Raw genomic sequence first — 128118 nt, forward strand, 5'->3', positions numbered from 1 at the left:
AAATAAATGGAGGTACTGTATGTATGGATGTATGGATCTGTCTAGGGCAGCCTCAGGCATATATAGATAGTCCACCATTTTTCAGTGGCTCTATATGAGAATGTTTTGTGAACCCGTCATCGTTGATGTTGGCATGATGCGGGGGAAGGAGATGGTAGCCGCGGTGACAGGTGACGGACAGCTCCATCCTCCGCAGGACAGAAAGCTGATATTTGTTGTGATGGCTCCTCGGAGATCAGGCTGTGATGGAGGGCATTGATCCCACCTCTCGTTTATTTGGCTTTAATTTGCTCTCCGGGGACAAGCCCCCTCGGTGTGTCTGCATTTGACTGCATTTGTCAGATGTGTTCAATCGATGCCGCCACGCCGGATAGATTTGTTTGGTGTTGCATGAAAACTTGGCTTCTCAAAACATGGCCCAACATAACAGAGGGGAACATGAGTACATCTGCTGAGGCTGGCAGGGAAAGGGTTGTGTGCTTTTTTCTCTCCACTCTGGAGCTTTGCCTGTTCACCTGTTTTAGACACTGAAATATTAGTGTTGAGTTTGTGTGTGTGTGTGTGTGTGTGCGTGGCGCGTGCGTGTGCGCGTGCGTGTGCCCAACATGGCCGACAGCACCGTGCGTGAGTTTCGCAGCCCTGTGCCAAACCATGGCAATATAAAATCTTAAACATTGCGCCCGTTGTAACTGCCATCGTTAATGTAGCAGAGAAAGATATGCTTTGGACGCTAGTACTAAAGGTAAAACACACCAAGTGCGCAGCACTATACGAGCGACGCAACAGTGGCAACCGCTGGTATAAAGCCAAATCGGACAAACCCCCCTTCTTCACAATCATGGGGCAGCCCATCAGAGTTTGAGTTTGAGTTTTATTCACAATACCACTTCAAACATTACAGTAAACCAGTATGGGTACAAAGACAGACGGGTAGAGTGAATGGGTCCCCCAAAGAAGCTAGAAAAGCTTATAGATGGGGGCCCATGGTTCATGAAAGGGTTGTGGTACAAACAATGATATTCACAGTAACCATCTGAGACCAGATGGTGACAACATAACATACATACTTAACATTACATACACAAAACATCACATACAACATTACATACACATACAATCATACACATACATCCCAGTAGTCCATGAGGAAAACAGTTTTATATTAGATATAGGTTAGTAAGAGCGTCTACCCACGCCATGAGTCATACACCTATCTTGGCCATAACATCAACATTGCAGGTGAGTGGAGCAGGTACAGGAGCTATGCCATGCCTATAAGAACAGGATCAACCTAATCGACTCCTCCCCCCTCCCTGTAGTCATGAAACTGGACGCTATCAGAGAGGTGGTGCAACACCTCTTTGCAAACGTCCAAACTCTCGGGCTGAACTCTCACTCTACCCGGGACCTCATCGTCCTCTCACGCAAAGAGGGGGGGGCTGGGTGTCCCAAACGTGGAATGGGTATACACTGCCACCAGGCTGACACACCTCATCTGCTTGCTCAACAATGACGATGCCACTGTCAGAGAGCTAGCCAGAGCTTCCCTCCTGCTGGACCTCTGGAAGAGGAAGGTTCCTCTGGCCAAACCAGGCCAGGACAGCTTCCTAGGCTTTAGGAGGAAAAGCAGCGGGAAACTGGACACACAAGCTGCAGGCTTTGGAGTCCGATCAGACTGGCCGGACCTAAATGATCTGTGCAACAGAATGTCAGTCAAACTGGAATGGACACAACACAACTCTCACACAGCACCACAGGCATCTGATGCAGTTGTCACAGACCCATCTGTAACAGCAGAGGCTACTGTATATCACAACGAGCCACAACACACTCCCATGTTTACAAATGCCGCTGTTGGGGAGGACATCCTCTGTTTCAAAGCCAGACTGCAGGTGTTACCCACCAAATACAACCTTGCATTATGGTACCCTGCAATCCACCATCCACACTGGATAATGCACTCAGACTCTGACCATCACCTCGAATCAGTTGCCCATATTGTTAATGGCTGTACTATGTACTGCACGCCACGACCGAATTGTTGACCTTATTGCTAGCACTGTTAAGGATGTACTTCCAGATAATGTGACCATGTACAAACATTCGCGTATTATGCCAGAATGGTTTAACAGCTCCACTGATGTGTTTTGTAACATCCCTAACACCCCTGATGTTGTGTTTTTAGACCGAGACAGAAGGGAAGTACTTATACTTGAAATAGGATGTGTGTACGATCTTTACATGGACATGGCTTTTGATGATAAAATCATGAAGTACCAACACATACGGACAAAACTATGTGACCTAGGCTATCAATGCAAGCTAGTTGTGTTGATCTTTGGCAGCTTGGGGCATGTCCACAATCTTGTTTTCAGTGGGTTAAGGCTGGCAGGGCTCTCCAGCAGAAAAACAAAACAGCTAGTTTTGCTCCATATCTGCAGTTATACAGTTGGCAGCCTTGCAGTATGGCGCAGGAGATGTTTCTTGTACCCCTGAATACCATTGAGTGACAAAGCCCTATCTTATCTCTTGAAATATTTGAATCCTGTCTGTTGTAATATGATTTGTGGATTTAAATAAAGAATTAAAATGTGTGTGTGTGTGTGTGTGTGTGTGTGTGTGTGAGAGAGATTTGTGTATTAGTGCAAACCCTGGAAGGATGTGGGAGAGAGCTGTAGGGACAGCAAGTATGTAGCTGCTTGAGGATATTGTATTGAGTACAGAGTGTGTTTGTTTGTATGCTGTATGTTTGTTTTATCTGTTTGTGAGTGTTTGATGTCTGGTTTTGTGTGTGTGTGTGTGTCTGGACACGTCACCCTTAATGACTTTACTGATGGTGTGTGTCCTCAGGAGTCCCAGTGAGCAGTCGAGTGTCCGCTAAGATCCAGCAGCTAGTGAACACCCTCAAGCAGCCCAGACGACCCCCCCTCAGAGAGTTCTTTGTGGACGACTTTGAGGAACTCCTCGAAGGTTAGCCTTAGCCATTAGCCTCCTCCATTAGCTTTCTCCATTAGCCTTCTTTTAGTGACTCATTTCTCTGCTTTATATACCTCATAATATGATTATGAAATGTTACATCAAACTCATAAACTGTTTTGTGTGTGTGTGTGTGTGTGTGTGTGTGTGCTTGCGTACGTGTGTATTGAATGCATTGGTGCACAACAGTCCAGCAGCCTGACCCCAACCAGCCGCGGCCAGAGGGGGCCCAGATGTTGACCATGCGCGGCGAGCAGTTGGGGGTGGTGACCAACTGGCCCCCATCCCTGGAGGCTGCCCTGCAGCGTTGGGGCACCATCTCGCCCAAAGCCCCTTGCCTCACCACTATGGACACCAATGGCAAGCCTCTCTACGTCCTCACTTACGGTAAGCTAGCCTAGCCACTAATTCCACTGCTATTGTGCTAATGGAAGTCTAGGCCTTATGCTAATGTTGATGCAATAGCACCCTCAAATGCTAACATTGCTCTCTATTTAGTACAACTAGTAGCATGTACACACAGCTCAGTGATTACCTGTTGTCAACATAGCCCACCTTAACATGCACTGCTGGTTAAATTTGTTTGTGTTCTTGACTAACTGAATGTGTGGAAACCCAATTACCTGATAAGTCATATGATTTCCCAAGTGCCCTCACTGGGGAGCTCTGTGCCTTGCTGGACATCATGGGTGAGGGCATGGCTGTGCTGAGGGTTTGCAGTGTTTGCGTGTAACTGTATACCTGACTGTGTTTTGGGTGTGAGTGAGTTTTCCACCTCCATGCTCTGTGTGCCAGGGTGCTGTGTTTCCTCTCCCAGCTGTTGGTAACGGTTGATCGCACCCTCTCTTACACACATGCACACGCACACACTTCTCCATTGCCTTAGGGAGAGTAATCCATGGATGGTGATGATGATGATGATGATGATGAGTTTGTTTTAATGAGACCGCTGAGATCATCTCTCCTGTTCTGCAACCGTCTGCTCCTCCCTTCAACCAAGACGGGACTTGTTACCTTTCTTCCTATCCCACCCACCCACCCTCTTCCTCCTCCTCCTCCTCCTCCTCCTCCTCCTCCTCCTCCTCCTCCATTTCCTCTTCCTCCTCCTTTGCCGCCGTTGACTCAGCAGGAGTGCCGGAGGGTTGGACTCGGCATGGCGACGGACAGCCGTCTCTCCGGCTCCGTCAGACCAGACCAGACCAGACCAGACCAGACCAGACCGGTCTCCCTCTCGGCCACCCACTTCTCCTCCTTTAGTGTGAGGCGGCTGGGCCTGGCTGGTGCTTCCGCTGCTGTTGGGCTCCGTGTCTCTGCTGTTTAGTGCGCCATGTGCTGTGTGGGCAGAGGCTTTGTCTCAAAATAGAACAGGGCTCCTGTTTTTTACTCTCTTTCTCTCTTCTCTCTCTTTTTTTCCCTCCCTCCCTCTTTCTCACCCTCTCCCTCATTCCTTCTCTTCCACCCCCTTTGTCATGCACTCTCTTTCTACCTCACTTCTCCCACCTCTGCCTTCCCTTTTCTCTCTCTCTCCCTCTCTCCCTCTCTCTCTCTCTCTCTCTCTCTCTCTCTCTCTCTCTCTCTCTCTCTCTCTCTCTCTCTCTCTCTCTCCCCTCCACCTACAGGGACTTGTGCCCGCCCCGTCAGCCTCATTAAAACCTCACCCAAGTCAAAGAGTAATTAACTTTCATCGCCGCGCGCCGGCGTGAGGAGAGATAGATATCACGCGCACGCGCGCTCACCATCCATGCCGATTAAAACACAAACACGCAGACCCACGGGCCCCGCCGTGGTCAGACACGCTATCTGAACGGGAAAAGAGGGCTGGTGTGTGTGTGTGTGTGTGTCGGGGGAGTGTATAATGTGCTGATTTGGAGCAGGCTGATAGGCTGCATCTCCGCTCTGGGCCGATGCTGATCTGAGAGGCGGCGGAGGAGGGGTGGGTCTGCACTCTGCAGCTGGTGGTGGGCCACGCATGAGGCAGCATGTAGGGCAGATCCACACGCGGCCGCTGATTAGATCTGCGCGCCGGTGGAGGGGCTAATGAGAGAGATCTGTCATGTCACACCTAATGCTCAGCCGTCAGCTAATGTTCCAGTCCCAAGGAGGGAGTGGGTGTGTGTGTGTGTGTGTGGTGTTCCCTTGGTTTGTTTCACCTGTCTCTGTCTCTTGACTTGCAAGGTAAAGAACTTCATAGTTGGTGCACAGCTGGGTTCTCAAGGTAAAGAACTTCATAGTTGGTGCACAGCTGGGTTCTCAAGGTAAAGAACTTCATAGTTGGTGCACAGCTGGGTTCTCCCTCTTTGGACACACTTAAGTGTGCCCTCTTTCTTTCTCTCTCTCCTTTGAGTGTGTGTGTGTTTTTTTCCCCCAAAATATCTCTGGGATTATTTCCATTCCACCAGCCCAGTCCTGTTAGTGGCAGCTGAATTCTTGTTTCAGACCCAAATCCTTTAAGGCACCCGTGGTCTCTCAGTGCAAACCATAATATGGAAGCCCAGGCAGATGTATAGGCTTTTCACATGTGACCTAAAATACCTACTTTGAACCTATACAGGGAAGCTTTGGTCCCGGAGTATCAAGGTGGCCTACAACATTCTCCACAAGCTTGGCACCAAACAAGAGCCCATGGTCCGGCCTGGTGATAGGGTGAGTCATTGCTATGATACCTATATATAATCTCTGTGATGTTGGAATGATGGAAGCCATGGCTAGTGTAAAAATGTTTGTGTTCTGTCATCACAGTAGGACTTTGCACCTTTCTGAGGCTTTATTCTACCTAGTCATAAAGCCGGCAGAGAGGTTAATGGGTCTGTGGTGACTCATGGCATCTGTCACACACACACACACACACTCTCTCTCTCTCTCTCTCTCTCTCTCTCTCTCTCTCTCACACACACACACACACGCACACCTCTCTCTGGCCTGTCAGTCCCTGTGTGTCTCATGGCTTCTGTCCTCTCACCACCATATGTGCAGGTGGCCCTGGTGTTCCCCAACAATGACCCGGCCGCCTTCATGGTGGCCTTCTATGGCTGCCTGCTGGCCGAGGTGGTGCCCGTGCCAATCGAAGTGCCGCTCACGAGGAAGGTGAGAATTCCACTTATAACACATCCACTGGCAGCATTCACACTGTGCCACCAGACACAAAGCAAGCCACAACAATGTCAGCAAGAGTCTTTGTGCAGTAGTGCATCAAAGCACTACAGAGTATAGTATACACACATCCAATGCACATGTGTCTATACAAGTGCACCTTCACATATACTGTAGATTGTTATGCATATATTATATACATACATGACATTTCACACACACACACACACACACACACACACACACACACACACACACACACAGACACACACACATTTTAACCATTTATTTATGTCTACATTGAGAAAAGTGGTGCAGGGACACAAATATTAAAGATGTAATATAATACACACAAACACACACACTTGCACACACACATTAACAAACACACACAAACACACACTCATGGATATACTGCCAGCCTAGGAGTTAATTCCGTTTTGGAGCCTGTCTCGATGACAAGTGGTAGAGCATTCCACTATTCTTCCCCTCCGGTTACCTCTCACAGCTTGAGCTCACAGTATCTTATGCCAATACGACAGGCTCCATAGCACAAAATATTCATGCTTATTTATTATTAACAGCCGATGTTAAGCATCTTCGTGGCCTCATGGAAAGTTCTTTTTTCCCCCTCTCTCTTGAGCTGTTTTTATGGGGAATGCTGGGAGTATTGCATCAGCTGTAAGGAAGGCTTATGGATGGGTTCTAGGCTCTATGTTGGCGTAGGAGTCTTCGTGTAATGTCACGTCTGGCCTGTCAGCCTGTGGTTGGGCAGTAGTCATCAGCATTTGTCCTGCTGGAATGCTTGTGTGTGCTTTGAGTTGGGAAGCAAGGAAGTCAAGCTTTTTTTTTTTTTTTCAATCCAAAAATTCCAGGAAAGAACCTTCCTTCAAAACTGGCAGAACACTCGCTGGCTTCCTCTGCTCTTGAACGGCGCTTGATTCGGAAACCAATAAAACATTTTTGTCCACCATCCAGTCGAAAAGCAGCTGTATTTTTTTTATTTTTGCCTTTTTTTTTCGTAAGAGGACACTTGTCGCGGGAGAGTGAGTCAGACAATTACAGCAGAGGGCAAATATCTGAAGGGGGAAAATAAAACAGTCTTAAAGTGCCTGTATTATGTAGAGGCCATGAAGGAAAAGAAAAGAGAAGAAGGAAAAAAATCATTGAGTCACAGTTATGGAAACACAGGGTAACTGTGCTAATTTCAAACACATTCAAAAACACCTCCCTGTCCTGCCCGAGTGCATTCTGTGACACGTTGCATGACTGTAGATGCTACAGCCATGTCAAAAATGAATTGCTCTGTTCTGAAAACTTTCTCCTTTCTCACCATTTTCTCTCTCTCTCTCTCTCTATGTATCTGACCTACCTCTTTCTCTTTCTCTCACTGTCTGACTCTGGGATTCTGATATCTCTTTCCTTCTCCCTCACTCTTCTCTCCCTCCCTCTCTCTCTCTCTCTCTCTGTCTCTCTCTCTCCCTGCTGCTGTGTAGGATGCGGGGAGTCAGCAGATCGGCTTCCTGTTGGGGAGCTGTGGGGTCACGGTGGCACTGACCAGCGATGCCTGCCATAAAGGCCTCCCCAAGGGCCCCACCGGGAAATCCCACAGTTCAAAGGTCAGCTTCGCCAAGACAAACAATAACAAGATGGCAATAAATGTGATTGATACGTAAATGCGTGTGGAACATAGTGCATAGGTCACGTTCGTGTTTATAGGTTTATAGACTGAAAGTGTAATTTTGTGCGTGTGTGTGTGTGTGAGAGAGAGAGAGAGTGATACTGGATTCTCTGCTATGTTTATTGAGGCAGTGAGTGGGTACAGTATGCAGCTGAGAATGTTTGTTTGTGTGTGAGTATATGGAGCGAAGCGAATGTGTGTGTGTGTGTGTGTGTGTGTGTGGGTGGCTACGTGGCAGAGAATGAAAGGTATGTTGAATAGACCTGCGTGGTGTGTGCGCGTGTGTGTGTGTGTGTGTGTGTGTGTGCATGATGAGCTGGATTCTCAAAGACAGTCAGCGTTCTTTTCCCCTCTGCCCTCCTCATCTCGGGTCCACTGATGTGGGAGTATAAATAGTGTGTGTGGGGTGGACCTGGCTGCGGGCAGTAATGGCTTTATAATACAGTTGTTGTAGCAGCCGTGATAAAGAACTGACCGAGAGCAGTTTGTTTTTCCTGTGTGTATGTGTGTGTGTGTGTGTGGGGGTGCTCTACTCTACTCTACCCATCCCCTGCTAGCGCTCTCCTCCTCTGCTCCCCACCACTTATGGGAGCCAGTGCCCACTTACGCCGCCCACGTAATCACATCACCGAGATGCCCATCATCAGTGCTGATGAGGAGGGGGGGCCTGATGCTCTGATGGAGGAATAGCTGGGGGGTTTAGCAGTGTCTGGCTGCCTGGCTCTGGGTCTCAGGCTCTGCCTGGTTGGCTGGGTGGGTGGTTGGCTTCATAATGGTGCTGGTGTGTGTTTGTTTGTGCTCACGGCGCATCTGTGTCCTCTTTTTCCCCCCCATTGCTCTCACACAGGATGGCCGAAGCTGCTGTGGTTCGTCACCGAGTCCAAACACCTGTCCAAGCCCCCGCGAGACTGGTTCCCCCACATCAAGGACGCCAACAACGACACGGCCTACATCGAGGTACACAGCCACCGTGTGGCGGCGAGCCTAATGAAGCGGATCGTGGATAGGAGCGGGCGCTTGGGCAGAGGAGGGAATAACTTGCGCTGTTTTTCATTCGCCGACAGCAGACAAGCACACAGAATCAGGGTGGCAGTTTCGGGAAGAGTCACCCCCAACGTTCACATTTTGTCCTCTTCCTCTCGCTCACAGTATGGTAGTCGAGCCAGGACTTACCGACAAGCAGCGTCACAGTCCACGAGCAACCACTCTCTCTATACGCTCTCTTCCCACCTAATTCTATTACGATTCTTCATGTCAGGGATAGTCTAAGATTGCAGAGCACCAGAGAATGGCTAGAAATCAATAGTTGCTATCAGCATCGACGCAGGCATGCATACTATAGCTTCCATTAGGGGGAGGCTTGTGTAGGTAATGGAACTGGGGAATGATTAGCGTGTGGTTAATTGTAAGACTGATGCAGACCAGTGCTTAGATATATATATATATATATATATATATATTATATATCCATATATATATCCGTCGTATATATATATATATATATATATATATATATTGGGTCCGCCGTGTACATTTTCTGTGCATTGATCCTCGTGTGCGTGGGCCATCTCCTTGGCCATCCATTACCGATGGAGTGTAAATGGAGAGTGCCATGCAGACGCGAGTTTACTCTTAGCAGAAGCATCTGACACACGGGGATTCTGATGCACCGCCATGAACAGCAAGGATATGTGTGCTCACTTAGTACACTTGCGATTGACAGCCGTACTGAAAAAGACATGAGGCATATTAGAGTTCTTGAAGACATGGTCTCAGTGATCCTGTAAAATTGTTGTAGATTACCCTCATTTCCTGCCTATTAACCGAGGTATATTGATTTTGATAAATAAGCTATGAGGTTAATACGTGGGGGGATGATGCATGTGAAATGCATTTCTTTTTTTCATTCTTTCATTCATGGTTAATACCTGGGTGCGGTTAATACATGATTTACACAGTCATGCAGTTTATATGTGGTGCAGCTCATGCAGTTTATATGTGGTGCAGCTAATACACAGAAAATGACTGTAAGTTGTGAGTGAAGTTTGTTGCTTGTGGGACTATGGAGTGAAACTGTGTCTTCTTGTGTGTTGTGATTGACAGTATAAGACCTGTAAGGACGGGAGTGTTCTGGGTGTGACGGTGATGAGGATCGCCATGCTCACACACTGCCAAGCCCTCACACAGTCCTGTGGATACACGGAAGGTAGGACACTTACACACACATACACGCACACCAAATACACAACTATCCTCATACTAGAGTATGTGTCCAAATGATTTCAGTCCATATCATATCATAGAAATAAGCCAACAGATGTAATGTGGGCGCTAGATACTAACGTTTATGTTCCTTTGTCTTCCAGCGGAGACCATAGTGAATGTATTAGACTTCAAGAAGGACGTAGGACTGTGGCACGGCATTCTCACAGTACGTTTCTGCTCACTGTCCTCAAATGATCTCATAGAGGGGTGAGATGGGAGAGAATATTGAACATTTTGCGTAATTTTGCACTTTTGCGTAATGTGTGTGTGTTTGTCCCACAGAGCGTCATGAATATGATGCATGTGATCAGCATCCCCTACTCCCTGATGAAGGTCAACCCTCTCTCCTGGATCCAGAAAGTGTGCCAATACAAAGGTCTGACACACAATTCATCAACATACCAACTAGTCAAATCAATCAGTCAGTCAATCAATAAATCAGTCAATCAATCAATCAATCAATCAATTAGTCAATCAGGTTGTCAGTTAAAATCAATCACTTAACAACTATTAGTATAACATCGTATCAGTGGTGGAGTGTATATTCTGATCCTCAAATGATATATGTATATTAAAAACACCCCTCATATAATGGCCTCATCTTCTGAAATAGAATAGCTACATTTTGCATCTTTCTAATAAAAGTGTTATTTTAGTGCCTAAAGCCTGGAAAAGCCCTTTGTCTCTTATATTGACTAAATGTGTGTGTGTGTGTGTGTGTGTGTGTGTGTGTGTGTGTCTTTCTAATAAAGTGTTGCCCTAGCCTGTGTGTGTGTGTGAGCTAGTGTGGAAGTCCAGGGATATGCACTGGGCCCTGGTGGCCCATCGGGACCAGAGGGACATCAACCTGACCTCTCTACGGATGCTGGTGGTAGCTGATGGTTCCAACCCATGTAAGCATCTCTTTCATTTGGTCCCTCTCTCTCTCTCTCCCTCTCTCCCTCTTTCTCTTTTATTCCTTTTCCTTCTTTTTTGGTCTTGCTTGTGATCTCACTCTGTGTCCTCCTCTGTGTTGTGGTACTCCAATCCTGTCATTCACACTTCACCTCACTTTCCTCATTGTGCCTATTTACAGAGCAGAGTGAGTAAGCACAGCTGCATTGCAGAAATGGGGAAATGGCAAGGCTAATGGTAGTTTAAAGTGGACCACAAGTAAAGAGAGGGCACTGTAGAAGAGGAGAGGAATGCAGAAGATGTCTGTTTTATTCTGTCTGATCATTCCCAACCTCTGTCGATTGTCTCCCTACCTCCTTCCCTCCCTCTCTATCTCTCTCTCTCTCCATTGCTGTCTCCATTCCCCTGCTCCGCTAGCTTTGTCCTAATCCCCTCTATTCTAGCTCTCTGATTCCGCTGCTGGGGTGTTTTTTTCTCTGCAGCAGCATCAGCATCAGCATCCCTATCCTGTTTCCCCGCTTCCTCTCCCCCTCTCTCTCTCTCTCTCTCTCTCTATGCCTCTGCTTCTCCCACTCCCTCTCTCCTCCTCACCCCCTCCCTTGATCCTTCTCCCCCACCTTGTCTTTTCCTATCTCTCCCTGTCTTTTCTCTCTCTCTCTCTCTCTCTTTCTCTGTATGCATTTCTCTGACAAGAAGAAACGCAGGCCGTATTCCCAACAGCTGTTCACATTCCTGCAGCCAACCAGAGAGCTCTCATGGCTGGGCATTATGCATGAGCCATGTGTGTGCTCCGTGGCGTGTATACGTTGTGTGTGTGTGTTGTGTGGTCACATGCACACACTTTCAAGATACTATATAACCCGAGCTGGTCAATCAATCAATCAATCAATCAATCAATCAATCAATCAATCAATCAATCAATCAATCAATCAATCAATCAATCAATCAATCAATCAATCAATCAATCAATCAATCAATCAATCAATCAATCAATCAATCAATCAATCAATCAATCAATCAATCAATCAATCAATCAATCAATCAATCAATCAATCAATCAATCAATCAATCAATCAATCAATCAATCAATCAATCAATCAATCAATCAATCAATCAATCAATCAATCAATCAATCAATCAATCAATCAATCAATCAATCAATCAATCAATCAATCAATCAATCAATCAATCAATCAATCAATCAATCAATCAATCAATCAATCAATCAATCAATCAATCAATCAATCAATCAATCAATCAATCAATCAATCAATCAATCAATCAATCAATCAATCAATCAATCAATCAATCAATCAATCAATCAATCAATCAATCAATCAATCAATCAATCAATCAATCAATCAATCAATCAATCAATCAATCAATCAATCAATCAATCAATCAATCAATCAATCAATCAATCAATCAATCAATCAATCAATCAATCAATCAATCAATCAATCAATCAATCAATCAATCAATCAATCAATCAATCAATCAATCAATCAATCAATCAATCAATCAATCAATCAATCAATCAATCAATCAATCAATCAATCAATCAATCAATCAATCAATCAATCAATCAATCAATCAATCAATCAATCAATCAATCAATCAATCAATCAATCAATCAATCAATTAGTCAATCAGGTTGTCAGTTAAAATCAATCACTTAACAACTATTAGTATAACATCGTATCAGTGGTGGAGTGTATATTCTGATCCTCAAATGATATATGTATATTAAAAACACCCTCATATAATGGCCTCATCTTCTGAAATAGAATAGCTACATTTTGCATCTTTCTAATAAAAGTGTTATTTTAGTGCCTAAAGCCTGGAAAAGCCCTTTGTCTCTTATATGTGTGTGCTCGATGGTGTATACGTTATTATTGTGTGTTGTGTGGTCACATGCACACACTCGCATGCTATATATAACCCGAGCTGGGGGCCAGTGGGAGAACGCCTGAGGGGAGGTGATGAGTCAGGATCGATGACGCTCAGAGGCCATTTTGCATTGTGCCTGCAGAAGGAGCTCAGACCTTGTACCCCCCCTACACACACACACACAACACACACACACACACACACACACACACACACACACACACACACACACACACACAGAAACACACTGAGTTAACCGTTACCGCAGGACTGAAGGACAAAGGTGTCCTGCTGTTTTGTGTGTGTGTAGGATGTGTGGCTCCAGCACATGTCTCTTTAGGGCAGCTCCTGTAGTTACCCATGTGATGCAAACCATCCCACTCATTCCCAGTTAAACCCAGTCCCTGTGGACACCTATGTTAGCCAGCCATGGAGCCTGTGGTATGGCCATTGCCTTGTATACTGAACCGTGTAATAGCTTTTATGTATTCTACTATATGGCTGTGTGTGTGTGTGTGTGTGTGTGTGTGTGTGTGTGTGTGTGTGTGTTCTCTAATGTTATGCTCGGAGGCGATGTTGAACCGCTGACCTTGGTGGTCAGGGCGCTGTGCTCTGGCTGTCACGCTGCAGGGACACGTAGCATGGGCAGCTCATGTAACCGCGCACATACATCAGTGGCCACGTTTAACCCTGCATACATGCACAGGGATGGCAAGTCCACATTTCCATGCCAATTGAATGCAGCGCATGTTGTTTTCCTTCTCAAGGCCGTGCTACAGAGAGAAGGAGAGCTCCCCCAGGGAAAGTCCCAGAGGCCGCAGTGACAAAAGATGCACTGTTTCCCTACCCCTACACTCCTCCCCCACATCTCTCTCTGTCTCTCTCTATCATTCTCTCTTTTCTCTCTCTCTCTCACGCTTAGTGTCTGTTTTTTTAATTCATTTTATACATTCTCCCGGTCCCGGTAGTAGATTTATTCAGCATCTCTCTCTCTGACTTGTCTGTGTTCTCTCTGGCAGGGTCCATCTCGTCCTGTGATGCATTCCTCAACGTCTTCCAGAGCAAAGGCCTACGGCCGGAGGTCATCTGCCCCTGTGCCAGCTCCCCGGAGGCCCTGACCGTAGCCATCAGGAGGTGGGTCCTGACTGTCAACACACACACACACACACACACACACACACAATCACACGTGTTCAGTCGCTTTACACATTTTCCATGAATACACGACTCAGAGACCACTGTACACGCATGCACACACAAGCACACACACACACACACACACACACACACACACACACACACACACACACACACACACACACATACATACACACACATACACACACACAAAAAAAATTAGTTATGAATTGAGTCTTCTCATCAAATGACTCCAGTTAGTTATGGACACTCAGGTCTCTCATTTTCTTGGTTGTAATGAACAGCCTCCCTAATGAACTCCATCTCCTGCCTCCTGAATGGAATAAAAATACTAAATTGACCCTCCAGCTCTCCTGGCTTGGCCCTTCTCTCCAAACACGTCTTTGTGAGTGATCGCTCTGTTCTCCCTCCCTCACAGATGTGTCATCTCGATAGAGCTGTTTTTAGGCGTTCGATATTTATCAGACACAGGTAGGCGGACAGCGGCTTGGAGATAAAAAAAAAAGCTCAACAGAAGAACTAAAAAAATGAAATATGACTCAAAAGGTTAGCGCTTAACAGAGCACCATGTATCCACTCTTTTTTAGCCCCCAGAAAGCCTTTACAAGAAAATAATATTTTCTTACGCTGGTTCTATAATTACACGTCTCCATAGGCCTGACGTATCTTCAGTGTGACCATATCAAACGCATGTGCGTGGAGTGTGGCGTCTGGTTTTCATTCCACTGGATTAGTCCTGTCTCGCTCTCCCTGGCCAGTCTTTTATAAGTCCCATACTTTTCTTTTTTCTTTCTTCCCTTCTCTTCCCCCCTTCATTTCTTTTTTCTTTTTGCTCTACTCTTGTGAGACGTCACCGCCTTTTTATGTATTTGTGTACACAAACTAAACTGGACCCAAAAAATTAATTAAAAGATGTCTCTCTGTCTCTCGACGTGCCTGCCAACATGGCCCTCGTGGCACGGAACAGGAGAACCGAGACCCAGAATGCTTTGCCAACAATAAAAGTGGCCTAATGCTGTTTCTGTCATCAGCGATGACATCATTTCACTTTATATCTGAGAATGTAGCAAATAGGCGGTTTATGGTCCCTCCACTGGCTCACACTCATGAGTTCACACTGGAAACCTAAGTTGTATTAAATTGTTTGGAAAGCAGTGCTGATTTTGTAATGCGCTCAGTTCAGCTTGTTGTGCCTTTAATCTCTCTCTAGCCCCGTTCTCGATGCCTCTCAAACTTTTCGCTCTCACTCTCTTTTACGCTGACCTTAATGCACACCAGGTTGTGACAAACAGACACAAAAACAGACATACGCCCACACCCAGGCACACACACGCACACACACGCACATACACACACACACACACACACACACACACACACACACATATGCCCAAGCACGGAGAGTTCAACATGTGTTGACGTGGTTTGTTGATGTGGTTGGAACGTCTGTGATGTTGCCTGGAGGCTGCCTGCAGTGCTTATTTCTTGAGTGACTGGTTCCGATCGATGGCGTCTTTTCTTGTCTTTCTGGTCTGGCAGGCCCACGGACGACAGCAGCCAGCCCCCGGGTCGAGGGGTCCTGTCCATGAACGGGCTGAGTCACGGCGTGATCCGCGTGGACTCCGAGGAGCGCCTGTCCGTCCTCACTGTCCAGGACGTGGGCACTGTGATGCCAGGAGGTTAGGCCACTGTTTACATATACAGCAATGCTCCTACTCCTACTCAAAACACACTCAGACACATGAACAGGTGCAGGTTCAGAACAAGCACATACACATGCACCACCATGCCATACACTGCCCACTCTGCCCTCAGTACTAAATAAAGACACTGAAATAGAAAAACCTCACATCCATGTACATACAAACAAACACACACACGCACACACAAATAGCCTGGCGCAACCACACTTTGGGAGATGCAGTCATACAGTCATACAAATCGTACACACCCTTCGGTGGAAGCTGTGTTCAGTCATCTAATCGTGTAGTACTCAACACTCCCACCCATGAAACAGGCCATTCCTTTCAGAGAAAATTCACTGCTCTTCTGAAAAGAGAAAAGTGTATGAATGCATAGATGTTTCTATAATGCTCTATGTGCGTTTACTTATTCATGTGTGTGTGAGCATTAATGTGTGTGTGTACAAGTAACAGCTTACTGATAGTGACGTGTGTGACTGTGTTGCAGCTATGATGTGTGTGGTGAAGCCGGAGGGAGTTCCTCAGCTGTGTCGAACGGACGAGATCGGGGAGATTTGCGTGTGCTCCATCGCCACGGAACCTCCTACTACGGCCTCTCTGGCATGACGAAGAACACGTTTGAGGTGCGGGCATGTTTATGTCCAATTGCCTGCCTCACACGCACACACACACACACACACACACACACACACACACACACACACACACACACACACACACACAGGCAAACACAAACGCATGCTATATCAAGCTTAAGTGGTCCCCCAGAGTTCACAGTGCCACAGGCCTTCCCATGCGGCTCATCCAGAAAATGTTCCTTTCTTAGAGCCTGGCATTAGATTGCTAAAATTAATCTAGCATGATTTTTCAAGACCATACCATTGGTTTCAAAACAAGCATTTCTGTTTTTACTTAGCTGTAGCTACTTACCAAATAGATAAAAAATAGAAATAAGATGAAATGTACAGAAATTAATGAATTTATAGAAATATGTATCATATATACAGATCAAACACCACTAAGTGGGCAAGATGATGATAAGGTCTTAACCTACACAGATTCATGGCCTTCCTCTCCTCATGACTCCTCCTCTTCCTCCTCCTCTCAAGGTGTTCCCCATGAGTGGTGCTGGCGCCCCCGTCAGTGAGTACCCCTTCACCCGCACCGGCCTGCTGGGCTTCGTGGGGCCCGGCGGCCTGGTTTTCATCGCTGGCAAGATGGACGGCCTGATGGTGGTGAGCGGACGCCGGCACAATGCCGACGACATCGTTGCCACGGCGCTGGCGGTGGAGCCCATGAAGTTTGTCTACAGGGGCAGGTAATGGAGCAGACACAAAGCTGACCTGGGGTCAGCCTTATTTAACTGTAACTGCAGCTCACAACTGATACACATTAGCAAAAGCTTAATTCGTTTTTAAATTAGTTTTCAGGAGCAAGCCTTCATGCAATATCATATACATTATTTATCATTATCTGAAAGGCCAAAGCTGTTTCATGAACAGGAATTTCACCTCTAGTGTGTTCATAATGTGAATGCAGCCCTTTTTTCCCTCTAGCCCAGGCCATCGGTCCCATGAGGTACAGTATTATTGACTAAGTCATTAGCTAGCCACAGTCCTAGTCCAGATGCTACAGCAAGCACTAACTGTCTGGGTGATCATTAGATAATTAACATGCTGGCCTGACGCAGCACGGGTGGACTGGTCAAAAGAGTTCAAGCGCAGCCCGTTACCTTGGCACAGTCAGACAGTGCACACCCTGGTTGGGTGAATGAGGAGGTAATTATGGGAAATGTAGTATGTCCACCACGCATGAATGGATACTGTCTAAAAGGGAGTGCAACGCAAGAATAAAAAGGCGTGAAAAGCAAGAATAGGCTAGTATGCAGGTTAGGTAGAGGTTTAGACATATTTTGTTTTGTCTTTTTTCTGACTCTTTCTTTTATATCTATGTTCTCTCTGTATCCCTCGTTCCCTCTCCTCCTCTCTTTCTCTCTCTCTGTCTGTGTGCCCACAGGATAGCGGTGTTTTTTCGTGACCCCGCGTGCTGCAGGTACACACACACACACACACACACACACACCACTGCAGATACAGACACACACACACACACACACACACACACACACCACCACGCTACCATACGTCTCGGCATCCATGAAATTAGAGCCTAGTTGCTATTTATATTTACAGAGGCCGGCCCTCTCTTTGGCATCACAGCCCCTCCTATGTATCCTGCCTCTTTCTGTTTTCTATCTCTTCTCTCTCTCTCTCTCTCTGTCTGTGTGCCCACAGGATAGCGGTGTTTTCGTGACCGTGGTTGCATGATGAGAGGATTGTGGGTGGTGGCTGGAGCAGAGGCCAGATTCCACAGAGGGGAGGACACAGCTTTCAGTGGATGAGCCGCGCTGCAGGTACACACACACACACACACACACACACACACACACACACACACACACACACACACACACACACACACCACCACCACTACCACTCTCTCTCTGTCTGTGTGCCCACAGGATAGCGGTGTTTTCGGTGACCGTGCTGCATGATGAGAGGATTGTGGTGGTGGCTGAGCAGAGGCCAGATTCCACAGAGGAGGACAGCTTTCAGTGGATGAGCCGCGTGCTGCAGGTACACACACACACACACACACACACACACACACACACACACACACACACACACACACACACACCACCACCACTACCAGCACAATCTCAGCATCCATAGTCGAGCCTAGTTGCTATTTATATTTACAGAGACGGCCCCTCTCTTAGCATCCACAGCCCCCCTCCCTATGTATCACTGCCTCTTTCTGTTTTTTCTATCTCTTCTCTCTCTCTCTCTCTTTCTCTTTCTCTATCCCTCTCTTCTCTTTTAGACAGGCGCAACACTCAGCACTGAGTAAATTCCCCTTTGCAGATTCAATTAGTAGACAGGCTATGGGTGACCTGCTCAGGGTATTGGGATCAGCATTTTTTTTTTTCCGGAGTCAAAGCAGGAATTTAAAAATAAACCGCCACGCCAGGAAAGCACAGGATCTGGTGTTTTCTCCCCGCTCCATATGGTTTGACTTAGCTGTGGAGTTGTAGGTCATTAATCTTGTAAATGTGATTGTACCCCTCACCCCACCGCTCAGAAAGTGCTGCATGCAATGTTTGCTCTAAAGGTCACTGCCTACACCTACCTCCCTGCGCTCTCTAAAGTTTAGAGTCTAAACGCTCCTCTGTGTACCGCTCTCATTCTTCCACTTTCCTCATCTTTCTCCTCTGTTCCCTTGCTTTTTGTTGCCTTCTCTTTCTCTCTCTCTCTCTCTCGTTCCCTCTCTCTCTCTCTCTCTCTCTGTGGTTGGTTGGCCTTTTCTGCAGGCTATAGACAGCATCCATGGCGTGGGGGTGTTCTGCCTGGCCCTGGTGCCGGCCAACACGCTTCCCAAGACGCCGCTGGGGGGCATCCACCTGTCGGAGACCAAGCAGCTCTTCCTGGAGGGCTCGCTGCACCCCTGCAACGTGCTCATGTGCCCCCACACCTGCGTCACCAACCTCCCCAAGCCCCGGCAAAAACAGCCAGGTATGTGCTGTGTGATGTGCTTTTCACTCTATGCAAGTACAGTAATTTCGGTGTATTAGCCGCATTGTGTATAAGCCGCAGGACAGTGTTTTATGCAAGTTAAAAGAAAGAAAACCATATTAATACCATTAACTGCCCCCGGGCATTAACCTCATAAATGAAGAAATTTTGCAAAATCAATGTATTAGCTGCGGCTAATAGTTGGGAAATTACGGTATGTGGTCGTATTTGTGCATGTGTAGCTAGATGTGACTTTTTGTGAGTGGATGAATGTGTGTGTACATTTATGTCTGACGGTTTGTGTGCGTGTGGTTTTGGGAACCTGTAAGTATATGTGATTGTGTCCCTCAGAGTCGTTGACCTTTGCTTATATTTTATTTTTCATTGTGTTTTGTGTGCAGTTTAGTTTACGGCTCTTATAAGGCCACAGTATTTATAGCCAGTCTGGGGAACTTCAAATCCATAGTCATTGAAGTGCATTGAGACACACATTGCATTGTGGAGCTGTCTCGTGTGATTTTGTTGAAAAACCGACACGTCGGTTATAAGTGGGTGGCACTAAGTGGCATGAGCATAAAGATATAACAGGTTTTTCTGAGCCACTTGTGCACATTTAATTTAATTATGCTCCATTTTCCAGAACTATAAACACCAAACTAAAACCTCACACAGCCCTGGCCAAACCTCAGTCTATTCCACTTGCTGTCCAAATATGCAGTGGACCTGTGTGGTTTGGATGTTTGTGAGTGGGGTGGATGTCTGCATTTGTGCGAGTGACTTTGTGTTTGCTGCTGTGTGAGTTTATTGGTAAATGGTGTTAGTACACATTTGCACATGGCCTGTGTGTGCATGTCATTAAAGTTATGAATGGTTGTTTATCTCTGTGTGTGCGTGTGCGTATTTGTGTGTGCGTGTGTGTGTGTGTGTGTGTGTGTGTGTGTGTGTGTGTGTGTGTTTTCTGCAGAGATCGGACCTGCCTCTGTGATGGTGGGGAACCTGGTGTCGGGGAAGCGCATCGCTCAGGCCAGTGGCCGAGACCTTGGTCAAATCGAAGACAATGATCAGGCAAGGAAGGTGTGTGTGTGGCACCTCGGGGGCCCTGATTTTCATTCATCCATCTCAGCCTACCGCAATCCATCCATCTATCCATCCGCCCACCCATCCATTCATCACGTTCCATTAGCACAGAGCAAATAACCCACATGTGTCGCATAGCTCTGGGGTCGTGGGAAGAAGACATTTCTCCCCACGTAATTTGATTCCATGGTCACGCTTTTGTCTTGGATGGATGGCATTTTTCGGGGTTGTTTGTGTCATGCTTGGCTTTTGTTTGGGTTTCCCTTAAAAAGCTCAGAACTGATTATCGAGACGAGACTGCTCATTATTGTTTAAGGGCGTTTGTTTTTTCTCCTCCTCTAATCTGACAGAATCAGGTGGAGGTTTTTAACCGCTCCACTGCTGTATCCAGGAGACAGAGACATAGCGGGAGAGCGCTCGCAATCCAAATGTCAGCTCTGAAAGTACGCAGACGGCCTCATTAGCCTGATCCTCGCTAGCGTATTAATCTTAGCGATCAATAGCTGTCATTACACGAGACTGCGGAGCGGGCAGAGAGGCGGCCGGAGGCAGGTAGCCCCTGTTCCCCCGCGAGTAGCCAGGCATGGCAGGGGAGATGGAGACTGTGAGGCTTTAATGTTTTATCCGTGGGTCCCTTTTAAGATGGTTGGAGGGTTGGACACCAGGTAATGCAATTTGGGAGTTTGGCTTCGGATCATGGCGTCCGACATTAATGCCTTCAAAAACTTTTTTCAGGCACAGAAAAAAAAGTGTGGCCCACCCTGTCACCTTCTTGTAAAATGACTTTCAGTCTTTTCAGAACTTTTTCAAGCAGCGCTGACATTTGATGAAGTCCCCCTCCTCCTCGTCAATCGTCCAGAACTCACACATCAGAGTAATTACTCTGTACAGATGTCTGTTTCTGCGTTGTTGGGTTTTGGGGAAGGCTGGCGCGTTGGGTTGCAGAGTTTGTTATTTATTTGCCGTCCACCGCTGTCAGTCATGACAACTTTGCCCGTGACAGAATTCATTACTCTGTCCTCTCAGGCTGAAAGTTGCCATCCATTACCATTTCAGGTTGCTGTGTGTGTGTGTTTGTTTGTGTGTGTGTGTGTGTGTGTGTGTGTGTGTGTGTGTGTGTGTGTGTGTGCGCGTGTTTGTCATGCCAGTACAACACTGGCATAGCCTACAGGCGGAGGAGAGAGAGAGAGAGAGAGAGAGAGACAGAGACAGAGACAGAGACGTGTCCCTCTACATCCACACCTTTGCCCACTGTGTCGGATTAGAGCTTTGGCTGTCTGAGGCTGATGCGGTGCATTGGTGCATGCATGTGGTGCTACCCTCTCCAAGCCACTCCTCAGGAATAACTGCACCCACCTCCGCCTCTCCACCCACCACCTCCATCTCTCTCCCTTCTTCCTGCCTGCATGACAAGCATGCCTCTTCTCATGCTTCATGCCGTCTTTTCTCCCTCCACCTCCCTCACTCATTCTCATTTTCGTGTGTGTGTGTGTGTGTGTGTGTGTGTGTGTGTGTGTGTGTGTGTGTGTGTGTGTGTGCGTGTGCGCTCTCTCTTGCGTGAGTGGTGAATGATTGGACGATAAGGTCTGCTCCATCTGCCAGCCTGCTCTTTTAATGATTCCTGCGCTCATCCGCAACCTTTCATCCATCTATCCGTCTATCGATCTATCTATCTATCTATCTATTTATCTATCTATCTCCATCGCTCCATCCATCCTGAGCCATTCATGAAAATCAGGCCCTCTGTGTGAGTGGGAACGCTGCTGCTACTACTGCTGCTGCTGCTGCTAGCTACTGCTGGTGATGCTATGGGTGATGGTTGTTAGCCTCTTCCTCCAGCGCAATGACCGAACGTGTTTTCCAGGCAGAGCTACGTTGACCGATTTCTTGCAATATTCCCTGAGACAGAATTCTGCAAGGCGCCGTGGTTACCTGTAACGTTCTGTTTATTTTAACCCAGCAAATGATGACGATGAAAAACAGATGGTGGAATCCTCTGTATGTGTGTATGTTGATCTTGGATGCATGCCAGTGGGGAATTGATATGCCTCTTTACTAATATCTCTGCATGTCAGCTTAAAGAAATAATGCCCAGTTTACGAGTTTACACAGACAAATGTAATCAACAGTTCTGCTGAATTAATTTGTGGGTTGGCACTTATGAATTCAGAACCTTCAAGTGTTTAGGTATCCGATGGATTTCTGTTTTCTATTTGCCATGTGGTGAATACCTGGTAATGTTACCATAATAAGTGATTTTGTCGGTATTATAAATCCAAAAAACTATTCCCATTATATTCTGACATTTAAGCAATACTGTCACCATAGTAATTGAACAATACCGTGTTTCATATGCTTTCAGTCTGGACTATTAATAATACTTTGCACCTGCTGTGTATTTTCCTTTGCTCAGTACTAGAGTTCCTTCCGTCTGATGGTTTCCTCAGTAGATTCTGTACAGGATGCAGAATTCCGGCTGCAGACTGCCTTGTTCACAGTTCCTTAATAATTGAATGGGAGATTTTCTTTGTCCCCGTTGTGCACCTGTAGTTCCTCTTCCTGTCGGAGGTGTTGCAGTGGAGAGCGCAGACCACTCCTGACCACGTCCTCTTCACTCTGCTCAGCTCCAGGGTAAACACCAGCGACCGCCGCGCTCATCTCTCTCTCTCACACACACACACACACACACACACACACACACTCAATCACACACACATACTAACACACACACTCCAAAGCACCAGCCACTGTGATAGTCGGGTTGGGGCTGTCATGTGTCACACTTATCAAGTTCTCTCTTTTCTCTCTCTCTCTCTCTCTGTGTGTGTGCGCGCATGTGTGTGTGTGTGTGTGTGTGTGTTTCTACAGGGGGCTATCTTGAGCTCGCTGACCTGCGTGCAGCTGCACAAGCGGGCGGAGAAGATCGCGGCCATGCTTATGGAGCGAGGACACCTGCAGGACGGCGATCACGTGGCGCTGGTCTATCCACCTGGTACGTCCAACTCATTCTCCCCGTCTGCCGGTCCAATCAGCATCTCTCTCTCTCTCTTTTTCTCAGGCTCATCTCAGACCAGCCTGGTCCTCAGGAAAGACTCAGGAAAAACAAATGGAAGACTATGACCTAGTGCACCAATGCTTTAATGTGAAAATAGCCACTTAATGTTAAAATAAGCGCCTAGAGATGGCAGGTCAAGAGTAGACAAAATTGTCATGTTCTTGCTGAGTTAATTACATTATCTTGTCTCCATACTTGACCTGGCTGTGTCCCCACAGGCATTGACCTGATTGCAGCCTTCTACGGATGCCTGTATGCCGGCTGCGTGCCCATCACGGTCAGACCACCCCACCCCCAGAACATCGCCACCACTCTGCCCACTGTGAAGATGATTGTGGAGGTGAGCTTGTTTAGGGGTTAAAGGGACTGGAGCTATGAACATAAGGGAACATAAAGAAGTTAACTGTGAAAGAAAAGATTGTAAATCTTGAAAGAATCCATTAGACAAGAAGTAAGGCAAGTGAGGGTCATAATTATGGTTGCCATGAATTTTAACCTACTGTACTGGATTATTATGTGCAGTACCATAATGTACGTGTTTGCATGTGTGTGTGCAGGTGAGCCGGTCGTCCTGCGTGATGACCACACTGGTGATTTCCAAGTTGCTGAAGTCTAAAGAGGCGTCCGCTGCTGTGGACGTCAGGACGTGGCCTCCTGTCCTAGAAACAGGTGACAAGTGCCACCACACTCACTCAGAGCACACTCGGTCTCCAGACTCTCTGAGTCTGCCTTGCAGACTAATTACAATAGATGATTCATGTAATTTGATTTGATTTGAACTAATCAAGGCTTTAAGAAGGATTCTTCACTCTGTCTTTATCCTCCCCATTTACTTTTTAATTCCTTATTAATCACTCACCTCCTCTACTGCGTGCTCTCTGCTCTCCTCTCACACCTTTAGATGATCTGCCAAAGAAGAAGCCCCCTCAGCTGTACAAGCCCTCCAATCCGGACACGCTGGCCTACCTGGACTTCAGTGTGTCCACCACAGGGATGCTAGCAGGAGTAAAGGTGAGCTGGGGGTCAGTGTGAGTGTGTGTGTGAGAGAGAGAGAGAGAGAGAGAGAGAATATGAACAAGAGCAAAAGCATAGTATGCATGGTGTGGTATGTCTGTGTTTATGTTTCTGTGTGTGTGTGTGTACAGTACGTGCGGATGGAAGAGGCTCGGAGTAGTTTTTGCCTCCCAGCCCGTACGCTGTTGTCCTCCTCTGGGCTGTCTGTTTAGGAATCAATGAGGGCCCCACTAAATCATCTTTCAGCTTCCTCCGCAAACACCGCCAGTTTTAGCACTAAAAGGCTTTAAAAAGCCCTCGCCCACTCAAGACACCTCGCCATGGTTAGCGGGCAGGATATCTGCTATCAGGTGTCAAAGGAGCAGGAGACTGTTTTATATTTCACGGCCATTATAATCCTTCTTTGGTGGGAGAGTGCTTGAATAGTCCGGCCTGGTTTTGCTGCTGCAGTGGGTGAATTAGCTATCCACAGGGGGGGGGGGTGTAATTGTGCAACCCCGGTGTCCCTCTTAAAACAGGGAGCTTTTATTGTCTTGTAAAACCAGCTTCTGTCCTCTGTTCTCCAGCCCTCTTGGCAAATGCTGGTCCTCTGAGCGCTTTACATGTCCCCCAAATTGAATATGTTTCAAAGAAATTGGCCAATCTTTACTAGACATTTACATAGTTATCCTGTTTGCCTGCACAATGGCCCCTAAGTGGATTTGGAGAATAGTTCAGGACCTGCACAGACACAGGTACATTTGTACAAAAACACACATGAGTGTGTTGTGTGCTGTTTTGGTCCACAAGAGATTTACACAACTTCTAACCTTCTGTTTCTCCATTTCCAAACTCCTCACTAAATTCTTGCTATCCTTTCTTCCCTTCCTTCCATCTTTATATATCTTTCTCTCCCTCTCTCTCTCTCTGTCTCTCTCTCTCTCTCTCTCTCTCTCTCTCCTTCCTCAGATGTCTCACAGTGCCACCAGTGCCTTCTGCCGCTCAATCAAGCTCCAGTGTGAGCTCTACCCCTCGCGAGAAGTGGCCATCTGCCTGGACCCTTACTGCGGCCTGGGCTTCGTCCTCTGGTGCCTCTGCAGGTCAGTCTCCACGCTCGGCACCCAGAGCTCACCGACCACACCTCATCATTCAGCGCAGCCGGAGTCAGCAATCTGGACAGTCATTCCCCATACAGTTATCCATGTCATACTGAATCCATTTGTGTTTTGAATGTATGGAGCCTGAGGGTTTTACTCACCAAAAGGCAAGTTGCCCACAAGTAGTCTCCAATCTCGGCACCCAAAACTCACCACTGAGTGGTGAGAGAAGCTGAAGTCAGAGCAGCTGAAGTCAGCAATCTGATGTAGACAGTCATCCCCCTATACAGTTATCCATATCATGTCACATTGTGTAGTGCTGCATTTTTGTATAGTATGTATGGAGCCTAAAGTTGCCCACAAGTAGCTTTGCTAAGAGACCCATGTCAGCAGAATAGCATTGCTGGGCTTTACATGTGACAGCAAAATGACATGGTTCCTCAAGAGTGCAGAAAGTTCAGTTGAAACCTGCTTGTTGTGAAACATTTTGGAAATCTAAAGTAAGCAGCTAGACAGCCGAGCATTTGGCCAGTTGAAGAGCCTCTTTGCTCTTTGAAAGTGCAGTGAAGGGTTAGAAAATAGACATGCAAGGCTGAAACGTCCTCTGCTGTCATTGATCCTGCCGATCTGCCGATCTACCCGGTGTGACAAGTGGGAAATCAATGATAAGTCTTTTACGTCCGAGTAGTCCTATTAACCAATTTGTGAAGAGGGCCTCTTTGGTCAATCCTCTTTATGTGCCATGCTTCTGTGCTCATCTCATCTAAAGTGCCTGCTCTCTGACCAACACTCACACACACACACACACACACACACACACACACACACACACTCAATCTCAGCACACATGCACATGCAGGAACACAAATGCACTGACATATGTATGCTTCATCCTCTCTTTTCTCCCTCTCTCTCTCCCTCTCTCTGTTGGCGTGTGTGCAGTGTGTACTCAGGGCACCAGTCCATCCTGATCCCCCCCTCGGAGCTGGAGGTGAACCCCGCCCTGTGGCTGCTGGCCGTCAGTCAGTTCCGTGTCAGGGACACCTTCTGCTCCTACTCAGTCATGGAGCTCTGCACCAAGGGCCTGGGCCTGCAGACCGAGTCTCTTAAGGTAGTGTATGCAAACACACACACACACACACATGCATGCAAATGCAGACACTGACACACAAGCATATGCACAGATTTTCATTAGTTTGTGTATACATGTCGAAGCATAGGCATACACAGTGACCTATGTAACTATGTAAAGCATGACTATTAATCGGGTCATAAAATGGCAATTTTCAGTTGTACAGTGTGCAATTGGTTATTACATCTCACATCATTAAAAGCCTGGACACTCAGCACCTTTAAAACACCTTTATGCTCTTCTGCACACACACACATACACACACACACACACACACACACACACACACACATACCTAAATTCTTCAGACGGTGCCAGTAAACTTTCTGCTGACAGACCTGCAGTTCCTTTGCTGGTGTGCATCTCGGTGTGGAGACAGAGGGAGAGTTGAGAGTGCGCAATGACAGTGCTGCAGGAGAAAGGCCGAGCGTGCCTCCTGGCGAGACAGCCTTGTAAAAATGTGTTTTATTTACTTTCATTCAGTTTGTTCACATCGCCATAGTTACTAATGGCAGACTATTGAGCCGAGTGCAGTTTATTACCATAGAGCCAATCGATGGAGAGGAGAGGGAGACACCCCCAAACTGTATTAATTCTGCCACTTTTTAGTGTACAGTGGGGGGATGTTATTGCATATTTTTGCCATTGTTTTTCAAAAGAACGCAAGGCAGAGCAGAGAGTTTTGATTATTTCTGCATTAGCTCAAATCTTCTATCCCTATAAATATTATCACAAACTAAAATATGATTAGAAAAGTAATGAAAAGATCCAAAGTCTCGCACTCTCATGTGCTCATTTTTGGATCAATAAACCTGCATCAGTTGCCTGAGCCTGAGCTAAATTAAGCCATGCTATATAATTCATACAAATTCATGGAATTCATGGAATGGAATTGGACTACACATGTGAAACCTTACATTTCCAATCTTCTTTGGCATCCTGCTCCTTGTGCCTTTGGGAGAACATAAAGCTTCTCCTGACGGTAAGAGTTGTAGCTGAGTGCTAACCCCAACTCCCTGTCTGTCTCTCTGTCTGTCTGCTAGCTGAGTGCTAACCCCAAAACTCTGTCTATCTCTCTGTCTGTCTGCTAGCTGAGTGCTAACCCCAAAACTCTGTCTATCTCTCTGTCTGTCTGCTAGCTGAGTGCTAACCCCAAAACTCTGTCTGTCTCTCTGTCTGTCTGCTAGCTGAGTGCTAACCCCCCCCCTCTGTCTGTCCTGTCTCTGCTGCTAGTGGCCTGGCCTGGACCTGTCTGGTGGTGGCGGAGGTGTGGTGGTGGCGGAGGAGCGGCCCAGGATAGCGCTCACCCAGTCCTTCTCCAAGCTCTTCAAAGACCTGGGCCTCCACCCACGCTGTTAGCACCTCCTTTGGCTGCAGGGTCAACCTGGCCATTTGTCTGCAGGTCAGCACTCTGCTCTCTCTGTGTGTGTGTGTGTGTGTGTGTGTGTGTGTGCGCGTAAATGTTCACATTGTGTTTTGTTGGCCAATGTTACATGTATCTCCTTATAGCATAGACTGAATCAGATGTGTTCCCTTCGAAGACATTTCCTCCGTTTCTGTGTATTTGAAAATTCCTAACCTGGTTGCTCAGTTTGTCCCCGGGCTGCCGGAGAGACAGATTGGGATGTAATCTCTTGGCTAACATGGTTTGTACTTGTATGTGGGACTGGACGGATTACTGTATTCCGCCATGGATTTTCCAGTTGCTAAATCGGGAATGTTTTGAGCTTTTACGTTTTAGAGACAGTGTGTGTATTTGGAGTTTAAGCAGGTGAACTGGGCATTAACCAGTGCGCCTGTGACATTTTCTGTCAGGGTGAGGGAAGAACTACAGTCGCTACTATTTCAAAAGTAACTGTTTTTGTTATGATCAAATGCCGTATTTTCAGTGGTTCCAGTGATGGATTACATTACAAGTAGGACATTGAGAGGGTGGCATACCGATAACTGTTTTCCAGAAGGTGATTTAAGTGTTATATTCTTAAACATGTTTAAGCATCAACAGAGGAAACAAACATCTCATTTCCTGTTTGTTATTGTTTGACATCCGGTGACATTCCTTCTGTGATTCTTTGATTCATTGTGTTTTTTTGTTGGCTTTTGTTTTCCCCACCCTCATGCTGTCTTTCATGTTTCCTTTTCATCTGTCATCTTCACCCTTCTCCCTCTCCCTCCTCCTTCCTCATCCACCCTCTCCCCTCTCCCATCTCTCTCCTCCTCCTCCCTCTCCTCCTCATCCACTCTTTTCTCTCCCTCCTCCTCCTCCTCCTCCACCTCATCATATCTCTTGCTGATGCAGCCTCACAGGCTGGGGAAGCTTGCTGATCAGGTAGGGAGGCCTCGCCCGTGTTCCCCAGCCAGCCGCCAGCTACGGGATGAGGGGCGCTGACTAGCTTTGCTTCAGTCCACAGCGCAGGGGGGGCTTGTAGGGAGCCTGAACCCTGTAGTGCATTGTGAGATGCATTCTATGCGACTGGGGTTAGCGGTGTTGGTGGTTTAAGTAGCCTTTGTTTTCTACCAAAGGGGATATGGCTGCTGGACTAATCAACTGATAGACTAATGGACTAATAGAAGAATATCCCTAATTCTGTTGGTAGTCTGCTTTAGTGTAGCTCTACCCTCTTAAGGAAACGTTCCTCTACTCATGATTATTAGAAATATATAGGCCCCAAATGTCCCATCTGGGTTCTACTACATTCAGAAGTGTTCAGACCCAACTTCAGCCCATTCACTTTTCCTTAAGAGTGTAGCTTAGCCTTCTCCCAGTGGAAGGAGCCAGCTCTGCTCTACCTCCGCGATAACAGGTTTGTGACCTCGGTCATTACCCCAGAGTGCCACACACTCAGCTAATAGAAGAGTGCTGGTGGTGTTATGACTCAGCAGACCAGGAGGTGGACGACTTAATCCCTTCTCAATCACCTAGCTCATTAAGACCCACACAAATCAGGGCGAGCCGCACAGCTCCAAAAACAAATGGGCCAAGCACAAAGGTGTCGCACGGAAAACAACACTGCGCCCACGTGTTCCTGTTGCCCTGTGCGACACTGTTATTGAGCCTGTTCCTCTGCGGTCCCTGAGCCTCACCCAGAGCGCTCCCATTCCATCACCTCTCCTCGGGCGGTCGTTAATATCTCAGCTGTGTAGGTGGCTGGTGTTGGAGCAGGGGACCAACACTCTGTGTGTGTGTGTGTGTGTGGGCTTTGATGGAGAGCCCTGGGTGAGGAGTGGGGCCGGAAGGCTCCTTCTGCTGCTGCAGGTCTGGAGGAGGGAAGGGAGCAGGAGGGAGCCCTCTGCTGGCTGCTCCCCCACTGGGAGCCAAGGCCTCGACCCGGTGCTGCCCCGGGCTGAGCCAGCGTCCACATCCGTGCTGCTTGTAGCTGGGTTAGCAGCGCTAGCTGGGCTGGGTGGATTAGGATAAGCGCATGCAGGCTTCTCTGGTGGTGCATAGTGTGGTGAAGGTGTGGAGAGGTGGGGGGCTTTGTGGTCGCTGGGTGGACAAATGCTAACTCAAGGACACTTCTGCAGTGTGCCGGAGGCGTCCGAACCTGATGATGTCAGTCATTTGGGAATCACCTGAATTGCTGCTTTGCTGGAAGTGACTTTGGCGTGACTCTTGGAGCTGAGTCACCAGTTCGGTGTGGAAATGCGTTTACAACGGTGTCATTAAACAGCACTGCTTCACCGCTGCCATCACAAGCGTGACGAGAAGGCCCTCCAAGCCTGGAAATCTGGCAAAGCAGACAAAAGCTCTTGTATTTTTAATGGAGGTGACTAACATGTCTCTAACCCATGAGTGAAATGCACTTCTCTCATTTCTGGAGCTGCCACTCAACATTTTTACTGCACCAGCCAGACAACAGAAATGACGGAAGTGCTCGTCATTTGTGGGATTGGTGGATAGGGAAATGAGTCTCTTCTTCCTCTGACTTCACTGCCCTCACACATAGTATTCCATCCTCCATTGCACTGTTATGTATATTGTATATACACTATATTAGTCTATGCTAGATATATAGTGCATAGTGCTGTGTATTTTCCCTGTGCTGGTATCTGGCTTGTTCTACTGCTTTGGTGATTCGGTCTTGCTCTGTGATGATTCTGATTTGGCCATGTTGATCAGTGGGCTTGGCCATGATCCTGAGTAAGCCCTCTTACTAATGACTACTACTGATTAGTGTGTTGTGGAAGGGCTGAAGCAATGCTGGGTAACATTTCACATGAATATCTCTGAAGTGAGGCATTATGGCTGAATTTAAAATGCCTGACACGGTATCCATGGAATTGAAGTAGGGTATTCTAACAAAAGGCTGCTCTCAATCTATTCATGTGTCTAATAAATACTCATGTTTGTCAGACAGCAGTTGCAAAGAATATGTCAGCATTTATTTGATGGAAATGCAAAAGCATAATACTTACTCACTGAATGTAAGGCATTGCAGTAGTGCACTACGAGGAAGGGGATATTCATAGGAAGTGATGCCCAGATTTTGTAAGAAATCAACATTTACAAGTCCAGGCTCTTTGGGAATGCCAGCTGTTGTGCTCAAATGCTGAATCCCTGTGTATCTGTAAAGCTCATTTATCACTGAAGGTAAATTAATGTGTGGCTTGATGCGGCTCTTGGTTTGTAGGGCACCTCAGGACCGGACCCGACTACTGTGTTTGTGGACATGCGAGCCCTGCGACACGACAGGTGCGTGCTGCCCCTCACACTCCGCGGAGGGATCATTCACTAACTTCAGGCGCACAAACTACAGACGCACAAACGACCATCTCAGTGTAGTGATTTGTTGGAGCATCATTCACTAACTACAGACGCACAAACGACCACCTCAGTGTAGTGATTTGTTGGAGCATCATTCACTAACTACAGGCGCACAAACTACCACCTCAGTGTAGTGATTTGTTGGAGCATGATTCACTAATTAACTCAGAATCATGGTATGGCCTTAGTGTAGGTATTGGTGGGGTTGTTTGTTTATCCATGCTCTGATCTGTGCATGACGTCAGTGGCACTTTGAGCTCACAGAACACATGGGCAGCTATAACACTGGGTTAACTCCAGGCTTGGAATTTCACCATTCTGGGGGCAAGGCCACTTGGCCTTCAGTTGGGCATATTTGGTGGGGGGCACAAAGGCCACATGTCAGGGCACCAAGGCCAAAGTTAACTAGTAGTTTTATAGTAGGCTATAAAAATGATCAAAGTTGTATTTAGCCTATTCACTGCAGTAGACCTGCATCACTGTATGAAACATTACAAAAACATGAAATGAAAACATGACATATTACATAGAACTGTAAATCATCTGACTATCTAATATTTACAGATATCTAGGCTATATATAACATTTATTTTATATTTGGCCTGTTATGAAATCATGTATTGAACAATTTAAACACATTGTAAAACTTAAAGCCCAAATTTGGAGACATCCATGTATGTCGAACTTCACTGCAAATTCAAAACTGGATTACTCTGGAACGGCTAACTGTACAGGGGACTGCTTTACACCTTTGTGTTAGTTAAGGTCTCCTGTTTATTCTGATATATGGGTTGTCATGTGTTAAAAGAAGGGTTCGAAGTAGCCTATTACAATCGAATGGGTATGGAGATCATGGGACGAAAACCTTCAGTAGAATGTATGATTAAATTGAATTATATTATTTACTTTTCTCATGAACCGCTCAACACAGCAATTATCGGCTAACATCGTTTAAAAGCTGAGAAAAAGCTCTTTCATGTGATACGTGTGATGTCTGTGTGATGAATAGGCTACTTCATGAGTAGTTCAACTGAGAATGGGTGAATTTGGACGACTTTCTTTCTTGCACTGCCACTTTCTCCACTGCGTAAATGACTAAATTAATTTGCGCCAGTGAATGCTAAGATTATTTTGACAGGCCACAGGCTAAATAAAAATCGCTATTAGTAGGACGCAAAGCAGAATATTGAAAGAAGGGGGCACCAAGGCCACCGTGGCCTGTAAACCTCTGATTTTCAAAGGGGCCTCACGGCCAACGCAAGGGGCTACGACGGCCATGGCCGTCGTGGCCGCCGTGAAATTCCTACCCTGGTTAACTCTCTCTTTTTTTCTCTGGAATGATGTCTTAGAAAGGAGCTTTTCATGATGCATATTTCATGATTTCTTCTCTCCCATCCAGAGTTCGACTTGTTGAGAGGGGATCACCTCACAGCTTACCGCTCATGGAATCCGGAAAGGTGAGTCATTTTAAACAGAACTTTTCTGGCATCCAGAAAGTAACACAGAGAGCTCAGAAATGAACAGGTCTTTTTTTCACACAGATTCTGCCTGGTGTTCGGATCATTATTGCCAATCCTGAGACGAAAGGGCCTTTGGGTGACTCACACCTGGGGGAGGTGAGTCGGCGCTTACGTCTGACATCATGAAGACCCACACAGTCTCTTAGAAATATTGTAGTCATCATGCAGGAGGTGTAATGTCCTTTAGCTCTGGTTGTCTAATAAAATATTGAAAATATTTCAATTGTATTATATTATACTGTACATTGTTATCAATACTCAACGGTCATTGACTGCTGTTCAGGTCCTCGATTCCATTTGGGCGGTAAAGTTTTCCACTCTTCCTGATGTGAAGCATCCTGCTCCTAATAGTTTTAGCACCCTACAGTGTGGCCTTTGAGCTGGCTCAGCTTCCTGACAAATTGGGTCTGATAATCTGCTGAAATTTGTCAAGTGTGCAAGTCTGATCCACCATAATCTACATTCCGCTTTCCGACACACCCATCAAACCCCCAAGCCCTTGTTGACTCCTCTCCAAATATGGCACAGATTTTACCATAAAGTCCAGTGTTCATGTCTTTGGACCAAATTGCTTTTGGCCAGCAGTCTTGAGGTTTCCCCAGATGCTGGTTGGCTCTGATTATTGTTCTGTGGTCACAAAAGTAACTCATTCCTTGGCATCACTGCTGCCACTTTGTTTGAGTACGCCCGTATTTTAAGCTTTATGTCTTTATTTAACTGCGATTCCATCGTCTCTCCAGGGAAGCCCTTATGTGTCGACTTTTGTCACTTTGGAGGAAAGCCAAATGGACCAGATGCAATCACAAATGCTCATAAATATTCCCCCTACATCCATCAGATTTGGGTACACAGTGCCCACAACGGCAGTGGCTACTTCACCGTGTACGGCGACGAGGCACTCCAGTCAGACCACTTCACCTCGCGGCTCAGCTTCGGGGACACTCAGACGGTGTGGGCGCGCACCGGCTACCTGGGCTTCCTGCGCCGGACCGAGCTGACCGACGCCAGTGGAGGTACCACAGCACGTGATGCTCTCAATACAAACAGACATGCAGTTATATGACATTAGGCCACACCAGGATAGCCTCAAAATATTCAGAACAAATGGTGCTGATGTGATTACTTACAAAAAGGCAGGTGCACCAACAGCAGTTCACAACAGTGAGAACCCTCTTCACCATATTGAAGTGAAGCAATAATGTCTAAGGCATTAGGGCACTTTGAAGGGTGGGAGGGAGCCAGGCCACTCACATTTTACAAGTAGAACTCAAACAAATTTGCTTTATGTTATAAGATTAATATCTCTCCACCCAGTCATCCAACCCCTCACTTACTGTACCAACTGATTACATTTGTGTTCTAGACCTATTATGAGAACATTGATAATTAAATGATAAAATATCAATATTCTTTACCTAAGATGATATGACTTATTGTTTTGGAGAGCACAATCATCCTAAAAATAACCACACAGTAAATAGCTCAGACCATGTGACTGCATAAATGGGAGTGGTAGTTCAGTGTTTGGTTTTGGATATGTAATTGTTTGTTTAAATATTTAGCTCTTAGTTAACCTGCATTCAGTTCTTACATGTACACTTCTGTATAAATGGTCACACGTAGCCTGAATTACTGAATATTGATGGATTAAAATTCAGTAAAGTCAGTTCAAATCAGAAAACCTGATTTTGTGTAGGATTCTTTATTGGTAGCGAATAATCAATCCTTATTAATAGCTGATTAAATGATTTTCAGGAGCATGATATAAAATGATAAGTGCATTTGGTATTGCTGAGGCAAACCGTATAAAGTTGGACGATTAATCCGCTGTGGTCAGTAGTCTGACCGTGTGCTTCTGTTGTTTGTCCCTCAGAGAGGCATGATGCCCTGTATGTGGTCGGGGCCCTGGACGAGGCCATGGAGCTGCGGGGTATGAGGTATCACCCCATCGACATCGAGACATCCGTCATACGCACTCACAAAAGCATCACAGAATGGTAGGTTCCTCTTTTAAAAGCATCAATTACATTTTAAATCAGGGTTTACATGCATGTTATGTGAAACGAAAGTTGATGTTTCTACATTTCTAGAACTAAGCTAAAATCAGGTGTATGTATGACCACTCTTTGAATGGGTCTGAAGTTATCTACAGAGATCCACATCAATGACCCTATCCTGCATTTTGTCATTAGCTCAAGGAACATCTTCATAACTGCACAGCTTTCTGAATGACCGTGTCAAATGTGCCTGTGTATCCACAGCGCGGTGTTTCCCTGGACCAACCTGCTGGTGGTGGTGGTGGAACTGGAGGGCTCGGAGCAGGAGGCCCTGGACCTGGTGCCACTGGTGACCAACGCCGTCCTAGAGGAGCACTATCTGATCGTGGGTGTGGTGGTGGTGGTGGACATTGGCGTCATCCCCATCAACTCGCGCGGCGAAAAGCAGCGCATGCACCTGCGGGATGGTTTCCTGGCCGACCAACTGGACCCCATCTATGTGGCCTATAACATGTAGCTTGTGTATGGATGTGTGTGTATGTGTGTGGTGAATGAGTATAGGTGTGTGTATGTTTATTTTTTATTTACGCAAGACTGCAAATGACCTCTTGGGTCTTCTTCAGGGGAGAGACAGAGAAAAAGGAAGAGAGAAACCCTATCAAAGAGAAACTAATGGGAACAGAGGATCATTGGCAATGTTGAATATTTAAAGGAGACAGGTCTTGGATGGGAACTGCATGGCTTTGAAAAAAAAGAAAGAAAAGGCTACTCCTGTTTTCCTCTCTATGGTGGAAGAAGAACTCTCTCCCCAACCCCCCGTTGTAAAACTTGCTTTTTTGCTTGTTTTGAATATTGCATTTTATTTTTTTGAGAGAAAAAAACAAACAAACTGTGTGTGGCTGTTTTCATGTAATGTAACTGCTGGCGTTAAATTTTTTAGTCAATGTAAAGGGTATTTTTGAGTCAATGGCTATATATATATATATTATATATATATAAAAATATATATATATATATATATATATATATCGACATACCGTGGCAAACTGTGTAACTTTATGTTTGGTAGTTTTATTTGAAGTAGCGTGTTGAAAGTATACACGTAACAAAGCAAAACTTACCCATTTGGTTCTTTCATGGAAGAGGAGGTACGGAAAAAAAGGATCTGTATGTATGTTGAAACCATTCATCTGCAAAATTTGACATTCTGATTTTTGATCTCTTTAAATGTACTTGTCCCTCCCCCAATTGGCTGGGGTGCGAAAGACCCCTGCATTTTCGATTCCTCCATGTTTAATATCATTGTACAAAGCTTAGGGTAAACACAAAGTCCAGTTGATATTGTGTAATTATGTACAGAAAATAGTTCTTATTTATTTTGTTCTTTTTAGAAGTGTGTGAGAGAAGACATTTGAACATGTTTTCCTCATTAAATATTGCTAATATAAAAAAAACAAAGCATTGTATCATCTTGAGTGAGTAGTATCACATCAAGTATATGTAAAAATATAAATATATATACAAATCTATATAAATATATATACAAAATAAGACCTAGGAATCACCAATGAAAAGTTTCAAATGCAGTACTTCCCACTTGCATGGTGTGTGTCACAGACAAAAGTGAGTTTTGAGAGTTACACACAGACATGAATATCAATCTGATTCCAATTACAATGAATATGGAGAAATATGATAAACCAGATGTTTTAAAAAGGTGAAAAGTATGATGAATGCAGACAGAAAATGTGTGTTGCTGGGGTCAAAATATCTATGTGTGTGTGTGTGTTTCTTTTAGATGAAAAAGTCTATCATTATGCCCTTATCGAGTGATAAAGAATCTTTAAAAATGTGCCTGGAATTCTGTTTACACTCTGCTTTACATAATTCAAATTCGCATCACAACCTCATATGCTGTGAGTTGCTAATTTGTAATTTTTTTTGTTCTGTTTTAACCATCATTGATTTCACTATGCCGTCCATCTCATTTCATGTATATTCCTTTTCCAGGAATTTTTCTTATTTATTTTTTACATTTTTGTTAAATGTTTCATTAGCTTCTGTTAACAGATTATCATTTGGGAAAGGAAAAAACAGAGTTGAACTGATAGCATATTTTAAAGATGTCAGAATTATGCGGTGCTGTAATTCTAACTAGATCCAAGAGACAGCAGCTCCAAGATATTTATGACACAGGTCTGTCTCCAAAATCACTGTGCTAGTAGTCAAGGTGACATGTGGCATGTAAACGTCTTGTCTAATGTCGCTGTAGCTACATGGTCTATATTCACCAATGATTATATGGAAATGTCTTACTTGTCAAAAGCTCTCCAGATCTCTCATTGATAGGGTTTTTTTGGCAGTAGGCTTTTAAAGAAAGAAATATCTGAAATAACCACTTTACAGAGGGCAGTTCTCCCAAAGATGAATAGTAGGCTAAGGCTACTCGGTAAAACTAAAAGAAATAACAATGGCAAAACTAATGTTTATTTATGTGTAGCTACATCAGTTTCATTTTGTTTGTGTTTTTTATAGCCAACATCAGTCATGGGAACAACAATTAATTGCAGACACCTGGTGGTCATTTCTTCTGGTCACCCTCCCGTGAACCAGATTCTGTTTTTCTGTGGTATGTGGATGACAACATGGTGGCATTGTTGATTATTGGGATCTTGCTGCAGTCAGTGACTTTCGCCATTGGGATGAGCTAAATTATCAAATGAAAAAATGTCAAAACCCTGTTTCCTATTTTCCCCCTTTTTCTAGTGTGATGGAAGTTTTTAAATATGGGAACTGGATTGAGACCTAACCATAAGGTCAAAATGCAAATGTTTTCTTTCATTCTGTTGAAAAAGACAACAAACGAAAGTCTTAACATATGTGTTTGATAGCATTAGTGTTGTCATTCCCATACAAAAAAAAATACAGAAATGTTTTCCCGTTTTTGAAAAGAGAAAAAAAAAGGTGCACATCATTTCCGACCTGTGACGTTATTTCCTTCTTTGGTTGGAAATCTAGACTTACTACGTGAGAGAGTCTGCATGGTGTCTGTAAATATTGTTGGTTACATTTAAAAGAAAAAAGCTTAAGAAAAAAAAGAACAAGATTTATTTTGTATGGTGCAGGTGTGTTTTAAATTCTGTTTTGTACACATAAAAAGTATTCAATGACACTTTTATAGGAGCCTGCTTCGGCCAACCTTCACAAAATATGGTGCAATAAAGTGCTTTGATTGGTAAAAACTGTGATTTTCATTCAATGTAGATGCAAATCTACTGACTTAACTACGGGATGTTGTATCCTCGTGCAGAGACACCCTAAAATAGATTTTCAAACGCATTGATACCTGTGGATGATATGTTTATTGTACCTTGTACATATACATAGAGTACTATTACATATGTAAATGCAAGAGGGGGAATCTCACAGCGAAATGTCAGATAGGGGGAAGACTGTACAGACAGATGCATATAGGGGAAGAAAAGGGGCGCTACTACCATGTCGCAGGCTGGTGGGTTGTGAATACTCTTTTCAGTAGTCATTTCTCTTCCCCACATAAATATTAACGAAATTCTGTTTAAAGTTTAAAAAAAAGTGGATTGGATCCAAAGGAATTAAAAAATATATATTAATTAAAAAAAAGATGAGAAAAAACTAAAAGTGGAACATCAAGGAAATGTGAAACAAAATGAAAGCCAAAGTAAGAAACGTTTAAAGAAAAAGAAAGATATACAACCCACTTTTCATGCAGACGGGAATACAAAGAGTTCCCCACCTTAAAAATCACAAACTCATTTTTTTACAGATTGAACTTTTATAAAATACATAGTTAATGCATTCATGAAATGTACATATGCTACTAACGTGCAAACGGCATCAAATGTTCACGTTTAGTGGCAAACATTTATTTACATGTAGTGCAACGGTGAGGTGGGAGAGCAAGGGGTGGGATGGGGTGGTCTGGGGTTGGGTGGGCGGCAGAGTGAAACCAATAGAGCAGGGGGGGAGCTTTGGCTGTACAGTCTACAGGCACAGCGGACACACACCCAGTGCTTCACACAGAGACAGAAACTAAAGACACCCGCGGAGGAGCCTGTGCAACATCGATGGACAAGCCGAAGTGTTCCCGCATCTTGGCTCCCTCCCCCCAATGGCTCTGCCTCAACGGACTGACTCATGAGCCGCAGTGACCATCATCAGTTTCCACATGCCATAGTCCTCTCCGTGTAGCCCAATACATGATCCAATTGCATCAACAATTTCAATTCAACTGTTTAACCAAAAGAAAAGAAAGAAAAACGGGCAATTCTTTTTTTTTAAAAATCATTCATTTACTAGTTGGTGTCAGTTACACTGGTCCACCCGCAGCCTGCTGCTACTTTGTCATGATTTAATCTGTAATCAGTGAATGAGTTTTTAAAAAACATGATGGAAAAAAAAAGAAGAAAAAAAAAGAAAAAAATCACACTTTATCTTTATGACCTGACAGGAAAAATTAGAACAGAAAAAGAACTGTAGAACCATCTCGATTCACAAGCAGAGGAAGAATACACAAGCAACACTAAAATTAGGATGTATTATACAAATCTAAAAAATAAAATAAAATCACTGTACACTCAACCTCAGCAAACAGTTCGGAACATCTTTCCAGTCATGGAATCCAAAAGAGATTATTTTCATTAAATTTAAAAAAAAAAAAAAATCATGTTTAAATGGGGACATGAAATGTGCATATTCAGACATGGAAGATTGTTTTAGCTTGTTTTTTTAAAGGCAGGTGAACTAACCTGCCATCATCACCCTGTTCCCAAAACTGTGAGATCACAAACCATTTAGGAAAAATACTATTTTTACAAACATCAAAGTCAATGTTTGAGGCAAACATTGCCCACCCTACAACAAAATTAAAATAAATCCCCCACATACATTTGATCAAAGATCATCTTGCACTGAATTTTCCCCCGACTACTTTTATGGCAAGCAAAAGGCATTTGACTTTTCTTCGCAAAGGAAAAAAAAAAAAAAAAAACTTGTTTAGATTGAGTAAAGGGATTTAGCCAGGGTTAATGAGATGTTGAATGTTGAATTTGCACCTTTTCATGATTACTGTTAAAAGAATGGGACAGGAGCCCGTTTCACCCATGCTCCACACGCCCATCTTGTCCACACTCGCCACAAATGTCTAAAAGGTCTTCCTCGCTCCTGTGACCATGGTTTCTTTGAAAGCAACATAGTTGTTTAAAACGGTTTTAAAAACAGCCGCTTCACCTCCCAGGGCCTGGGGACGCCAGCGTTGAGTTGTGGTGGGAAAGGAACAAACCAAATTGCCCAGTCATGAGTCTCACAGTCTTCAGGCGTGCAAAGCTGGGGGCTGTTGGGAGGGCTGGGGCCTGGGGTGGGTGGGAGATGTTGATGGGGGTGGGGGCGGGGCAGTCGGCGCGGCTCATCTCTTCCTGCGGCAGGTGCGCTTGTGGTCGGCGTGCCAATGTTCCTGTTGACACTTGATGGAGCAGTAGGAAGTGTTCCAGCAACAGTGGTACATGGCCTCCTCTTCACAATTGTAGCACTAAGGCAGTCAAAGACAACATCAAGACGTCACATTTCACATTTCACTCATTTAAGGAATCTTGTCAACTACTCTGAGTTCCAGTGAAGGGCTGATGCTATGCATTATGGCAGTGATAAGTCTTGGTAAGTCTGTGTTAAGTCTTACAACTCATTTAACAAAAATTAAATGAGATTGTCAACTGCGTGTACAAGACACACCCGTTAGCATGCTAACAAGCTTTTATCAGAGCCAGCTGTGCCACTGCTTCTAAGGTTCTCGCAAAGTTTAGGATACTAAGTTTTTCACCACAACTCCTTAATGCTACTTTAAATTAATTTTATCCCACTTACCCCAAAGATAGTAAAGAATTCTAAATCAACCTTTAAAAGACTTTTAAACACTAGTGCTAGTGTCCTGGATTACTTATCGCTTTGCCAATCTGGCTCTTTATTGCAAGGCTCTTTAAAATACAAAAAGTCATTGAAGTCATAACAAACTCAAAGCCAGACACATCTTATCTATGCAGTGATCTCAATAATACCACCAGAGGCAAAAATAGTTCAACGGTTTCTTGAACACAGAGGCAGAGGCACATGTTTACTTCTAGTAACTCTGACAGGAAATATGTGCATTAGACATAACTGCCTCTCAATCTATACTGCCTAATGTCTATAGCCCATTGCTAAGGCAACCACAAAATCAGTGGTGAAAACCATCGGCACATCAGAATTACTGATAGCAATGGTGTTCTCAGATGCATGTTAGCAGCAGCATCTGGCTTGGTTATGAACTAACAGAGATACAAAGCAATGATGGGTATGCCATTATCTTTGAGAAATGTTCAGAAAACTACAGCTTCTGAAGAATGGGCAATTGTATGAAACATGTTAAATATCCTCTGGCCATGATGAGGACTAGACCATTTCTTTCATATTATTAATGTTTCCCACAATACCTCTAAATATAAATCAGATGCTGTAGGCAACACCATCAATAATAGCAGGCCTACAAAACATATCAAAACCAAATGTATAAATGAATATAAGTGTATAATAACATTCGCTTATAATTATGTTTTTTTTTTTATTTTTACAGATATTTTTACAGCTAGAAACTTAATTATGATAAAAAAAAAAAAAAAAAAAAAAAAAACTTACCACCACCCCCATTAAAGATACAAATAATATTTGCTTCTTGTAAACGGCAACATGTCCACAATCTCACAATTTTTCAACCCTGGTTACAGCCCTGCTCTGAATTATGAAAGCTAAATGTGACTCCTCTCTGTGGCTATGTTAATACCACAATACAAACTTAAATAAGAAACAACTATTGGATCATCATTCTCATGTTTTTCTCTGTGACTCACCCACTGCTTCTTCTTGGTCTGGGAGATGAGCTGCTTGTGCTGGTTCACCATCTTCTTCATCTCCTCCATCAGCTCCTCTTTGCACTTCTCCTTCACCTGCTTGCACTTCCTGTCCATCTCCGCCTGGCCGCTGGCCACTGCCTTCTGCACCGCCTGCCTCTTCTCTTCCTCCATCTCCGCCCGCAGCTGCACACGGGGGGAGAACAGGCCACATGAGACGCCTGACTGAATAATCTCAGACGACACTGAGCTCTTAAATCTGCCCTCACCAGGCAGATGCAGTTATTAAAATGTCATGGCATTTGTCTGTACTTGTGACTTTAAACAAGATTGAAAAAGTATTACAAGCATGCAACAGATTCTTGTGCCAGAGAATTTCACACAGTTAGAAAACTGGCCAGATCATCCATCACCTCACATTAAATCACCACTGTTTTCATTAACTGCCCCCGTGTATTAAGCTCATAGGTAAAGAAATCTTGCCGCGGCTAATAGTTGGGAAATTACGGTAGATTATTGTCAATCGTTATTGTGCCTGTGTGGGTCCAGGAGGGTTTTCCCCTCACCTTCTCTGTGGCCTCCTTGATCAGGCGCTCGGTTTCGCGCTTGTTCTCCGACTTCATCACCTCCTTGACATCGTTGAAGATCTTGGTGTATTTGTCGTGGCACATGTTCTGGCAGCTGCTCTCGTTCACCGTCTGGGTGCTGCGGTGCTGCATGCGCGGCCCGGACGACGAGCCCGAGGAGGTGGAGGAAGAGGAAGACGAGGGCCCTGTCTTGCGGGTCTGCGTGGAGACAGACAGGCGCTCGGGCTGGTGGGGCGTCGCCGTGGGGATCTCCTGGCTGGAGCTGACCGCCTCCATCTCAGGCTCAGGCTCCTGGAGGAAGACAATCACCCAACAATTCAACTAAAAAGGCAGTGACTGGTACAGGGGCCTTATACCTTATATATATTGGGGGGGGCAATTGAATTTGAAATTCACTTTTACAGAGAAAAATAAAAATATGACTTTTTTTCTAGTGGCTGCCACTCGTTAGTGCAATAGAAGTACACTAAATTAATTATCAATATGTGCTGAGCGGGAACCTATTAATGCTACAGGTAGTCACACCGTCGGCAAATTAGTCGCCCGCACAGCCACGACGCTACCACTGTATCTTTCCAAGCTCATGCAATCGTGATTCATATCACAATTTAAAACTAATGTTATAATACCATGTCACAGCAGGCCAGTGAAAAAGGAAATTGTTAACTCAACCTGAGTCAATGGATGGATGGATGGATGGATGGATAGATAGATACTTTATTGATCCCCAGGGGTTTTGAAGTTGCTGTAATATCATTGCAATTTTGACCTAATTTAAACTACCTCCACTGCGTTGCTGGAGATGAGAGTCAGAATGTAGCCTACTCCACTCAAAAATAATGATCTTTGCCCAACTAACTTATAATAGGTTCTATTGTTATAACGGAAGGCAAAAAAAGCTATTTCCTGGCAAAACTGAATGACTGACTGCTATTGATGTTTGACAGTTTTACTCTCCGCATTTCCCTGTTCACTTGTCACTCTAATCACAGCTGGTTCATTCATTATGACATTATGCAAGCATTAATGTTACGTTAACATTATTAATTGACGTTCTTATTTCCTCATGCCTTCAGAAAGACAGCTGATACACGGTGATACATATTTTTCCACAGTAAAAAGAATAATATTGAGGGGGACAGCTGGGTATTTTCTCAGTATTGAGGGGAACACCCCTTAAAAGAATGCATGGTTACACCCATACAGTGTCTAAAAAACTGATTTTTTTGTTTTGTTAATCGTTGTGAGTGTGGATGCAAGTGGCAAGAAAACAGATGAGTCTGCAGCTGTGAGAGAACACTCACAGGACTCATGTAAAATATTAATATGCATACAGAATGTATATATTATACATATATACACACATACATATACTGTATATACATATATGTATATAATGTAAATTATAAATATAAATATACATTCATAGAAATATAAAAGGAGATTCTACTAAATGTTGTTTGTGTCTGCACTAGAGCTGCAGTAAATAACCCATGTGTTACGTAAACAGATGCAAGATTAATGATTTTTTACACAATGCCCATTTTCATGAGAGCAGACAAGTGGGACTGAAAACCCCATCCTGTGAAAACATCCACCTGTGGATTTTTACAGATGAAATCAGGCAAAAATGTGAAAGGCGCGGGTGGGACTGGGACATCGTTTTGCAGAGGTGGAACAGGATATTGAAACACTGCTCATAATCCTTTTGATGTCACCCTGATGTCATGCTAATTAACTGAAATATGACACAGTAGTGTCAACTCTGAATGTGCATTAGCGTGATATATAGTAGCCTATATATATGAAGGTTTTTACAGAGGAAAGTAAGTTTCATTTCAATGTCTTGTAAATCATTTTAACAAGTTCACAAATTACACTATCTCTTGTTATTTTCTTCTCTGCTTCAGGCAACTATGTGTTTTATAAGGACATGCCAAGCTTTCAATCACAGCAATCACGCACACAAACAAAGATTCATGTTGCAAACAAACATGCATTTATAATCAAGGAATTTAGACACACACACAGTCTCTCTCTCTCTCACACTCACACACACACACACTCTCTCTCTCTCTCTCTCTCTCTCTCACACACACACACACACACACACACACAAACACACCTCCTCTTTGGGCTCAGGAGGTTGATTGCGACGGCTCTTCTTGGCCTTGGGCTCCTGGTTAATCTTCAGCTGTGATGCACATAAAAAAACATGAGAAAAAATAGTCACGACTCGCTGCAAGTCTCTGCTATATACAACATTTACACACCATCTTTAACCCACACATCTTCTTTTATTCAACCCAATATTTACACTGGGGACTAGTCATCACATTTAGGATTCAGGGGTATTTCAGATACGGGGATGACGACAGTGCTTGGCTAACGTATCTTTCTAATCGGGCTTAATTAAGCGTGATCAGCCTATGAAATTCCTGACTGAGTCGTCAGAGGAGGTGTGACTAATGACCCCTTCATTTCAGTTAATAAAAAAAAATTCATCCTGTTCCGCGCATAAATCGGGACTCTGTAATTACACCGCAATATGAGAGATATGCCGTCTGCCGAAAACCCATTTTTATCCCAAGCCAAAGCCGAAACACAGATCCCCGTAATTGCTGTAATCATTCTCTAAATGGCAGCATAAGAAACAAAGGGTGACAACACATGTGCAATTCCACCGAGCAGCCACCAGATGGCGCCCAAGACAGGAGTCTGCCACAGCAGCAGCAGCAGCCTGTGGCCCCCATACCTGCTCATTGCTGGTGGAGGAGATGCTGGACTCTGCCTCGTCTAGCCGCTCCTCTGGCCGCTCGTCGCCCAGGCCCTTCCAGGAGCGGCCTTCGGTCATGAAGCGCTGGTGCATCTCCAGCTCCTCGCAGGCCTTCTTCCAGCTCGAGCTGCGCTTCACCTGCAGCTGCTGCGCATTCACCGTGATCGGCTGGATGTTGTCTGCCGGGATCCAGGCCCTGGGGCAAACGCCAACAGATGTCTTTATCCAAAGGACTTGAGAGTGATTAAGTCAGAGTAAAATTAGGTTTCTGCTCAAATCAAAGGCAGTGTTGAATAATAATAAGTGGTGAATAATAAACATTTTTTTTGCTATACATCTATCTCATGGTAATCTCATCTCCTGGTAATTTCATCTCCAGGCTTAATTATCCTGGCAATTTCTACAGGGTCCAGGAAAGATGAAAGATGTGTTTGCCACCTATGAACCCTCCATTCATTTAGAATGATCACAGAGTCAACTTCTTTCATTCTTCAGCACTTTCCTAAGTACCGTTGTCCCAGCCTTTACCCACCTGTTGACATGTAATAATGGCAGGACTGGTGGGTATTTGACTGTTTGACACATATGTGTGGATGTGGTTGCATGTCTGGATGAATTCAATGATTAAAGGAAAATTCCGGTTTTTAGCACTTTAAGTTCTAGTTCATCCTTTTTTGGATGAACTAAAGTGGTGGATTACCGAAATTTTGACGATTGGTCCTGTCTCCGACTTTTTTCTGACTTCGCTTTGAATTGCCTCAAACATGTCCTAAAACAACCCTTAACGCTCGCTTTTTCAAAACTGTGCAACTCACCGAGTGGTTAGTGGTGTTCGTTGATGTTCCAAAACAAGTAGCGTGGCGAAATACAGTTTCTGTCGCCTTTTATTTGGCATTTTGTAAAATCCCCATTGATTTCTGTCATTGCACGTTGATATTACTGCGCCACCGCCTATGCTTCAGGTTCAAATAATGAATCATACATTGCTCGATATATTTGCTTTTAATAGTCAACGAACTCCACTAACCACTCGGTGGGTTGCACAGTTTTGAAAACGAACGTTAAGGGTTGTTTTAGGACATGTTTGAGTAGCCTACTACAGTATGCCCATTGCCAGCCACCCTGAGAAGTGAAAAGGCGATTCAAAACGAGTCAGAAAAGTCGAGAGGACCAATCGTCAAAATTTCGGTGTCTACCACTTAAAGTGCTAAAAACCGGAATTTTCCTTTAATAGATAGACAACCACATTGGCGTAGGAAATGTGCTCGAGAAATGTTGATAAATGTTGATACACCGGAACTGCCCATCCTCCACCACTCACCTCTGATGCTGATAGCCGAAGAACCTGACATCCACTTGATTCCCATCTTTCTGCATGACCTTTGCTGGCCAGTAGCCAAAGCCTTTCATGCGGGCCCACACCAACTCATGAGTGGGAGTCTGGAGGACAAAGGGGACCTCATTTATTCAGAGGCACACCGAGACAGACAGAGACAGACAGACAGATAAGACAAGCCTGGAGGAGGATGTGTGTTCCAGCCAGTGGGTCAGACAACAGCACAGTGCTGATACTCACACAAGGGTAGCAGAACCAGTTGTCCGGCCGCGCATTGGAGAGGTAGAAACAGTTTTTACACAACAGCAACTCATTTAACTGGAAAAGACAGCAGACACACAGAGAGATTTGGACTCGAGAGCACACCCTCGCCAGCTGAAAAATCACACAGAGTCACAGTAAAATGCTCTATCTGACTTGGTTATCGTGTGCCCACTCACAACGTACCTCGTGACACGTGTCGTTGTAAAGCATTCTAGCAATTTCAGTCTGATCACTGTGCCCTGTAAACAAAAGTCACCACTTCAGATCAAACCCTCACACAAGAACAAAATAGGTTTCTAAAGTTACTATTCATAAAAACAGGTGTATTTGAGGCGTGAAACTTTAGGTGGAATTTTAGGACATTACAGTACATGTTTATCAGTGAAATTGGAACAAAAATCTCACTGAATAAAGAAGAAAAGAGGATTTTTAAGAAGTGGAAAGGAGGGATAGGAAAAAAGATGCACAGAAACAGTCATGTCGCTTTACAAATGAACAATCAGTTATGACATGTGTGGTGTGATAATTGAAAATTCACAAATAACAAATGAGTTTTCATTTGCTGATGAACCGCTTCTCCTCACCTCCAAACAGGATGGCTGTGTTGTGGACAATGAGCTGAGCATCTGCCTTAAATTCCTCAAAGTTCTTGTATTTACCCTCTGTGATGTTCTGCAGAAGAGATAAAACACAGCTTCACATCTGATGCTTCTTAAGGGCATTAAAACACTACCTCCTTGTTTAGAGATGTGATGGAGGCTTCATACAACTTACCTTCTACAACCTAGCCGTTAATATAAATAAACAGGGTGTGGGCAAAGGTAATCATTAACACAGTCTCAGTACATGGAGCTAAATATTCAAAGCTTGACTTTGGGTTCTGTAGTGACATATCTTCATTACTTTGATTCCCCAACTCTATATGATCATACTCTTGTGGAAAAGATCATGTTTAGTTTAACAGCTCTCTCTCTCTCTCATTCTCTCGGTCGCTCTCGTTCCAAGCTTCCTCACCTCCTGAACGTTTTCCACCTCCATCTGTGTGTGGATGAGTCTTCTGTACATGGGCTGCTTTGTGTCTTTGCCCTTTTTGTTAAGGTCAACGGCCTAAGGAGAGGTAAATGTCAAAGCAAAAATCAACATGAGACAAACATTAGCTTTAACTCTGACCCTGCTACCTTCATTTTATAGGTACCTATAAAATGCATCTCCTTTATTTTACCTGTGTTAAAGACAAGTCACTAACTTGGCTTAGTTGACAATTGAGACATTTTATTGTTAAATTACAAAACATTTTGTCTTCTTCCTTAGCCTTTAGACTCCTCAATTAGACAGACAACTTTTATACAGTGTAATAAAGATCTTTTCTTCATAGTTCTTAACTACTGATAGAAATGAAAACCCCTTATAAAACTCACCCTTTCTTTCATTCGCCCAACAATAAACTGCAGGTATGTGATCATTTCATGCTTGGAACAGTTCTTCTTCTTGCTACCCTGCAGAACACAATAGAGCAAGAAAGTCAAAACAAACAGTCACTGATCCATAACCGTCTACATGCACGACTGGGCCCAACCGGGCACTTGATCCACAAATTTTACTTGTTAATTTGATTTCAGTTGATTTTTCTGAATAAAAGTTTTGCGGTCTTGAATTTTTAACCATTAGCCACCCTATCTAAACACCCTCGGACACACGCACACCCACCCCTGTCCAGCGCCTTGACCTACCCTGCAGACCACACATTGCCAGTGGGCGCTGCTGTCCCTGGGCCGGTGTTCTTCCGACAGACAGCGCATGTGGTAGACACGGAAGCAGCCGTCACACTCCATGACCTCCCCGGGCAGGTGGCACTCGAAGCAGTACCAGTCGTGGCTCTCCGGCTCCCACTCCTGCAACACAGACCCTCAGGGTAATACACCACCCTCCCGCCAGCTGGGCCCTGCGTCCCTGGCATGGCCGACTTAAGTGGATAGGCGCACACACACACATTCAAACTTGTCTGAGCCCACACACGCAGGCTTGCGGATACACACAGACACACACACACACAGACTCCCCTAATGTATGTGCTGCCTGTCCTGTATTCTGTGCTACAGCTTGATGTATGTATGTACTGTATGTAATAGACTACAGAAGACCTAAATACACGTCTCCTGACAGTCCAGTGAAACCTGAGACTATGTTAGTTTATCTATGCTAATTTAACATGATCAAATGCTATACGACTTCATGATTAATTGTGGTGTATGAAAAGCACTGAAACAGTAGGGTGAACGGTCACTCCAGGGTACCTCTTTACATTGACCTTTTAAGGTGTACACATGGCGGAGAGAAAACAGTGATTTGGGGGGCAAAAATGTCTCACATGCCACACAAGCTCCCTCCCCACCCATCTCCTCCTCCTCCTCCTCTCTCCCATCCACGTCCCCCACTATCAGCATGCAAGGTGCACACAACACACACTTCAACAGCATCCCAAACTACTACCATTAGTAAGACCACATCTGATCACAACTACAGTATGCCCATCACAGAGGGAATTTTGCACTCAGTCTCAGTCTACAATTTTTCCTGTGACCACATACAAGGTGAAAGTACTGCACATTTCGACACACTGTACTTTTACAATGAAAAAAAAAGAAAAGCGTCTTTTGTATATGTGAGAAGGAAACTGCAAAGAGGCAGAATAGTTGATATCTAAGACATTATATTTACAGTAATAAAAACAACAACAGTATTCAGGAGCTGTAATAATACCAAGAAGGAGTTGAGGGCACATTGAGATTATCCCATAAAGCACAGCGATGAAATTCAATGAAACTTGAGTCCATTTATTTATTTATTTTTAAACATGACCTTATTTCAGGATACAATGCGTCAGTGTTAATTTTTTAGTGATTTGTTTGGAAATTGCACCCACTTACAGTGCACAGAATAAATAATAGAATAGACTTTTTAAAAAGCTCCATTGAATCCAAAACTGTGCCGTAAATTGACCACACAGACTAAAAGCTACTGGGATGGCCTTGTTAGTGTAGAGAGGGAGAGAGAAAGAAAAACAAAAAACAAAACAAAACAAAGATAAAAACAAAAACGACAAAAATTAAAATCCAAACATACCTTGCTTCCCTCAGACATCTGCTCCTGTGATAGCAAGTGATCCAAAAGACAGTGTTTTAAATCCTAATCTCTGAATGCACCTGACATGACACACCTGTGCCGACCACACGGTCGCTTACCGGCGGGGAACGTGCTGCGAGTTCGTGAAACTACCACACACAACACGCCCTCTGCTCATGATGTCTACTCAGACACAACACATACACAAATCATTGATATCATCTTGTTTTGAATATCTAAACTAAAATCAAGGTATAAATCACACATGACTGCCTAGAAAGACAATAAAGACTGCCTAGAAAAACCTGGCCTGACAACATAACATTTCATAAGTGGAGCTCCATATCAACTAACAGAAAATACATGGTTCCCCTAAAGGCTTCTGATTTTTCAATATTGACCCTTCTTTTCTCTTGAGAGACAGGGCTCTCGTGTAAAGGAGGAATTTCCCTGGGCACTGATAGAAGGTAACTGTGGAGTACATTGCCTTTAACTTTACAGTTTCACACTGTTCCCTATGACAGCCACCAAATCTTTCCAAATGTGTGATGTAGAGTCTTTATTTATAGTATTTAAAAGTCTTTAGCTGAAAAACTGTGTCATGGAAATTGTGTCTATTCTTGCATGTGTATGTTGCGGAAGAGGTGGAACATTTTTCTGAATGTGACTTGGACAGAGGTCTGTAAAATGGGGAAGGAAGTAGAGGGCCGGACACTGCGCACACAAAAAATGGTTCCTCAGGGGAAAAAGCATATTCTGAAAACCATGTTATGGAAACAAACAGAATCTCTGTACTGGGATATCATACCACTTGCTAAATCCCTACTCCACGCTGGTCTGAAATGAATTTGGTGATGTCAAATATCACCAACATAACTGTACAGCTGAAACACATTTTGTGTTCAGCCGGAGAGGCCCACATGTCCATGATGCTGGTGTTTCAGCTGCACCCACACACACACACCAGCAGGCCCACATGCAATTAGTGAGGACAGAGGGACGAGAGCGCTGAAGGGTAGGATAGTGCCTCACCATTTCGTCCCCTGGAAGCCAGTAGCCTTCCTGCTCCACGCCTGCCTTGGAGCCCTTGCAGCCCACAGTGAGGGTTTCCACCACGAGCCCATCCTTCACTGCCAGCACTAGCTGCCTGGCCGTCTCTTTGGGATGCATCCCATACACCCGGCTCAGGTACCTGCGAAAAAGAAGGAAAATGTCCTCCACTCTTTGTCCACACATTGGAAATGTACATAGTAGACCATGTAACCATGTTTTCTTTAACCCACAGACTCACTTAAACTTAAATCATGGTCATAAGGTAACTAGGTTTTTCTGTGGCACTTCTATGTACCACCATCAAGTCATCTCTTGAGCAGGGTGCAAATGATGTATGATGTAGATAACGCTACAAAACAGATTTTGTGACTTACTTTGAAATCCTGTCCATATTTGCAATTTGCTTCTGGTTGCGAATAACCTCAATGGCCGACCACACAAACTGGACAACTTTGGGGTCGGCCGCCCTTTTTTTCACCACCCGCGCCATTGCTTTTCAGCTCACTGAAAAGACACAAAGAAAGGCAACAATTTGCATCTGTAAGCTTTTCATAACATAATTGAATTTGACACAAACAATTGATAAAATAAAAAACAGTTCTTTTAACAAATTATATTTTGCATTGTCATGTTAATCATGAACACGACCACTTCCAAAAGGAGCACCAGGCAATACACCTTTTTTATTGTCTATATTCTATGACCTACAAATTGTCTTCTCACTGAGAGCCCTTTCATGCCAAATAAATAATTAATGAACATTTCCTCTCTTCTGCATAAGGTTTTAATAATGGCATGGAGTAATCACATGTGGAGAAGAATGCTGAGGAACAAGTCATCTGTCTGAAGTTAGTGTAGTTTATTTGAGAAGCTAACCGTTCTAAGTGCTCTACAGTCCTGAAACATATGGCATTGTTTTTTACAAGTTTTGTGTTTGGTCTTCTAAATTTCAGTAAAACCTCTAGGCTACTCTAATATTCCTCTACCACTGAGCGTGAGAAAGAGCGTAAGAATTAGGCAACAATGTCAGTTTCTGACTAAGCGAAGGCCACGAAAAAGAGCGGCTTGAGCAAGCATTCGCGTCACAACCCACTCAGTCTCGCCGGAAGAGACTACTGGTTCTCAAAAAAACTACATCCACGCTTCCAATATCATTCCATCAGGCAAGGCCATTAGGACACAAAATCCATTACATATGACACAATAAAATAAATTAATGAGCCGCTCTTTCCTTTACATTAAACTTAACATCCAGTATTGTTAGCTGTAGACCTACTTCCACATAAATATCAGGGCTAAGAATGTTAAACGCAATGTTAGTGAGGATGTTCATACCACTGGAATGTAAAGCTACTTTTTTACAACCGAAAGAGACAATAACGCTTCGTTCGAACTTACAGTTACATTGTAGCCCAAGTTGAAACAATGTTGCAGGGCGGAGTGTAAGAAACAAAGAATATACCAGGAGCTAAGGCCAGACATATAATCTTGGCTACTGCACGTAGCCTATGGATTGGGAATAGGCATTATGGTGCATTGACTGAGGGCTATGCATAGGACCAATTGTACATCATTGTTCTCAAAATATACAATATGTGCTCGATCCAAAGTTCACGGATTAAGAGTTAAGCAATGTGTGCACATTTCTGAGCAAAGAAGGGCCTCGGTCCAAATGATTCATTATGCAATTTGAGTGATCTTGGAAACACAAAAGGGATACTATCTTTCTCGTAGGCTACCCTACCCTGTGCTATGCTCTGTCGCCAACAACGCAAAGACGTGTACATAAAACTGTTACAATCAGGGTCTTTTATGAGGTGACAGACATTTATAGATTCACATTTGTACTCGGCATTTGTTTATTGTGGCAGAATCGTTCTATTTCGACATGTAAAAAATGTTCGCGATTGGAGGGAAATCCCTTATCGCCTCACATTCTTGCTAGCAGAAGGGACGCCATGTTGCTACTCCTTTCCCTCAGTTGAAAACAGGACCAGCTACTTGGTTGTAGCTATTTTCTTTCCCTCAAAGCAAATTGTCGAACTGAAGATCACACTTACCGAAATCTTATAGATTAATAATGCCCCGCCTTATATTCTCGCTCAGGTCCTCAAAACAAGGCTGGTTACATTTGTATTTCCGGGAGTTATATGTCAGAATAATGGTTGAGGCACGGCCACAGTTCAGCGCTTCAAGGGGGTAAACATAAGCCAGGTTGGATTTTGTAGATGGGGAACTCTAGTGGCAGGACGCAGAGTTGCGGGTTAGGCTATACAATACAATAGCCTATGCTTTATCTGTGTTAAAGAACAATTGTGATGTTATTAAGGTAAATTATGCTTTTAAGCACCAAGAGAGACATTTGCTTGTTTGAACACCTAGGGTATGACTATAGGCTATCCCCTCCATTCATGTAATTAAAATGAACAGGACCATGCCTTCTGCAAATAGAAATGCAATAAAATAGCCTGGTTCATTTTCGTACAGATAAGCCTTAATCAATCTTTTCTATTTAGCCTACATTCAACATGAAGCTTCACTCTGTGTTTGCAATGGGGAGTTTTCACCAAAAGAATAATAAATGATAATCAAATCCATTACATTATCAGATTATGTTGTTGATTGGCATGCTTGCATATTTGACTCCCAGTAGACTTTGCCTTAATAAAGTGCACATGCTGTGGGTAGGCCATTGCTGAAGACACCTGGAGAGACCACAGAGTTGCCATACCAGTCTGTTCTCTGCAACCCCACTTCCATGCAGCCTCAACTATGTGCTATAAGCACATCCTTTTTGCAATGCTGGATAGGCTCCTCAAAATGGCAAATAATACTGATATAGGGGCAGCCGTGGCCTACTGGTTAACACTTCGGACCTGTAACCGGAGGGTTGCTGGTTCGAACCCCGACCAGTAGGCATGGCTGAAGTGCCCTTGAGCAAGGCACCTAACCCCTCACTGCTCCCTGAGCGCCGCTTTTGATGCAGGCAGCTCACTGCGCCGGGATTAGTGTGTGCTTCACTTCACTGTGTGTACACTGTGTGCTGTGTGTGTTTCACTAATTCACCGATTGGGATAAATGCAGAGACCAAATGTCCTCCTCCTCACGGGATCAAAAGAGTATATATACTTATAAGGGGCGGTGGTAGTGTAGTGGTGTAGTAGCCTGAAAGTTGTCGGTTCAATTCCCAGCTTCCACCGTTGTGCCCTTGAGCAAGGCACTTAACCCCAAGTTGCTCCGGGGACAATGTGATCCCTTGTAATATAGCTGACATATGTAAGTCACTTTGGTCAAGAAGTGTCTGCTAAATGTAATGTAATGTAATGTAATATAGCTACAGAATCCAACGATAGGTCAAGTGCACATGCTGTGGGTAGGCCATTGCTGGAGAGACCACAGAGTTGCCATACCAGTCTGTTCTCTGCAAACCCACTTCCATGCAGCCTCAACTATGTGCTATAAGCAAATCCTTTTTGAAATACTGGATAGGCTCCTCAAAATGGCAAATAATGCTGATATAGCTATCGAACGGTCAAGTACACAGATGAAAAAAGGAAACACAGGGGCTGATTCTAAAGTAATGTTATATTAAAGTATGTTGAAACCGCGTACAAGTCCTTAGATTAATTGAAACTGAGACACACACATTCACTGAAATGTACATTGGTTGCACATGAATGAAATGTCTAGAATTAGTCCAGCATTTCTATTTCGGTTTACAAAATTGATTCATGCTGTGATAACCCAATTTGATCAAGTAAATCCAACAAAACTGATTAGGCTTAGGCCTACATGAAATATTCATGTAATTTCAACATGATTGTGTTATACTTATACAGGTGGCATGAACTGAGAGTAGGCCTTCAGGTGTACTTAGTATTGCACCATCAGTGTTAAAGGAACATAGCTTTGTTATTTAAGCCTTCAAGATGAAGTTTTAAAATGAAACATGTTGAATATGTTGTGCCACAGTATTCAGAAGCATTCATTGAGGTTGGAAACATGTTAAAAATGTTAAAGCTGTACAAACATACATTACGTATAACCTCTGTTTGCTAAAGAACATGAGACGTTAACCAATGAAAAGTCCATCTTTGATGATGCTATCGATTTGAACCAATCTCCAATCACCCGTCTAGGGAAATATTTTTGCACTATAAGGCAGTGTCTGTGAAATATTCCTCCTCTTTCAACATTCTGAAGTGACCGGCTGGCCAGATTCAGTCAATGTGGCAGAAAGGGTTAACATCTCATGTTCTCCTTCAGACCATACGTATACATAACCATACTTTCTCTTTCAGTCGAGTTCACTTGGCGCGCTACACAAATACCACAGCCCTCGTTGTGACTGTGGCCACATAGTTCACCAAGAACCTTTAGCAAAGTGTATACACATTCGCCTCTAGTAGAGTAAGTCAGCACAAGGCAATACACAAACAAACAGAACTGACAAGTGTGAAGTGACAGAGAGAATTATTAGCAGGTTGAGCCTGTAATATCCACATATTGTAATAAAGCAAATGGCAGGTTGTCATCCACTTAGGTAGTGAGTCAACAGTACAGCATGAGCAGATTTTGGTGAGTCTGCAGAGATGTAGGAATATCATGGCAATAGAGCCAACAACATTGGTACAACATTGGCAAGTGTACGGTGACAAGAGGAGAGATCATCACTCAATGATACACAGGGACCAGTGATTTGCTACATGTCTGACAGTTGCACAAGCATCCGGACAAGCACATTCAGGACTGCGGGTCAATGAACAGTGGTAGCTCGCTGGCACTGTGTTTTAAACGTATGTAGCCAACAATATTGTGAATGCTATAGTAAAGCACACATCTGATTGTGATTGTAGTCCTCAGTGAACAGCAGCAGCTTGCTGGCGTGGGAGAGTTCTCACATGCGCAAGGCTGAAAGCACAGAGCAGGCTATGGACCAGCTGGTGATGTCCAGACTATAGGTCTGTCCATGTGGCCAAGGTAACATTTGCAAGAGACAGCCTTTGTCAAGAACAAAATTATCATTACATGAGGGGCTAATCTGAGGGCTAAATCTGCAATCAACAAATCAACTATGCTGACCTGCCTGTAACATCTTATAGCATACCTACAGTATCAAAGATGTACTCAAGAAGTCACAACTGAACTTGTCAAGTGATACAAACTAACCACCGAATCTACTGAGAGCCACAGAATGTGGGCTTAAAGCAACCCAATGCAGTTCTAGTAACAGCTTCAAACTCATGGTACACTGACAAATAATACTGAGAACGACATCTCTGACATCAATAAAGTCTCTGTCACTGCATGCCCAGAATGATATTGCACTGAGTAAAGCTGTTGATCCCTAGGATCATGACCCTTTAGCTGGTTTTTAACTAGCTGGGTACTGTGTATGCGCTAAATGGGGTTATATTGATGCCAATGGGCATATACAGTGCAACCAGAAAGTTTTCAGACCCTTTCAAGTTTTCCGCATTTTGTTTTGTCTCAGACTCAGTTTAAAATGGATTAAATTATTTTTTCCCTCATCAATCTACACATCCCCAACACTCCACAAAAAGCAGGTGCTTGGAGTGTTTGGTAAATTTATAAAAAATAAAAGACTGAAATATTTCATTTACATAAGTATTCAGACCCTTTGTTATGACACTTGCAATTGAACTTCTATCAATGGTCCTTGAGATGCTTGTACAGTAGTACAGAGTCCACCTCTGCCTAAATGAATTAATTTAACATTGTTTAATTCATTTCATTGAACACTGTTTAACACTCTGTAAAGTGCCATGAGACATGTGCAATGTTTTGGTGCTTTATAAGTGATATAACATTCAAAATTTAAATTTAAATATTAGGAGAGGCACACATCTCTTTATATCTCACAGTTGATGGTTTATGTCAGAGTGAAAACCAAGCCACGAGGTCGAGTGAGTTGTCCGTAGACCTGAGAGACAGGGTTGTGTGAAGACACAGATACGGAAGGATACAAGAAAATGTCTGCATCATTGAAAGTGCAAGAGCATGGTAGCCTCCTTCATTCTCCAATGGAAAAGTTTGGAACAACCAACAGTCTTCCTAGATCTGGCCGCTCAGACAAACTAAGTAATCTGGGATGAAGGGCCTTGTCAGACAGGTAATCAAGGACCCAATGCTCACTATGAATGAGATCCAGAGTTCCTTTGAACTTTGAATTCATTGTGACCATTTTGTCCTTGGTTACACTTTTCCATTTGAGAATGATGGAGGCTACAGTGCTCTTGGGCACTTTCAATGCTTCAGGAGATACAATGCAAAATATAGGCTTATTCAGTTATAGTGGAACATTTAATGGTGCCATGAACTGAATGCAAAAAAAAAAAAATGTTGCAATTAGTTTTGGGTTGGGTGATTTTTTTTGCCTAGACTAGAATCTTTGTTAGTGAATAAGACATGTTGGCTAACCTAACACAAAATAATCCCCACTCTCAAGTATGGTATCATATACTGGAATCTGTTGCCATCACTATGTCATAACATTGAGGAGAGCATGGTCCCAGTCTGGAGATCCCATATTTTCACGAGAGTATAAATGAGTAAACACTGCCGACACACATATCCCATATAAGGCTGATAGTGGGGTTGCTCTGAGCTCAGCGGCCTTCTGTAAAAGCTCTGAAGCCATTATGGACTCTGGAAGCAGTCTGGCCTGGGCATGGTGATCATACAGTAGCTCAACAGATGCCACAATGAAAATGTCTTTGAACACAAAATGTAATGGACAATTGAAAGGTGGCATACAGTATAGGCTCATTAAGAAACGTTCTCAGACAAAGTTGCAGTTATTGTAAGGTTCTTAAAGTTGATATGAAGTCTATGAGCTAACACATGTTAACACATTTAATATTATTTAAATATTTCAATATGAACAATTTATCTTAATCAAGTAGTATTATTGAGCCCTAATGCAAAATCAAGTCCATTTTGCCTCTCTTATAGCTCTCCAAAATGATATAAAAGAATATGGCTTCTTTTGTCTCTTGTAAAACAACATCAACATGCTCATATTTGAATGTTAGATTAAAGTATTCACATTCAAAACAATTCCATACACTCATGCAAAACATGACACACTGTCAGAGCCATGCAATACCATGCTCCTGCAATAGCGAGAGCCACATTGTCACCAGTAGAGGTCAGTGTGATCCTGTAGAACCTTTGCTGTGGAACTGGGGGAACAGAGATTTGATGTCCAGATGAGTTCCTATTTAGGAATAAGGGCATATATTGCATGTTATTGAGGTGCACACCACGTTGGACTACCGTGGTGATCCTAGCTATAACTAATTTCAGATATTATTATCTCATACATAAGATTGCTCTGTGCCACCCACTTTTGCTTTAAAGAAAAACCTTTTAAAATATTGTTTAATGTCAGAAGCTTATTTTCTAATCATTTGTTATACACTTAATATCTCAGTCCTTTCCTTAGTTTGTTGCACAAAAGTGGCATCTATGCAGTGCAGCTCTGATCACAGTGGTTTTCTTTTCACTGGTCACAGATATTATAATTTTCTTTTTAAACGCAAACAATTTAGTCCTATGTAATTAAATTATGTGCAGTGAAATGACTTGCATTTGTGTATGAATATTTATGAGAAGACACACCTAATTATGCACTGACAACTAAATATTCATTAGATTAGAGTCTGTGACCATTTTTGTCTGTGATAATCTGTCCATCCAAGCACATAATTAAGGTTACTATTTGGATGGTAGATAAAAAAAAATCTCATAACATGAAATGTCTAGGGGAAAGCTGAAGTGACACATAAACTCAAGAGACAGCTGAAACACTTTCAGTGAGCCAGAACTATTATTGTCTTTTCTCTGTGCGGCATCTGGTTTGAGAGATAAGTGCTTACTCAGGCAAATCAAAACTGCTCTTATTCATTCCAGGTCTGTGGTTTATTGATTGTCAATGCATCTGTGAGCACTGCCCTTTGAAGTTTGTCACTGAGGGCTTCAGACTGTCACCTTAGATGCTGTCAGGTGCATCACACCCTTCCTTCCAGGGGAAGTGAAGGGGTCAGGTGTCAGCCACCAGGTCTGGTTTTTGTTTCTGCTAAATGAGTTGCAATTAAAAAATCATTTAATTTTGAGGAAGATGTAAAAGATACTGGATAAGAACAGCTTAAAATACCTTTAACGTTCACACTGACAGTGAAACTGTAGATGGTAATGTGGCACACCAGGCAAGTGGTGCTCATGTCACAGTGACAGATTATGTGTAATATTATGTGTTCAAGATGGCTTAGACCTGGGATTCACAAGTACCATCACCCTGCACAGCTGTTTTTCAGTCTAATGGCGATATGCTGAGTCACATAGTATACCAACATGTCACCTGTCTGTCAGAAAAAAACAAACACTGAAGATGCTATTTCTTATCAAAATAACAGATTTTCTCCCAAGCTTACAACTTAGTGTCAGCAGCCGAGAGGATAAAGATTATGATAAGAGAAGTAAAACAAGTTATGGAAGGACACTGAGGGGTTTTCTCTCCACCGCAAAATTGTCATCACTTTGAAAAAGAGGTGCTTTGAGTTCCAGAATCCACAGTTTAAACTCAAACATGCTCACATTCAGCCCTTTTTGAAGAAGCTGCAGGAATGTGAACTCCTAAGAAGGTAGGCCCTGAGATACTTTGCACCTCAGTCAGGAGTCAGGAAAGGCTGAGGAAGAAATTGGAATGAAAAGCTTTGTGTTAGCACACCTCACCCTGTAGAGCTGTGCAAACAGTATGTTACAGTGTCATGCTTAGGTGTGGAAAACACCAATCCACCAATGAAACGGAAGGAGCTGCCTCTCCATCTGACACACAGCTCATATGCTACAGACAAAGCCTCCCCAGATAAACACTGCGGCATCGGAGGCAGAGGAGCTAACGCTCCATGCATCAATAAGAGGGCTTACGCTTATCCACATGGTTGTGCCTCTCTCCGTGCAGCCCTGACTGAAGTAGACTGGAGCTGATTCTGACACCCCGAGTATAATTTTGCGCTCGGCAACAGCAGCAGAGGAAAGCGGATGAATGATTCTGAGGAGAGGGAAGAGAATGCTGTTTGCAAGCCAAAACAGGCAGCTGTGACAGACTCCTTCAAAAGCCTGCATGATTAAAGGGCCAGCTTCCAATCCTCTGTCTGTCTGATGTCTGCACTATACCATTGATATTTTATTGTGTTGCGCCATTGACCTGTAATGGACCTTGACTGCCACAGTGATGACTGGCAATGCAGCATCCTCGGGGAGGATAACATCCCCAAAACTCCTCTATGTAAAGATTAAAGGCACTGAAGACGTGTCACTGGTGACTGACCACAGAGCAATAAATATCTCTAGTCATGCAACAATGTATTTTGTTTGCTGCAAGACACTGATTAGAACACACTGTGCATGAGTCAGATGGATCCATATCATCCACCAGATGCCCAGTCACAGATATGTGGAGAGGGGCGAGGATGTATAGACCCTTTCAACAGTAAAAACAAAAACAATGCTTGAACGTTCTATTTTGTTTCCAATCTACATCCTCTGCATTAAGATAACATATGGAATGTTAAAAAGGAAGTCTTGTGGGGCCAACTATGATGCTGATAATGGAACTCTCTTGAAAGGGTCTATACAAATCATGCTGTTGCAGAAAGTCATTGACACCAGAAGAGCAGGTCCCACCTGCCATGTGTTGTTCAGCTTACCTCATCATGAGACCAGCCAATGTTCGGGCATAACAAGGGACCCTGATGTAAAATGGTATTGACCAAAGCCCTGTCACAGGCTAGAGCTATATGATTTTCTGTACTTAGTATCCCAGTAAAGGAATTAGGGACTTTACCAGAACCACCACGTGTGGATCGACTAAAAGAGCATTGACTAAAAAGCGTCTTAAAAGCATCAGCATTTCAGGTAGTGTATGACCTTCACTTGCAGGTAGTCTATAGTCATCTGACAAACACTGCATGTTGCAAGCTGATGTCAGAAGGCACATGCCAACTGACTGACTGCCATGAACCAAGGCCATAATCATAATATACTTTGAGGGGGACATACCCCCCCCCCCCCCCCAATATTCAACTGTGCTCAGGGGGACATACCCCCCCCCCCATCATATAAAAACATAAATAATGTTATGTTTGTTATACTACAATAGCTTGTCACTCACAGCTGTCCAAAATAATCACTTACAGATGTAATCACAAACTATACTTTTGTTAACTAAAATAAATTCTACAGGCCTAAGTAAACAGTCAACATTTATATACAAGCTTGGAAAACCGGTATAACAGGGTTTGTTGTTTCCAGACACTCTGTGGCTTGATTAGGTTGAAATTCTTTGTTATAACTAATCCACACACATTGTCACACATTTACAGTGGGCTGTGGGTGTGGGAATTTCTGACAAGAACAAAACAAAATCCGATAATTAAACTTTTGTGCTCTGAATGCATTGTTTTTATCTGTGAGGTTCACAGAGACACAAACTGTTCTATGAGTGCAGGGATATCAAGCATCACACATTGACCATGAGACACAGACAATCAACAGATCTCACTTAACCTCACGTAACACTCTAACTTCTTTGCTTCCTCCTAATGTTATAATTTGATCATTAAATATGTCAACAAGTTCAACTAATAACGGAATCCGTTCATTTTGTAGTTTGCCGTTTACACCTGCACGTAACTTACAATATGCATATCTTTTCAAGATGCAACAGTGCTCACAAGTTCAAATTCAAACATGGCATGGAATGTTTTACTTGTCAAAGAATAATCGACTAAACTAATTTAAGCTATAACCTTGCTTTCTGCCTGATATATTGACACCTTAATTCACGGAGCCTGTACTGTATAAACCACAGCCTATCAGAGACTGACTGAAAAAAGTAACCTAAATAAAGATAGAACTGGGAAGAAGGGGATAATATGACTTCTTGATTTGAAATGAATATCATTCCGGCCACTATGCTATGCTTAGCTACAATAATGGATAGATTACCTTCTTCATGAACATGACCTAAAATAGCCATATTATCAAATAACACCATACTTATTTCAAAATCCAAGAAAAGAATAGAGTTTGTGGTCTTCTCAAGTGAGAGACAGTGAAGTTGTGTGCCAGATAGTAGGTGTTATCATAAAGATGCCATTTAAAAACAGTGTGAAAGTAGCCTACTCTGTCAATTGGTAGTGCATCTGCTTGTAGTCTTCTTTGTTTCTGTGGTAGCCTCGTCATTTAGTGCATGCTCTCTCATCAGCACAGACCTGTTGCTCATCAACCAATCACAGTGTTCACTGCAAGCAAGCTTGTGCATACGAATGGAATATCAACCATAGTAGAGCCTTTCTCTTATCTTATGCACATGTCATTGACATGTCATGACTTGCATTTTCATACTTAAATTGAGTTTTTAATAGCTTTTAAGAAAATGTAAGTGACTAGGAGGCCTAGGCCCATGGTTGTACATAACATATTTTGTTCTTTCCAGGACCTCTGAGGCTGACATTGTTTCTGTCATAACACACACACACACACACAGAGTGTGAATTACCCCACCATAATTGGGGAGTACTGCTCCTTCACTTCTTCTATGACCATCATGGTCCACTACCATATCAATTCCCACCGTGATCGGCAAGTGCAACATGTGTTGTGCAACACACATACAAGGTCTAAACATGCAACAAACTGATAATCAGTAGGCTACAGAATATCTCATTGTAATTATATATCCAAAAGAGAACTGTTTTGATCAACTCCCAAAAGTTAGAAGTTAAGTGCACTGAAATACCATTCTAATTACTATTAAAAGTAATACCTTTACAAAAAGCCTATTGCCTATTTCATGAAATATGTTCCATTATGTTCCATTATAGTCTATGGTAGTCAGTGTCAAATCAACACAATTACTTGGAGATATGTGAAACCTGAGCAATCTTTAATGTGATTTAGGAGCACACTATGAAAAACCATAGGCTACTACCACAGAAGAACTATAGAGCGATAACAGTCCAATAGAGTCCAATAACCTATGTCAGAACAAGCTGGTTATCATCAACACTACAGTATCCTACAAATGAGTCACATACACATGCACAAACACAGATAGGCCTACACTTCTTCCAGACATTGTATTTACGTTATTTAGCACTGTATTTCTAGACCTGTCCAAATCTGACATAGAATATGTTATGTAGGCCTATGTGTGTAAAAGGTGTAAATTGTATTGTAGGCCTATAAGTATTATGCTTGAAGTGCATTACTGAAAACTGGTAATTCAATGTATGAAGATGTGACATGAGCTATGAAAGAACAAAACACGTTAATAAATGAAGGTTGTAAAATAACACATTTTCAACAAGCAAGACATTTGCTAGCAACTTACATTTACCCATGCATGTCAGCAGCAAACCGAATTTAGCCTACTGGAGGAATTTACCTAGCGTTTTGTCATTCACCGTTGACACTTCCTTGAGAAGTTGAAGTTGTTCTCTATGTCCGTTACTTCTAGCGCCACGGTGCTTAAAAATGTTCCTCCAGTGAAAATAGGAGTTAACTTGTATTGTAACTGTAATGATATTTTTTCACAATATCAGAAAAATGATCTGACCCCCCCAAAACTAATATTTCTGTCTCTTTGGGGGGTACTGGGTCTTCATTAGGGGGTATAGTACCCCCCAGTACCCCCTGTAATTCGAACTATGCACACACACACACACACACACACACACACACTTATTTTCTCATTTCTGAGAAAAACAACACAAAATCCGATCTATCTGACCTGGCATATTTAATCACAGATAACATGGTGATGTCCATCCCATGACAGTAAACGTTTTCATGCTGGCAGTGTACTGAGCAGGTGGAGTAGGCTAAACTAGATTGCAGAATATCAGTCAGTATTGCTGAGGAGTGATTTGTAGTCAAACCTCGGGGCCACCATGATTGCATAATGCAGCATGTCAGTGTCAGCCAGTTTCAGAACAAAAGTTTCAGATCCCATAATTTCCCCTAGCAATAGTCTATCTGTTTCTCCACGGCTTTAGTAATTGGAAGGAATTTGAAGGAAATGAGCACTGATATCCCGCCTTCAGCGGCACTTACATTTTTAGCGAGGATTGAAAGGTCTCTGAAGTCATTTTCATGCCAGACGAATCGAGATTTCGAGACCCACGACACATTAGATTAGATTAGATTATTACATTAGATCATGATTATATGATTAAATGGACAATTAAGACACAAATTATAACAATTTGTAGACTAATACATTGTGTTAAGGGCGTCAACAGCAAAACATCGCTTCCAGGGAGAAAGTATGAAAAGATAAGGCTAATATACAAATCAAATTAATGCGCATATAAAAGTGTCTATAAATTGTATCTGTCACGATTTAAATGTTAATAGTTAAAAAAAAAAAAAAAAAAAGGGTGCCAAACTGACGTGCACAGCATAAGAGCGATTGACGATTGAGCGGGAGGAGATAAACCAGAGACTGCGCTGGGATTAGGCTACCTTCCATCTGAAAGACACTCGTTTCCTTGCGACGCACTTAGAAATCTTCCCCCTACAGTTTAATGTTCTGAATCGTTTTCCCCCCTCGTATACTCGGGAGTGATAGAGACCAACATGAAGTAGCCCCATAACTGGAAGTCGTATTTTGTCTACTTGGATATCTATGACTTTTTGGAGGGCTCTGGGTTCGACGAAAGATAAAGATGCCTCTTTCGGTGTTGTTAACACTTTGGATGTTTTCCATGGTGAGTAAATACCTCAAATAACTCTGTGTGGACTTTCAGGACATCGTGATATTATTTAATTAGTTATCAACTGTGGCTACATGTGTTTGGATTATAGCCTAGTAGCACGTAGACAGTAGTGCATAAATAAACTGAAACTGAGCAATTTCAAACTGAATTGAATTTGGTCAGTTTATAGTAAAATATGATCAGAATTAGATATGATTTTGTGCTGTTCAGAATGTTATGGTCGTTAAACTAAGGTTTGAGTTAACAATGTGATGTGTGTGGGTGTGCGTTTACGGGAGGCGCAAATGGACTTTCACAACTGAACGCGTTTTTAAAGTTCGGGTCAAGCAATACTACATACATCTATATTCAAAATAGAGTTGATCGAGTGTGGAAAGAGACTTCATAGAATGTATAAACGAGCAGTGTAGTTGAGTCCTGTAGCGCGATTGATCACGACTTGCATTCGTTTGTTTTTGGAGAACTGAGCATCTGGCGAGTGGGGTGCCCAGGTGTTCGGCCGGAGGGACGTCCCACCCGTCGGATACCATACTAGACCTTCTCAGGGTCAACGTGTTGTGACAGTCCAGTAAGACTTTAGACTTGTTCTGGAGAAAGTCAGGAAAGCATACGATTATTACAATCAGATTCATATCCCAAGAGTATGGCTATTTGTAGTAACCTACTAGATGTTTTGTTTTGTTCATTTTCCGATCAGTTGACAAATGACTATGGAACATTTTCATTTTTGCATGTAGATGCAGGGTGGTTACACTGGGTTCCCAATATATTCTAACCCAAGTATGTGCAGCATACACATTCTTGTCTGTGTGTAAAACCCTAAACTGACTGGTCTCGAGTAGTCCCTTCTGGCCTGTATTGTTGAAAAACATAATCAGATAAAGTTCATCTTCAGGAATTATTTAATCTCGTAGTGGAACATACTGTAACCCTGTCTAAAGTTTTCTTTAAATGAGTATTCAATAACTTTTCATGCCTATAATAGAGTATTTTCTGAATGCAGTGGTTTATCAGTTGAGAGGTGTCTGGGGGTTAAATTATTCTTTCTCTGTCTCTTTGTTCTGCTCCCAGTCGCACAGTAACTACAACACCACACCACACATATTGCAGTGGAATCCCAGAGAGTAATCCACCATAAACAACTATGCATGATACAATCCCATCTGCATGTTGCCTGTTTTAACAGCAGACTCATAAATACCTTAAAATTGTGTTTTCTATCCCTGGATCAAAACCTCCCCTCTTACCCATAAGATGTGTTGTGATGGGATCCCCATCAAAAGCAACAAGAGTAACTACATCATGTCTGAGTAGCCGTCTGCTGTGCTTAATTATTTTTAAACGCACTACCAGTTTAAGAAAATAAAATGTAATACCCAGTCAATCTTTACAGAATCATCGCAAAATTACATGAGCTCTCTACTTCCATCCAATAAAATACCCATCTGCCATCAGCCGACCTTTATCGTCATCATACTTCATGATGCATAATGGTACGAACGTCTCATGGAGCTGTTTACAGTAGGGGTGGGAAGGGGATTCATTTTGAGCCTGCGTGGCTGTTTTGGTAATGAGAAATACCCAACCCACTTGTCCTACCTACTGTGCTTGGCAAGAGAATCCTCAGCAAATTCTCATCTGCAGCAACCTAACACAAACAAACCTCATCAAGGACTCCCCGGAGATCTCTTGCCTCAGAGTCTTAGAACCCAATCTCTGATACCGCCATTTTAATAAGACTTTAGCAGTATCCTTGCCTCTTGAGGTGGAGCAGGATTCTGGAGGTCATGGACTGCTAATTGGCACACACTGTTTGATGCAGTGCTAAAAAAAAAACCAAGAAATGAAACAAGTACCAGATGTCATGTGAATTAAATAGTGGTCAGAACTCCATCTAAGCCTATGTATTAACCTTCCTGTTTCATTTTGGTACTGTTTGACATGCTGTTAAGTAAGTAATGCAAAGGAGTGCTTAGAAAGCTATCTTTAAAGGATCTCTTTTTGTGTTTGGTGCTTTTCATCTGGGCAGTTTGCTCTGGAATATAGTTTATCTGTTTCTCCATCTTTTTTCTCTCTTATTGGGTTATGGGCTTTTTGAAAATGTCTCTCAGGAACAGGTTAGTCTGTAGAAAGCAGATGGATTTTGTGGCTGCACTTTTTGTGTGGTTATGGGAAGATAGAGAGGACACATCACAGATGGACTTTTTTGTCTGGAGTTTTTGTAGCTTTTGTTCACAAGCCAGCAGAGTTTTGTGAAATACTATAATCAACAAAATATATGACTTTCACCATTGTCAGATGAGCTGTACAGCACAGCAGTTAATGGCTTCTATTTCAGCTAACCTGCAGCAACTGGGAAAGAGTATTTCAATCCTAGTCAAGCTCGCACTTCAGCGGATTCAGTCTGGAGAATTTTGGCAACTACTCCCTTTCTCATGTTTTCACTCTGGAAACACTAAGACATCTGAACTTCATCCCCACTCTCACACCATATCCAATTTTGAGCCTTTAAGAGCCACATTTAGAATGAAATAGGTAGATCCAGCACAACTTGAGGATGGATTGCCTCTTTCAGCTGACGTAGAGAAGCTCTCAAGAACCACTACTTCACTAGTTCAACTGGGCACCTACAGTAGAGGATCCAAAGGGTTCTGTTCTGTAAATGCAAGACTGTGAAGTCGTTTGTTAAGTTGACTGTGAAGTTTGTGTTTGAAACTAGATTTGGGGGTAAGCGGACACTCAGGATGTGTGTGTTAAGAGCTATGAGGGAGGACAGGCAGTGGATTAACCTTGAGACCGGTGTGAGGAGTTGAAGGTAATCTCCAAAGACATCTTAATTGAGAGCTCTCATTTAGGACATTTAGGGACAACATGTACACAAAAATTAAAATGGACCTCTCATACACCATTACACACTTGATCAAATTGGAGAACATGACACTTACAAGAGGAGTTCTTTCAAAGATCATTGTCTAATCCTAATTAGGCCTAGATGAAAAAAAGATCAGTAATGAAGGGCTTCCTTTAATTGAGGAATAGCGAAAACTGCGAAAGTTATTATTATAATTTGCCGCGCAGCGCTGTGCAGACCGTGTGATTCGAGCAGGGGCAGAGGAAATGGAAATTTGTGGAATAAATGCCAAGACGCAATCAAAACAAACGAGAGCTGGCAGAGGCACCAGGGAGACGTGTCTCCACTTCTTCTCACCCAAAGAGGCAAAGACAAAGTCACAGTGATTTCAAAAGTCAAAAGCTGACCTCAAACAAGAGAGGGCAGGACTGTGGCTGTTTGTCTTTATGTCAGTTGTTGTACATGTAATGGGCTGCCGCTGCTCATGTCTGGAGGGGGGGCGGGGGGGGGGGGGGGGGAAGGGAGGACTGGAAGGGTTTACTGGGCATTCTTGTGTTTGTTACTGTAGGAGAACCATGTGCTGAAGGGCTACAGAAAGAAAGAGACGCATGCACCCGCACACTAACACACAAATACACACACACACACACACACTGATACATGGATATGCACACACAAAAGCATGTGCACACACACACTCACACAGTACAGAATATGGTGTCCGTTGTATCACTTCATTTGACTGTCAAAATATACATATTTGAATATGGATAAAATATGTTTTGAGTCTACCCTCCCTCCACAAACAAATGTGTCACACTTGCAGTTCAGTTCACATTCTACTGTACAAACAGTACTGTAATTCTCAACTAAGCAGAGTCACTCTCATTCAAGCCGCTTTGCAATGTCCTTTTCCTTGCATGCCATGACATATAACATATCCCATAAAAGTCACAGAAACCTCTTCTGGGTCTTAGTCAGCCAGCATTGCTGCTTTGATCACTGCATATCTGCGGCAGACACTGTCACTCTCAATCCTTCGCATTGACTCTGAGTTCAGTTCTGCAACCAGAGTGGCACCACATGTGGAGACTAGAGAACTTACCTAAGTTGTCCCCCCCCAGAGACCTGCGTCAAAAAGGGCAAAAGTCATAAACACTGTGAACACTGTGAGTAGAAATTCAGTGGGTAACATGTGACATTGACATTTTACCTTTTCTGTTGCAGGTGAATGGGAAGCATCCAATGTGTCACTTCATGTCTGAAATACAGAGAGCAGGGAAAGCATGCATTGGAAGACTGGGGGAGCAGCTACCTCTCAATTTCCAAGGTGAGCACCGACAAACATCAAAGCAACTTGCTAACAAACAGATATGCACTGACTTAATTATTTCATGTTTATGGTATATAGTTGGTACTAGTATATAGTATGGTATAAACTATTGACATTGTAATTTCAAAAGACACACATTGGACTCATTGTGTAGTTTGTCAACAGAAGTTTATGGAAAACAAGTAATGAGTATATTGCCATTCAGTTTGCATACCCCCTCACTCTGTTTTCTTTTTGTGTCTCATTCAGAAGATGCCTGTTTGTCATTGTATTACGATTTAGAGGCCTATTTTCAAGAGATCAATTTGGGGAGGACAATTTGTCTTCATGACACCAATTTGTCTCTTCAAATTATGTTTCTTTTTTCTCACCCAGAATAAAATAGATTGCTATTCTGACTCAGAGATAATTGAAATGCACAGAGTGTGTCCAAGAGGTTTTACTGCACCTTAAATTTGTCTTGACTTTCATTTTGGGTGATTGAAAATCAATAAAAACAATGAAATCTATGGCTTAGATTGTGAGAATGATGATTTGAATAATGATTAAAGGATATGAAATGTATTATTTGACAGCGACAACTTTGCTCACAAACCTAAGCAAAGTTTTTACTTTGCACTCTTGTGCAGAGGCGGACAGAGTACACAGCTTCATTACTTAAGTAAAAGTACAGATACCCTTTGCTAAATTTTACTCAAGTACAAGTAAAAGTACAACAGTCAGATGTCTACTTAAGTAAAAGTACTGAAGTACTTGTTTTTAAAAGTACTTGAGTATCAAGAGTACAAGAGTAGCCTACATTTTCTAAATATTGCATTACTTACATTTATTTATGTACAGAAACGTCCTACATGGAGTTATGAAAAATGTTAATGGTAATACCTTGGAGAATGTAAAAGGAATTGAAAGTAAAATCAAGTCATTTTCATCTTTTTACCATGTTGCCAGGGATGGGCAGTATTTCTAATACATGTATTTAAAATATGTATATCAAATACAAAATACTATTTTGTAATTGAAACACTTGAAGCGAAAACTACCATTAACTTCTGACCATTGAGTTGACTTTGGCGGAAAGCTGAAGGTGATTGCTGATAGGCTGTCCCAATCAGTGGTGCCTGCACAATCCAATCATGTTTGAGAGGGAAACAACAAATTGAGGGTTTCTGAGATTTGTCTTTTTTCCTTTTTTTTAGAAGTAGTAATGGGCACTCACGGTTATGAATGGAAATGTAGTGGAGTAAAGAGTACAATATTTGCCTCTCAAATGTACTTGAGTAAAGTCATGAGTACTCCCCAAAAATGATACTCGAGTAAAGTACAGATCCCTCAAAATTGTACTTAAGTACTGTACTCAAGTAAATGTACTCTGTTACTGTCCGGCTCTGCTCTTGTGTATGTTAAGTTTTGGTATTTGGTATATCCTCAAATAAGTGAGTAATTATGTAGATATGTACCAGAGATATGAAATTCATCAAAGCTGGATTCTTGGGTGAAAGTGGTAGGCTCACTCTAAGTGTAAACTCTCGCCACCCTGACCGAATGAATTAGAGGAGGAATGCTCAAAGAAAAATTTGTACTTGATCTCCAAACAGGCCATCATAGCTGAATGCACTGAAAAAATAACCCAATGGATTTACTTAATTGCAATGTGGACATTGGTTGCAAATAAAGGTATTAAATCAATGTAGCATTTCTCTTTCGGTTTACAAAATGGTTAATGCCTTGAAAGCACAATTTGAGCAATTCCAATTAAATAGTTGAAATTAAACTAACAATACTGTGTTATACAGCTTGAGCTTTTTACTGGGAATAGGTAGGCTAATTAGAAGTTAGAATGGATATTGCAGTGCCGTCACTGCTTCTTAATAACTTATAATTGATAAGAAATAACACATTCTGAATAAGTTGTGCCACAGTATACAGAAGCATTCATTGTAGGAATCAAGTGACATGGAACTTCTGATTCCACTGATATCTCAAAGGCCCAGTCGATTTCTTCAAAGTCAAAGACTAGCAGACTTTGATGCTCGTTCCCAGTAAATTCGTGAGGGCTTAAGGCTGTCCCACTGTAACATTGTGAAGTGCATGAGGGCTCGATCGCTGACTTTCTGAGCCCTTTCCTTAAAGTTGGCATTTATGCAGACTTTACCGAAGGGAATTACCAACAATTCATAACGTTGTGACATAAAACACAGGGTAGTCAGTGAGGATAGGAGCAGGCTTCACTCAATTTGTCTATTTCTAAACTTTAAGGTGCTGGCCTGGATAGTTATACATACAAGAAAAGTAGGAGAGAGGCCACACTATGCATACATACTCTTTTATTTGCACATACGCAGCGTTTGGTGTGCCTGAAAGCACTGAACAGCGTATGTGCAAATAAAAGAGTATGTATGCATAGTGCGGCCTCTCTCCTACTTTTCTTGTATATAAAACACAGGGTACCCATAGGGGAACGCTTGAAGCTTCAGTAAAAAACATCAGTTGATAGGTGCTGTAAAATGGAATGTGTTTGCAATGTGTTTTTGGTGTTGCCAACTTAACAATATGTCACAGGTGCTGTCCAATTCTTACTCTTACAGCCTCAAACTGAATCATTTATCTGCAGATGTCTGTTAAGTTTAGTTAATTTGGGTTCAGGGCTTAGAACTAGGGAGTGAGAATTAATGAGATTTAGCCAGTACCTAACATACTCATGGAAGCAAATCACAAATCATGGCTCATCTCAAAACATAAGATAAAACCAGTGCCAAAATTCTACTGGTGTCTAAGAATAACTAACATTAACATACACTTTTGAAAACTTTTGGTAACACTGATAGCTGCTTGATTATATCATGGTACACAAGGAAGTGCTGGTAGCAGGTCCTTTTGGGGGAGAAACATTTTCTGAGGATCCCCTCATAACCGTAACAATTAAGCCTGCCATTTGTACTCTTTAAAGTTGTGGCCAGGTCCACTATTCTGGCAGGTGTGTAACTTGATCTTACTATCACTATTACGTAACTTGTCAATATATTGGATTTTGCATCACTTCTCGACATGGACTGACTCAAAGATTTCTACACAATTATCAGCTAGCTAGCTGACAAATAAGCCAAGCAAAGCAGCAGTAGGAATGGTTCTTCATGACCTGAGTGAAGTTTTTTCAAGTTAAATGTTAATGGGTAGGAGCAAATAGACACAATTTGCTTGTTTTATGGGTGAAAAGAGGCATCATCTGTAGATATGAATTTTTAAAATGATAAACCTTAACTTTATCATTTAAAGCAAATCATTTTGTGGACCCTTTGGCTATGGCTTACGGACCCCACTCTGAGAACCACTGGCCTAGGCCCTTCACTTACATGATTCTGTTGGATAAATTCATTCAAAATGTTCAACAGAACATTCAAGAGAAACATGATTATTTCACTACCATCCAGAGAATAACACATGGAATGAAACCTTGAGAAATTGAACAAGTGAATGCTGAAAATATAATGTGAACATTAAAGGAAAATTTCGGTATTTAGCACTTTGAGTCAAATTTCTGGTATATTTTGGATGAACTAGAGTGGTGGACACCGACATTTTTTCACGATTCGTCCTGTCTCGACCTTTCTGACTCATTTTGAATCGCCTTTGACTGCTCAGGGTGGCTGTCAACAGGCATACTGTAGTAGGCTACTCAAACATGTCCTAAAACAACCCTTAACGTTCGTTTTCAAAACTGTGCAACTCACCGAGTTGTTAGTGGTGTTTGTGGATGTTCCAAAACAAGTAGCGTAGCGAAATACAGTTTCTGTCATGTTTTATTTGCCATTTTGTAAAATCCTATTGATTTCTGTTGGAAGACTTATTGCACGTTGATATTACTGCGCCACTGTCTATGCTTCAGGTTCAAATATTGAGCGGAAGTTTATACACGGTTGTGAGGTGTCTGAATAAATAGTTCCACAATAGGCCTAGCAAATAAGACGGCTGGAAATCATACATTGCGCCCGATATATTTGTTTTAATAGTCAACGAACCACTTTCGGTGAGTTGCACAGTTTTGAAACTAATGTTAAGGGTTGTTTTAGGACATGTTTGAGTAGCCTACAGTATGCCTGTTGGCAGACAGGACAGTCAAAGGCGAATCAAAACGAGTAAGAAAAAGTCAAAATTTCGGTGTCCACCACTCTAGTTCATCCAAAACAAACCAGAAAAGGGCCTTAAAGTGCTAAAAACCGGAATTTCCTTTTAAGAAGAGCAGCTCCACAAAGACTGATGTGGTCATCCGGACAACAGAAACAAAGAGAATTTAAAAGCACAGCTGACAGTCTTTTCAAAGCCCAAAAGAAGAGTCCCATTTCATTTTGAGTCAAAGCTTATGTGTGTGTATTAATCAACAGTTTAACCCTCATGACCCGCCGGCAGGACGGTTACCCCCCTCCCCCACCTCCCCCCAACATTCTAAATCAATTGTATGCACCATATTGCTATGTAGCATAGTAATGTTATACACCATTTCAAAGCTTTGGCTCTTGGGAATCCAAAAATGACAACTTTTTTTTGTACTTTCTGTATAGTACAATCTATTACTAAAATACTATTTTTATGTACAATCTGTATAGTGCTTTACATTTTCAGATTAATTTTATTATGTCTCAATTAAATTTGATCCAAAATGCCCCCCTCCCCCTCCTCCGCTTTTGGTGCTACCCTGACTTCTGGCTGCAGTGTAGCTGCAGCACCATAAGTAGATGCAACAGATTGGGTACTGAAATATTCACAAGAATCCATAGAAATTGAATCTTCATGTTGTATTATCCAATATTAGTTGTACAGATGTATAGTTTATCTTATACACACTCATTGAACCAACAAATTAAATGCAATAATAGATACTTTTTTTGTAATTATTCCATATTTTGTGTAGTCAGTCTATATCAGAACACCTGACATACAATCTATAGTCCACAAGAAACCTCAAAGTGTTACCTTTCATTTGAGACCAGGATTATGCTTCTACACAAAGTGGTTCATGTGCAGTAAGCATTTGAGTGTCAGTATGCATTTTGGATAACAAAAAGTCCTATGGGGAGTTTCCATAGGCATTTTACAAAACGCATGAACATACCTTGGCAAATAATGGTCTAAAGCACTCATATTTTCATTCTATATTGATCTACTTTTGCACACAGCCTCACAAGACCTGGTGCTAGGGTTCAGTTGTGTTTCTAAGGGATATCAAGTGACCCAGAGGGCTGAAATGTGGTCAGTTCAGAGATGCTTGTAATCCGGCAGAAAGAAAAAACTATATTCTAGCCTCTGTAACTCTGTGTGAGTACATCACACAGTTATGTTGACTGTTTCCTACGAAAACTAGAGGTTCTCAGCTTTCTATAGAGGTCCAACATTTGATGGTAGGGTGGGAAGGTGGGAACCTTGAATTTCCCCTTGAGGATCAATAAAGTATCTATCTATCTATGTATCGAACCATGCCCTTGTAAATAGTCTGACAGTGACAGTGCAATTTCAGGCAAAAACTTGCTATGTGGTTAATCATTAAACTCTGAGCCAATATGCTGGAAAATAACTCACACAGACAGTGGACTGTTGCACATACTCCACAGCTTTGTCATGTCTTAATTTACTAAAATAATGTTAGACAATAGCTTGTACAATTGTCAACTCCAGGACTGTTATATATTTCGATTGGCCTTGCTTTTTCTCAATGACTGTGCTCTCATTGATTCAAAACAAGTGATGTGTGCTCTTTGAGGATCAAGATAAAAGTGAGTGTTCACAATAAAGCGACGGCTTCTGTACTGAACTAAGGTCAAGACTCTTCTCTCGAGTGCAGTCCCTTGAGTGTCCTTGTGATGCAAAATGCAACACACAAAAGCTGTGCAGCTCCAGTACAAAGAATGTCACTGCATTGGATGTCTGTGTGGCCCATGGCTGATTGACATGTAAATCCTTATTTGGTTTGAAAATAGAGAAACAACCAAATATTTTGTAGACCACTAAAGTCTCGAGTAGGCAATGACTCATTGTGAGTGTGTGTATGTGTGTGTTTGTTGCATCCCCTTGGGAGAATGTTGTAAACCTAGGACTAGTCTCTGATAAGTAATTTGTTTATCCCATCTAAAGAAGTGTTTGTCCTAAGCTTGTAACAATGAAGAGAATGGCTTGCATGCGTGGGTTAGTTTCTGTGCCATCTTCAGTCTAAGAGGAGTGCTCAAGAGAAGACTTACAGCTGTTGTGTCTCATACAACTGAAAAGAAAAGCACTAAAACATGTGTGTTTGCCACAGAACATCTACCCTGGAGTGGATCACGTGTGTTTAAATCGGATAGACTCCCAGGAGATTCTGGTTTTGTACGTCAACATTTCGGCTGCTTGATGATAAGGTTGTCAAACAGTCTTAGATTAGGCTTTAAACACTGCCCAATGCTGTGCATGTATATTTATCTATTCAGGATTATTTTGAATTCATCTAGACACACAGGATATTCAGGATTCATCTAGACACACAAGTGTGTCCAAGTGTGCGATAGATTTATCTTTATGTTGTATTGTGTGTACGTCCCATGACAGTGTGTGACATTACTGCAAGGCAGCTGTTTTGTGTCTATGCCCTTTATGAGCGCTCAGATCCCAGTGTACATTTAGATGAGATATAACAGATGTATTCTTAATATACACAGAAAAAATAGGCTACCTAAAAGAAAAATGGTCACCTTTAACAGATTTCTTTAGAAGTAGGAGAGATTGTTGTTGTCATTCACCAGATGTGCTCAACTAATTTCCTCCCATCTGTTAATGAATGAAGGCCTTATCACCCAGGGTTATCTGTGACCTTATGACAGTTGCTAGTTTCCCATGATGGAGAATGGGCACCAGCGCTAAGTACACTGTTGAATAGGTCATTCAAATCCTGCCGAGAGTGATCCTGTGTTTGGTGGTTTGGAGCACAGCACCGAAACCACTCAGACCATTTATTTAAAAGTAGGTGGTGAGTTTGTGAGTTAATGAATGACGAATATATCCTCCACAGGCATGAAAATGTAATTCAACATGATGGGAATTTATACCGTTGCCATGTTTTTTTGCTACTTGTTTTTGACTTCTTAAAAGTCTAAGTTGTCCTCTAAAATAATTCCTCTAAAATTTGTTGCACAAAAGGTTACACAAAAAAACTAAAAAGGTATCGAAGAGTAGCATGGTAGTGTCCATCCATATACCGTATACAGTACTGTACATTTTGTAATAAGGCAAGCTCTTTCCAGGCCTATTCCCAGGATGACAGAGGCTGAGGAGGTTCACCAGGTGTATGGCAATTAAAGGTGTCCAGCTGCTTGCTTCAGGTGAAATGACCTTTGGGCTGGACAGTGTATCCGTAGTGGGTCCCTGAGAGCAGTGCTGCCTATTAAACAGTGTTGGTTGCATTGGTTAGGTGTCCTGCTCTAACCTGTTGTAATCGACTCTGCTTGATTAAAGTAGAGTGAAAGGTCCTCTGTTTGGCACATAGTTTATAGTACTGGTCCAAAGGCCCATCTACACTGCTAACTATAACTATGAAGACTACTGTAACTATGATATGAGCATCCATTCTGACCAATGATAAGAAAAGCCTTTCAGGAAAATTCTTCATGTTCATTAATGTGATATCAAATATTTGTTGGATTCTAATTGGCTTTCAGTGTTTCTCTCGTTCACAAAATCACGCTGACCGTGACCCCCAACAATATAATTCTTCATGTTGTTGTTGTTACGATGTGTGTGCTGTGGTTCTTATTAGCTAGAGTGCTATTTAAATTGTATTTTTTTCAGTTATAGTTACAGTTATAGTTACAGTCGTTGGCGGTGTGCACAGGCCTTGAAACCAGCAAAGTAACTACCCAAAAAGCATACAAAACTTACAAACATCAACAATAGCTCAGTTGGCAGAGCCTGGCGATATTGTTGCCAAAGTGAGGGCTTGTCTTTCCATTTTAAAGTGTGTTTGTGAATACAGTATGTCCTGCACATATTTTCATAACACAAGTTGCTGCTTTTGCATACTTCCAAAACTGGCTAATTGTTTTATCTTCTACTGTCTCTATTGTGCAGTGAGTTTTTTATATTTATATACTTATATTACTTTTTCTGCTGTTGTGCATGTTGTGTGTGATGTCTGTATGCTACTGAGACCTTGAATTTTCCCTTGGGGATCTATCTATCTATCTATCTATCTATCTATCTATCTATCTATCTATTGAGAAATGTTGATGATTTCATTGCATGTTTTACAGGAACCATGAGGTTTAATTCAGTGGATTAGAACTGTAATGGCCATGCTGTTGTTTGATTGTTTGTCCCTGTGGGCTGAGCTCTCCTTCAGGTTGCCGGGGCATGTGGGATAACATCTCGTGCTGGCAGCACGCGCAGGTCAACGAAGTGGTCACCATCACCTGCCCAGAGGTGCTCAGGAACCTGTTCGGCACAAACGGTACACACTCCCGCCCCGTCCTTCTTTGCATTCTCTCTCTGTCTCTCCTCTTAAACCTCCCTGCTGCTGATAAAGTCGTCATCGAGTGATGTGAGGAATGGACCTCAGAGCTTTTTCAAATCAAAGCCCGCCACATGCTGACCTCGCACAGCGTTTGAATTCCATATATGGATTTGGAGGATAAATCTTTGCTGTCATTTTGTCTCATAAATCTTTATCAGAATGCACAGCCTCATTGTTAATTATCAATGCTATTATTATAAGGTACTTAGAACAGACAAAGTCAAATTGATGACTGTTTGAACAAATACATTTATATAATATTTTTCCATGAGATGCCAAAGGAATGCCATCATAAATGTGCATGAGTGTGCATTTGTTTCTGTTGAATATTGCAGTGTTATTCATCATTCATGTTTGACCTTTAGAATATCACCATTCTATTTTGAGTACCACTATTTGCTGTCTTTGGGGTATATGGGCTATGGGCAATGTGTGAGGGGTGGAATGAGAGACTTGGCTGAATCACAACTCATCCCTTCTCCTATACTATGCTCACTGACCCGTGAGCACAAGCCAACTATCCAAACCACTGCACCATTCCCCCCTCTACTCCCCTGCGCCCCCCTGCCCACCCCTCTCCCCATCCTCCCCCCATCCTTTCTATTTATATCTCCTGACCTGCTCATGCTGAGCGGGCTCACATCCTGTTGGAAGAGTCAAGTGTTAATTAGGCCAATTAGCAAACAACATCTGGACCGACTACTTACCTAATGTATCAATTAAGATAATGCAGTTGAAGTTGTTGCCATGTGAACAGCTACAACAACAGATCATACTGGCAGTTTGTACTGTACTGTACTGTACTGTAATGTAATATTTTGTTATCGAGTTTCAGTAGTACTCTAGGACATGCTTGGCAGTTACTCGTAAAGTCGAGCCATAGCTATGTGGGAAGTGATATCTGCCTCAAACATTTTCTCTCAGCTCTTTCTCAGAATGCCTCAAATATGAGACACAATCTCCACCTGTGTGCTAAGTGCAGTGGCCTCTGGAGACAAACAGGGACGGCCTGTCTGGCAGCCCGTGTCACTTCACATAGGAAGAGTTCTGGCTGATAAGACGGAGCAGGCCTGCCAGTCCTTGCATTGCCACGGCGACAGAAAGCAACTCTGTTGCCACAACACAAATCACTCGAAGCATCAATGACAGCGCTTTCATCAAGATAGCACCATGCTGTTTCAGATTATGTCTGGGCTAATGTGTGTTGGATCAGCAGGCAGATGTGATGATAATAGATAGCACCTAGCTTCCCTTAGGCTTACCTGTTGTTAGTCATCAGGACCCCTATTCAGATTGCATGTGAAGTAGTTGAAAATTATTTCATCAGTGTGATATGATTGTACATAGTATGTAGTATGTATGTCTTTGAGGTGCATGGGAACATTTCTGTTTGAGAGAAAGAGAGCAAGAGAGAGAGTGTGTGCGTGCGTGCGTGTGTGTGTATGTGTGTGTGTGTGAGAGAGAGAGAGATGGAGAGAGAGTACATGTTGGCTCTTCCCTTTCTCATGTCCTTTTGAAGCTGCTCAGCTTCTGAGTCCTCTATGCTGTTTTGTCTCCCGCGTGATGAATGTAGAATATTGGTGGTCCTAGAAGAGCAGGAAAAGCCACAACCATTAAAGATTCAGCTCTATTAGCCCTTGTCCCTGAAATATACATGGGAGTTTATGCGTTTCATCGGAGGATGGCTTAGCGAAGCATGACAATTATTTCTAATTCTTTCTTTTCTTTTGCACTGGGACATGTAGTTGGGAGCAGTGTGGAAACTGCCTGTAAACGCATGTAGTTCAAGACTTATGTTATTTTAACAGCCAAATGAGCAAAATCTTGAATTCACCATTGTAAGAGAAGTTGGACTGTAAGATAAGTTGGCCTTCAACTGTGTCTCTCTAGGCCTATGGTTATTACACAGATATCAATTTGTTGTAAAAGTTTTTTCGAAAAACTTGTAGAAGTTACTCACATCCTTGCTTTACCTTGTGTCTGTGTGTGTGTCGTTTCTATGTATCTAAGGAAACATCAGCAGGAACTGTTCTTCTGATGGATGGTCAGAAGTCTACCCCGGCATCCACAGTGTTTGCTGGGACAAGCCACGATCCAACAAGGTAAAAGCCCAGGTACATTACATCATACATCTAATCCTTGCATCCAAATTCAGCCCCTAGCTTCATGTTTGTTCTGTGAGAACAGGGCCAGGCACTGAAGAACAGAAAGGTATGGCTTGTCTGGGAGCTTGTCTTGTGGTCCGTTAAAGTTACAGACCAAGAGTGACTGGAGGGGATTTGGACGAATAGATGTGGTGACGGCTGGCCTGTCTTCGTGATCTCGTGTGTCATGGGTGTGAATCACGTGCTCCGACCGGAGCCTCAGGTGTCTGTCTGACACACAGCGCCTCCATCCTCTAGCCTCAGCCTGCCAGATGGGCCCCTGGGCTGGGGAACGCTGGGTCTGGGCCACTATCTGCACGGCTGGCTCTAGAGTGGGGGTGTTTGTCATTTGAGAGAGATGGAGAGTGGGAGAAACAGAACATGTGGAGTGGCGGTTGTGGTGGGAGGTGGGGCATGAGGGTTCAACGGAAATGTTTAACTTATGTCTCTCTCCAGATGTCAGTGTGCGTGTGTGTCTGTGTGTGTGTGTGTGTGTGTCTGTGTGTGTGTGTGTGTGTGTGTTTTATGTCTGCACGTTTGTGTATTTGTGTATGTGTGTGTGTGTGCATGCACTGTATGTGTGTGCATGTTTATTTGAGGGCAGCAGAGAGAATGGGTGAAAGAAGACAGAAAGTGGGAGGGCGAACAAGAGAGAGAAAACAAGGATAACGAGGTGGGGAGAGATGCGATGCAGGGATAATGATCTCACATTAAATATTGGGATCCTTTTGGAGGCCTTCCATCTGTGAGAAGGGTCTTGACTTCGGCTCTCCGGCTCTCGCAGTGTCTGCAGGAAAAACAATGAGGCGAGCAATTCGAGTTACAAGGACAATCAGTAAAAAAAAAGTGAGTTTTTCCTGCAGACATGGAGGCAGAAAAAAAACTGCTGAGCCCTAAATGAAAGAACTTTTCCAATAATGACTAAAGTTGCAAAGTTTCAAATTCTCCCTTCTAACTTTTAGAGGTTCTCTACTTCAGTGGATTATCTTACAGCATTCGCAAGTTTTAGGCAAAAAATGTCATTTGGCCATGAAATTAGAAGTTTCATCCTCTGGTGGGTTTTGGCCATGCTGCCATGAAGTCACCGAGGCATAAACCCCTGCCACTAGACTGGCATGGAGGTGCATGCTTTTTATAAGTGATATATTATAGAGTCAGAAAACACCTCTGAACATCTGAACTCTGAACCTGGGAAAACACCCATGTGTGCCTATGAGGTGGTGGTGGTGTGTGTGTGCGTGCATGTGTTTGGGCAGAAAATGAATGAGATTCTCTGCATCCTAAGCACTTTGATCTTAACACACATGATGGACTTGTGTTATTTCTAATCGCATGAAAAGATTAGTCTCCACCAACAGAGAACTGATTTGATCACTCTTCTCTCACAGAAGTCAACCAGTGACTGCATTAGCATAAGTCAAACGGGGTCAGTGGCATTGTTAGCAGAAGTCAAATCGGGGAATGGCTAGATTAGCATATGCTATGTCAAGAATGTATAGATTGGTGATCTGTAGCGTGGAAACAAATTGTGCTCGTCATTTCAGCCACTACCCTTTTCATCGTAGCCTTCAAACTTCCATGAGGGATATTAGAGCATACAGTACCTGCTACTGTTGTCCTAACATCACAGGTGTTTGACCTATTTAGTGAGAAAGGTTGGGAATAGGCACCCACCAGCCCAGTACTAAACTCTGAGCGTGGTAAACAAAATCGGATATTTCAGCCAGTAAAAGCCCCAGTAACCAAACTAGATTTTGTTCAAATCTACACACCAATGGCTACTGAAAAATGTTATCAAATGTTATTTTGAAGTATTAAAAAAATCGTTGTTTTAGAATTTTCGAATGAAATGGTTGGTAGGCTAATTAGCATGTTTACGATATCTTTGTAAAAGTTCAAGAGATTCAATGCATTTATTTGTCAATTGCATATTTGCACAGTAACAAAAAGCAGGGGGGAAAAATAAATAAGTAAAAAAAAAATGAGTAAATGTTTTAAGGGGTTTATAAAAAAAGGAAAAGTGCTGGGACAGTTATGCATTCATGTGGCTTGGGGAAAGAAGCTCCTTCTTAATCTTTCAGTTCTGGCTTTGAGGGACTGGAGGCAGGATAATGACAGTCCTTTTCTTTGATTTTCTTTGCCCTTGACTGGCAACGCCAGGGGAAAACGTCATGTAACCCAGGTAGTTTAGTCCTGACAATGCTCTCAGCACATTTTATCACTCTGTGCAGGGCCCTTTTATCCTGAGAGTTGCTATTTCCATACCAAGTTGTTATGTTCCCAGAAAAAACAGACTCTATCGTAGCAGACTAAAAGGTCTTCTGCAGCTCTGTGGATATTCTGAATTTCTTCAGCCTTCTGACGTGATACAGACGCTGGTCTTGCTTTTGCTTCAGTTGGTTGGAGATGTGTGATCCTTGAAAATCCTCAAAAAGATCCTCAGAGATGGTTACACCAAGGTATCTGAAGCTGCCCACTCTCTCTACTGGGTCACAATAGATCTCCCGTGGAGTATAATGTAGTACTCTGCTTCTCCCATCTGAAGTCTACCAGTAATTGCTTGGCTTCAGAGACATTCAGTTCTAGGCTGTTTTCCTTACACTAAGATATCAGTACCTCAACGTCATACAGAGAGTCTCATTGTTGTTGGAGATGAGTCCTATGACCACTGTATCGTCCGCAAGCTTTACAATGTTTGGAGCTGTGTATAGCTGTGCAATCATGAGTGTATAGAGAGTAAAGCAGGGGACTCATTATACATCCTTGGGGAGCACTGGTATTGAGGGTGATTGCAGTGCCCAATTTTCACCGCCTGAGGCCTGTCTGACAAGAAGCTGATAACACAGGAGCAAAGTTTGTCCCATTTTTTTCTGCAACAGAACTTTATGGTTGTGTTCCTGTATAGATGTAGTTTGACTTTGTCAGTTATATGAGAGAGTGAGGTATGGCAGGGGATGTTTCTTGCTGTATATATTGACATTCTGAATCATATGATGTCACTTTCAAATATCCTCCACACACAGGCACACTCACAGACACAGACACACACACACACACACACACACACACACACACATACACATACACACACACAGACAAACTTTCAAACCTACTTCTGTGGGTGCTTCGGTGCTTTTTTGGTGTGGACCACCAAACAGTCCCACAGAGGGATAGGAATGAGGTCTGAGTTGTTTTTAGGAGAGAGAAATGGGTTAATAAGCATGTGGCCTCTTCACCTCTTAATCACAGAGAGACAACACTGCCTCCACTTTGGGACCATCGCCAGGTTACTTTCTGATGTTCATCTGCAAAAGAGCTGGCAGCCAGTTGTTTTTTCATTCCATACCTGTGTGCGGGGGGAAATGAAACATTTGAGCAATTTCCTGAAGGGGAAAGGCGAACAGTAGCTGAGGTCATTCCCGACAAAAGCCTGTTCGGGAATTGTCTCTTTGAATTAGTGGTGATGATGACACAAAATTCCCCTCCCGGGGGACTTGTCTGTGTGGGCTGACCTTGCATTGGACCGGACTGGTCAGAAACCTGCTTTTTCACGACTGCGTCCACCTCTGAGTTTGACTGTGTGAGGACCTGCCTGCTTTGTCGACAGTGTTTCTGGGCCCGGGGACGGATGAGTCTAGACTTTGATAATATAACCTTGCTGTATTTATTTTATGTGACAAAATCCAGGGTCTTTTAAGGAAGCGTGAGTTATGAGCTTTCAGGTCAGAAGAGGGGCACTATGCAGTTTATTGAAGTCATATAAAGGAAGATGAGTTCTATGACTAATGCTTTTGTAACATCGCAAAAAACAGCTCAGTGTGTGTTGGCTTGCTTGTGTTAATAAATATTCAGATGTCTCAATTTTACTCCCACTAGGTTTATTTGACAACAGTTAAGAGACATATTTTTTATTTGAAGCTGTGATTGTGTGTGTGTGTGTGTGTGTGTGTGTGTGTGTGTGTGTGTGTGTGTGTGTGTGTGTGGTGTGTGTGTGTGTGTGTGTGTGTGTGTGTGTCTGGGGTGTTGTGAGTCTGAAAGAAGAGGTCTCATGTTTCAGTATGTGTGGTATGAATCTGAGCTTTGGAGACATGCCTATGAGAAGCAGGTGATGTACTGTTTACTGTCAAACTACAGCTGCTTAGGTTTGGAGGAAATGCGTTCACCAAAGTGTTTTGGTCAGCCCGCCCTCGCACTATAAACTGAGCAGGACATGACCCAACGTGATGTATAGCAGCTGATGAATTTGTCAGAATATGACTACATTTCTTTGATTTTTAATAGGGCTCGGCTGAATGCCCACTGTTCTAAGAACAGTTTTAATGTCACCTTCTGTGGTCTGTGAGGCTCTCCAGGTACTTTCCATGGGCATCCCTGAAAGCACATTCCAAAGAGGCTCCACGTATACTTGTCTGCCAGTGTATAAGTGTGTGTCTGGAAAAGGAAATGATTCTTCTTCCCCTCCAATCCTTCCTGTCTGTTAAATTGGTGTGTGGGGGGATGGGCGCTGGCTTCTGTCTTATGCTGATGTGTTGTTGGGTGAACCTGAAAATGACATACAGTACAGCCATGATACGTGTTTGAAATCTCCATCAGTTAGCACGGCTTTATATTTTCCTTAAGTCTTGCTCTGTGTCAAATATGAAGCATTCTTTTAGGCCGTTATTAATGCCTTCGTGGACGGCACAGATGTGGTAATGAGAAATGTGTTTTTGTCTGGTCGGAAAAGACAGTTTTTGTAGATGAAGATTCTAAATGTAGATTGTGGTATATTACATCTAAATACCAATACCTCAAAGCTCATAAGAAAGGGAGCCCTTTGGCTACTATGTTTATGAGATTGGTCCATCGGGCCTCAAATATCTGCTTCTCTCAGAACTCTCCCAAGCTGACACCTACAGCTCTTGGCATAACATTTGATGTCTGGAAAGCATCACAGACGTATCACAGAGTAACAAATCCGCACACACACACACACTGAGAAACAACATTCAAATAAATGTCCATCTGGAGTCCGCCCAGCTGGACGGCCAAATGGCTCGGTCAGGCGCTGCGCTCTTTAGCTGAGGCAGAGCTCGAAGCATGCGGCCCTGGATTTGTCCGGCGCACGGCCGTGCCAGGTTTGGTCTCAGGGGTAAAGAATGCTGTTTATGAAGGATGCACATTTCTCAGCTTCATCACACACCACACACACACACACACACACACACTCACACACAGAGACACACAACCCTTGCGGCCCCCCCCTCTCCACTCTCCTTCATTCCTGCTGTAAGGAGAGGAATTTTTCACAAGTGTCGCTCAGAGATTGTTATCTGGCTACGCAGAAGAGGCTTAGCTCTGTCTATGGGACTTTTAGCTAAGACACAGCTATGTGTGCATGTGTGTGTGTTTATTTACAACAAACTGTTTAAGGGCTGTGCTTGATTGATGAGTTATATAAAACTGGGGAGAGAGATAATAAATGTGCACTAAAGTGTGGCCTAACGTTGCCTCTCCATCAGATAGGTTTCCTCACAGCCGTAGATCATCCTCTGAATAAAGCATGAGAAATTCAGTAGAAAATAACCAGAGGATACCATTACTGTATATGTGCATACTATATGTAGAGGCATTAAGTTACTGTGACACAAGTATGCAGTCAGACCCTTCAAGGTTGTTAACTGACCTATTATAAGCACAAATCCCGAGACGTAATCTGCCTATTGGACGCTTTCATTTAAAAGCAGCATGTGTAAATGGCTAGATGTGAATGTGAGCTCTGGGGCTCCTATTGGGAGTGCTCGGTGATGGCCTCTGCTCTGTGTCCCTTGCATGTGCGCAGCTGGTGTTTTATGTGGTGGTGAAGACGCTCTACACGCTGGGCCACAGCCTCTCCCTCATCGCCCTCATCACTGGCAGCGCCATCCTGTGTCTGTTCCGGTGAGAATGGTGACAAGAAGATGGTTTCTGTACACACACACACACACACACACACACACACACACACACACACATAAACACAGACACATTGTGGAGTGTTACAGTAAAAGAGCCTTTGACAGATATTAATGGCGATCATTAAATACTTGGCCTTGCTGTGCCTGTTGGTATTTTTGGATATCCCACACATCCCACCACTATTTATCCTTGGTGACAGTGAATTAAACATCACTATCTTGTTTTGATAATATTTATCTCGCCAGGCACTGCTACAGTAGGGTTCACATAAATGAACAAACCGTTTTGATGAATGATGTATTTCATTAATTTTGCTCTGCAGCTCCAGAATAGGATTGTTTGGTTGAGATGGTGTGGGGATTTTTCATTAACAAGATGATTATGTTTTGTGGATGAGTGGTTGTCTGTGTGTGTGTGTGTTGTTCTGTGTGTTTGTAAATATGTGATGCTATCTAGGAAAACCCCTCACATGGTGCCAATTTAAGATTCTGATACCATCCTAGCAACATTCTGTACTCGGTCTCCTAGCAAAATCCAGGATACCATCCTCCAAAAATCTTGGATGTTGCTAGGATGGTATCAGAATCATAAGTTGGTAAAATTGCACCATGTGAAGGGTTTTCTCAGATCGCATCATACAGTATGTGTGTGTGTGTGTGTGTGTGTGTGTGTGTGTGTGTGTCTATAGAAAGCTCCACTGCACAAGGAACTACATCCATCTGAACCTCTTCCTCTCCTTCATTCTGAGAGCCATAGCAGTGCTGACCAAGGATACCATTTTGTTTACAGAAGACGAGAACTGCTCAGAGCAACCATCCTTTGTAAGTCCCCAACACCCGCAGAGGCAACAACTACACATGCCTCTGTTACAAAATCAGATCATGGTGGTCATGGAGCAGATATTCTCTCTCTTCCTCTCTCTCTCTCTCTCTCTCTCTCTCTCTCTCTCCCTCCTCTCTCTCTCTCTCGCTCTCTCTTTATCTCCCTCTCTCTAGGTGAAACATTGTATTGAGTATGTAGCGCTCAGTAGTAAGGATTTACATGAGTTGTCAGTGTGTTGATAGGACTCAAGTCAGCCCCATCTCTCCCTTTCCCCATTATCTGTGCAGATTGGGTGCAAGGTGAGCTTGGTGTTTTTCCATTACTTCGTAATGGCCAATTTCTTCTGGCTGCTGGTGGAGGGCTTGTACCTTCACACCCTGCTCATGGTCATCTTCTCCGAGAACAGACACTTCATCGTCTATCTCCTCATTGGATGGGGTAGGTCTGGCCCAAATCACTTTTACTTCCAGCCAATCCATCCAAGAGCTGTGTCCTCAGTGACGAGCGTTAGATGGGATGTGGTGGAGAGGTTTTTGGGCCTGTGCCTGGAACACAGAGCTGTATCTCCTAAAGTACTCCTTTCACTTCCTCTGAGCGACTGCTCCTGAATGTGCCATGAATCTGTTTCCCGTCTTTAGTATGTATTTTTTTTTGAACCCCTCACCTCTCAACTGAAAGCACTTACAGTCATTAGAGCACTCAAGATCAGTACTTGGCAACGCAACCTGTCAGGAAAGGTTTTGCATTGACTTTTAACCTCGTTGGATGTGTAGATGAAAGAAAGTTTACCAGTGCTGTGAAGCACACCCTGATGGCTATCCCTCCACATTCTCTCTCTTTCATCCTGATAGGAGCAACAATCAAATGGCATTAATCAAATGCGGCTTTTGTTGGTTGTACACACACACACACACACACACACACACACACACACACACACACACACACACACACACACACACACAAATACAAACTTCTCTCTCTCTCTTAGTGTCCCTGTCTTTTCAACTTAAGATTTAATCACTCTACAAAGCCAGAGCTATCTGCATAACATTCTGCTTTACACTCCACACTGGGGAATTGTTGTCCTTTAGGAGAACACAAGAAACACACAGCTCTCATCCTCGTTGTTTCCATGTACCGTGCAACCACTTACTTTTACACTGGGGCATTTCCCCTGTCGATCTAACCTGGAAAAAAAACTTTTCCCAGAGGAAGAGAGAAATGAGGGTCTTGGATGCTCTCCTAGTGCTTCTATTGGAGTTGCTGTGGCTCGCGTGGACTTTGGCTCACCAGGAGCATCAAATCAACACCTCGTTAAGATTCCCTTTCATGGTGACAGTGATAATAAAAAGACTCGCTCATTTAGTTGTCTCAGTTTTCCCACCAGGTTTATTTTTGACGACACTTAAGGGCCAGTTTTTATTTAAAGCTGTGTGTGTGTGTGTGTGTGTGTGTGTGTGTGTGTGTGTGTGTGTGTGTGTGTGTGTGTGTGTGTGTGTGTTCACAGCCATCCTTTAAATGATCACAGTTTACTTCTATGAATTGGACACTGTATTGGACAACTTCATCATTCAGGAAGCGCTCTGCTAAACCAACCACTTCATACCTCACCCTTATCTGTGCCATTACAGTTCTCTAGTTGGGATGTACAGAGGACTTTCTCAATGTTAACTAAATCAGTTTTGCCATGACATTTTCAAAAATGGAGCAAAAAGTGGCGAGTTTTTTAGTTTTAGTTTGTAGGAGCTTTGGCTGCAAGTAGTGTAGAAAGCCAATATACAGAAAGTAATCTAAGATCAAAAAAAGTCCACACTCACTTAAATCCTTAAAATGTTTTATTCAGGAGCCTGGGCAGGAAGTCATTTGCTCTTCATTGAAATTTAGCAAACAAGAGATATGCCGCTCTCTGCGATGGCGGGATTGTTGCTGATATCACAACCTCTGCTGTAATGGTGTCATTGTTTCTCAGTATGTTGATGGGTCATCTCTCTGATGTGGTGCTCTTCTCCTCAGGGTTCCCCACAGTGTTTGTGATAGCATGGATCATCAGCAGAGTTTACCTGGAGGACACAGGGTGAGCATCTGAGCACAGCATTTATGCCATCATATTTTGCTGCTAGTTTGTACTCCAGGGAACAGACAAAGGGAGAACAAATCTTGTTGGACAGTTGTTCTGCTTTGATCCATGTATTGCATGATGCATACCATTCTTGTGATCATCTAGGATGTTGTATTATTCGACACTCTGATCCAATGTGTCAGCAAGTCCTAGAGACAGTGTACTCCCTTGACAGACACTTCTCAAACAAAAATCAAGCAATGTGAAAGAACAAAGGATTATTCTCATATTGGACATATTTTCCCCTTCTGTTAGGTGCTGGGAATGGAATGACTCAGTCATCCCTTGGAGGGTGATCAACTGGCCCATTATGGCGTCTGTTATAGTAAGTGTGCTCCATATCTCCTTGTTTATGTCCCCCAATCTCAAAACTGTTAAACAGAATGCCTCGTGTGAGGAATGAGTGCTATGTCTGTTTATCATTACTTGCATAAACCTTTTACCAGAACAGTTTTACTTTTACTCCACTACATTTTTGGGCAGGTGAATTCATCTTTTAGGTTTTTTTTTGTCAAGTGATCGATTGCTGTTGATATACAGTACTCACAATATTGATGTTACCATAACTAGCCATTGCATACTGTATGGGCACTATCAAACACAAAAGGGAACATCTTGATTTGGTCGGTAAAGTTTGGAGGATGGATGGATAATTTGTTTTTAGTTATTTCTGTCAACAAGACCAGTCCTGAGGTCCAATGAATGCCTATGTGGACATTTCAACTGTAAGGCATTATGAGACTGGGAAAGGTTTCCACAAGTGGAAATGTAAAAGGAGGACTTCTACTGGAGCTAAGTGTATCTCTACTTTCACTAAGTGGTTGTCATTTTTTCCACCACTGGTTGTTTGCACCCCAAACCTGCATTTTCGGGTTTCTGTTAATGGGCTTAACACTTCAGCACTTGTCCACTGACATGAGCTTCGCCCCCCCCAACCCCACAAATAGACGGTCTCTATGAAAGTAGTGTCAGAAGTGCAGTTGATCACATCCCCACGCTCATAGTGTTTTCAGAAATGAGACAACAATAGATAAATGCAGGTGTGTGGGTGGGTATGTGTCAAGCTGAGCTCCATGTGGGCCACTTTAGAGAGAGACTCTCCGTGTTGCCCCACAAAAAGCCTCCGAGCTGACGCTCTGTTTTCCGTTATCTCCCCGAGCTTTAATTAATGCCTACGCCTGCATTTGACCCGCCAGCCTTCTCAGAAGCTTTAACAGTGATCGTGATACAAAGCAGAGCATCAATCCATTCAGATAAAGTCAAGACACATAATGGTGTGATTGAACCCTATCATAGTGCAAACTGCAGGGAGTGCTTTTAAAGAGTATGAAAGCAGCAACCAATTGTTTGTATGTTTACAGGAATATATATTTATGCGTATGTATTATGACACCTGTGGAAAATAATGATACATATTGTGATAAACATGGTGCTTTTTTCTCCTTTTATTAGATCAATTTTATCCTCTTCATCAGCATCATACGGATCTTGGTGCAGAAGCTGAGATGCCCAGATGTTGGAGGAACTGATCAGTCTCAGTACAAGTTAGTCCCTCACATTTACATGTCTGATTATAGTGCTAAACTGACACAACACGCAGACATGCTATTAAACAATAGAAGTTAGTGCAGAGTGCCCTTATATGAACTGAAACTGCCAAAAGTCTAGAGCTGAAACTGCCAGTTGTCATTCATTGATTCATATGGAGCACTTTGGTTTCTAGGCTGATCTATTTCCCAAATGATTTTTTGTCTATGTTTCATTGACATGGAAGCCTCAAAATGGGTAGGAATGTATTCAGACTTAGACAGAGGGAGCGTGCTGTTCTTTGAAAACTATTAATCTAAACAGCTTGAGTGCTTGCAATCTGGTTTATTGTTCTCTGTGCTCTTGCAGAGTAAATGAGATGGGGTAATTTCACACAGTGAAAATGTTACTTCTACACCTTTTGTTACTGCTTGATTGGGCAATTAGTCAATCTTGGATATTTATGTATTTCGACTTATTTTTTACATTAAGTTCTGGTTCAATATCCATCATGCAACATGCAGTCTGTCTACATTGTTGTATTATCTTTTTTTTTGCTCAGGAGGCTGGCAAAATCAACACTTTTGTTGATTCCCTTATTTGGAGTACATTACATAGTGTTTGTGTACATCATGGAGAAGAACAGTGAAGCCATAGAAAAATACAAAATATTCTTTGACTTGTGCGTCGGATCATTTCAGGTAAGGATAAAGCTTGCTAATCTTGCACCTAGCAGTAAACTTCAGAGTGGTGTGTTGTGAGAAGATGTTATCAGCACTCAGTCCCAAAAAAGAAAGATTAGGCTACAGAGAATCTGGGAGCATTACTGTGTTACCACGTAAGTCAAGTCCTCTGAACCCTCTTTGGCTTTTAATGATTGGATTGGAGTATGTGAGACCCTCTCTTACTTACCAACCATATCCACCAGCATGACTGAACTGATCCAAGAAGAGCCCTTAGAAATGAGTGTGCAAAAGAATGCACTTAGGCTACTTGTAAATATGAACTTCACAAAAACTCTTATCTTCCAGATCCAGTCATCCTTCTGTTGTGAATGAATGTAATAAATTATTTTGTTATCTCTAGGGCCTTGTTGTTGCCACCCTGTACTGCTTTTTGAACAGTGAGGTAAGCCCTTCCTCCACCCAGGCTCCTTTTATGCCATCATACATTTCGACTTAGGCTACAGACAGACAGATACAGACAGGCAGACAAACAGACAGACAGACCCGATTACAATACCTTCAGTCCTTTAAAAGCACAGGATTGGCATGTTTATATTTAGAAATTAACACCCATACACTCATAAGTCAGGATACTTCATCCAGGAACTTGTCACAATATAAATATTTTAAAACTATTGAAATGCTAATGCAATGATTGTACATGCTAAATTGTGTTTGCTGGGTTCCCATAGCAACAGCAAAAGAACTAGATGCCAAGTGAGCATACATAATAAGCATTCCGTCACTGCTCCATAACTCCATAACTGGATTTAATATGTCAGTTACATGAGGAATGGATGATTAAAATGTAGTTTAAAACAGTGCATAGTGTTAAAAGCCATTAAATGTTGCAATGAAACTAACAATACTAGCTCCAATTCTTCAGAGCAGTCATCCTCAGAGTTGACCCCAGATCAGTTGACAGGCTCTTTGTGTTGCCTGTGGACCTTCATTATACAGAAATGCCCATCTGCTTCAGGGCCGAATAAAATCTGAACACATTATATTCTAACTGGAGGACATGGCTACAGTGCTGAGCATTGCAGGCAACTCTTGAGTTTTGTATCCTACTGTCCACGTGCCCCAGGTCCAGAGCGAGGTGAAGCGGAAGTGGCGAAGCGTGTGCCTTAAGCGCTATGTTGGCCAGGACTACCGTCAGCACAGCTCATCCATCTCCCGCAACGGCATGGACAACGTGTTGCAGTTCCGCCGCAACACCCGGGCTCAGTCCTTCCTGCAGACGGAGACCACCGTGGTGTGACCCGGACTTTTGGGGATCAGTGGGACGGACATCTCCTGGAGATTTGACTCTGACCTTTCTACTGGGGGGTACAACCGACTAAAGTGTGAAGTCCTTCTTGTGCTATTAATTTGGTTTTCATTTTCAAATCCCAGAATTTGGTCTTAACGTTGTCTTCTGGGTCATGCTTAAATGTCAAACTTTTACATCACAACTGCTGTGGTATTTGTCACAGTAGCTTTGTGCTTGAAGCTTGATGATCTGATTAATATGGTTATTTTAGTACCTCTTTGATACTGGCTTGATGCTTGGTGGCATTTAGGTTCAAATTAAGTTTGCGTCATTGTATATCACAGATATATGCTCAAATCAAAGACAAAAGTCACACAGGGGACAAGGCAGCTCATTTACTAGGGTTAATAGTCCACGGTATTCAAGTGTGCTGATAATCTTAAAGAAAGGGCGTCTGACAATAAAAGGGCAAGGCATTTATTGCTCACTCACACATCTGAATGTAAAGAAAACAAATGTGGTGATGAAGACATTTCATGCATCTTATACTGTACACACTGACATATATGTAACACCACAGGTCAACAGTTATATATATATATATATATATAGGCCCATTATATTGTACATATTTGACATGGGCCTGGTCCATGACATTCTTGCTGTGTTTGTGATGATTCTACACTTCTCTAAAGTATTTAACACAATGCATTGTGGTGTAGGTGATGCCTTTATGTTATGCTGAGAGCCCCTTCTGTTCAGATTTTGTTGAGGTGTGGTCTTGTTTGTAAACACCATTACAGAGTCATCATTAGAAATACATTAACAGTGTTAGTGATAGCGCTGCAAATTTAACAAGTTCTTTCTCCAATATATCAGCATTACATTATTATCTAATTTGCCCCCTTTCCTTACAAAAAAAAACAAGCTGGTGTTTTTATGAGTTTCTACTACTCTGGTGGATTTAATTTCTAAATGCCACATTAAAGCACAATATGAGTAGACCTTTATTCAAAGGTGTACTGAAAATGCAAGCCATGCTAAGGTTTAACTTCAAATTCTGCTCTCTATTTTGTTGCTGTTGTAAACTCAGTGTTCATGGGAAAAGACTTCATGGAGGGCACAGAATGAATGTCATTAGTCGATGATAATGTTTCACAGCATGTGATTGTATTTTTCATTTTTTTGTACATGTGTATTTTTTTGTTCTAATTAAACAGGATGGATATACTGTAGAAAATATATTATTGTAATTGTGTGTACAGAGTTGTATATACAGTAGGAAATGTTCTTGTCTAGGAGGCTTGTTTATTTCTCTAAGGTCTTTTACATGGAACATGGAGTTCTGGCATTGTTTATTTGTTACAGTGTTATGAAGTTCAGTCTTAATATCATCTAAATGAATCTTTGTGCCATATAATGTTTTTTTTTTAATATTAGCAAAAAGACAAAGGGAAACCATGAAATAAAAGTTGATTCATTATGTATTTATTTTGTGTCTGTTTGGTCTCAAAACCAAATGTATTTTTCTGATACTGATACAGTGACAAAATCTCAGGCTTAGAAAGAGACCTGTATCCTCTTCAAAAGCCAGTTTGTCATTATGCATATTTTTTTTAATATGTCAGCATTTTTGAAATGTTCAGTTTGGGATTTTATTCAGCATGAGGAAGGGCTTGGATATCAGTCAGTCAGTGAAATGAAGATGGGGAAAGTTTTAAGGCTGCGTTCTTGTCAGAAGTTGTCCTTTGGAAGGTTGGCTGATCAAATATGGTCTATGTGTCGCAAATCAAACCAACATATTTAATGCCAGTCAGTATCATCTGCACAGTATGCACACAGCTTTGTCGCATGCACTACTGTGTATAATTTTTCAGCTTTTTGCATACTTCTATTCTTGACAATGTGCTTTACTTGCTGTCTCCGTGAAGAAAATACCACATGGCAATGTGCCAGTGCTTCAGTAGAGTAAAAAAAGTTTCAGCTCTCTAACTATGAATACAGGATATTTGAAGGCTTACCAACCTTAATACCCTGATATGATAAGAAAATAAACAGTTCAGATATCATTCTGTATCTATCATCAGACTTGACTGCTTGAGAGTGCGGATCACTGCGTGATATCACCACACAGATTCTGTCTGGCCAGCAAACACAAGTTGCATGTGGCAGTTAAGCAGTTCTCTTTTTTGACCAACAAGCCTCAACATGAACTACAAAAAATACAACCTATTTTGTTTTTCTATGCTGTATAAATGTCTTGTCACAGAATGAAGGGGCTTTCTTCTGATGGCAGTTGGCTCTTTCAGCTGTCCGGGTGGCAACCTTAGGACAGTCAGGGTCTATTGTGATGGCTTAACTCTGCAACAGCTGCCCTTTCAGTACCCAGGGCATTGAAAACTTCTTTGATGTGCTTCACTATGGCCCTTTTATTCTCAGACCAAGTAGCAGACGACGACCTTATGTCATCCCAGATTGTGGAAAAGGATTCTACCTGGCATAGAAGAAGGCTTACGAAAGTCTCTTGGCAGAGAATGGCTTTGCCCAATGCTTCCTTTGTACTTCAGAGTGGCAGTGCAGCCGGGCAGGGGGGTTTTAAGCGACAGAGTAAACTAAGGGACTCATGTCAGGAGGTTTCAAGCCTGTTAATTCCCCTGCTGCTTTGATGCTCCACCTTATAAATAGTGCAGGTAAATTTCTGCTCGCGTGCACGCAACATCCCTGCTGATGGTTGTTTACTTGTGTGCTGGGAAAACACACACACTCCTGACAATACTGTCTGTTTTTACAGTGTCCACCTGCAAGGGCTACCTGACTTGAATGTAAGCAATGGGTCCTACAAGACTGTGAGATGAGATTTGGGACCAGTACAGCACCTTGTCTCCTTTCTGTATTTTTGCCAATGTCTTTGGCTGAGTTCAGTTTTGGACTTAATGTTCAGTAGACCAGGGGTCCGCATGACTCACTCTGTGATGTCACATGGTAGACAAAGTTTATCTAGTTGTATATATTCATTAACTGAACGTGGCTAAATGCTGCACTTCTTTTTAATTAGCTGCTAACTTTCCCCCCTCAGGCCCTGAGCTGATTGAAGAGATGCTAGGGGACCGCTAACGCTAACCTGAGCTGACAGATGCGTCAGGACTGCCCTTGACCATGTGTATGAGAATGAGAGACAGATGGCCAGCTTTATGCTCTTTGAATAATTTCCTTCCTTGGCACAGGCAACAATATGTCTGACAGTTCCTGAATATACCAGTTAAAAGATTAACAGAAAGGTTTGTGTCAGTAATTTCATCATTTTTGTCAAGCTTTGTCTGAAAAGAGCACTGTATAGAGGGAGATTCTCTGGATTTGACCTATCCTGAAAATATTATAGAGGCCTACAAAAAATGTATGACTAAATGATCACATTTAACCGCAATTTGCTTTATAGGGTGGAGAATGTTCCAAATCAGACAAACAAATCAAAATTAATTTGACCTTGTTTCCTTTTTTTGTGAAATGTGATTTCCTTTCCTTAACAAAGTGTCACATCCACAAAGAGGTCCAGAAATCAGTCTTAAACTGAGGGGTAGGCCTAATAAAAATGAAAGTTTGAGGCTTGGAGAAAAAAAAACTTTGTTGACTGTCAGGTTGGAATAGCCTTACCTGTGTTTCATTTGAAATGTTTGGTGTGAGCAGAAGGCTGATGCTGTGTTCAGAGACTATAGTGGCAGAAAGTCTTCAGTGACTCTGACTGATACTTTTAACCTCTGCTCCCATTTTAAAGTTGTTGACACCATGTGGAGGAGTGTGGGGGTCTGGGCTGATGCACTTGTACCTCGGCGTGACAGGAGTTGTCTTGTGTGACGGGGTGAGAGAACAGGGAGGGCGTCTGTGAGGGCGTCTGTGACACAGCGAGGGGTGGTCATTCAGGCAGAGAGGAAGAGCAGGTGAGTGAAGGAGAAAGAGAGAGAGTGTGGTGAGGGATGAGGCTCAGGGGACTTGATGTGGTGGCACCTTATGCAGGATACACCCCCACCCCCAGACATACATACACACATGCAGACCTTCTCCGCTTCATGGATTGCTGCATCTAGTTTAATCCCTTTGACCCTATTTCAGTTTTGTTAATTGTGTCTTTTCCCTTTTGTATATTTCTTTATTTTTCTATGTATATGCATTGTCCAAATGAGTGACGGCAGGTGTACCTACAGAGTTTTACCATCCTGTATGCATTTCTCCAGCACTAAAATGACCAGGTCTTCAGTTTGTTGTTACTTATCAATTCACAGCGGAGGACAATGGAAACTGAATCACCTCCGTTCTGAGTGACTTCGCCTGGCAGTCCTCACTTAGAGAGAGCCTGCTCATGCTGGCACATCGCAACGAGCACTTCCTCTAATACGGTCATTAAAGCCCTACCACTCACAGCACGCTGCCTTTCAGTTCATGTTAGGGCCAGTGTGATCAATAGAGCCTGCGGTGACTGCAGGATAATGGGTGCTGTTTGCTATCATTGCTGTTGTGAGAGCAACATCAAGTCCATCTGCTTTTATTGACAGGCAACAGAGGCTTTCTCCTCGCTGTCTGGGTCAGGGTGAGAAATCAATACAAGGTGAGTTTCCAAGAGAAAAATGGCAATTAGAAAGGAGCCAGTTTCACTGTCCAAGAGAAATGTTAGAAAAACTGCATTGGTGGGTGCTGTGACAGAAAAAACAAATAGACTTCCATTGGCAAAGTTTTAAAAAAAGCTGCCTGCCTGTTTGATTCAGAAAATACTTTGTCATGTTTGGTGTCTGAGAGAGAGATTGGGGTGCCTTGGGCCGAAGTGTGAGGTCCGGCGGGCTCAGATGGACTGGGCCAAAGCAGACCCGCTGGCAGCAGATGGGAGTTCTACACACCTTGAATAATGAGTGTTCCAACCAGGAGGGGGAGAGAGCAATCGCTGCTCACACTGTCCTCCCCGCACACTCCCCCTCCCCCAAGAGGGTAGTCAAAAATACCCACACAAAAATAGAAAATAAGAACAGGACAACATTCACCCCCATAGACGTTTCATAAACATGCTTCTAGACAGCACTTGTCGGAGTGCCCTGCTTCATTCAGGTTTCAGACGTGTGAATAAAATACAAACTTCAGAAGACCTGAAAGGACAAAATAAATCGTGCCGTACGCCCCCAGCTCTTCCAGATTGGATTCATGAATGTACTGTAAGAATAATTCCAAGTTCCATCCATGTCTTTTGAATGGCAAGTTAGATTCATGCAGGGCATATGCATGGCGTTTAATTATATCTCTCCTTTGTTCCTGGTCAAGTTCATTTGTAGGTGGGTCAGGGAAAGCAGTCAAGCCATAAACAGACCTCTGTGAGCAGATGGCTGGCCGAAGACACTGGAGGAACAGTGGCCCATGATGCAAATCTGCAAATGAGGACACCTGAATGGACATGTGTGCCAGAGATGGACTCCTTCGTCAGTACTATAGGATAGACGCCAAATATCTGTCTCTGCTTTTCCTGATGTGCTGGGTCTCTTTCAGAGGCATTACTGAGATCATTTATCACTAAACTCTACATCTCTCTTTTTTTGAAATAGATCAAAATTAGTGTTTCAATAATCAGAATGTGCTTAACTTGATTTGTTTTTTCGACATTGGCACCTCAGAGTGAGCTTTGCCCTCGACTGGAGTCATTGAGGAGAAAGTAATGTTGCTCCAGGCATGCCAATTAAGATCAGATATATTTCTCTCTGTTTCACTCCTACGCGTCAGGGTCTAATTAAAGCACAGCCTTTGTTTTTTGTCAATTTATAATGCTCCCATGGGAATGGCGAGATTTGTCCGTGGTAATATTATTCCGGGTTTTGTTTTGAATAAATGCATGCCAATCTTGTATCTCTCAAATGTGACCAGGGCTGCACGTACATGTGTTCTAATGTTTGAATGAGAGTGGAGTGCATCCCCAGTACACTCTGCTTCATATTCCTTTTAAATGAGCCGTCTTCAGCACTGGTAGGACTAGTAGCTCGGAGTTTCCTCGGTCACCCCCAGATGTATCTGAGATCCACACAGTGGCTTGTGACAAACTGTTGGAGAGATTTTCACCAAGTCCTACCAATTCCTATACCTCAATGGCATGAATCAGAGGAAAAATCCTGCTCTTGATTTCGTGGCTGGGAGAGACTGTGCTCTTTAACACAATATCGCTATACGTATTGAGGGAGTCACACAGTTCCCTTTAAGATAAGTGCTAAAACCCCAATCTTCAGTTTGTCTCTTTGTCAGAACTGTGCTGCTCAGTGAGGTTTTGATGTGAGGACAGACACAGCCACTACCCAGGATTGACTAGAAGGGTTGACCTAGGGGGGCAGACTCCCATCTCATCAGTGGAAATCCTCCATGTAGCCCCCAGCCTGGTGGGCCTGATGTGTCCTCAGCTCTCTCTGCCAGCTTGGCCTGGAGGCTGGGGCCAGACATGGGGCACAGATGTGAATGCGAACCTGCCGGTCACGTCCAAACCAAACTGAGCTTCCGTGAAAAAGAACCTCGCCACCGCGACCCCCTAGAGGTCCGCCGCCTGCATCTCGTTCTGTCATCGAAAAGCTCCTTTCATGTCGCTCAGTGTGACTGTGAGGGCGAAAAGCTGGAGACATGAGAAAGGGAGAAATGTGAGCTGCAAAGCTGCCAGGCTTGGAGACCCCCCCTCCTCCTCTATCTACCCTGTCATCTGAACCACCACCCCCTCCATTCTCCATCCAGATTCTCCTCCCTTGCCAGGCCTCTTTGTGATTCTCTCTTTCACTACTGAATGTTTCATCTCTTTACCAAACCATGCTTCGCCCCAGTAGAATGCCTCTCTCACTATCTAACCAGCAGCACACACAGCTCTACATCTAGGTTCAATGCTTTTATGCCTCCTTACACTTTGCAAGAAAGCGTAAATAATGAATACCTTAGACTTTCACCAAACAGGAGATCTGTATTAGTATCGCTTTCTGCTGAGATTTTACCTTTGACAGACATGTGTTCTTTGATTAGAATAGACAGGAAATTTATTGAAGAAATAGAGTTGAAAGAAAGAAGGGATTAAATATGAAGCACTGTGCCTGTGAAGCACTGTGAAAAAGGGAATACATTTAAAAAAAAGACATACTCATACTTTTTTCCAAAAAGATACAGTTAAATCCAGCTTCTTCCCCTTCTAGCCCCTTCACCCTAAATGGCCCATTGACATGAGCTGGTTAGAGCACTTACTTTGTTTACCTCCATATCTGTCCTCATGACAGATCCTGTCCTCTCCATGGGCATGGTCATGGGGCACGGTCATGAGGTGTGTGTGTGTGTGTGTGTGTGTGTGAAGGAACATGATCACTCTCGACCGTCCGCTCATGAATGAGCCCAGTCATGTTGTACCGAGGGCAGAGTCCATAGCTCTGGTACTGACACTGAACACCGTCTAATTGAATATAAAAACATCAACACACCACTTCCCTCACCCCACTGCAGTCTGTTCACCAGCTGATTTACGGAGCACTTGGAAGCACCCGATTGGGCAAGAAGAGCAAAGAATATAGCTGAGCAAACAAACTAATTATGCCTCCATTCTGTGTCGGAACACAGGGTCAGACACAGCAGCAGCGGTCTCTCGACACAAGGCACTCATGGGTTTTGACAAGAGCCCTTACTGTTATCTCTGAAAGGAGAGGAAAGAGTGTGCTGTGGGGAAATATCCAGCTGTGCTTGGGGACAGTAACTTACCTCCAGTATGTGTGGTAGACGTCATTTGGATGTCTGCCTGTCAACACTAAGACCCTCTCAGGCTTCCGACGCAGTTTATTGGTCTCTCTACTTTTCCAGATCTAAAGTTAATGAGTGCTGAGTTCAGAGCACATAATACTATTCGACCAGGTATGTCATCAACTGAAAAACACTCCATCCCTTGAAGTGTTTCAGTCACAGAGCCTGCCAGGATTAGACTGAGAGTTACCGTGTGCGTCATGGAGGACAGTCGTCTGATTGCAATCATTTCTTGTCTTGCTTGACAAATGTTTACTCATAATGGCCTGTGTTCCATGATGGAGCACCTCAAGACAATTGCGCTCATAGTCCAGCACAGAAGAAACACTCATAGAGATGATAAAGCTGATGGAAAATGTGTTCTGTGTGTTCCATTCACCTGAGAGTTATTTTCTTGTCCCCCCGCCCCCCAAAAGAGAATGGTGTCCATTATTTTTCTTGTCCACCTCACAGATATAATTACAAAGGGTTACACTTTACTTGACAGCATTGACATAAGAGTGACATGACACTCATGAACATGTCATAAACAAGTCAAAGACGTCATTAAGTGTCATTCGGTTTTTGGGTTAGGGTTGAACGACTGGTCTTTTATGGTATAGTGAGGAGTATGACTTCGCATATCATAGCATATATAACAGTATACTGCATATAATATATACTGATTATGAGTATGAATAGTCAATACCTTACATTTCTAGCAGGATGAATAATATGGAGACATCAGTCAAAAACTGAAAAATGCTGTCCTCTTGTGGTCAATCTTGTCCTTCACCATATAAAAATATTGTGTAGAAATTGTTCACTGATGTTTAAAATATTTATGTTAACATATTTGAAAAGACAGACAACATATCATCAAACACTGATTAAGACAATGCATGTGAATTTAAAACAAACCTTTATTTCAGTTTTTGTCACTCAAAGAAATATTGCCACTCATTCAGTAAGGGTGATGTCAGCCTGTAGTAAGTCATCTCTCTATTCTTAAACAATGAATGATGAGTGAGTGAGTGAATGAGTGAGTGAGTGAATGAGTGAATCAAGCTATCAATCCAATCCAATATCAATAACATGTCAAGCTATCAATTGATCAATCAAATATCAGTAGAAAATGAATAAAATAAATCCAGTTAAAAGGGTGGCATGGCAAAATGCTGAACATCACAGTATGTCTGGACGATATGGCGGGCAGTGGTCCACAGGACATCCATACAGTCCAGGCGGGGATGGTGGAGCAGGAGGGTGTGGCCAAACTGAGGAGACTCAGGGGCAGCAGAACACCCAGTCCGACAGCAGCACCAACCCAGGCCCCTCTTTTAAAGTGCCCCCAGGCCTCACCCAGCCAGCTGACACTTCAATCAGGAGACGGGGAGATGGACAAGGGAAAGACAAACAGAGGAACAACATCAATACGGACAGAACAGTTTGGACATGTTCCAGAACAGTGTTTCAGACGGATGTCCACAACAGGGATCTATACAGAAGATGTCTATGCCAAATTAAGACAATATTCTTGAATAAAATGTAATGCCAATAAAATATAAATAAATCAATGTAATCTCACTGTTTGCACTGACCCTAAAATGTACCTGTTCTCGCTTTGCTGTGCTCGCTCCACCTCCAAGGCCTTGAGTTCTGCCAGGTCTGTTTTCACCTCCTTGACTTTTTCACAGGTGACACCTACTTCCACCTCCTGCTGGCTAATGTCTCCTATCTCATCCTCAGGATTGTCTGGGTTCTGAGGTGCATCCATGCTCTCCTAAGGATAAAAAATTAACTGGTATTTAGAAAATGCTTTTATCCACAGCGACCGACCAATTGCAGGCAATGAAACTATTGCTGCTTCTGTTCTTCTGTTCAGATTCTGTCATGTCATCTACTTCCTCCGGAATTAATGTATGTTGAATGTGCAGTTCTTTAACAACTCACCAGCAATCCAGGAATCATGCTGAACTCTTCGGCAAGAGAGAGAGGGCTCGCTGGGGCCAAGGAGAAAGAGCCGTCCAGGTTTAGGAAACTTCCCCCTTCAGTACTGATCACAAAATAAGGATATTTGAGCTTATTTTTATTAATAGGTAGAGGCCAGAGTATGTTAATGTGAAAAACAGCAAAAGATACATACACAACTGCAAATTCCCACTGGCTCTCCAGGTCATTAATGTTACTTTTCAGTTGCTGAGAGGCAGAACAGAATGACGACAATTTGGATTAGCCTGGATGTTTTCATCAGTGTGATTTAAAAACAAACAAACACAGGCAAACTGTAGGAACAATAATGACAATTTGAAGGAAAGCAGTGAATTATACTTCTCCAGTTGTGTTGATCTCCATTAAGGAAGCTTTCTGACTGTCAATCATGCAGTCTCTCTGAAATATAAACAACATGATGAGACTGAATATCATTATATTTAACCATGCATGTAACTTCATCTACTGAACAACTATCATCATGATTGCCATGTTAGCTGTCAACACCTACTTGGTGAATTATTTAATCTCTTTTGGCGAGCTGCAATCTCGTCTCCTGCAGTTTTTGCTACACACAAAAGAAACACATCAATCTTTCAATTGATGGTGTTTGCTTTAGTAAGTGTATCACTTTTATATTTCAAATATATAATATAATTCAACATCTGAATAGCCAAGATGATGAGAACAACAGTACCTCCAAAGTCTGCACGATTTGACTCAGATCTTTGATGTAAGTACACTGGCTACCTTTTAATTTGATCTTTCAGAGATTTGTTTTCCAATTCCAGATTAGCATTTGAGTCCTCATGAGCGTAAAGAGCATTCTGCAGATCTGCATTCATCTTCATCTGGCGAGTCTTGCAGTGCAGAAGGTCCACCAAGCGTATTTTCTCGTCTATGTTCCTACAAATCCAAATAATTCATAGCAATAGTCATATGAACTTATATTAACACTGGAATATACTTTTGATAACAATGTGCTTTTAATTAAATACAGAATCCCTCAGTTTCAAACTCACAGGTGTGAGGAGTTCCAGATTTCCTCCTCCTCGCCATCCAGACTATCTCCCATGGAGGATTTCATATCTGTAAATACTGCAATGAATTACTAACTAAAGTCTAATATAAAGTCTATAGTTTATGTCAACATACTTATAAAAGCTGTGCCATAGAGGCCTATATTTAGTTTAGAAACAAAGCATTTTCACAATAAAGAAGAGCTACTCTGTGCTATCCTTACCATCACTTCCATCTCCAAAGCACACTTCAGCTATTTTAGGAGAACTAGGTGCAGACTTCTCATCAAACAGCAGATTTGAGCTGCTAGTACAAGAAAGGGCACCCTGGTCTTGAACAGGGCAGGCAGACATGTTTCCTAGGAATGTGTCCAACTAGTGGAACTGTCACCGACCAGATGATCTTTCACAACAAATTGAAATTAAATCAGAATCTGAATAGCAAAACTAGAATAATTCTCATCTAAAGATAAAAAACTGAACTGATCTAAACTATCTCAAGCATTTCTTAAATGATCTCAATATTAGCCAAACTAGGATAACCATTAGACGTCATAAGTAGTACCAACTGACATTGGATGACAAACCAAGCGATTCCACCGGGGTTAGGGGCACATAGCCTAGCCCAACATGAAATCTCATAGACCCTTTTTGTAAATAAATGAATAAATAAATATAGTACATAACGAAATAATATTACCATATTACCAAGCCATATTGTGATTATATATATATATATACATATATATATATATATATATATATATATATATATATATATATATATATATATTATTTCAGTTCAGCGGTAGGCTGTCAACTGTCTTATCTGAATAGCAATGTAATGTTTAATATAAACATCACTGGAGAATCCCATACGTTTTAGCGTTAATTATTATAGCCACCAGGGTGCGGCAAGATACTTTCCACCTTATAAGGTCTAGCAGTCAGGTGACTTCATAACCTCGGCACGCAGGTATAGTACTGTAGGCCTAGACCTGGCGAACTGCAATAGGCTTCACCTGGGTGACCCCATAGGCTACAGCATTATAATTTATGTTCATATGTTTCACTGAAAAAATTGCATGTAAACCAAGTATTGGCATAGGCTTCAGTGATAAGATAAATCTTCGAGACAAAGGCTTGCATAGGATTACATAATTAAATCCTTTATCACTAGCCAAAGGCCTATAACACTGCTTCGTTTTTTTCTTGAGTCTGTGAATGAAAGTACTGTCCCGTTTGGGGGCACTTATGGAACACGCACCATACATTCTACATTAGGCCTATGACACCATTATGGTCACAAAATCATATCAAGCTTAGTACGCATCAATAATATATAAAGTATGAAAATTATAACATCAGCAACATTATAGCAATTTAAATCTTATATAGGATCAACATCACCCATTTTCAGCTCAATCATTTGGCTTTATTCCCTCTTGAGCACTGTGCTACGCTGTCCTGATTTACTGTGAGAACTCAAACTAAACTAAAAAAATCAGGAAAACAAACAAAATGGTGAGAATGTGGAAATGAGGAACCAACACCTCCAAATAGAATTGCTCTTAAGAACATGTGCAGGTTTCAACGGTATCTTCAAATTCATGCCATCATCCAAATGCCAGAGCAGAACAGGTAAATAAGTAACTTCAATTAGTGTCATCCCAAACATCCATTTTGAACAGCATCAGAAATATTTCACCTTTGTAACTTAGAAATGGGTTTGTTAGTTTTGTTATTTTATTCTTCAAACAAATCCACCCACCCCTTTGCTGATAGCACATAGATACATAAGGTCATGAAGACAAGAACCAAACACAGAAGAGGAATCCATATCACAGGCTTGCAGAGAGGAGTGGATTCCAAAGTCTTGTGCTCTGTATGTTGCACACACACACACACACACACACACACACACACAAACTGGTGCATTTACTGTCAAAACAAAGTTGTACCACCAAACTGGTCATTGGTAGAGTTCAGCTGGTGAGGTGGAGGATACAGCCTTTGTGTGTGAGCCCTTGAGTTACAAAAGGAACTAACTATTTCACCATGTGTATTATTGAATTGGTTCATATATTCTTCAACTCAGTCAGAATGGAAAGACAAAACAAGTCTTGTAAGGAGGCCCCTGAGAAGTCCCCATTTTCTCTCTATAGAATTGCAGCCATAGATGCTACATAACCACCCACCCCTTTGCTGAAAGCACATAGAAGCACAAGATCATGAAGACAATAACCAAACACAGGAGAGGAATCCATATCACAGGCTTGCAGAGAGGAGTGGACTAAAAAGTCTTGAGGTCTATTGCAAACAAAATAATCAGAAAGGAAAAATGTCCCAGATTTAGAATTTGATAAATTCTCTTCATGTAGCAAACTTTGATAACAGAATATATTTAAGAACATTTGACCATTCCAACAGCAAACGGAATTAACTTTTTCCCCATCACAACACTTTCGACTAATTTATATAAGTTTTGACCAAAGGCAATTGTTTTGGAAAATATATGCATCAGATTGTCTGGAACCAGTGCAGTACAGTGGTTCCTAATCTTCAGACTCACTGACTTCATTAAGAGTATCTCAGTGAGATGAAATTGAGAGGAGATATATGGGTGGGGCCATGCTACCCCTCAACATCACATGGCAAATATTGAAATACTCGAGTTTTTTTTTATGTATACGTTTTTTTAACAATGGTTTTACATTTGAACAGTGAAAATCAATTTAATGAGTTGGGTTAGACTCGGTTAAACTTAAATTTTTATCCATAAATATTTTGTCCTTTGACGTTTTATTCGATTAGAACAAATAGGGTTGTCTGGGTTCACCCAAGCCAGATTAGAATTCTTGTTTTAAAGAAATCAAATCCAGTTTTATGACAGGTTAAGTACTCGTCCATTCTGTTAACATATAGGCTAGAAGGTAGGCCCTGTCCTTATCAGTACATGTGCTCTAACCCACACCTCCCCTTGCTGTAACTCCATTGGTGGGGCCTGCCACACAATTTGGGAACCACTCTGATAATACACTGGTGATATGACTGGGGTTAATTTCAATCACTTGAGCTTGCGTTCATACTTTTTCATTCATATTGGCAAAATAGTAGTATTTATGTGTACACAAACCAATTCAGATGTACTGTACCTGTAGAGATTCTCTCCGGAGATGTCGGTCTTGTGCAGTTTCCAAAACGTAGCAGTTGATCAATGCAGCAGGAGAGCAGCAGATCAGCTTCTGTGATGTTCTTCAGTAGCAGAGCGTGTATTGACTACAGTGACCACAGGTGTCAGGCGCCCCTCATACTCTTCTTTGGTGTAGTCACTCAGCAGTACCAGATGTTTGTCTTTGACTTCATATTTTAAATGCAGTATTTTGACAGGAGGTTGGTGTGCTTGTTGAGTAAACCACAGAACCTCTTGAGTAGCGGGAATACCACATGATAGAGTCACATTTTGTCCCGTTTCAACAGCAGTTTTCTCAGCATGGGCAGAAATGGGAAAACCTTTGAAATGGACAGTAATAAAAAAAAACATTATTTAGATTAAGAATATACCTTCACCTCTTCCTTTCTGTCTCCTTCGATACACTTGAATATTATACTGCTGCACACTCATCCTCTATATTTATTGCATTAGCATTTGTGGTTACATAAGGTCCCCTCTGCAAAGTAATATTTGTTGTTACCTAAGACATCCTCTTATTGTCCTCGCGTTATTGTAATTCATGATTTTGTAAGTCACTTTGGATAAAAGCGTCTACTAAATGAATAAATGTAAACGAAAAAGTATTCACCTCGCAACGTGCAGTTCTGACTATTTATCAAGATTTAGAGCAACTTCACTTTTTTGTGTGGTTTGATTTAAGACCTGGATTCAGTAGCTGGAGGACTACGGCCATAAGGTGGCATTGTAATGGAGGGGATTATGGCTGATCTGATGCTGTCTTATACCCTTTGGGAGAGGCTGCAACCCTCCATGACTTTAATTAACAGCACCAACATACAATTGGTAATTAGTCATTATATTTCTTATCAAAGTTGAATTATATGCATATATCAGCCATGAACAGCTTTCCACAATAATACTGTAAAATAAACATTATTTATGAAGACAAAGAATGGTGCTTACATATGATGACAATGAGTAGCATTCTGCAGACCATCTCTTATTCTGACCATCTCTTCATTTTGGTAGTCCTGTTGGTGTCATATTTATTTGGTTAGTGCTCATTTCCTGTTTACAGTGAAGGGACAAGAGGAAAATACATTTTTAGACCACCTCTCATAGACCATACCATTGTGCACTTCACTTTTGATCAGTTTTGTAAAATCGTTAACCCATGGGATCTTATCAACACCTCTCGGCATCTCTGGTGGTATTATTTAAGGTCTGAATGCCATTTAATCCAGAATGAACACAAACCAGTGTTTGATTTTGAAAACGTAAGCAAGGTGATCTGAATAGCTAACAGCCTTCATGGTGTGACATCATATAGCCTAACAAAGAGTTGACTTAAGGAAATTTCACTTTTCCCAACATTACCTTATCAGTGAGGCTAACATTCTGTGTAACCTACATGTATTTATGTATTTAGAACTTTTTGACTTACACACCCTTATGCACATGGGCAAATTTGCCCCCTATGAATAGGATACTAAAGTGTAACCTTATATTCTTCAAAGTAGCCACCTTTTGCTTTGATGACAACTTTTTACACTTTTGATATGCTCTAGCCAGATTCAGTAATATTTGTTGTCGAAGTCGTCCTCATCTTTGTTGTTCAGGTGGACACCTGGGATGGTTTTCCAGCAGTTATGAGGATAAACTGTCATAACGGTAAACAGCAGAATCTAAAATATGTTGTTGTTAAATAAAATTATTTTGTGGCATATCATAGTTTTGATGTCAAAGAAAAAATCAATGGATGAGACGGTGTGTTCTTTTGACTGAGCTAATATATCTCAAAACACTTTACGTTACAGTCAATATATCAATGTATGTTCAATGTAAACTCTTTTATAAAACAGAGCTATATATACCTACTAGATGAATGAGTTTCTGGAACATATTGCCCCACCACATACCCAGGTTAACCACAGTGACTTCCTGCCACTTACAATAATCTCATGCCAAGTCAAAATGGAACATTCATGTCTTTTACAAGACTTATCAGGACCTAATAACATATTAGTACAATTAAAAGTATGCAGTCTATTTCTTTTGCATGAGTAGACACCAATGTTCTTCCTTATCATGTACCTGTACAGCACGCATTTATAAACAGATAATTGGTCAATGCAACCATCTTGCCTCCTTAAAAAAACCAAAACAGTATTACTGAGTTTCAACTCATGACACACAGTCTGACTGATGATCCTTGCAGATATGTAATGTGTGTAATAGTGTAATGACTGGATGAAAGAGTCGATGGTTTGGTGAGTGTGGTCTTAGTGTGTGTGCAAAGAAGGTTGCAAGGTACTCTGTTTATATGTGCAAGCACCAAATTGCATTTCTACCAGAAAGACTCAGTAGACAGAATAGAATCAGTTAACGATTTAATTAGTAAAGGAACGGCTTGGATGCAAGCATGATAGAGTCCTGAATAGGTAACAGTCTTTGGCGTAGGCCCGTCTCGGATCCGTCCAGCGATGGCCGGATCTCGTCTCCTACCGATGGATGAAGGCAGGGGCGCAGACGTGCCGATGGGCCGTGCCCGATGGGCGTGGACTGCTGGCAGAAAGGTGGCTGGAGGGGCTTTCAGGTGGAGGAATAGGGGCGTCAAAGTCATGGATGAAGGCAGGGCGGGGAGCCTACCCCCACCTGACGGGACCAACTGGTGGCGGTGGCTGAAGGAAGATGTGGTAGGCAGTGTTGGCAGAGGTGGCTGGAGGGGAGGTGGAGGGGACAAAGTATTTAGGTAATACATATTTAAAGAGCCCACTGAATTCCTATAGGCTAGCTGATTGAATGAGTGAATGATCAGATTGCAGGGCTTTCCCCGAAAGTAGGCAAAGCTAAGATTGGCTCCATGTAAGCATGGGAGGAGTAAGCTACACTCACGAGTCTTCCTAGTAGAACTTTCGCTGAAGCTATCATTTCTACCAGAAAGACTCCAGTAGACAGAATAGAATCAGTTAACGATTTAATTAGTAAAGGAACGGCTTGGATGCAAGCATGATAGAGTCCTGAATAGGTAACAGTCTTTGGCGTAGGCCCCGTCTCGATCCGTCCAGCGATGAGCCGGATCTCGTCTCCTGCCGATGGATGAAGGCAGGGGCAGGGAGCCTACCCCAAAAGGATGAGTGATGCCACGCCAGGGCGGTGACTCAGTAATCTGGTTCTGAGAGGAGCAGAGACATTAGTATACATACAAGATGACTTAAACAGCATGACTGGGCCAGGGTGAAGACGTTGTGCCAGGGCGCCGACAGAATTTTAAAGTAGCCAGGTGTTAACCATAGGCCTAGGGTTGTAGTGGGGCCCGCGGCATGCTTTCGCTTTAGTGGGATTTAGGAGCTTGACGAGCTGGGCAACCAGCGTCTAGGGCAACCCTAGACCAATGCGGCGGCGGGCAACCCGGGCGTCCAGGGCAACCTGGACCATAAGCACTTCCGCGATCTGGCGCCCAGTGACTAGCGAGCTAGTACATCGTGACGAGCCAGGCCACCGGCATCCAGAGCAACCTGGACTTTAGTGCTTATGCGAGCTGGGCAACCAGCGTCTAGGGCAACCTAGACCCGAGGCGCGGCCGGGCTACCGGCGTCCAAGGCAACCTGGACCATTAGCTGGCAACCAGCGCCTAGGGCAACCTAGACCAGCGTGGCGGCCGGCGACCGGCATCCAGGGCAACCTGGACCGAACTGGGCAACCAGCGTCTAGGGCAACCTAGACGAAGGCCACTGAAGCCGGGCAACCGGGCGTACGGCGCGACCTGAACCATGAGCTGGGCAACCAGCGTCTAGGGCAACCTAGACAGACATGACGGCCGGGCAACCGGCATCCAGGGCCACCTGGACCAAACTGGGCAACCAGCGTCTAGGGCAACCTAGACGAAGTCATGAGCGGGCAACGGCGTCCCAAGGCAACCTGGACAGTGAGCTGGGCAACCAGCGTCTAGGGCAACCTAGACCAGCGTGGACGGCCGGGCGACCGGCATCCAGGGCAACCTGGACCGAACTGGGCAACCAGCGTCTAGGGCAACCTAGACGAGCGTCACGAGCCGGGCAACCGGCGTACGGTGCGACCTGAACCATGAGCTGGTCAACCAGCGTATAGGGCAACCTAGACCGATGTGATGGCCGGGCGACCGGCATCCAGGGCAACCTGGACCAAACTGGGCAACCAGTGTCTAGGGCAACCTAGGCGTGCATCCGCGAGCGGGCGACCGGCGAGAAGTGACCCTGAACCATAAGCGTCCCGAGCGAGCTGGGCAATCAGTGAAAGGGCAACATGCCCATGGCTGAGACTAAATCACCACAAGCTACCGGCATGCTGGGGCCCAATATGTTTCAGCAATTAGTGCAAGGCGAATGCCAGAATTTAACCACCGCCACCAGGATTTGTGAAGGTAAAATGAGGTACCTGAGTTAACATGGGAGAGCAACTTCTGAGCATCGAAAATGTCAAGAGGAGTTAGTTTGATGCATCCTGATGGATGACGTGGATAGCCCCTTTTGGCCGGCAGTCTTGGCTGCGCCGATGCGGAATGAGTGAGAAGTGAACCTCTTTGAAGAGAGGTTACATTTAAGCAGCACGTTAGCTAGATGGCTGCTGAAAATCGGGTAGAGTGTGAGCCGTAGTTTAAGGTAGTGAACGGGGACCAGGGAAGCAAAACATGGTTAGGGTTAAAAGGTTAAACATGATGTACTCAGGATCAATGCAGGGGAATAGAGCTTGTGGTTGCAGATGCTTGGGACCGGAGCAATGAGTTAGTTGATATGGGTGCTTGAGTATATCCGCATCGAAGTCATGTGGTTTAATATTTAGGATAGATAAGCATTATGACTAGTTTTGTAGAAGACTAGTGCTTGTGAAGCCAGATGTGTGTTCTGGTTCGATAGCTCACCTGCAGCGGCTAGAGTGAGATGAATGCATTGAGCTGCAGACCCAAGGCCAGGATGGATGCGTGTGAGCTACACCTTAGCACCTGTTCTTGGAAAGCCCCCCAAAATAAGATGAGCAGCATCAGTAATGCGAGGGAAGCATGACCTTGCGACGTAGACAAAGGACTTCGGGACAATTCATGCCTGTATGTGACAGGAGGAAGAAACATATGTTACTGAAATATGACGAGACAACGAACAGATGAGTGCTGGGGTACCACCATGGTGCTTATGCATCTCAGAGTGCAGAGGAGCTCTGAGAATGACTTAACGCGAGCTTGCTATACCAGCTGCACCATTGTGGCAGGATAGTACAGTTTAGAACTGGCTGCTGGAGACAATGAGTAAAGGTAGCAATGAGGAGAGAATAAGCAATACATATCGCCCAACTGGATGCAGAAATTATATTAATCATGCGCCAAGCACTGGCCCCTGAGTGAGTGGAGGGGTGTGCATTCACACGACATTCCATGTGGCCAGGACATTTTTAATCAAAGCGACTGACAATGTACCCTGGGAATCCAGAGTTCTCACGGAAGCATTTGCTCAGGGAGAGACTCGAGTCTGGCAAGGAGTATGATGCACGTAACTTTTGCCCCTTGCATCGCGGGGAACCAATATATGTGTAGCTGATATAGCGGGCCAGAGGCGATCCAAACAGATGACAGACGTAGTGTCATCCAATTGCGTCGAAGTCCGGAATCAGGCAGTTAACATTGACCGTATAGCGGTATCCTGAACCATGAGCTGGGCAACCAGCGTCCAGGGCAACCCAGACAGACATGACGGCCGGGCAACCGGCATCCAGGGCCACCTGGACCAAACTGGGCAACCAGCGTCTAGGGCAACCTAGACGAGCGTCATGAGCCGGGCAACCGGCGTCCAAGGCAACCTGGACAGTGAGCTGGGCAACCAGCGTCTAGGGCAACCTAGACCAAAGTGACGGCAAACAGGTTAAAGCTAAAACAATTCTCCCCCACAATGCCAGTGCAATTAAAACAATTTACAAGGTAGAGCACAGTAACGAAAAAAGTGCATCAGTGAGTGCGGTTTTACACAGTCAAGAGTCAGTTCTAGACTGGTGATAAGTGCTGGGATTAGGAAGGCTAGTTTTAAGCCGTGCTACAAGAGGAGATATCCTCGAAAGCGCTGGCCTTCGGGAGATTTGTGAAGACGGAGGGATGACCTCCCTCCAGTATGAACTGGAAACATGATCCACACAATTGCGTGATTCTGTGAACCGGCACTGCCATCCATGTAAGAAAGTAGATATTAGTGTGATATGTGGAACTGCTTCTCCATTGACGAACTGCATCCCCTCAATGGAAGAGGGGAGGCATGATGCACCTGCAGGGGTTAGCAAATTAAAGATTGGGAGGAGAATGTAAAAGGAACTTGCACGTCCTCCCTGGCGCGATCACTTCGGGTGAGCATATCTGCCAAAAACAACAGCCAAGGCAAAATGGAGAATGGAAATTAGAGTACACATTATTTGCAGAGGATCCTGCTAAAACAGCAATTCGAGTCAGCAATCAATGTGACTGATGGCGTGACTAGATGGGCTGAAATCACACGGACACGCAGAGACCCGTTGTCTAAAGAGAGTGCATGAAGGGCGCGGCGTTGGCCTGAAGGAGACTTGAGTCTGCCAGTGATGGACCGCTCCGTTTGACTGGCAATTGATGACCATGGGCGGAAGTCATTTTGGTTCGAGCTTTGGTGTAAGACCCCCCAAAATTGAGAACCCAGATAGCCGAGAACGTCGGGGACGTCACGGCATACCTGGGACATGACAGATCAGCGGTAGCTGAGAGTAGTTTGAGCAACGGCCAGTGCATGCAGAGAATCACCCGAGGAAGGCCGTGTAGACTTCCTACCAGAAGGTATGGGACGCAATCCCAGATGATCAAACGAATGCAACGATGAACTGGCTTCCCGCAGCCATGCACGAGGAGTGATGCCTGAACCGAAGGTCCAGCAGACGAGTAGCCTAGCCTAAAGCCTATGCAGCCCAACGAGCAGCGAGGCAAATTAAGAGGCTACACAAAAAGACAACTGGTTTGACGACGCTCAACCAAGGTAGACATCGAGATAACCACAGTGAGTGTAGAACATCAATTCTTCATCAATTCAGGTCTTAATACATGGTTGGGTTCAACGGCAGCGTGGTGCAGGCCAGCAATTTACAGCACACATCGCAAGGATTATAAAATCAGCAGGAATTATGTAAGGAGGCTTAAGTGAAAGTTAAACCGTGTCAGACAAGTCAGTTTGTTTGCTGCCCGCCGAATATCGTTGGCAAGCAGGTTGCATGACTGTGGGTAGAGTGTAGTCCAGCTCGAGGAGCTTGGGAAGAGAGAGCACGATAACCTTACCAACCAGACGCTGAAGCTTGAGAAATTGTTGCCGAAAACGACATGGGCCTGCAACGGAGTTGCGCGAGGACGGCGACCCGCAGTAGGTTATCGTGGAATTGAAGGCTGCAACAGCGTGGCGTGACTGGCTCCGATAGGCAGAGACTCGCGATGAAGCGACATGCAGTGGCCCTGACTGAAGGACGCACAGGTCTGAACAGCGCAGCAACGAGCCTTGACAGGATTGTAACAAATAACGCCACTGAGGGGCAGAAGGGGCAATGTAAAATGCAGAGAGCCCAGGTCCACGCGGAAGCCTGAGCTAGGACGTCAAAGTCAGCGTACTGAGAAGCAGAAGCAGTGTTAGGTGGTACATATTTAAAGAGCCCACTGAATTCCTATAGGCTAGCGCTGATTGAATGAGTGAATGATCAGATTGCAGGGCTTTCCCGAAAGTAGGCAAAGCTAAGATTGGCTCCATGTAAGCATGGGAGGAGTAAGCTACACTACGAGTCTTCCTAGTAGAACTTTCGCTGAAGCTATCATTTCTTTGTCATCTTGGAATTTTTATCACACAAAACAGTCTGTCTTCTGTGAATTGTTTACAACAAACATGTATATTAATTGTTTCCTCTGCATGATGTTCTTCATGGTTTCAGCCATTTTGCTAACAGTGCTCTTATTGCAGTACTTTTGGACATGTGTGGGTGGAGGAAATGTTTTTTCCCCTCACCTCATTGTGAATCGTGAAACACAAACAGTTCCTGGAACATGTTTGTCAGGCATATCACGTTAACCTCAGTGGTCACTGAGAGCAGATAGTAGTTGATGGTTTGGTGAGTGTGGTCGACTGTGTACAAAAATACTTGGAAGATACCGCTCCTATTGAAACACTTACTTAATAGTTAAAATGTAATTTAGCTAAATCAATGTATAAGCAGGTAGATGTACTCACCAATAAATCTGATTAAACATGCAGCAGTTTATAAAGAATATTGACAAAGGGAGTCTGTCATCAAACCATCAACAGTTGCTCTGCTCATCTTGATGAAAACAGATTACCCTCGACTCTCTCTTGACTTTCATCTGTTTGACATATCTCATTTCATCTGTACTTCTGACATCATATACAGCAATTAACATTTTTGCCTTTTCTTTTAGCAGTCACCCCTCCTGGCCTAAAACACAGGTGTATGGCACCAAACCTGCATCCTGAGTGCAATACTAAAGACCCAGCCTGATAGTTACGACACAGTCTACTTCTCTGCTCTTCTGCTCTTGAAACGTGCCCATGAGCTTCATGTACACAAACATCTCTTGCGCTTTCCCTGACCATACGTTTCCCATCTCAAGGTACCGCAGACACTAGTGCTTCACCCATCACTGGAGCCCCTACACACTGGCCTTAACCAAATGTTAAAAGGTGTTTTGTTATTCATTCATCTCCATGGGGTTTGGAGTATCCTGTGCAAAAACAGATCAATGCAGACTGAAAAATAGAAATGAGAAGAATATTCACAGCCACTATGACACACTGAGACAGACGTCTCTTTGAATAACATATGGAGTGTGGGAGAAAACCGTTTGATTATTTTATCTATCATGTACCATGATTATTTTATAATTGAATTAAGTGCCTATGCAAACATTGTATCTTACACCTGTATGATATGACCATGGAGGTTTAGAGAAGTTGTATCGCATGACCACCTCAAACCGGTACCTGTGGTTTTGTACCTCTTTGCCTCTAGATTAAATACTACAGAAGAAACATTTTCAGACTTTACCAGAGCTGAAGGAATGGTCCACAGTGTGTTGGTACTTGGAGGGCATTTGATTGAAATTATTTCTTCTCTTGTTTGACAAATGTCTTCTCATGATGGCCTCTGTTTCATGATGGAGTATACTTCAAACCAACTGCTCTCATAGTTGTTTTGTTGTTTTTCTTGTTCATGTCTCAGATATAACTACACAGATGCAGTATTTATTTAGAATATAACTGAGTCTATTATTACTGAGTATATTACTGAGACTATAATCTGAGTCAGTGGTCTGTTATTGATGTCATCATTGTCAAGAATGTAATCATTTGCAAAGATTGAAAATGAGCATAGTCTTCATAAATCAAAAACATTTCTATTAAAACCAGTAGTAGTGAGGAATATGATAGTTTTACTTAATAGAATACATGACTTATCATATATACTGATTATGAGTATGAATACTCAGTACCCTACATTTCTATCATTATACATATTAATATGAAACTGAAATGCTGCCCTCTTGTGGTGTTTCTTGTCTTTCACCATTCATACAAAAATATTTATGGAGATCAACTTTGAGAAAATGTTTACTGATGTTTAAAATATTTACATTATGTTATATTTGAAAAGACACAGTTTTAGCATATCCATCTGACAGAAGTGGCTTTTAAAACTTGATCAATCAGCATAGGCAATATATCATACTGATTAAGGCAATGCATTTTTTAAAAAAAAAACTTTATTTGAGATTCTGTCACTCAAAGAAATGCTGTCAGTCATTCAGTCAAAGTGTGATGTCAGCCTGTAGTAAGTCATCTCTCTATTCTTAAACAATGAATGATGAGTGAGTGAGTGAAATGAGTGAATCAAGCTATCACTCCAATATCAATCACATGTCAAGCTATCAATTGATCAATCAAATATCAGTAGGAAATTAATAAATCAATCCAGTTAAAAGGGTGGCATGCCAAAATGCTGAACATCGCAGTACGGCTGGACGATATGGCGGGCGGTGGTCCACAGGACATCCATACAGTCCAGGCCGGGGATGGTGGAGCAGGAGGGTGTGGCCAAACTGAGGAGACTCAGGGGCAGCAGAACACCCAGTCCGACAGCAGCACCAACCCAGGCCCCTCTTTTAAAGTGCCCCCAGGCCTCACCCAGCCAGCTGACACTTCAATCAGGAGACGGGGTGATGGACAAGGGGAAGACAAACAGAGGAACAACAACATCAATACGGACAGAACAGTTTGGACATGTTCCAGAACAGTGTTTCAGACGGATGTCCACAACAGGGATCTATACAGAAGACGTCTACACCAAATTAAGACAATATTGTTCCTAAATGAAGTCAATAAAATGTAAATAAATCAGTGTAATCTCACTGTTTGCACTGACCCTAAAATGTACCTGTTCTCGCTGTGCTGTGCTTGCTTCACCTCCATGGCCTTGAGTTCTGCCAGGTCTGTTTTCACCTCCTTGACTTTTTCACAGGTGACACCTACTTCCACCTCCTGCTGGCTGACGTCTCCTATCTCATCTTCAGGATTGTCTGGGTGCTGAGGTGCATCCATGCTCTCCTAAGGATAAAAAAGTAACTGGTATTTAGAAAATGCTTTTATCCACAGCGACCGACCAATTGTCAGGCAATGAAACTATTGATGCTTCTGCTCTCCTGTTCAGATTCTGTCGTGTCATCTACTTCCTCCTGAATTATTAAACTGCACATTCTTTTGAATTTCATATGACCTCCTGCTGATTAAAAATCCACTCATGTCTTTATAGGCCTAGTAATATGTTCTAAAGGTCCTGATGTTTGAGACAGAAATCTATGACAATTATAAAAATGAAACAAATACACAATTAATACATATTTGACGTGTAAAAAACAGTTCTTTAACTCACCAGCAATCCAGGTATCATGCTGAACTCTTCAGCAAGAGAGAGAGGGCTCGTTGGGGCCAAGGAGAAAGAGCCGTCCAGGTTTAGGAAACTTCCCCCTTCAGTACTGATCACATAATAAGGATATTTGAGTTTATTCATTAGTAGGTAGAGGCCGGAGTATGTTAATGTGAAAATCAGTAAAAGATACATACACAACTTCAAATTCCCACTGGCTCTCCAGGTCCTTAATGTTACTTTTTAGTTGCTGAGAGACAGAACAGAAAGACAACAATTTGGATTAGCCTAGAGGTTTTCATCAGTGTGATTTAAAAACAAACAAACACAGGCAAACTGTAGGAACAATAATGACAATTTGACGGAAAGCAGTGAATTATACTTCTCCAGTTGTGTTGAGCTCCATTAAGGAAGCTTTCTGACTGTCAATCATGCAGTCTCTCTGAAATACAGTATAAGCAACATGATGAGACTAAATGTAATTATATTTAACCATGCATGTAACTTCATCTAGTGAACAACTATCATCAGGAATGCCATGTTAGCTGTCAACACCTACTTGGTGAATTATTTCATCTCTTTCGGCGAGCTGTAATCTCTTCTCCTGCAGTTTTTGCTACACACAAAAAAAATACAATATTATTTACTTCAATTGATACTTCAGCAACACATTCATAACATGTATTCATATGGCCTTCCAAGTCAATTGATGGTGTTTGTTTTAGTAAGTGTATCACTTTTATATTTCAAATATATAATATAATTCAACATCTGAATAGCCAAGATGATGTGAACACCTCCAAAGTCTGCACGATTTGACTCAGATCTGTTATTTTCTTCTGGTCCGTTTCTCTCTTTGGCAAAATAGCAGATATCTGTTGCATGAACATGAAAAGGGGTCAATCATGTGGGAGGAGATGTAATTAAATTAAATAAAAAGTATAATATGGTAAAGATATTCCTTCATGATACCTCATCGTTGATGGCTGCAATCTGGCCATACATGGTTTTGTTCTCCTTCTCCTAGTGGCAAAAAAGAAAAACTTACTAATAGGAAATTATTTTCTCATGTTCTAGCCTACTTGTCAGACAGATACAGTCAGTACTGTAGCCCTCACTGTAGGTGGTTATATTTGTAATTTCTCACCAGCTTTCTGATGTTGGCCATAAGGCTACGTGTGGCCCTCTCCTTCTCAGCAAGTGCAGCATGAATATCATCCATGTTGTGCACTAACTTTCCTCCATCCAGAACGGACGGCTTCATACTAGACAAATAATGGAAATCATTACTGTTACTTTTTGACAATAGCCTAGCTTCTACAAAAAATGCATGTAAAATGTTCAAATGAGTTTCACAAAGACATGAGTTGTCAATAAACAGGACATTGTCATCACTGTCAATGGTAAAAAAAATCTATATAGTTTTGATGTAAGTACACTGGCTACCTTTTAATTTGATCTTTCAGAGATTTGTTTTCCAATTCCAAATTAGCATTTGAGTCCTCATGAGCGTAAAGAACATTCTGCAGATCTGCATTAATCTTCATCTGGCGAGTCTTGCAGTGCAGAAGGTCCACCAAACATATTTTCTCGTCTATGTTCCTACAAATCCAAATAATTCATAACAATAGTCATATGAACTTGTATTAACACAGGAATATACTTTTGATAACAATGTGCTTTTAATTAAATACAGAATCCCTCAGTTTGAAACTCACAGATTTGAGGAATTCCAGATTTCCTCCTCCTCGCCATCCAGACTATCTCCCATGGAGGATTTCATATCTGTAAATACTGCAATGAATTACTAACTAAAGTCTAATATAAAGTCTATAGTTTATGTCAACGTACTTATAAAAGCTGTGCCATACAGGCCTATATTTAGTTTAGAAACAAAGCATTTTCACAATAACAAAGAGCTACTCAGTGCTATCTTTACCATCACTTCCATCTCCAAAGCACACTTCAGCTATTTTAGGAGAACTAGGTGCAGATTTCTCATCAAACAGCAGATTTGAGCTGCTAGTACAAGAAAGGGCACCCTGGTCTTGAACAGGGCAGGCAGACATGTTTCCTAGGAATGTGTCCAACTAGTGGAACTGTCACCGACCAGATGATCTTTCACAACAAATTGAAATTAAATCAGAATCTGAATAGCAAAACTAGAATAATTATCATCTAAAGATAAAAAACTGAACTGATCTAAACTATCTCAAACATTTCTTACATGATCTCAATATTAGCCAAACTGGGATAACCATTAGACGTCATAAGTAGTACCAACCATTATGACGTTGGATGTGACAAACCGAGCGATTCCACCGGAGTTTAGGGGCACATAGCCTAGCCAAAGATCCTTGATTACTATTTCCGCTTTAACCCTCTCTGGCCTAGCCTAGAGGTAGAGTTGCGACAACTCCATTGACAACTCCATTAATGTTCCATTTTTTTCCAACAATGGCGGCTCATGGAAGCCAAGAGTTCCTGGAAGTTAACAATTGATAATAGCAGCAGACTTTTTGTAGCCAACTTTTCAGACTCAGATTTACATTATTGGCTCATCCGAATAATAATAATAGTAATAACAGTTATAGTAGTGAAGTAATAGTATTAATGACCTAATTATAATAATAAACTATTTATGTATCGACTATGATGACAGCTTTTCTGCTGCTCAGTTTTTATCAGTTCCTCATCAAATAAATTAAAAGAGGCTAAAAGCCCAATAAATGTGCCACGCATAATAGACTAATATAAGATAACCCATGCCTATCCCATTTCAATTAGGCAGCACTAGGCTATACTAACTGTCATTAAGTGTAATTTTGCGTTTGTACAACTTTTCTGATGTGACGTTTCTTGGGCATTTAGCTTTAGGCCTACCATCATGTCAACATAGTTGTAAGTTATGCGCAATGCTCATCTAGGCTATGGATTTAAGTGGTTAAAGCGTAAAAATTGGCAATCACTTTTGATAATTAAAATCTGGCAAAGAATTTGCCTCTAATGGTGGTGTCCAGTAAGCGACCAACTAGGCCTATGGCAGCGATCCAACGTGTCCTTGTATTGAATCAAAAACGGCGCCGGCCGCGGAGCAGTGTAGTCCATGTCGCTCCATACAGTAGCTCTTTTTTGTTGCTGTTGCACAAGTTATTCCGAAAGCTGGAAAACAGTGCCACCTTGAGCAAGCTCACCTCGTCCAACAAAACTTCAAGTTCCTCTGACGAGAAGCTTGGTGCCCTTTTTTACGTTGCTTCCCCACCATACTGTATCTAACTCTCTCTCTCTGTTCATTCTAGATAGGTTGCTTTTTATTGAAAACATTAACCAATGGCAATCAATACCGCATTAAACAGAAGTAACTGCAGCTGCTTGCCAATCATGGGCGTAGATTTAGGGTGGGACGCTAAGGACTAGTCCTAATCAGTATTTTAAGATGACAAAATTGTCCCCACCAATATTTTAGCTTATTTGTGCTGCTGATCATTCCGATAGCCAGCACAACAGGCTACAAGAAACGTCGTCATATGATTTGCTGAAAAACAGAGGGGGAGGGGGAAGGGTTATCTGACATGCACGCTACAGTAGGCCTACACGCACGGAAAATGTCAGGCTACTGTACTTGTTTGCACCGGCAGTCAAGCGAGCGGGTGTGTCAACGACAACGGTAAGTTAGGGCTGTCTGCCAATACATAGCCCATCCCATAAAAGGCCAGAGTAAAACATTGTGATATTCTCTTTGCCCTTCAGCATGTACATGTTTGCCCCTTTTTGTGGTTTGTAGATCAGCTATGCCACCCAAAAATACGAAGCTTTTTCATTGCAGTCTAGGCAAAATAATTAGCCATACAAACTGGCAACTGGTGACCAGGCTTTCAAATGCGGATTTTACTGTGTAAAATAGCATTAGCTGTTAGGATATTACCCAGGATATTGTCACAACGAGCCTAGCTTCTGTAATCTTTCAACCAAAGTTAGGAGTCATGTTGAATAAGGGTGTGCCGTAGGGACAGTCACATAGGCTATAATTCATCATCACTGACTGTTAGGCTAATTGGGCTACCAATCTTGCAGTAGCAATAAACAATGGATCCGAGACATTTTCCTGTTCCTATATTCTGTTTATGTAGGCTAATGTATTTGTGAATGTAGCCTGCACAATGCAAAGAAATAAAAGATAAACTGCTGCATTTCCATACTCATAGAAATAAACATTGCGAGACACTTATCTCTTCTATGATCTCATCTCAGAAAGATTTTCTTTGACTTGTTAGTTTTTTGAACATTTATTATATCTAATGACATGATGAAACATGATGAATTTAAATCAAACATGATGAATTTAATCCACATATCCTTGCACTTGAAACTATTTTTCAGCATTCACGTTCCTCTTAAAGTGACAGGCACTCAATTAGATTTACACACCAAATGTGATGATATAGACAAGTGTAGCCTAATAATTTAAATATCAATATGATGTAATCAAATTACTAAATATGTTTAGCTATTAGTACTCATGCAGATCATAAAATACTATACATAATTATCAATACAAATGTATAGTTTATATGAATTCCAAAATATGAAAAAGAAACCTATGACAACCATCACTTTCAATGTGTGTGTGTGTGTGGAGGGTCAATCAAATTCTATGATTGCCACTGATGTGAATGATCTCACAAATCACACAAACCAAATCAAATTTTAAAAAATCGCAATAGTATCGAAATCGAGATTCTTCACTTGCTATTGGTATTGAAATGATAATGTTGGTATCGTGACAACAGGAGTTGTGGATGTGTCCCCACCAAAGCTGAGACCAAACCTACGCCCTTGTTGCCAATCAATTCTAATTGTAAGGTACCTTACCATTAATATAAAAGTGTATTACATAATGTTTAGAAGTCGTTAAACCCATGTGAAGAAGCGGCACAAGTGGCACAACGGGATAAGGAGGGATGATTAGAGAGGAATAGGCCTACCCGGTTAGTCTACCTGTCACAAAATATCGTGTGAACATATTACTGACAATTTGATAATTTAGTTAATAGTTTATATTTTACTGATAACTTAAACTATGTTAAAATGAATGTTACTGGAAAAATTTGAGGAATGTTTCATTTGCATAGAACGTGTTGTCTTTCTTAACGCCGTCGTCATGCACCTTGGCGTGAAGTAGAAAATCGATTCCTGAGCAATCGATGCCAACTAATTCAGCACCTTCACTTTGGACAGCGCCTTTCTAACGTCGAACGTAAGAGGCGTACATAAGAGGCAGCGTGTTAAGAAGCTTCCTAACGGCTCCCACACACAGTTGCGTGCATCGCGTTGCTGGAGACGCATCCCATTCACTTTAAATGGGCTTCGCCCAGCTTTTTGATGCACGACATATTTTCAAATGCACCGCCAATCTTCCCGGAATGCACCAACCAATCACATTACTGTTTTACTTCAAGCGCGTTAACACCCACTGTCGCGTTATTGAACACAGCTGTGACGTCACCCATAGGACTAGAGTGGAATGCGACACGACAAAATGAAGTGTCGTGCAAGTGGATCGGTACCATTACAGAAGATATACTTAGCGTACGAACGTGTCGGGAATCGTGCCATAACGTTAAGAGAGAGGTAAAGGAATAGGTTAAGAACTACTTAGCGATAAGAACGTTTTGGGGAACCGGCCCCTGGTTATTTATCGAAGGACTTACATGTCACGTTTTATATTTTATTATGATCACTCGCATTAACATGGGGTTACTGAATAGGTAATGCTACGGTTAACTTAGCATGCCCACCATTACACTGGAGATGAGAAAAAACGTTTAAACTTTTTTTTATTCTCCCGCGACGATAGGCTAGGCTTGGCTACAGGGAATTCGCTCATTAGCTCAGATCAGTGACTACCAGAGGAAACGCGGGGTAGAAAACTCAAACAAGTTAATGTTAGACTAGCTGTGTTACAGTTTCTCGTTGCAAAATCAAAATTTCACAGGAGCTCCATGCGCTTTTGTAGGCTACACGCAGTCTCAAAAACACTGTTTACAGCTTTTCGAGTCACTGTACGAGGTAATTTATTTTATATAGTGATAACTTAGATACACTTATGGGGTGGGTGCAATTGTGTTTTCTAAAGAATCTCCCGTCTTGATTTTGTACAGAAATTAATATTAAGGGACGCATACGTAAAATGGCGGAAAAAGGGGCACCTTATATACAGTAGCAGGCTAAGATATATATTCTTTGCCATAAGGTCTGGAATTTAATTTAATATTGTTGTAATGGTAGGATAACTACATAGTTTGCACAATAATTACACTGTGTTATAAATATTGTATATCAATGCATTTATTGACTGTCAATTACCCAAAATCGTGGCTCTGTCTATCATCAAGTAGCCTATTTAATGCATTCTAATCTATTGTCAATCACTTCCGGGAACTATTTGAAGTTTACATGAACCACGTGACCTTAACGAATTTTGAACACCCATTGTCGCAACTCTACCTTAGCTCAATCCCATGAACCCTTTTTCTAAATAAATAAATAAATAAATATAGTACATAACGAAATAATATTAACCTATTACCAATAAAGCCATTTTGTGATTATAAAAAAATATATATTTTAGAATTTCAGTTCAGCTGCTGTCAACTGTCTTATCTGAATAGCAATGTTGGCTAGTTTCCTAGTTTTCTTTAATATAAACATCACTGGAAAATCCCATACGTTTTATCGTTAATTATCATAGCCACCAGGGAGCGGCAGGAGACTACCACCTAATACGGGCTAGCAGTCAGCTGACTTCATAACCTCGGCACGGAGGTAGACTGTTTTATGAGACAAAGGTTTGCATAGATTACATAGATTATATAGGCTAATTAATTAAATCCTTAATCAACAGCCAAAGGCCTACAACACTGCTTCGTTTTGAGTCTTGAGTCTGTGAATGAGACTTCTGTCCCGTTTGGTGGGGGAGCACCACTTATGGAGCATGCACCATACATTCTACATTAGGCCTATGGTAGCATTATAGTCACAACATTATATCAAGCTTAGTACGCATCAATAATATATAAAGTATGAAAATTATAACAGCAACATTAGCAATTTAAATCTTTCCTATATAGCATCACCCATTTTCAGCTCAATCATTTACCTTTATTCCCTCTTGAGCACTGTGCTACGCTGTCCTGATTTACTGTGAGAACTCAAACTAAACTAGCTACCAAAAAATTCAGGAAAACAAACAAAATGGTGAGAATGTGGAAATGAGGAGCTACCACCTCGAAATAGAATTGTTTTTAAGAACATGTGCAGGTTTCGATGGTATCTTCGGCTTCATGCCATCATCCAAATGCCAGAGCAGAACAGGTAAATAAGTAACTTGAATTAGTGTCGTCCCAATCCATTTTGAACAGCATCAGAAATATTTCACCTTTGTAACTTAGAAATGAGTTTGTTAGTTTTGTTATTTTATTCTTCATACAAATCCACCCACCCCTTTGCTGATAGCACATACAGTAGATACATAAGGTCATGAAGACAAGAACCAAACACAGAAGAGGAATCCATATCACAGGCTTGCAGAGAGGAGTGGATTCCAAAGTATTGTGCTCTGTATGTTGCAAAACAGACATAGCTAATGGTTTGGTGATTATGATGAATCAGACACATATATATTGCCACACACATACACACACACACTGGTGCATTTACTGTCAAAACAAAGTTGTACCACCAAACTGGTCGTTGGTAGAGTTCAGCTGGAGGATACCTTTGTGTGTGAGCCCTTGAATTGCTAAAGGAACTAACTATTTCACCATGTGTATTATTGGATCAGTTCATATATTCTTCAACTCAATCAGAATGGAAAGACAGAACAAGTCTTGTAAGGAGGTCCCTGAGAAGTCTTCATTTTCTCTCTTAGAATTGCGGCTACAGATGCTATGTAACCCACCTTAAAGTTTGGTTACTAAGACCATAACTTTAGTTTTAGAATGGTTTGAGTACAATAAATATTTTAATATATAAATATGAATAATTAGAATAAATATGAAGAAGTAGCAAGAACAAGAAGCTGAGTTTACATGATTATATGTATTTCTTTTTCATTCTTTTTTTGGTCTGCTTGAAAGTGCAGGTATTACTTAAAAAGTATTAAATACTTTTATTGTGGTATAGTCATCTCCTAGGTGACGGGTTTGTTTTTCACTCTCGAGACTCCACTTGAATGAAATTGATTAGACGTTACTGATAATCCTCTTAAGAAAAATAATACTTTATCTAACTCTAATCTAACTTTTCTCTATCTATCGTATTGAATCATCTTACCTTTCCTTATCTATTTTTCTACGGATTGTTGAAGACCTGTGTTGTTTTAAATCTTGAACTCCTATTGTTTTTTTATGTACAGTTGAACACTGGATGGCGAGTCAGTCCCCTTGGATCTACGTTTTCTGGATAACCAACCTGCCCTTCCATACTGGATACCCAACCCCTTGAACTCGACCCCTTGGATCTGTTCCCTGGACACAGATAAGCCTTCACACATACACTGACATTGTACACTCACACCACCTTACCCGGTATTTCTTTTCTTTTGGACATTTGAGTTTTTTACTATTGATTTGATACTTTGAATTTTTAAGAGCTCTTTTATTATTTTATAGGGTTTTGTATTTATTTACTATTTATTTTCTATTTACTAATATTTCCTCTTCTTTTCTCTTAGAGAAAAGATATTCTTGCATTTAATAAACCTGCATTATTTCTTAACTAGATGTACCGCAGAGCGGTACAAAATACGACCGCCGCCCAGTCCAGCACATTTTTTCCACAAAAATAAATCACGCTGAAAGGTCTATATGATTCTAACTGTCTCACTAAATTGCATTATCCACACTCAATTCTCACTGGTATCTGCTAGACAACAAGTACCAAAACATGATTAGTTCATAGATTTCACATGTAAAATTCAGGTAACACTTTATTTAATCGATCATGACCCGATTTACCCCATCTAGCAGGTCTCAGGTCAGCTCTTTGCCTCTGATGAAAATTTAGGCAAATTGGCAAAGTTTTGTAAAAGCACTCAGTATTACAATGTAACAACTATATGTAGGTACCCACAAATACATTATGCAAGTACAATGATAGTACCTGATAGTACATGTTGTTACACAGGTTGTACCACTGTACCTAATTAGGTAAGTACACTGTAACAGCGACACATTAAAATAAAGTGTTACCAAAATTCATTTTATACAACCCCACCCCCATCTTGCCTATTCATAATTCTGAGAAATTCATGAATTGTGTGCATGTGTGCGTGTACACGTTTATGTTTATGTGTGTGTGTGTGTGTGTGCGTGCTTGTGTGTTTGCCTGCGGATGTGTGTTTGTGCATGTGCATGCATGTGTACATATGTCTACTGTGTGAGTATGTGTCATACGTATGATTACTGTGAATGTATGTGTGTGCGTGTGTATCTGTTTATGCACATGTGTGCACATGGAATGGGTTAACATGACCCCTGGAGGCAAAAATTGGTCATCCTAGGCCCTGCAGTTCTCAAGATATTCACAGAAAACTGTGTCTGCCCTACCCTCCTTTCGGGGGGTCCAGTACAGCGGGGGGGCTACAGATCAAAACAAAAAATGATGGTTCCATGCTATCCATGTGGGGTTACATGCCCACCAAGTTTCGTGTACCCCGGTCTTTCAGTGTCCCGGGAATCCTTGTTGGTGTACGGTCACTAAATGTACACATACATTATTTTATTGTAAGGCCCCCCATGAACGAAAGTTCACAAAACTTGGCATGCATTCGGAGGGTGTCATAATGATCCTACACTTTCAATTTCGTGCAGTTTTGACCATGTCAGCCAGAGATATTGTGGTGAAAACACCTAATTTTTTGCTTTTTAATTTTTAACTAGGTGGCGCTATACATGAAATAAGTGCTAATGGGATGGGTTGACATGCCCCCTTAAGACCAACATACATAAAAAGGTGGACCTCCTAGGCCCCACGGTTCTCGAGATATTCACAGAAAACTGTCTCCGGCCACCTACAGGCCAGTTGGTGTATAGTAACATAAATTAATTTATTATGTGGCCCCCCATGAACGGAATTCCACGAAACTTGGCGTGCATTCAAAGGGTGTCATAATGATCCTACACTTTTTGACTATGTTAGGTCACAGATACCTGCGATTACAACACCTCATTTTTACTTTTTTGTGTTTAACTACAGTAGGTGGCGCTATACATGAAATGAGTGGTTATGGAATGGGTTGACATGGCCCCTTGAGATCAACATACAAAAAAAAATGGTCCTCCTAAACCCTACGGTTTTCGAGATATTCACAGAAAACTGTCTGCCCTACCCTCCTTTCGGGGTGCAGTCCAGCGGGGGCTACAGATCAAAACGAAAAAAATGGTTCCATGCTATCCATATGGGGTTACATGCCCACCAAAGTTTAAGTCTACCCCGGTCTTTCAGTGTCCCGGAATCCTTGACGGAAATTTGGACATAAAAAAAAAAGAAAAAAAAAAAATCTGACTAAACCTATATGACCGGCGCTTCGCTGCGCGGCGGTCATAATAATAATTGAAGGAATGTAACCTAAGCTACCTCTCGCTCTAGTCTAGATGCACCCATTATCACAGTGAGACATTAACACATTATGAACACAAAGAGTTAGGCTACTTCAAAACTTTTATTGACACGTCATACAGGTTTTTGGTTCATACTCTTTGGTATGAGGCAGGTGTGAAGACACGATACAAATTTAATTGAGGACATCTGTACACACATCTCTTTGTTACCATGGCACTGCTGTGTTTAGAAAAATGTCTTTACTTTGTATCGCACCAACATTGCTGCCCTCGCGGCACCGAGTCACTCAGCTATAAGTAGCCTAATAAGCAAGTAAGCTATAAGCAAGTCTCAGCTATATCAACAGATGTGCTGTGTGTGTGTTCTGGTGGATGATAAATGGAGCGATGCGATGGGCCAACTTATCAAACTTCCCAGCAGACAGGCGAAAGTACTCGTGGTGCTTCTCCTCATCTAACAGCCACATCTTTAGCATACATGTGGAGCTCTTCCTTCGTTCAGTGCTCGCCCACGTTCTTCTTTTCTTCAGGCGTTTCAGGCTTCTTTGGTGGTTGTGTCCTACTTTTCAGGCTCGACGTACTGCCCCCAGTTGGTGGGACAGAGTATCACAGTTAATCCGTAGTGCG

At 42.6% G+C, this 128118-nt stretch overlaps 4 protein-coding genes across 5 annotated transcripts in view; 2 read left to right on the forward strand and 2 right to left on the reverse strand.

Moving 5' to 3' along the window:
* The window catches only part of LOC125309920 (disco-interacting protein 2 homolog C-like), an 87832-nt gene extending 52024 nt beyond the window's left edge, over positions 1–35808 (forward strand). Inside the window, 34 exon segments of the mRNA XM_048267036.1 lie at positions 2851–2970; positions 3166–3363; positions 5528–5619; positions 5950–6060; positions 7563–7665; positions 7668–7685; positions 8595–8704; positions 9851–9953; positions 10114–10178; positions 10295–10388; positions 10798–10905; positions 13816–13930; positions 15494–15633; positions 16145–16228; positions 16231–16280; positions 16767–16975; positions 18179–18293; positions 19031–19232; positions 20197–20306; positions 22860–22940; positions 23178–23301; positions 23583–23704; positions 23922–24033; positions 24266–24375; positions 25327–25457; positions 26397–26565; positions 27820–27929; positions 27931–27988; positions 31218–31279; positions 32751–32808; positions 32893–32967; positions 33710–33884; positions 34745–34868; positions 35133–35808. Of these exon segments, the coding sequence (XP_048122993.1) occupies positions 2851–2970; positions 3166–3363; positions 5528–5619; positions 5950–6060; positions 7563–7665; positions 7668–7685; positions 8595–8704; positions 9851–9953; positions 10114–10178; positions 10295–10388; positions 10798–10905; positions 13816–13930; positions 15494–15633; positions 16145–16228; positions 16231–16280; positions 16767–16975; positions 18179–18293; positions 19031–19232; positions 20197–20306; positions 22860–22940; positions 23178–23301; positions 23583–23704; positions 23922–24033; positions 24266–24375; positions 25327–25457; positions 26397–26565; positions 27820–27929; positions 27931–27988; positions 31218–31279; positions 32751–32808; positions 32893–32967; positions 33710–33884; positions 34745–34868; positions 35133–35385 (3911 nt within the window). The 3' untranslated portion in view covers positions 35386–35808.
* Positions 35809–38211: 2403 nt separating this feature from the next.
* zmynd11 (zinc finger, MYND-type containing 11) lies at positions 38212–53130 on the reverse strand. The gene is made up of 16 exons (XM_048266532.1): positions 52985–53130; positions 51299–51428; positions 50904–51063; positions 49872–49895; positions 48479–48640; positions 48167–48244; positions 47763–47855; positions 47333–47420; positions 46932–46987; positions 46725–46802; positions 46470–46588; positions 45128–45344; positions 44498–44566; positions 42352–42663; positions 41786–41971; positions 38212–40434 (listed from the first exon to the last, which is right to left on the reverse strand). Exons 2-16 carry the CDS (start codon positions 51412–51414, stop codon positions 40312–40314), a joined length of 1881 nt encoding a protein of 626 aa, XP_048122489.1. The 5' UTR covers positions 51415–51428; positions 52985–53130; the 3' UTR covers positions 38212–40311.
* Positions 53131–64441: 11311 nt separating this feature from the next.
* Positions 64442–93459, forward strand: vipr2 (vasoactive intestinal peptide receptor 2). The gene is made up of 13 exons (XM_048267043.1): positions 64442–64723; positions 68811–68913; positions 77273–77380; positions 79454–79545; positions 85409–85506; positions 86213–86345; positions 86634–86784; positions 88363–88423; positions 88724–88793; positions 89921–90012; positions 90558–90696; positions 91082–91123; positions 91808–93459. The coding sequence occupies exons 1-13, from the start codon at positions 64682–64684 to the stop codon at positions 91979–91981; spliced, it is 1305 nt and encodes a 434-aa protein (XP_048123000.1). The 5' UTR covers positions 64442–64681; the 3' UTR covers positions 91982–93459.
* Positions 93460–115656: 22197 nt separating this feature from the next.
* LOC125309936 lies at positions 115657–119065 on the reverse strand. Of its 2 annotated transcripts, none has more exons than XM_048267057.1 (12): positions 118809–119065; positions 118588–118663; positions 118316–118471; positions 118017–118134; positions 117842–117892; positions 117667–117744; positions 117429–117485; positions 117252–117311; positions 117067–117119; positions 116876–116978; positions 116381–116550; positions 115657–116144 (listed from the first exon to the last, which is right to left on the reverse strand). In XM_048267057.1, exons 1-12 carry the CDS (start codon positions 118936–118938, stop codon positions 115922–115924), a joined length of 1275 nt encoding a protein of 424 aa, XP_048123014.1. In that variant the 5' UTR covers positions 118939–119065; the 3' UTR covers positions 115657–115921. The 2 variants fall into 2 exon arrangements, with proteins under 2 accessions (XP_048123014.1, XP_048123015.1); XM_048267058.1 differs by having other exon boundaries at positions 115659–116144; positions 118588–118654.
* Positions 119066–128118: the final 9053 nt, after the last annotated feature.

Source organism: Alosa alosa, chromosome 16 (genome assembly GCF_017589495.1).
Source record: "Alosa alosa isolate M-15738 ecotype Scorff River chromosome 16, AALO_Geno_1.1, whole genome shotgun sequence".
NCBI classification, from domain to species: Eukaryota; Metazoa; Chordata; class Actinopteri; order Clupeiformes; family Clupeidae; genus Alosa; species Alosa alosa.

Bases quoted from the DNA above. Each gene is read 5' to 3' on its own strand.
- LOC125309936 (XM_048267057.1), bottom strand. From the start codon at position 118,938: ATGTCTGCCTGCCCTGTTCAAGACCAGGGTGCCCTTTCTTGTACTAGC. The intron at 118,135-118,315 runs GTAGCCAGTGTA...TTATTTGTCTAG, and splicing joins CTGAAAGATCAAATTAAAAG to TATGAAGCCGTCCGTTCTGG. The intron at 117,893-118,016 runs GTGAGAAATTAC...TTTTGCCACTAG, and splicing joins TGGCCAACATCAGAAAGCTG to GAGAAGGAGAACAAAACCAT.
- vipr2 (XM_048267043.1), top strand. From the start codon at position 64,682: ATGCCTCTTTCGGTGTTGTTAACACTTTGGATGTTTTCCATG. The intron at 68,914-77,272 runs GTGAGCACCGAC...GCTCTCCTTCAG, and splicing joins GCTACCTCTCAATTTCCAAG to GTTGCCGGGGCATGTGGGAT. The intron at 86,346-86,633 runs GTAAGTCCCCAA...TTATCTGTGCAG, and splicing joins GCTCAGAGCAACCATCCTTT to ATTGGGTGCAAGGTGAGCTT.
- zmynd11 (XM_048266532.1), bottom strand. From the start codon at position 51,414: ATGGCGCGGGTGGTGAAAAAAAGGGCGGCCGACCCCAAAGTTGTCCAG. The intron at 51,064-51,298 runs GTAAGTCACAAA...TCTTTTTCGCAG, and splicing joins AATATGGACAGGATTTCAAA to GTACCTGAGCCGGGTGTATG. The intron at 42,664-44,497 runs GTGTGTTTGTGT...GTCTTCCTCCAG, and splicing joins CTCCTGAGCCCAAAGAGGAG to GAGCCTGAGCCTGAGATGGA.